Source organism: Lygodium microphyllum, chromosome 2 (assembly GCF_053477565.2).
Source record: "Lygodium microphyllum isolate KBCC chromosome 2, Lygodium_microphyllum_v1.1.10, whole genome shotgun sequence".
NCBI lineage: Eukaryota > Viridiplantae > Streptophyta > Polypodiopsida > Schizaeales > Lygodiaceae > Lygodium > Lygodium microphyllum.
This window is the reverse complement of record NC_141136.1, coordinates 179111596-179255774: the sequence shown is the minus strand read 5'-3', so window position 1 is coordinate 179255774 and position 144179 is coordinate 179111596. Positions and strand designations below refer to the sequence as shown.

General features: G+C 41.8%; 1 protein-coding gene across 4 annotated transcripts; it reads right to left on the bottom strand.

Annotated features, from left to right (window-relative positions):
* Window positions 1-52368: 52368 nt before the first annotated feature.
* On the bottom strand, window positions 52369-132214 carry LOC148040662 (MADS-box transcription factor 23-like). 4 transcript variants are annotated; one of them, XM_087660673.1, is made up of 8 exons: window positions 131878-132197; window positions 131584-131773; window positions 85273-85322; window positions 85069-85174; window positions 84940-84981; window positions 84810-84851; window positions 52843-52994; window positions 52369-52661 (listed from the first exon to the last, which is right to left on the bottom strand). In XM_087660673.1, exons 1-8 carry the CDS (start codon window positions 132060-132062, stop codon window positions 52538-52540), a joined length of 891 nt encoding a protein of 296 aa, XP_087516799.1. In that variant the 5' UTR covers window positions 132063-132197; the 3' UTR covers window positions 52369-52537. The 4 variants fall into 4 exon arrangements, with proteins under 4 accessions (XP_087516799.1, XP_087516826.1, XP_087516808.1 ...); XM_087660700.1 differs by lacking the exon at window positions 52843-52994 and having other exon boundaries at window positions 131878-132214; XM_087660682.1 differs by lacking the exon at window positions 84810-84851 and having other exon boundaries at window positions 131878-132203.
* Between the last annotated feature and the right edge of the window lie 11965 nt (window positions 132215-144179).

Here is a 144179-nt window from a genome sequence, read left to right as displayed (position 1 = left end):
TCAATGCTCTAAAGCTTTGGAGCTGTTTTAGCACAGCTTACCATCCCCAAACGGATGGCCAAACAGAGTGAGTCAATCAAGTCATCAAGGACATGCTTAGGGCACACTACTGTCATGAGCCAAAAAGGTGGATTCAATACTTGCCTTTGGTTGAATTTGACTACAATGCTTCTTACCAACAAAGCATTCAGATGACCCCTTTTCAAGCATTGTATGGTCATGACTGTCGAAGTCCCCTAAACTTCTCAGATCCAACCTTGAGGGTTGAGGCTTCAAGGCAGATGTTGGAAGAGATGGATGACCAAATGAAGTCAATAAGACAGGACATCCAAGCTGCCAAGGATAGACAGAAAGCATACGCGGATTTAAAGCGTCAAGATAGAATCTTCAAGGAGACATGGTCTTCATTCGCGTACACCCAAAGAAGAATTCTCTATCCTTAGGGAATTGCAAAAAGCTAAGTCCAAGGTATTGTGGACCATACAAGATCCTTAAGTGCCTAGGACCTAATGCATATAGACAGCAACTCCCTGAGAACCTAAAGGTTCATAATGTATTCCATATCAGCCTATTGAAGAAGTATGTACCTACCAACAAGTTGTAATGCCTAGTCAAGGAGTCCTTGAACTAAAGCCTGACAGGATCTTAGATGTTAGGGAGAGACAACTGAGATCCAGAACCTTGAGAGAATGCCTCGTCTAGTGGAAAGATTATCCCGAGCATGATGCCACTTGGGTAGATGAAAGCACTCTCAACCATCAAGATCCCCAGTTTATCTCGAGATGAGGACATCTCGATTCCTCCAAGGGGGAGAGAATGTAACATTCCCGATTTCTAAAAACACGCATTCTTCATGCGAACCGCCTCTTAGGAGGCCAAAAGGATAATTTATGGGAAATAATGGCAAATTTTTTTATCCCTCTCTCCCCCAGCCGACTATCATGCTAGAGGAGGGGGAAATAGCAAGGGTGATTGAGCATCCCTGCTGGATGCCATGGAGGGGGTAAGGCCATGCGTAAGGCCGCATGGGGGAGGGAGGATCCCCTCCCCTCACCTTTATAAGCCTTGTGGGGGAGAAGTGATGGTAAAGGCTGAAGCCGTCACACTGTTGTTGAGGAGGGGAGAGGGTAATGAGCAATCAGCATCGCTGTCGTCGTTAAAGGGGAGAGGAGAACCTCCAGCTACCATTGCCATTCGTCAGCTCGCCCTGCCGCCATCAAACCGCTAGCTGCCGCCATACTCCTTCCTCTAGGTGGGCTTCCACATTTTCCAAAAGCTTTAGGAGCTTCTTTGGAAGCTTCTAAAGCCTCCTTGAAGCCCCCCTTCTTGTGGGCTTCCTTGAAGGGCCTTCATGTGGGTTTAATAACCCCCCAAAATCCAAAAGCCCCTATTGTGGTTCTTATACCCCCTACCCCCGGGATTTTTCCACCCATTTCCTTGCAAATTCCACCTAACCCCCTTTCTGTGAGGTTCCCCACAAGTCCTCAAATCACTTCTTGTGGATTTTCCCTCCCCTACCGGTTTTAAGGCCTTTCATAGCATTCCCCTTAGGCTATTTAACCCGGGTTCCTCTTAAATCCTCTCCACACAAATAGCCATTTTAGCAATTCCCGTGGATTTTTTTCCCCCCCTCACATGTCATCCTAAAGTAATGCCAAGAGGCATATTTCACGGTGGATTCCGTGCCACGGTGGATTCCGTGAGGTTTTACGGTGGATTCCGTAAACTTTGTTGACCGGGGCTCATACACAAAGTGGATTCTTTGTGCAAGAAGTTGATGGGGATGCCTATCCTTTTCGAGCGTTTCATTAATTTAGTGTGTACATGGGTGATTCCATAGCGGGTGATTTTGCAAAATACATATTAAATTAATAAACGTTTATGAGTTTAGAGTGCGCACTCGTGATAAATTAAGGTTAGGATTGATTTCTAACCAGTTGATTTATTTATGTAGCTGAAGACTGCTAGGTATTCACTTTTGTCAGTTTAATTGTATTATTTTACTAACGATTGTGAATGCTTCAATTGATGTGTAGAGATAGCAGCAGTGGCGGAGGAAAGCATTAGAGGATAGTGTGTATTCAAGTTATCACTTATATTTTGATGGACACATACCTTAGGCATGGCGCCTATATTTGTCGCGCTTGTTTATTGAGGCGTTGGATATTTATTTATTATTTTGTATACGCATGGGTGCACGATTATGATATTTGTATTTGCACATTGTATTGGGTATGCCTGACTCTTTGGGCGCCCGCCCATTATCTTAATTTCTATTTTGAGACTCAAAAGCCAAAAACATGCTATTTTGTAATTTGGGCTATTATTTGAGCTTGAAGATGATTAATACATAAAATACATGATTTGTGGAGCGCTCACACAAGGCATGGAGGGAGATTGCACCAATTGGTCTCTTGTTCTTGTCGTGCATGCTTTCTACCTTGAGTTTTGTGCAAAAAGTAGAGTTCTTTTGTTCTTGGGGACCTTCCGGTGTTCACTACGCAAGCATACAGCATTCGATCTGTGCACCAGTGGTATCAGAGCGAAGCTGAGATCAAGAGCTTCCAATCACTGCCCATCTTGTGCGAAGGCGGAGCTCCTGGAACGATCGAGCTCTATGGTCAGTCTCATTGCGAACGGTCGATACGGCTGGATTCCTGGCGGTCAAGAACCTCTGCTAACAGCCTCTGATCGCGAAGGACCGGCCTGTAACGGCGGAGGACCACTCCTACATCCCTCTCTCCAAGTCGCTTTCTACAGAGAAAACAGTAATCTCCATATCTTTCATAAAGCTTAAAAGCTTAAGTTTAAAGGTTAGAAAGCTTAGTGTTAAGCTTTAAGAAGCTTAACTCCACAAATTCGTCATCGGGCGGCGTCAGTATACCGTCGTCGCGTTCAAATCCGTCACCAACATATTTCGTTACTTGAAAATCACATAGGCTTCATAAAGCCTTAAACTACTAAGTAATTCCTAAGTTCTGCAAGTCTTCAAAGTCTACAAGTTCTGCAAGTTCAAATTTACTTACCCAGCAAATCAGTCAAGTCACTAGAAGTCAGAACTAACTTGTGTCAAAAACTCCCATAAGGACTGTTCCTGCACAGAAGCACCGAACTGCAAAGTTGTTCCTTGGAAGACTCTGTTCGCATATGCAGACTTGCTGAGCCAGTTTCAGCATATGCAGAGGGTCAAACGCAGATTTTAAAAAGGTTTCAAATCCCGCAATTTCCAAAGACGAAGATCGTGAGCCAAACAAAAAAATCTATAAGTCTTGTACACCCGATCTTGAGGTATGCTCATCCCGCTAATTGGATTTTGAGAGTGTGAGGTCTTTTGAAGTTTTACAGGATGACGGAACCAAATATGGATGATTTAATGACTGAAGGCGATCTTCCTGAACCTACAGTGGAATAAAAGTTGGATTTAATTATGATGCAGTTGGATGAAGAACAAAGAGCCCGGCAAGCATTGCAAGTTCAATTGGCCAATTTACAAAGATCGACTATCGACAAAGAGGAACCACAACCTGAAGATCTTATCCGACGAACCATTGATGCGACTCTTGAAGCTCAATCCATCCGCAAAGAAACAAAGATAAGTAAAAGAAATTTCAAATTCCGTACTTTCAATGGCACTCGATATGGAAAAACTGTTCTTACATTCATTAGTCAGTTTGATGATTAGTTTCATGAGAAAACATACGCTGAAAAAGATAAAATCAAGTGTGTCACTAATCATTTAGTGGATAGAGCATCTCTTTGGTGGACCGTGGTTCGTAAGAGTATAGACTGTCCCACTACCTAGGAGAGTTTCAAAAAGAAGTTTATGCAGAATTTCCTTCCTCCACAATTCCATGAAAAAGCCATAAAGCAATGGGACCTTCTTCAGCAAAGAGATCGTGAGCCTATTTCTCAGTACACCGAACGCTTTTGGAATGCCTTACTTCAATTATGCATGCTTGAAGACGTACCTGAAGCGACTCATAAACGCAAGTATATGTCTGGATTACTTGGTCATTACTACGCTGAAGTCAATATGTTCAAGCCTGCAACTCTTGAAGATGCAATTTCTTTAGCTCATGACACTGAAGACAAGATTCGAGGAAGAGACAAGCGTCCACAACAATTTCAAACAAATGGTAACTATGGTTCTAAGCAATTCACTTCAAATTTTAGAAGATTCAATCAAAGTCGATTTCCTTCATCATCTTTCCATAAGTCTTGGACAAAACCACCTCCTTTACCATCAAATACCAATCAAAACCCTAAGCCATCTTCACAGCCAAATCCTAATATTCCTAGACTTCCTGCCATTGCAAACAATGTATCTAAAGCCAAACCTATAGTGTGTTACAAATGCCATCAACCTGGACATCTAGCAGCCAATTGCCAATCGAAGAAGCCACCTGTCCATATCAACTATCTTGGAGCAATGGAAGATGAAGAACATGAGGAAATGCCCGACTTTATGGAACATGATGATGGTAGTACACATGATTTTATTTCTGCAAAGTTAGTAAAAGAATTGAAATTACAAACTGTTCTTGTGCATTATCGCATTAAAGCAGCATTCTTAGGCACAAGGTATAATGGAACACAAGAGGTGCATGATCTAGAAATTCAAATTGGTGAATATACTGAAAGAAGGAATTTTCTAGTTGTACCATTACAGTCTAGTGATATCATTTTAGGTATGCCTTGGCGTCATCAGCATAATCCTGACATAGATTATTCTACGCATTCAATTAATATTCATTTTCAAGGAAAACACATTACATTGTATGGTATGCATGCATCTAATGCTTTTCCACTGCTTACTCATACTCAAGCTAAACGTGAATTACGCAAAAGTAGTAAATCTTATCTAATTTGGGTGAATGAACTGCAAGCTAAAGAAAAACATATGCACCCCAGGCATAAAGAATTCCTTGCACAATTTAAAGATTGTTTTGTTGAAGATTTCCCACCTGGATTACTCCTTCACGTCCTGAAGACCACAAAATAGATTTAATTCCTGGTACACAACCACCTTGTAAAGCACCATATAGGCATAACCAGATAGAGCAAAAAGAAATTCAAAATCAAGTTGAGGAATTATTAAACAGAGGATTGATTAGCCCTAGTAGTTCTCCATTTGGCGCACCTATTTTGTTGGTAAAGAAGAATAATAATACTTATCGTATGTGCATTGATTATCATACCCTAAACAAGATTACTATAAAGAATAGATATCCAATTCCTAGGGTAGATGATCTTATGGATAAACTACAAGGTTCTGCCATATTTAGTAAAATAGATCTTAAATCTGGTTATCATCAGGTGAGATTAGATAAATCTGGCATATTCAAGACTGCATTTAGAACACAATTTGGTCATTATGAATTTCTAGTGATGCCTTTTGGATTGACTAACGCACCTGCTACATTTAGAAGAATGATGAATCGCATATTTTTGAAATACCAGCATTGCGTTATAGTATTCTTTGATGATATCTTGGTATTCAGTAAAAATGAGAAAGAACATTATGAACATCTGTCTTTGGTTTTCAAGTTGTTGAAAGATAATCAATTGTATGCTAATCCGGAAAAGAGTGAGTTCTTTCAAATAGAAATTGAATATCTAGGTCATATTGTGTCATCAGAAGGTATTAAAGTTGACCCCAAGAAGATAGAAGCAATATTGAACTGGCCAATACCTAAAAATGCGCATGAGTTATGTTCTTTTCTAGGTCTTGCTAGTTTTTACAGAAAATTTGTGCGAAATTTTTCATTACTTGCTTTGCCTTTGACTAAACTTTTAAAGAAAGGTATTGTTTATCATTGGTCTGATAATCAACAGAAATCTTTTGATTTATTGAAACATGCATTAACCCATGTTCCTATATTACAACTACCTGATTTTAATAGACCATTCTTTTTAGTAGTTACTGATGCTAGCGAATCTGGAATAGGAGCCGTACTTATGCAAGATAATCATCCCATAGCCTATTCTAACTGTAAATTGAAACCATCCGAACTTAAATATTCCACATATGATAAAGAATTGTTAGCTATTGTACAAGCTCTAAAACAATGGAAATATTATTTAATGGGTTCTGAGTTTATGATTAAGACTGATCAACAAAGTATTAGACATTTACTTAGTCAACCTCAAATATATGACCGACATATCAAATGGGCAGCTTTTATTCAGAGTTTTCATCCCCTTATTCAATATCAACCAGGTAAAGAAAATGTAGTGGCCGATGCATTAAGTAGAAGACCGACCATTCATAATATCTCTATTATATCATTTGATTCTCTAACTCCTATGAAAGATACTTATTATCAGGACATTACTTTTCATGCTGATTGGAATAAATTAGTTGGAAATAACTGGATTCCTATTGATTCATTGTCTTACAATGATGGATTCATGTTTTATGAAAAGAGATTATGTGTTACAGTTCCATTTAGATCTTTTGTTCTGAATGAGATTCATTGTCCTCCATATCAAGGTCATAGAGGTATTATATCTACTTTACGTACATTAACTGAAGATTTTTATTGGCCACATATGGACACTGATGTATCTAACTTTGTTTCTGAATGTTTGGTTTGTCAAAGAGTTAAGAGACATCATGGTAAACAGTATGGTTTACTTATGCCTTTATCTATTCCATCAAAACCATGGGAACAGATTTCTATGGATTTTATTACTGGTTTACCTAATACTAAAGCTAACCATGACATGATTTGGACTGTAGTAGAAAAGTTTAGTAAACAAGCATATTTCATTCCATGTAAGAAAACTTTAACAACATCTCAGGCAGCACAATTGTTTTTTAAAACTGTTTTCACTAATCATGGATTACCAAAAGTTATTATTTCTGACCGTGATTCTAGATTTTGTAACAACTTTTGGATTACTTTGTTTGCTAACCTAGGAACAAAGATTGATTTCTCATCTACATTTCATCCTGAAACTAATGGACAAACAGAAGCCACTAACAGTACTATTTTAGATATTTTACGTGCTTACACTATTTCTAAACCACAGACATAGGACACACACTTACATTTATTGCAGTTTGCATATAACAATACACCACACATATCTACAAAGAAAGCACCATTTGAAGTGATTTATGGTTATAGATTGTCTACACATGTTGCATCTTTATCAAATAGAATTTAGAGTGTTGATGATATTGCTAACATGCACGCTACTATTTTTGATGAGGTTAAAGACATGATTGCCAAAGCCTAGCAATCGTATACAAAACAAGCCAATAAGAAAAGACAGGCCATGAATTTCAAAGTTGATGACTATGTTTGGTTGAGAATAGAAAAACGTAGATTACAAAGTGTAGATAAACACCCAGTTGTGAAATTAGCACCTAGATTCTATGGACCATTTAAGATCATTCACAAAATCAATGACAATGCATTCAAGTTAGAACTACCACCTCACTGGAAAATTCACAACACATTTCACATTAGTTTATTACAACCCTTTAGAGGCCAATTACCTGTACACCCTGTTTATGAAAACCCACCTTTGTTAGATGAAGAGACTAAAATACTTGAACCTGAAGCTATCATAGATACTGATTTTATGACCACTAGAACTGGCCGTAGATATTCTAGATATTTGGTCAAGTTTAAAAACCATCCTGTTGAAGAGACCCAATGGATGCACGCTAGAGGTTTAAATGCTTTTCCCACTCTATTAGCTCCACATTGAGCTAATAGCAATTGAGGACAATTGCTATCCCACCCCGGGGGTATGATGCCATGAGGCATATTTCACGGTGGATTCCGTGCCACGGTGGATTCCGTGAGGTTTTACGGTGGATTCCGTAAACTTTGTTGACTAGGGCTCATACACAAAGTGGATTCTTTGTGTGAGAAGTTGATGGGGACGCCTATCCTTTTCGGGCGTTTCATTAATTTAGTGTATACATAGGTGATTCCATAGCAGGTAATTCCGCAAAATACATTTTAAATTAATAAACGTTTATGAGTTTAGAGTGCGCACTCGTGATAAATTAAGGTTAGGATTGATTTCTAACCAGTTGATTTATTTATGTAGCTGAAGACTGCTAGGTATTCACTTTTGTCGGTTTAATTGTATTATTTTACTAACGATTGTGAATGCTTCAATTGATGTGTAGAGATAGCAGCAGTGGCAGAGAAAAGCATTGGAGGATAGCGTGTATTCGAGTTATCAATTATATTTTGATGGGCACATACCTTAGGCATGGCACCTATATTTTGTCGCGCCTGTTTATTGAGGCGTTGGATATTTATTTATTAGTTTGTATGCGCATGGACGCACGATTATGATATTTGTATTTGGACATTGTATTGGGTATGCCTAACTCTTTGGGCACCCGCCCATTAGCTTTATTTCTATTTTGAGCTAAAGCAAACTCAAAAGCCAAAAGCGTGCTATTTTGTAATTTGGGCTATTATTTGAGCTTGAAGATGATTAATACATCAAATACATGCTTTGTGGAGCGCTCACACAAGGCATGGGGGAGATTGCACCCAATTGGTCTCTTGTTCATGTCGTGCATGCTTTCTACCTTGAGTTTTGTGCAAAAAGTTGAGTTCTTTTGTTCTTGGGGACCTTCCGGCGTTCACTACGCGAGCATACATCATCCGATCTATGCACCATAAAGGCCCTTCCTAGGGACTTTTATAAACCCTTTCAAAAGGGGTCTTTATAACCCGGATTCCTAAGCTACCTTTTCCCCCTTTTGCATACCACAAAGCTATTTTCTTTTTCCCCTTTCCGTGTAGACAATTTGCACCCTCGAAGCTCCTATGTAAGGAAGGAAAATTTCATCAGTTCCATTTCTAAGGATCGATTCTGAAGGACGGTGGAATCACAAAGGGAGATTCATGTGCAAAGGAGACGGCCAACATCATAAATCTGCATCCAAGGCGAAAAGGCCGAATTCGCGATGGCTCCTAAGAAAGCACAAGGCGCAACCGCAGGAGGATCGTCTCCTAATATCCATGTGGACATTTCACCACAAGTCCAAGTTCTTCTTCCTAAATTTGATTAACGTCGTAATATTTCAATTATGCATGGATCATTTGAGGAATTAGGATGCATGTTTTTTCGATTGAAAATACTTTGGCTAATAGCTCACAATTGAGAGATTCGGTCATTAGTATTTTTCAATAAAACGAACAAAATAAAGTGAGCATAAGATTTCTATGCATTTCTAGCAAGTGGGTTTTATGCATTAATTAGATTAATTAATGCCCATCTTTACAAAACGGAATTATGATAGTACACTTCAGCATGGAAGGAATAAACCGCATATCACATTATTAAACATCTTTTCTTTGAAATGATTCGTTATAGAAAGTTGCTAGCAAACGTAGGAAATTGCTAGGGCTCCATGAAGAAGATTTAACTCTAGACAAGTGGCCTAAAAACTCAAATCAACGAAAGGTTGTGTAAGTTCTACATACGACAAATTCATTCGGAAATGAAAGTAGAAAAAGGCTGCATGTTTAAACATAAAATCCTAAAGCCTAGTAGCATGAATCTTGTTTGCATGTTATAGGATGATCAATTGGAATTATGCTATAACTTAACCTATGCTTTGATCTTAACCCGAAAAGTTAGGGTTTGTAAATCAACTTATATGTAGGCAATGAATCATGTGGTTACCGAAATGGTGGCGTAATTATCTTCAAGAATAGACAAGTTAAATTGGTTTAAACCTAAACACCTAAAAACCGTGAGAGATTCGTTTAGGAAGGGTTAATTCAATGCAACCTATCCCAAAGAGCTAACTAGGATTTAACATGTTGAGGACGTGTCCTAGTCACTCTTATTGCCAAAGTTGAAACTCCTATACCCTAAAGACTTGCCCACATTCCCGGAATGTAGGAACAATAGGACATACTTGCGAGAAATGATCTAGGGTTTTTATCCTAAGGATCTCTCGCTAAAAAGATGAAACTTGGTTTGACTTGGAACCCTAGGACTGACAATGTCGGCCTAATGCAATCAGGAATGGATTATTATATCTAATCATGATTTCGAGATTATAAGACTCCATTCGATGGGTAAATAGTCCCATAGTTTTGGTGCGACACTTGTGCAACAAGTTGCAGAGTCGCATGATCTTGTGATTTGATCACAAGGGAATGGCCAATTCCTCGGAATGAGATTGGTAGATTCTTATGCAAGTTATCTTGCAAGAGGATGAATAATCATCCTAATATAGTACCTTTCTTGGGTAAAGTGACCAAGAATACGGGGATTAGATATTTGCTTGGAACCAAAAGACCAATCAATAAATTGAAATAACATATTTACTGCTAATAACACTTAAGGTATTGGTTAAATCAGGTTAATAGGGTACGGCCCTAACCCAAGGATAAGGGTTAACAAACAAACCCTCGGGGATCTTGCCAAGTCACAATTGACCCCAGATCGAGTGTTGGATGCATTCGAAAAGAAGGATTCACTCCTTAGCAGTTAGCCAAAATAACGACCAGTGGAAATGATTGTGCTTGTAACAGTTTAGAGAGCACTGTTTTGCTTTGTAACAGTTTAGAGAGCGCTACTTGGAGCAAGAGGATACTTGGGTGCCACAGGGGACTCTGGCTGTAAATCTCCGCTTTCGGGCCCTACACAAGAGGCCAACGTGACTCAAGATTGGATCTCAAGGCCCGCATACTAGTCTACAGGAAGAATCTTGGATTAGTAATCCCTATGGATTGCTGGATAGCCTTCGAGTGGATTATGGATAAGCCTACGGGCTGGACTTTATGTATTTCATGTAAAATATTACACGGCGCAGCGAACAGAATCTGAGAAAGAGATAGAGAGTACACAACAGATAAGAGGAGAATCAGTAAAATTCTTTAACTCCAAACAACTGATACAAAGATGGCTCTGTCCACCCGTGCGCTTCCACTGTGTGAAGCTTAGATGGCGATCTAGACAGAAGATAGGTGAAGAGCTTAAGGCTAGCTGGAACAACAACTCTGACTGGGTGAAAGATGAGTGTAAGATGGCTGCGAAGGGGTTTAGCTTTTATAGCCCGCGAAGGTCGTTAGGTCGGCCTGCTGACCGACCTACCATATGAGCCTCCACTAGTCGGCCAGGGAATATTCCAGGGAATATTCCCTTTACCATCGGGCCGGGGGCGCTGCCCCCGGACCCCCGCCAGGGGGGCCGCTGGCCCCCCTGGGACCCCCCAGCCAGGGGCCGCTTCCGCGGCCCCCGGACCCCACAATAGGGGCCCCTTTTAACTCCCTTACCACGCAACTCAATGCAATGTGCCTCGAGTTGCTACCAGCTTAACCACTCCGTCTAACCCAAAGATTAGACCCACAATGGTCACCTTTTTGCCATCCGGTCACATAGACCTCATCTGATATACAAGTCAGGACTCCACCAATGTCCGGGCTCACACTTGGCTTCTCCTCATAATGGGGGCCTTACAACTTTGAGCACCATGGATCATTGGTAGTACCTAATGAGGGTGGGGCATTGATCATATCTAACACCCCCCCTCAATGTCCACCCATAGGTGAACTATCTCCTCGGCCCAATGCCGAGTCTCTGAAGATGAACTTGAAGCAGATCCTTCGTAAGTGCTTTGGTGAAGATATCTGCTCCATTCTCCTCTGTTGGACAGTAGACCAATTCCACTATCCCATCCTCCATCAAATCACGCACATAGTGATACTGGATCTCTATATGTTTGGTGCGTGCATGAAACACTGGATTTTTGGCAATGGCGATGCAACTCTGATTGTCACATCTCAGCACAGTTGGTTCTTCATCCTGCACTCCCATATGCCATAGAATCCTTCTCAACCATACGGCCTCACATGCAGCAAAACAAGCTGCCTTGTACTCTGCTTCGGTAGAAGACAATGCCACTGTTGGTTGCTTCTTACTAATCCAAGAGAAAATTCCTGAACCCAAAGAGAAACAATAACCAGAAACTGACTTCCTGGAATCAATGTCTCCTGCCCAATCTGAGTCACAGTTCCCCACAAGAGAAGTTCCGAAACTGTATGTGATACCATAGTCAAGAGTTTTCTTCAAGTATCTGAGCACCCGCATCCCAGCCTTCCAATGACTCTCATGAGGTTTGTTTGAGAACCTGCTCAAAACACCAACAGCAAAACTGATATCTGGTCTGGTGTTACACAAGTAGATTAGACTGCCGACCAACCTCCTATACCTCCCAATGTCTGCTAGTGCTGATGTATCCTCAACGGATAACTTTACATTCACCTCCATAGGTGTAGCTATCTCCTTGCACTCGGTCATACCAAATGCCTTCAAGATCTCCCATGCATACTTCTTCTGAGAGATGAAGATCTTTCCTGGCTCTTGCCAGACTTCAATCCCCAAACAATAGTGCAGCAAGCCCAAGTCTGTCATTTCAAACTCAAAACTCAAAGCCTTTCGAGTTTGGTTGATCATATCTTCATAGTCACCTGTAATAAGAAGGTCGTCCACATATAGGACAATCACTACAGACTTTTTACCATCCCTGTAAACATACAAGTTAGCATCTGAGGCACATCTTTTGAAGTTTAGGTTTAAAAAGAACCTATCTATCCGCTGGTACCATGCTCTGGGGGCTTGTTTCAGCCCATACAATGCCTTCTTCAGTTTACACACTTTGTTCTCAGAATGGGGGGCCTCAAACCCTGGTGGCTGAGCCACGTACACCTCCTCCTTGAGGTCACCATTTAAGAACGCTGACTTAACATCCATTTGGTACACTGGCCACTTCTTGTGGGCAGCCACTGCAAGTACCGTGCGAATAGTGGCCATTCTGGCAGTTGGGGCAAATGACTCTTGAAAATCAAACCCTTCAACTTGTGAAAATCCTTGGGCAACCAGTCTAGCTTTGTACTTTTCTAAGGTACCATCAGCCTTGTACTTTACCTTCCAGATCCACTTGGTGCCAATAATCTTCCGCTTTGCTGGCCGATCCACTAGCACCCAAGTGTCATTCTTCATTATGCTGTCATACTCCGCCTGCATAGCAGCCTTCCATGATGGATCTGCAAGTGCTTCTTCTAAGTCAGTTGGCTCCTTTACTTCTCTCATAATCTCAACCATCAAGGCCATGTTGACTATGTGAGCAGAAGCCCTCCTTTGCTCCTCTATTCTCTGAGACCTCCTTGGTCCGTCTGCCTTCTCCTCAACAGATGCAGGCATAGGATTATTGTGGTCATAGAGCTGCTTCACCCAGCGCGGCAATGGCTTTTCCGGTGGGGTGATGTCAGTTTGGTGAACTTTTTCCTCATCATCTGAAGATGATGCTTCCTCCTCCTTAAGGATAGGGATAGCTCTCGGGACAGGTTCATAGTGGACTACTTCTTCGCTTGATGATAAAGTGGAAGACCTTGCCTTCTCCTCCTCCACTGTATGCGGCTCCTCCTTGAACACCACATCACGGCTCGCGATGATCTTCTTTGCCTCTTGGTCATATAACTTGTAAGCCTTCTGCTCATCACTATAACCCAAGAAGATACATTTTCTGCTTTTTGGTTGTAACTTGTTTCTCTTCTCATCTGGAACATGTGCATAACATTCACATCCAAAAATTCTGAAATGTGAAACAGATGGTTTCTTACCAGTGTAAGCCTCATGAGGTGTTTTTCCCTTGAGAGCCTTTGTGTAGCTCCGATTTAGAATGTAGACTGCAGTATTAACAGCTTCAGCCCAAAAATGGTTAGGCAATCCCTTGCCCTTTAGCATGCATCTTGCCATCTCCACAATGGTACGATTCCTGCGTTCCACAACACCATTCTGCTGAGGTGTGTGAGGCGTCGTCAATTGACGCTTGATCCCTTTGCTCTTGCAAAAGCCTTCAAACTCCTTTGAGTTGAACTCACCACCACCATCTGTTCTAAATTTCTTCACACTTTTCCCTGTTTCATTCTCAACAAGTATTAGCCATTCTTTAAACTTACCAAAAGCTTGAGCCTTATCACGAAGGAAGTACACCCACATCTTCCTACTGTAGTCGTCGACAATCAACATAAAATAAGAAGATCCCCCCAAGGCCTGTGTAGGCATCTTACCACACAAGTCAGCATGCACCAACTCTAGAGGAGCATGTGCTCTATTCTTGCTTTCTTGTGGAAATGCCTTTCTCTGTTGCTTGCCCATCATACAAGCTTCACATGGTTCCTTCAATTCAGTTATTGTAGGTAGGTGAGCAACCATACCTTGCTTTTGCATCTCCTTCAATACTGCAAATCCGATGTGTCCAAACCTTTCATGCCAAAGCTTACTTGTGCCCACTCCAGCGGTGGCTGTAAGAGCACTTAGCTCATACAGGTTGTTCCTCCTTTCTCCTTTGCCAACAATTGTGCCAGCACTATCAATAATTTCTGCACCTGTCTTCTTGAACCTCACTTCATGACCAAGATCAGTTATGGCAGCAACTGATAAGAGATTTCTTCTGATTTCGGGAACATACAACACATTTGAAAGCTTTTTGACTTCACCATTTGCAGCAACAAAAGAAATAGTACCTGTGCCCGCAGCAGGGCATTTAGCATCATTTCCAACCGTCACCGTGATGGATTCTTGTAGAGGCTGCATAGAACTGTATAGACCTTTCTTGTTGGTCATGTGACGGGAGGCCCCACTATCCAACACCCAAGAGTCAGTGGTAGATTCTTCTTGCGCCGAGGAGCACACTTCCTCAATGGTCGCCATGAATAATTCCAACTCTGCTTCAGCCGTATTGGCTGTCTCTTTCCCTTTAGTTTTAAGGGTACCATTCTTTTCATCTGCCTTCTTGACACGACAATCTGCAATTGCATGTCCTTTCTTCTTACAGTAGAAGCACTCTCCTTGAAACTTCTTCTTGCCGCCCTTTTTCTTTTTGTCACCATCATTTTTGGTGGAGGAAACACCTTTGCCTTTTGCATTGGCAGAGAATGCAGCATCTCCATTGTTGCTTCCTTCTCGGGCTTTCAGCCTCAACTCCTCCTCCATTAATAATGCACAAAACTCCTCAAAAGTCAAAGCTTGAGGTCTCACCTGAGTATTAAGGGCAGTTACTAGTCCATCAAACTTTTGTGGACAAATCCGAAGACACCTCCGAGCTAGCTCTTCGCTAGTCTTTTGTATCCCAGCGCCAGCCATCTGGTCGCGCAGATTCTTAATCCGAGTGATGAATGCTTCAACCGTCTCTCCTTCAGCAAACTTCTCCGCTGCTAGTTGATTCTCCAAGTTTTGAATCCTTGTTTGGTTTCGTGTTTCATACTGACTCCTTAGTACATTCCAAGCCTCTGACGCTTTGGTTGTATGCTGAATCAGAGTCAAAACACTGTCAGAACAGCTTGTAACTAAGGCACACAATGCATCTGCATTCCTTCGTTTCCAAGCTCGTAGAAGATCTGCATTCGGAGGAATCATCACACTAGGATTTGATGGGTCGGGGGTAGGCTGTGGTTCTGCGTCAGTCCCCAGCACAGTCTCCAGAAGCTCAGAAGAATCAAGGATAGTAGTAATTTTGAACTTCCACAAGGTGTAGTTTGTACCATCTAACTTGCCTTCGCTGAAGGTTGGTGGACGAATCCTCAGTGTTTGAATAGCCGGTACAGCAGCACCACCTCCTGCACCGCTTCCTGATGCGCCAGAACTGCTTCCCGGAGTCGACATCGTTTCTCTTTGCTGTTGAAGCCTTTGCCTCTTGCACTCTCTCCGATCTCTAGAGCCCCCTGGGCTCTGATACCATGTAAAATATTACACGGCGCAGCGAACAGAATCTGAGAAAGAGATAGAGAGTACACAACAGATAAGAGGAGAATCAGTAAAATTCTTTAACTCCAAACAACTGATACAAAGATGGCTCTGTCCACCCGTGCGCTTCCACTGTGTGAAGCTTAGATGGCGATCTAGACAGAAGATAGGTGAAGAGCTTAAGGCTAGCTGGAACAACAACTCTGACTGGGTGAAAGATGAGTGTAAGATGGCTGCGAAGGGGTTTAGCTTTTATAGCCCGCGAAGGTCGTTAGGTCGGCCTGCTGACCGACCTACCATATGAGCCTCCACTAGTCGGCCAGGGAATATTCCAGGGAATATTCCCTTTACCATCGGGCCGGGGGCGCTGCCCCCGGACCCCCGCCAGGGGGGCCGCTGGCCCCCCTGGGACCCCCCAGCCAGGGGCCGCTTCCGCGGCCCCCGGACCCCACAATAGGGGCCCCTTTTAACTCCCTTACCACGCAACTCAATGCAATGTGCCTCGAGTTGCTACCAGCTTAACCACTCCGTCTAACCCAAAGATTAGACCCACAATGGTCACCTTTTTGCCATCCGGTCACATAGACCTCATCTGATATACAAGTCAGGACTCCACCAATGTCCGGGCTCACACTTGGCTTCTCCTCATAATGGGGGCCTTACAACTTTGAGCACCATGGATCATTGGTAGTACCTAATGAGGGTGGGGCATTGATCATATCTAACATTTCAAAGATAAATATGATAACCTATTGAAAAGGAACTTGTTTGACATTGCTTTTCTATGTCAAGTGGTATGATTACGTGAAGGAACCAGTGCCTAACGGGCTAATTAATGAAGTTGATTGATACATGTCCAACTAAATGTGTTAGGTAATTAAATAACTAAAACAACCTGAGGAAAGTGCGGAGGATGTGACCATAGGTCCGTCCTACGGATGGGTGGTCCTGGTTGGCCGGGAACTTTTCTCAATCATGATAGACAGCAATAAGATCGTTCAAAGGACACAAATAGCAAGGGCGCTGACCGAGAATCTAAGTTATAATAATCCCGATTTTTACACTGTTTTAGGGGAACGGAATGGGACTATGCCTTATGCAGAGAGGTCGAGCCTTGCATCCCTCTCATTTCCCATTCTCCTTGAACCAAGTGCAGCGTGAATCTACTTCGGACTTGGCGTTTCTGCGTAAAGTAGTTCGCTTGGGGTTCGAGGCTAGTTGCCGTTTAGGAAATGACCATTAGGAAAAAACCCTGATTCAGGTCGGGTCCTAAGTGGGAACGGCCAGAATACTTCCGCTACGTGGCAGATGCAGAAAGGCCTAGACCGCAAACCCCGTGACATTCCATGGGAGTGCTAGGCAGAGGTTTCTAGACATCCTTTCCGATGGACTGCTAAGACGTGTCCTGAAGATTACAGGTGGATATGTTACATTTATATTCCTCGATAATTTGCTTTTTCTCTGTTCTCCTTCTCTCTCTCCCTCTCTTTTTTCTTTTTTACTATGTATATTTCTCTTGGTTTTTTTCCTTATTTTTTCTTCTCTTTCAAGTTTTTTTCTCGCTCTCTTTTTTTAATATATTTTTTATTCTCTATTTTTCTCTTTTCTCTTTTCCTTTCTCTTCCTCTATTTATTTTTTCTTTCAAATTATATATTCTCTCTAAGTCAAAAACTATATTAAAAAAGGTTGAATTTAAAAAATCTTTTTTTTTCCTCTCTCCATCTCTTTCTTTTTTAAAAAATCATTCATTCTTCTTCTTCTTCTCTCTCTTCTTCTATCTCCCTTTCAAAGTGTGTGAGAAACTATATTCGAAAGACTTTACATTTAAAAAAGATTTTAAAAATGTTTAATTAAAAAAGTTTAATCTGAGAGAGAGAGAGAGAGAGAGAGAGAGAGAGAGAGAGAGAGAGAGAGAGAGAGAGAGAACTTAGGCCCTATAAATGAGAGAGAGAGGGAGAGGGAGGGGGGAGAGGAATTATAAGTGAGAGAGGGGGGGGGTTATTTAAAAAAGCAAGGTGAGGGGGGTTTTAATGAAAAAAGGAAGGGGGAAGAGAAAAAGAAAGATTACATTTGAGAAACAGGGGAGGGGAGGGGAGGGGTAGGGGATTTGATTGAAAAAGAGAGGTTTGGAAAAGGGGGTAGGTTTGGGAAGCCCTCTAGAGTTTTGGGTCTTTTCGAATCTACATCGAAAATAATATAATAGTAAGATTTTGTGGGGTCCTGCAAAGAAAATACAATATATGCCACAAAGCTTGGGATATTTTGCAATAAAAATTTGAAGCTCAATACAAAGCTACTAGATTTACTTTGTGGACAATGATTATGAATATAAATTTGGATCAGGATATTATGGGTTGTTAGCTGAAGTACATGGAACTTAGCTTGTATGTATTGGTAAGGAAATAAAGGACCTCTTAGTGATAGTTATCCTCTTAGACAATTTTATTAGATTAATATATTACTATCATAACTACCTTATGATCCCCACCTCTTATCTATTAAGAAAATCCAAAAAACAAAAAGATGAATACTTCTAGAAAAAACATCTCTCATCAGTTATAAGTTGAAAAGGAAGGTCATTCGCACATGCACTTATTAATAGTTGGTTGCATCAAAACTACACAATAAGAAAACATATTGATAAGAAAAATGTGATGGTCACTATAAGGAAGGTACCTCTCACGAGAGTCTCTATAGAAAAATAATAGTGATTGCCAATGAACATTTTACTTGGATATGTTCATTTCAATCTTATTGATTTCAACTCAAAGGGGGTTTTTTTTATTGTAGGTATGAAAAATGTAACTCATGATAAAAAGTTTCAAGGTTATTTTGAGTAGATTTTGCCATAAGAATGAGGGACTATCTAGTAGACATTAGTTAAGGAACAAACGATGAATCTTAGTAGACTAGAGGGATTAATCATAAGATTAATAAGTGAACAACTACTTAATGTGATAGTCAACCATTGAATCTAAACAAACCGACGGTATTCTTCGTAAGGAAATATAGGACCTCTAAGTGATAATTGTCCTCTTAGATAAGCTTATAAGATGAATGCATTACTATCATACCTAACTTATGCTCTCCACCTCTTATGTATTAAGAAAATCCAAAAAACAAAAAGATAAATACTTCTAGAAAAGAGCATCTCTCATCAATTATAAGTTGAAAAGGAAGGTCATTCGCACATGCACTTATTAATAGTTTGATGCATTGAAATTGCATAATAAGAAAACATATTGATAAGAAAAATGTGATGGTCACTATAAGGAAGGTACATCTCATGAGACTCTCTATAGAAAAATAATGGTGATTGTCAATGAGTATTTTACTTGGATATGTTAATTCCAACCTTATTGATTTCAACTCAAAGGGGGTTTGTTTGATTGTAGGCATGAAAAATGTAAATCATCATCATAAAAACTTTCAAGGTTATTTTGAGTAGATTTTTCCATAAGAATGAGGGACTCTCTAGTAGACATTTGGTAAGGATATTTGCTACATTGATCGAACGGTGAATCTTAGTAGATTATAAGGATTAATCATAAGATCAATAAGTGATCAACTACTTAATGTAATAGTCAAATTTTGAATCTAAATAAACCGATGGTATTATTCATATGGTCATGAACTAAACTTCCGAATCGCAAAATCTAAATACTTTATCAGGCTCTCTGGTTCTCTCCTAACCACCTAGTCTATGTAGCAAATGATCACACATTGAAGTATTTGTTCATTAAATCTTTTTGTGAATAACTAGTAGGTTACATATGTGACTTACCAATTTCAAACTTCTCAAACCAAATCTCTCCTTCCACACACATTGTACACACACTTGGATTTTCAAAAAAAGAATAATAGTCATTATTGAAATAAATAAATATTCAAGAATATTTTTGCTCACAAACATGAAGAATATTTCCTTTACAAAGACATACAAGTTGCAGTTCAACCCAAAAAATTTCCAATCATGTAAATTAGCCTTATATCCATGGGTTCTAGTTGGGGAAGAGCACAAGGGTGACCAAAAAAAAGGTGGCAACTCTAACAACTGCTTCTTGAGGTGAAAAGTGAACAAAACAATTGTGGGTAGTTCTATAGAAGAAAAAGACATGTAGGACATTAATGTGGCCATCCCTTATTCAAGAGCCCTTCAACTAGCACTAGCACCTCTTTGCCTCATGTAGATTATGTGGTAGAGGTTGAGGTAATGAAAATAAAAGTTTTAATAGAAGATATTGAGAGAAAACTAATCCTATGTCTTGAGGATTCCATCACAATAGACACTCTCAATTTGTAGGTACCCTACAAGGAGTCAATGCTAGCTGTGGTTGGAGTAGGGGAAGGAGGTGTAGACCTTAATTCAGATGAATTAGAATAAGTTTGTTAAATTCTTGCATGAGAAGAGTTTTGAGGTTTCAAAAATTCCCTATAAGAGATCCTAGAGAGAGAAAATATTTCAAAGAAAAAAATTTGTTTTTCAAACATTTATATTTTGACAAATAAATATATTTTAAATTGTTAAGAAGTTTTTATCACTAATATTCTCATGGCTCGTTTAAAACTTAGAAATCTAGGTTGCCATAAAGGTGACAATGATTGACAATGGGCTGTTAGCTGAAGTACACAGAACTTAGCTTGTATGTATTGGGAAGGAAATACAAAACCTCTTAGTGATAATTGTCCTCTTAGATAAGCTTATTAGATCAATGCATTACTATCATAACTAACTTTGTGGAAAGTGAACAAAACAATTGTGGGTAGTACTATAGAAGAAAAAGACATGTAGGGCATTAATGTGGCCATCCCTTATTCAAAAGCCCTTCAACTAGCACTAGCACCTTTTTGCCTCATGTAGATTATGTGGTAGAGTTTGAGGTAATGAAAATAAAATTTTTGATAGAAGATATTGAGAGGAAACTAACCCTATGTCTTGAGGATTCCATCACAAGAGACACTCTCAAATTGTAGGTAGCCTACAAGGAGTCAATGCTAGTTGTGGTTGGAGTAGGGGAAGGAGGTGTACACCTTCATTCAGGTGAATTAGAATAAGTTCATTAAATTCTTGCGTTAGGAGAGTTTTGAGATTTCAAAATTTCCCTATAAGAGATCCTAGAGAGAGAAAATATTTTAGAGAAAAAATCATTTTTTGGTTTTTCAAATATTTATATTTTGACAAATAAACATATCTAAAGTCATTAAGAATTCATTATCACTAATATTCTCATGGCTGGTTTAAAACTTAGAAATCTAGGTTGCCATAAAGGTGACAATGATTGACAATCGGCTGTTAGCTGGAGTACACAAAACTTAGCTTGTATGTATTGGAAAGGAAATAGAGGAACTCCTAGTGATAATTGTCATCTTAGATAAGCTTATTAGATCAATGCATTACTATCATAACTAATTTATGCTCTCCACCTCTTATCTATTAAGAAAATCCAAAAAACAAAAAGATGAATACTTTTAGAAAAGAGCATCTCTCATAAATTATAGGTTGAAAAGGAAGGTCATTCGCACACGCACTTATTAATAGTTGGATACATCAAAATTGCATAATAAGAAAACATATTGATAAGAAAAATGTGATGGTCACTATAAGGAAGGTACCTCTCACAAGTCTTTGCATGCATCGAAAAATAATGGTGATTGTCAATGAACATTTTACTTGGATCTGTTAATTCCAACCTGATTGATTTCAACTCAAGGGGGGTTTGTTTGATTGTAGGTATGAAAAATGTAACTCATGTCATGATAAAAACTTTCAAGGTTCTTTTGAGTAGATTTTGCCATAAGAATGATGGACTATCTAGTAGACATTAGTTAAGGACATTTGCTACATTGATCAAACAGTGAATCTTAGTAGATTATAGGGATTAATCATAAGATCAATAAGTGAACAACTATTTGATATAACAGTAAACCATTGAATCTAAATAAACCAAGGGTATTCTTCATAAGGTCATGAACTAAACTTCCAAATCACAAAATTTAAATAATTTACCAAGCTTTGGTTCTCTCCTAACTACCTAGTCTAGGTAGCAAATGTTCTCCAACCAAATCTTGCCTTCCACACACATTATACACACTCTTGTATTTTCAAAAAAAGAAGAATAGCCATTATTTGAAATAAATAAATATTCATGAACTAAAAAAAGGTGGCTACTCTGACAACTGCTTCTTGAGGTGGAAAGTGAACAAAACAATTATGGATAGTGCTATAGAAGAAAAAGACATGGAGGACATTAATGTGGCCATCCCTCACTTTAAGAGCCCTTCAACTAGCACTAGCACCTCTTTGGCTCATGTAGATTATGTGGTAGAGGTTGAGGTAACGAAAATAAAAGTTTTGATAGAAGATATTGAGAGGAAACTAACCCTATGTCTTGAGGATTCCATCACAAGAGACACTGTCAATTTGTAGGTAGCCTATTAGGAGTCAATGCTAGCGGTGGTTGGAGTAGGGGAAGGAGGTGTAGACCTTCATTCAGGTGAATTATAATAAGTTTGTTAAATTATTTCATTCACAAAGTGTAGGTGAGTTGGTTTGATTGCTAATCCCATATTGTTTGATCCTGGAGCTTGCCAAGGACTAGGAGGATGCATTAAGAGTGTTGCGCTAAAAATTTGTCAGGTCTGTGCCTATTTTTGTTGTCACAGTCGATGAACTTTTGGCTTCTTAGAATCACGCCATCTGATTTTCCAAAGGTTGTCCAATTTTCATAATCGAACACATCAGATTGTCCAATCGGACAACACTTGGCCAGTCATAAAACAAACAGCTTTGCCTGTTCGATTTAGATAAATTGGACTCGAATAGGACTTAGCTTAGAATCAGACGGTTGATTCTGGGAATTGAACCAAAACTTGCAAATCGAAGAAGGAAACAGAACATGCCTTGTATAATAAGGAACACACTAACAAGGTCTAAGTAAGGAATGAACCCACTAATAGGAGCAAACTCCAAAAAAGCTAGACACAGCCTGAGAACCAAAATCTGAAGCGAACAACTGAGAGCTGACACGATTAGGGATGTAGCTTTGTCTGATATGATCAATCTGATCGACACCCTAGGTTCTCAGGAAACCAATGACATGTGTGAGCTAGCACCAACCTTGTAGACAAAGGGAGAGAGTGCTAGAGGCCAATATTACACTAAGAAAGCTTCTCACGAAATGACTCTTAGACAATATATTTGTTGAGAAAAACAAAGCTACCCTAGCGACTAAATTGCTAGTAGGACTAGGAATAACGCTAAAATCTAAGAGCCAAACCAAAATACCTATGGTTGCTAAGTAACTTAACAAGTATTAGCCCGACACGGTACAAATTCATGGAGTAGTTCAAGCAAGTTCAAGCTCAACAATGATCAAACAAGGAAGAGGGTATTGACTAGAGCCACGAGTTCGTGGACATGAAGCTAGAGTTGGCCAAGCTTCAAGAGATGATGAGGAGCCCACACGACCTCATGTGCAATGTGCATTGTAGAGGAAATCACCTCCTAGTTGAGTGCTTGGATCCTAGGTCAAGATCACACACTATTTGCGGTAGGTTTGGCCACGATGTGATGCATTGCAAATTTCCAAGACAATTTCCATACCTGCAACCATACAATTAGCCATACTACCTAGGGAATAGGTTGGTGAACTTCAAGAGGGGAGCTCCATTAGCTCTCAAGCACCCAATGACTCAAAGCCAGCCATCCCTAGGATGGACATTAATCCTACAGGGATACCTAAACCACTTGGACACATCATGACCCATACACCCACTAATGAGCCACACTCTGATACATCATGTAGAGGAGTCAAACAATGAGGAGGATGAAGCATACATGAACCCTTACATCTCGTATGACAAAGAGGGTAACCCCATACACAGAGTGCCCTAGGTGAAAACCTTCCAGTAGTTCAGCAATTGTGCCATCCATACCATTGGGGCTATTAGGGGTTGTGAGACACTTGATGGTGAGGCCCCCCCAATTCCATTGAACATCATGACTTGAGCACAAATGAAGCAAGTCGGAATCGCATTACCCAAACCTAGCAACCTTAAAGCAACTTTAATAGGAAAGAAGAGTCATATGAGAAGGAGGAAGAGAGCTGAGAGGAAGATAATTCTTAAGATAGATAGTGCCAGCACATTACCCAAGGGGAAGCAAGTCATGGACACAGAAGCGGAAACATCTACTCCTAAGACAACAGGAAAGGGGATTGCCAAGATTGGGGAGTATCCCAACTCGAGGAGGCACCAATTAGAAGTAGTGGATAAGGTCAAGGAGTGGGTGAGAGAAATCCCAAGAGCACCTAAAAGATATTGAATCTATCATAGAAGACATGATCGATGAGCTCTCTAGCATGAGCACATTAGTCTCGCCTATGTAGTTAAGATCGAGAAATGCATTCGCGCCCCATTTATTGCTATATAGATCAGCCAAGATCAGCAGCAAAAGGGCATAGAGCCTAATGGAAAGCAAGTGGTTAGCAACATGGCCGTGATGACATTGGTATCAGCCCCCCTATGACTCTACCTCTAGGAGAGTTGCTGCAGAATCCAACACTACGATAAGGGTTGAATCAGTGGTGGGTAGAAATACCTAATGAGCTTGGAGCGATCGACTTGCCTCACCTTAATGCAATAATTAACATACCAAGCTTAACCTTGAACTCTGTGCCTAAGTCTTTGCACGTGAATGCTTTTTGGGAAGGCATAGAGATACACGAGGTCTTGCCTATCAATGCATTAGGAGATGCTACAAGGAACAGAATTGTAGATACAGGAGCAGGAGTCAATGTGCTCAGCCATACAATCTTGTAGGCTTGGGCTAACCTACTTTTGGAGACCACTAGGTTTAACATCACGTTGGCTAACAAAATGAAGGTTAGACCATTTGGAGTACTAAAATACTAGCCCTTAAAGATAGTTGGACGTCAATTCTCAGTGAATAGTCATGAAGGGAGTGGACTACGACATCCTGCTGGGCCGTCGACCCTGGATGCAAAGTGCACGAGTGATAGAAGACCGAGAAAACAGTCGAATATTCTTGGGAAACAGATCGAAATCTGTAAGAGTTGAGATGCACACGTGGAGGACCACATTGGTGGTCAATCTAGATGCCATCTCTGTCATCTTGAAAGGACACTCACAAGTCAACAATTCCTATAAGCCACTAACAAAGTATATCCCTTGCCCCGAGGATGAGCAAGATTGGATACATGTGCTAGCTACCATCAATCTTTTGTTCTCACATGATGAGGAAAATTATAAGCAGCCTGCCACCCCACTAGAGTAGTCAGTGAGTCCCACAAAATCACACCATCTATGCTGTCGAAGAGTAGGATCTCACCATTAGTACCACTCTTCATGATGGCCAAGAGCTCTAATAGTCAACCAACACCTATCCCCTTCCACGTCCCATCTAATAAACTTAAACTCTAGGGGATTCTTGAATACTTGACAAGAAAGTTCGCTAGTAGCTGCCAATCTCAAACTGCTCAAGGACCTCATGAATGAGCCGAAGTGGCAATGAACCAAAGTGCATGATTGGAGCCTATTGTACAATTGGACACTAAAATCATGGACAAAAATAAGGCTGAGAGCAGGAACCTAGGAGATGACAAGCAGTCAGAATATGATGATCAAATGATGAGTATGAAGATTGCTACTCTACAAATTAGGAAAGTGAGGAAGAGGCCGATACAATAGAGTATGATATGGACATCCAAGTGATTGCAACAAATACGAGTAAACTCCAAGCCACAGAAAGCCAATGACTCTAGGATTGAAAGAGGAGTCATTAGGACTGAATGTGATCATAGTTGGTTGGACCACCTTGGTGTAATGGAATATGAATAAGCTAGATTAGTTCAACCAAGTACCGCACCACTCTTTAGAACTAAATTGGCCTCAGAGCTACGAGATCACTAGGGGAAACTCCTTATAGCGAGGGTTGTGAGTTTAACTTTGAATTGGAAGTGAGCTCTAAGATCAATCCAGAGATACCTTGAGCACCTAAGGCGAAATGCACCAAAGGGGACCTACTGGTCCTAAGGCGTGCAGGCGGTTGAAGGAGAAAAAGAGGAGGCAATCAAAGGGGTCAGAAGTCGAAGAGGAAAGGAAGTCCTAGGACCTATTGAAGTGCTTCATGAAGTTCAAAAAGGGCGATAGGGTGGTGATCTTGTTGGGAGCTAACAAGCAAGGAAAGGCAAGTGAACCAATAGAGGGGCCAGCTAAGATCAAGAAAGTCAACTTAGCAGGGGAAGGTGCAAAGCCTCGATCCATATTCATAGTTGAGGACCTAGCTGAAAAAGAGAAGGCTGATCTTGCCGCTCTCCTACGAGAGTACATAAATGTGTTTGCTTGGTCCTTAGAAGAACAAAAAGGAGTAGATCTAAGGGTCATGACTCATAACATCCCTATGACTCTCCTGATGATGCAATGCTAGTCAAGCAGCAACCATACCCGATGAACCTAAAGCATGCACATGCTGGAGGAGATAGATAAGCTTTTGAAGGCTAGATTCATTCACAAAATTGAGCACATAGATTGGGTGTCACCTATAGTGATTGTCCTAAAGAAGAATGGGAATATTTGAGTGTGTGAGTTATAAAAATGTCAATGTTGTAACTGAGGAACAACTATCCATTACCCTACACAGAGCACATCGTTGGGGAAGGAAGCCTACAGTTTTCTAGATGGCTGCTCAGGCTACAACCAATTGTAGGTACATCTTGATGGCATGCATAAGATAGCATTCATGACCGAATGGGGCATATTTGCCTACATAGTCATACCATTTGGACTAACGAGCGCATCAGTTACCTTTCAATGCCTCATGTATGCCATCTTCAAAGATATGCTTAGGCAAGAATTGGAGGTATTTGTTGACGATCTATGTGTCCACTCTAGTTGGAGGGCATACTTAGATAAACTTCGCATAGTCTTTGAGTGGTGTAGGCTGTATAATCTCTTCTTGAACCCCCCCTGAAGTGCTAGTTCTGGGTAAAACATGGATGTATCCTAGGGTATGTGGTGTCTAAGAACCGCATCGCCACCTACTTCTCCAAAGTTAGGGTTGTTGTCGATTTACCACCACACCCACGAACTATAAGGGAGTTTAATGCTTCTTGGGAAAGAGGGTACTATCGGCAATGCGTTCTAAATTATGCATTGATTGCTAGAACCCTTTATAAATTGCTGATTGTATTTGACTAGACGATGATTGAGGAATGCCAATTCACTTATGAGGAACTAAAGAAGACTCTTGCGACCGCACCAATCATATGAACCCCAAATTGAAATATAACATTCCATGTGCACATTGATGCATCAAAGTTCACCGTGGGAGCTGTTTTGTGCCAACCTAGAGAACATAATCTCTATTATCCTATGAACTTTGCGAGCAGACAAATAAAACATATGGAAATGCTCCACGATGGAGAGGGAAGGCCTAGCTATGGTATTCGGTATGAAGAAGTTCCATCATTATCTTTTAGCTATGCCCTTCACCTTGTTCATTGAACATCAGGCTTTGCTTTATTTAGTAAACAAACCTTGCACTATAGGATGCATAGCTAGATGGTTACTTGTGCTTCTAGAGTTTGACTTCTCTATGGTTGTACGCAAGGGTAAGCAGCACTACATTGTAGATCATATGTTCCACATACCCACATGAGAAGATGTTGACCAAGGAATTGTCGACGACCTACCAAATACACACCTTTTTAGCATGTCTAGTGGGAGAGACCTATTCAGGGCCAATCTAATGCCATATTGGATAGATGACATAGTCCAAATCCTAGAGCATGGATTGTCTGATAGACCTATAGAGAAGGCTAGGCTAAAGAGCCTCATCCTCAAGGTTCATCCCTATTAGTTAAACGGATGGCCAGCTCTATAGACTAGGACATGATGGGTTACCATGAAGATGTGTGTGTGAGCACAAGATGCATGATGCACTTGCTGAAGCACATGGTGGAATTACTGGAGGATACTTCAGCGGAGACACTACATAATGCAAGATGCTACAATCCCGATTTTGGTGGCCCACTCTATTTCATGACATAGCTAAGTTCATGAAGCATTGTGACAAGTGCCAAAGAACCAAAGTCCCCATCCATAAGGACAAGATGGAGTTGATTCTTGGTAATAGCACAACAACCCTTTGAAAAGTGGAGAATTAACTTCATTGGGCTTATAAGTCCCGCAGCACAGTACTCATAGGTGAAGTACATAATTGTGGCTATGGATTATCTCAAGAAGTGGGCTGAAGCTCAAGCCACTAGAAAGAATGACACTAGAACCACGACTAATTTCCTTTCAAAGCAGGTAATCTTGCAATTTGACTGCCCCATCAAACCAGTTAGTGATCAAGGCACACGCTTCATTAATGAAGTGATTGTCCATTTGCTATCCACCTTCTTGATCATCCATCAGAAATCCTCACCATATTACCCTCAAGCTAACGATTAGGTGAAAACTATGAATAAGATCCTAGTGAATGTCCTAACTAAGGTAGTCTCCACCTCGTGCACTAACTAGGACAATAAGCTCATGATAGCACTATGGGCCTATAGGACAGCTTACAAGATGGCCATAGGGCATAGGGCTGACACCATTCAAGCTTACCTATGGGACTGAAGCAATCCTACCAGTGGAGTTCTTCGTTCTTTCCAAGCTTGAGAGTGGCAATGTAAGAGAGGTGGGATGGAAAGGAAGCATAGACAGAACGCTTGGTGGAGTTAGAATGGCTCTTTGAAACCCAACTTCTAGTAGCCCATGCACTGATTTGTGAAAAGATGAGACACAAGAGTTGGTTTGACAAACATATCAAGCATCGCGACTTCGAGCAGAGCGACCTCATGCTTCTATACTATGTGAAGGGCCATAAGCAAAAGATGATGTTCAGGGTATTGGGACCTTTCAAGGTCCGCAAAATTAATCGAACCAGCAACCTAGAGCTCAAGACTCTAGTGGGAGAGAGCATAGGCTTCTTTAGTGGCACTGGCCTCAAGAAGTGCTGCTCTCCAATGCACCCACCACTGCATAAGCCTCCAATGCCTGACCCCACCCGCATGGAAATGTAAAAGTAGCCTCCATCACTAAGATAAAGGACAAGGACGAGGAAGCAGTGGCCCCTGGATACTTGTGCATATCGGTCATTGACCATGTCTGAGGAAGAATTGCCTCCAATGCTGGACCCCACCCGCATGTGAACGTAAGAGTAGCCTCCATCACTGAGATAGAGGAAAAGGACGAGGAAGCAGTGGCACCTGCATACTTATGCATATCGGTCACTAGCCATGATTGAGGAAGAATTGCACATCGCTATAGTAGGATAAACTCTAGTGACTTCCTAACCGATGTCCTAACCTACATTACACACATAGGCATTAGGCCTTAAAACATGGACTGTCACATCCACTTAGAGTATAACCCACAGTTCTATGCTTGGCCCATGAAGAAATGAAGCACAACAAGCATGTGCTTAATGCCCTTAACCCTTCATCCTCCAATCCTAGGAAGAATCTTCATCATACTTGGGGGGGGGGGGGGGGGGGGGGGGGGGGGGGGGGTGGGGTTAAGTTGGAAAAGAAAACATGACTTGAACTTCAGAACTTCAAATCAAACTTCAAAAGAAAAAAATGATGAATAAAGTGAACTTGTACTTGAGAAATTTTTTAATGGAATTCGTGCTTGGAATGTGTGGATTGCTTGTTCTTAATATTTGCCTTTTCACTGAGTGTAAGCTATTGTGCCATAACAAGAACTTGAGATGGAAGGACAACTTCTATTCTAAGAGGAAGAGTACAATAGGTACCGATTGGCCATTGAGACACAAGTATATAACCAACTAAAGTACCACAGTGTCAGCAATTTGGAAGAGCTAGTGAATAAGGAAGGCATGGTGAAGCAAATTGTCGATCAATGCAATCTCCACAAATACAAAAAGAAGGTTGGCCACAAAATCAACCACGGTGGATGCACAGAGTTCTTGAGAACTTTAGATGCAAGAAAGAATAGTGGTATGGTAACCCTTAAACAAGGAGGCTCACCAAAAGGATGACAACGGTGCACACCAATGGTGGTATTAGTCTAGCTAGCAGACATCCCTAGCCCTGCCATCCCATTACATGCAAAGATGGTGCATGCCCTTTTCTCTAGTTACCAATACAACACCCTCACGGCTCGAATACTAGTGCTAATGCTTGAAAGCATCACAACAAGGGCCCTAGATGAAGTAAATATGAATGTCTACATCTATAAAATGATTGAATCATCAGCCAAGGCATTATCATCGAGCCAAAGACCTATAGGAGGTGAGTCACTAACCACCATGACTAAATCGGATAAGAAAATGCCCACGTCAAAAGCATCCATGATAGGGTTTGAAGGGGTGCTGAATGGCCATCATCCAAGAAGTTGTGAGAGAGATGGAAAGGAAAGAAGAAATAGGAGACTCTAGAGAGATCTCCTATTCAAGAGCAGCATCTATCCATGGTCACAAAAATCCCATCAATGTCTCCAAATGTGAGAAATGTGGGAGATGAAAAAGCTAGCAAACCACAAAAAGAAAAAGCAGAGTGAGCTGCAAGGAAGGAAGGAGCTCAACCCCAACCACAACGGCAATAGAAGGGTTCCAGTGAAAGGACCATTACCGAGCAAGGTGGTGAGTGTTTGATAACATCATGCCAAGGGGAGTGAGGAAAAATCATGCTAAAAATCTCGGGCAAGAAGAAGGAAACTACAATAGGAGAGGATAAATCCCTAGCGACCATGCAGAGGAAACCAAGGAAGCTAGAGAAGGAACAGAAGAAGAAGTAGGAAGAAGAGGAGAAACGCTTGGGAAAGGTAGAAGAAGAGTCCAGAAGGTTGGAGGAAGAACGAAGGAAGAAGAAACAAGAGAAGGAGGAAAGACTAAGGAGAGAAGAGAATGAGCAAATGGTTCTCGCCATTAGGCTGTTAGTCGAGCAACCCTTTTGAGCAAAAGAATTGGCTAGGGGAAGCCTAGAAGAGTTGGCTATCCTGTAAACGAGCAATGGGAGAACAAATGCCAACCATTCAACTTCTTCTTCTAGTACCCTCGCTTCTTAGACAAGGTCTTGTCTCCAAGAGTGGTGGAGCAGGTGATCAGGTTTGCCCAAAGAGTAGGGAACATGTGGATAGGGGAAAGAGCAAGACACCCTACACAGTGGCAAAGGGAGCTCGTGGACTATTGGCAAGACAAGGTTTGGGAGATTCCAAAGACCATTAGCTGTGTTGATACGACGCCCAACCAAAATGGCAGCAATGCATCTAGGACTCCAACCTTAATGCTTGGATGGCCTTCTGTAGCACCGTACCAAACGAGCGCAATGATGCCCTGCATACCATATCCACGGAGAGAATAGGGGTAGATTATAACCTGGATATGCATGATAGGTACAATTTCCCAACGATCCACGACATGAATACAGGGAGTCCAAAGGAGTGCCTAATCTTCATTGAGTGAGACATTCACCTCGTGCTATCTCTGATTATGGTTTAAAAATCTTAAATGCAATAGGGTAACTATATTTGGATTGCCCCGAGCCCTTGCAGTTTCGACTACAAGAATTGCCATGAATCGCAAGATTCCACATGTTTTTGGAGATTTCATTCACATCAAAAGGTTTATGTCCTATGAAAAACAAAAAAAGGTAATTTTTTATTACAATGCATTTAACAATATATAGGTTGATCTAAAAAAGGTGCAAATTGCAATGGTTCACATGTATAAAATCACAGTAGAAGAAAGTTATGGTGTTCTAAAGTTTGCCTTGAAGTTGGATGAAGCACAGATTCAAAAGGGACAAAAGATGGAAAGAATTAGCATTTGCCTCATGAACATGGCATTGGACCATAGCAATGGTGAGGGCCAAGCTCCATTGCATAAGATCCAATCCGAGATGGAGATTTGGTGGATTGGTGTAGCCCAGGTACCAATTGAAAATCATCAAACGTTGAAATGGTTGTTCAACCATACAGGTATTCCAAATATCATTAAGTCTCAAAGTGAAGGTGAAATGTTGGTAATTGATGGAATTGGTAATTTTAATGTGGAATGGCATATGAGTGCTGATTTAAAAACTATCAAATGTATGCATGAAATATGTAATGGTGCAAATGCAAAATATCCTTGCATTTATTGCATGGAAAGTATTGGATCCAAAGATTGGAGTAGTTTGCGACCAGTAAGAAGAGCCCCAAATAGAGACTCTATAGATTTGAGTAAATTTAAAAACATAGAAGACATCTGGGATCCCATTCTTTCAATCTCTCTTAAGAGTTCATATTTGTACTTTGCATGCAGAGATTAGAATAATCGATAAGCTTCTCAGGTTGCATCTTGACTACGCATATTCCATTAAGACATTATCTTTATCAGATGAGTGTATTGATAAATCGAGGCATTACTATCAAAAATGGGATTTCATGGAGGCCAAGTTCACTTGAGAAAGGATACAATACTTTCACAAAAAACAAGAGATATCTTGGCGAGATGTCTCTATGGGAGGCTCAAAAGCTAGATGATTCTTAGGAAACCATTCAGGAAAGCAGGTGAATGTGGCTTGGGAGTGTTGGAGAGAGCTATGTGAGATCACAACAAATGTTGCAAGCACGCCAAGGCTTGCGTTTCTTAGAATGGAGGTTTGGATACACCTTGATGTTTTTCTGAAACTCCTCAGGCAACATAAGACAACATATACATATGCGAAAGAGTTCAAAAGATCAATCACAAATCTTGTTCAGACGATAAAAGAGGCATGGGGAGAAAAAGATATCACTTTTTATCTGGTAAAGTAATAATTATTTAATATGGATTTATTTTGACAAGTTTTTCAATTGGTATAAAATAAGTGTTACTTTGTATTGCAGTATATTCTTCATATTCATGGGCCTTACTTTGTGGAGGAGCATGGCCCCTTAGCAACTTATAGTAACCAAGGCATGGAAAAATCCCACTATCAAGCATGCACAAGTTATTTTCGAATCACAAGGCATGGGGGAGGAGTTACAAAAAGCAATGCTTTGGAGGAGCTATTCAATTGGTTTTTTCGACGACAACTTCAAAGAATGCAGATAAAAGATGGCAATGACACATGAGCAGTCGCCCTTTTATATATAAGAAAGAATATATACAAAGCTAGCTTTCCAAAACTCTCACATTCTCTTCCTCCTCAGGAATCTTTCCTCTATAACGTAGAAATTTTCTTCTCTTATAGCCAGCTATAGATTTTACATTAGTTCGGTTTGCAGCCAAGGCGTAGGATGTGAACGCCAAAAAGTATCCTGCTCTAGAAGCAGAGTAACTTGGACCATAGCCAAAAATCCTAATTGCTGCAGTCTTTTCCAAAAACATTACTTTGTGGGCATTATATTGTAATCCTGAGAAACCTAGAAGCCTTGTAAGAGCTTTAATACAAAGTATGGGCCATGCTACATCCTCTGAGAAACTACTATGAAGTACTAAAAAGGAATTAGGGTCAATCCTAGCCAAGTAGTGGCCAAGTGCAATGTCTTTCAATGTACTACCACTAGCTCTCGATCCTTTGCCATGTCCCAAGAAATTATCTGAATCAGTAATCTCCAACTGCAAATAAAACCCATACCGAATGAGCGTGAAACTCAAACCTATCAATGTGTAAAAGTAAATTCAAAATTATCTTACCACTTGGTTTTCATTGTACTCCAATTTAACTGGATTCCATAAATTTATTGATGATGATGTCTCATTGGTGTTAATCAATTCTTTAACGTATTCAGAATCCTCTCTTCCAAAATTGGAAATCCCAAGTTGGCAAAAGACAAGAATAGGTAAGCCCGAAACGACGCGAACAGGCAAAAGCGCAAAACAAGAACACTCGCTCTCGCACTGTATCAGGAGAAGAATGATAAGTCCACAAAGAAAACCGAAAAAGCCGTACAGATGAGGGACACCCCCTTATGTAGGGCGTGCAATAATGCCACGTGGCACTAGCCGTTGGACACCGACACATGGCACTAGCCATTGGGTGGTGACACGTGGCCGAGAAACATGTGGCAAACACGTGGACCGATCGCTAGTCGACATGTGGCATATGGACGTTATGCGGACACATGGCACAATCAATGCGAGACACGTGTTTGACACGTGGCATGGTTGACGAGGGTATATAAGGGATTATTTTGCTTACGTGTACACTTTACATTCTCTCCAGCTCTCGCACCTTACTTGCCCAATACTACGGAGCGATCCCAGTGTTGCGTCTACTACATAATTGTCCTCTCGCGTCGTATCGATTCCTGTCGCTCGATTCAGAGGGAGTGTGCTTTTGCCTCTTTTCTGATTTCCTCATTTCGCATCATTTGGTGGCCATTTTCCTTGGTACTCGCTGCGTTTTTGTGCATGCTTGATCGATATGGAGCGAGGGCGTCCTTCGGTGGTCTTCCTAATTGCCATCTCGCATCATATCGGGCTTTTTTATCTCGCTGTCCTCGTCTCCGATATAGCGCGAACGTGACCATCCGTCTTGTTCGTTTGTTCCTTCTCGCATTGTATCATGCCTGCTGCGTTCTTGTCAATTTTTTGAGAAAATTCCTATATCATTTTTGTCTTTCTGGCTCTTCTATTTTCTCCTCTATATGGCGAGGACAAAGCAAACTGCATGTGGATAGGAAGAACAGTGGGGGTAGAAGAAAGTTACAATTTGATGAATCTGAGGAGGAACCCTCTTCAAATATTGCTGAGGCTGGGCCATCAGAGGCCCAAAACAATTTGCCACAGAGATCCCCCCTACACCAAGTGTTGGCCTAGCATCTTCCATGGAGTTAAAGCATTTCAGTGCAGAGAATGTTTCTTCTCCTGAAGTTGAAGAAGCAAAGGGTGAGACTTGCCCTGTGAAGGATTCATCCCCTCTAATTGCACCTGAGCCTACTTCTGCTGGAGCCAGTGAGCCTCCCAAGCCACAAAAGAAAAAGATGAAGTCCCGGTTCTTCTACATGCAGAGGTGTTTCAGTGAGATTAGAAAATCCCAGAGAGCTACAGAGCACGTGATTCCAAAGGTTGCTTTCGTAAGAGTTGTTAAAGATATCTCTGACAGATTGTCTAGAGTGGCAACTGTCTCTGGTCTAAATAAGAAGTGGAAACTCTCAGCAATTCTTGCTCTACAAGAGGTTGCTGAAGATTTTCTTATTGATTTCATGAACGATGCTTACATTGCTAAAGCGCATGCTCATAGAATTACCCTTATGAATAAAGATTTCAGCATGATCAGCAGAATCAGGTATAGGTTCGATAAAGTGTTGAGGCCCTTGCCTTCCAACGATCAAAAAGCCCTTGAAATCCTTAACATTCCCCCGAAATTGTCCAGGAAAGGGAAAAAGCTAAAGGTTGAGGATGTAACTCACCTTTACTCTACAAGGGGTGCCACTCAGTAGGAGTCTATCTTGAGTGAAAAAATTCAGGAGGTATTGGAAACTGAAGATGAAGTTTACAAGAGGAAAGCCGCATCACTTACTCCCGTCAACAATGAGAGGATGGGTAAAGTGTATGGGCAAATAGTTGTGAATGTTTCTGCAGAACCTGAGGAGGATTACCTTAGTATATCTCCCGAGGATAAGCCCATGTTGGAGAAAAGGGATGTCCAACTATTTGACTCCGTTGTTTTTTGTTGCATAAGGTAAGGCTTATAGGTTCAAGTATATTATATATGTAATTTGTATTGATTTTGATCAATTCAAATAGCTTTTGCTATTGACTACAGGGCATTCGTCTCCTCTCTCACTCTCGATATCCGTAGAGCCATATATGTTGTTGATCCACTTCTTTCAGTGGAACTATTTGCAAGATCTAGGTCTAATATTGCACCATTCTTTCGTGCTTTTGATAGTGTGACAAATTACCACATATTTTTCCCTTATGTAGAAAGGTATTTTTCTTTTTTGTAGAGGAAAATTTATATTCATTTGCTTTCACCCTTCTACTCACCTCTATTTTGAATTTGCAGAGGGCATTGGAGTCTTATCTATATTAACTGTCTTACTAGAGAAATTATCTTTATGAACTCTCTCAGCAGTGTTCATGGCCAAGCACGAATGTATGTTGAAAGAAAATTACTTGCTTTGAAATATTTGCAGAACAGTGGATTCAAAGTTGTTACAAATAGAAGGAGTGAATGTAAGTTAATTTCATTTGATTTTTGTGTAACCCTTATCATGATGTCTTTTCTCTAACTTATAACATTTATTCTTACAGTGTAGAGACTATTCTGATGCGTACGTTTGGTGGATAAGGGAGAGATGCATTGAGCTGATTTTGGACAAGGCAATCACACCATATGATCCTGACTCCCCTCTTCCTCCCAAAACTTCAATGGCCAAGGGCACAAGCAAGGGCAAGGGCAAGGGAAAGGGTAAAGGCAATGGTAAGGGAAATGGCAATGGCAAGGGCAAGGGCAAGGGCAAGGGCAAGGGCAAGGGCAATGGCAATGGCAATGGCAATGGCAATGGCAATGGCAATGGCAATGGCAATGGCAATGGCAATGGCAATGGCAATGGTAAGTGAGCCACAAAGACCACTGCTGCAGAGTCTAAAAGAAAAGGAATACCAATGCTTTCTCCTCTGAAATTTGATCCATCCCCTCTTAAACCCCAAGAAAAGAGAGTACCTGTAAAGGTGAAATTCTTTCAACAATCAAAGAAAGGCCTTGTGAGAAAAAACATCTTTGAAGAAATCGATAAAGAAGCCACAAAGCCAACAAAGGAGAAGGCAGCAGATAAAGAATCAAAAGAGCAAACATAAGCATACACAAGCCTTATTATTTTGGCTTTGTACATTTATATGACATTTTTTTACCTCATGATGTAATGAACTTTTTCACATATAAATCGAATGTAATGTACATTTATTTCTATACATTCGAAAGGCAACTTGCTTCATGATAGCTTATGAGTTCCCACTAAGAAATATCTTAAGGACAGTCAATTAACATAAACTCCTGCAAAGTTTTCATTCTCAAGGCTCAAAACTCACAATTGTGGGAGACAAACAACTCGTACAAGAGAAAGAGCGCTCGGCTCTTTTACCAATTGTTATGCCATTCACTTTGAACTTATATCTAGGGGATGTATTGTCTAGCAATTACAAGGTATCCCTCACATCTTTCAGACTCCAATTGGAAGTAACATTCACCTTCTTTACTTCTTCATGCGGCAAAACGTGCACCGCAAGTTTATATGGTGTGCAATCTGTATCGGAATCCAAGGGAACCCAAATACCCAATCTTAGTTTGTATCTCCTGTAATCAAAGCGCGAAGCAATAGTTTGGCGAGGGATACTGTAAGCCAAAGCCAAGGATTGAGGGCATGCACTGCACCTCAAGATATCACTCTTATGGTCGCACTCTCTAGATTTCCAAAGCGTCCCTATAGTGTTGTCCAAATCCTCTTCCGAAAAGTTTCTACTTAGTCAGGATACCTTCGTTCTTTGTAAATTTGTTGTTTTGAAGCAAGCCACGAAGATATGGAGGGTACAAACCATGATAAACGTATTCTTCTTGAGATCCTTCCAGCTGTCATGGACTTTTGAATATCCTGAGATATTTTGAATTTGAAACTCTGCACCGTTACCTTGTCAGGAATCTCCCAGTTCAGAGATGAAAGGCTTGGCAATGGCAAATCTTCGATATTCCCATACCTATCCACTTTACAGGGAACCACATACTGTGCATAATATATAAAAACCTTGCATTCACTAAAAAAAACACAATTTGATCGGCATAAATAATGTCTGCCAATATCTTATGAATGGCATGGAAAGTCCCACTTAGGCTTTCCACAGGTTGCCATTCAATACTTGTTGACAGAAAGATATCTGCAATGACGAATCGGTTGTTAGTACTTGCCTAAATGGAAAATAATTACATACGTTATTCAACTAATAACTTGCAATGTGTTTGTTGGGGAACACGTTCGCTTGGAGGCAAGTGCATATCCTTGGCCATGTAAACATGTTGCACCTTGACAGACCACCCTTCGGGCATAATTTTGAAGGCAATGATACGCCCCTTCCAGTGATGTTTTATATCATCTCGTTTTCTTCTTTTCACCTTATGAGAGCCCCTGCAAGATGGCAGCATGGTAACCCAATCATTTACAGTAAAGGTTTTGGGCTCCCAATTTCCATCTGCTCCCTGGCTATAGACAGTGCAAGAATGTATTAAACGAGAAGGGTGCCTAGAGGAAGCCATGAAAAGAATGAAAGCGCAGAGAAAGAAGCTCAAAGAGGGGTGAATGAACTAAAAAGTAGCACCAAGAACACAAATGAGTATGTATTGGGCGCCAAAAAGAATATTGAAAGATCTCTCGACTTTCAAAAAACTCATTATTAATTTCATCACATCTCTATCACGTATTTTGTTAGATTTGTGAGTAAATAACGTCTTTGGGACTCCAAAACATGTCAGAATTTAGGGATTTTGGCTAAAAAAGAAGAGAGATTCACGAAATGGACTCCACTATCTCTAAAAAAGAGGAGACAAGAATACCATATTTTTGCACATGTGGCAAACTCTCTTTGGCCTATTTCTTAATCCCGTGATTAACAAAAGTGCATTTTTGGAAGTGTTTTTGGCCCTAATGAAAAGTAAGAGAACATCAAATTTGAAATTTTTGACATTTGATTGCCTCCATCCATCCTCATTCTCTTCTTCCTTCCTTCTCCTCCTTACTAATTGCCTCTTCATTCTTCTTATTTTTGAAATTCACACAATATTCCCAATCAAAGTTGCAAATCAGATCCTTAGCCATGGATCAATCATCCAATAGACTTTTTAGCACCAGTAAAAGATCTCTCTATCCTCTTTATGCTAGAATAGGAGTATGAACCAATCAAGAAAAGAATAAAATCAAACACTATTTCAAAGTCCATGAAACATGTGTTTAGATTTGAAGGAAAGAAAATTCTTGATCTTTGGTTGGATAGAAGGTTATACCTAAAGACTATAAAAAATTGTACTCCTCCTTTTTACAACAACTCTTCATTCATGAGGTTTATTGGTGATCATTATAATGGGTTTTTAGCTATATGTTTTATCTTGTTGCAAAGAAGGATGTTCTTGGATTGGAGAATCACTTATTACCAAAATATAGAGATGAGTTGTTGCAAAAACTACATGACTGTCAACAAAAAATTTGTCCATGAGAGAAATGTATCAAAGCATTCCAATGACAGCAAACTTTTTTAGACCTTTGAAATCGACAAACAACTCTCAAGAATATTAAGAATCTCAAATGAGGAGGAAGTGATTGTAGTAAAAAAAAGCTAAGTAGCAAGCTACACCTTTTTACTTAAGAAATGTTGAATATGACTTTGTTCATAATTTTATTTGATTTGTGATATTGATTTTGTTAATGTCTCTTCTTCAGCCAACTGCAAGTGAGAGGGATGCTTTCATTAAGCATCGTTCTTTGGATTTTGAGCTAGTGTATAAGGATTTGGATATTATTGGTATTAGTGAAGATGCAATATTGAAAAAAGGTTAGATACGCAATTGTTTTCCTTCCAAGGTCATCTGTGGTGAATACTATCATGCAAAGAGTTAATGTTAAAGTGATGGAATTTTTGAGTGAGCTAAGGACTTACCCACATTATCTTTAGGTTAGAAAAGAAAAGTGCACAAACAAGAGCTCTAAAGGAAAAGGGATTCCAACAAGAACTACCCCCATGAGATAGCTCACTACCAACTTCCCCACCAATTGATAACCCTGTCAAATATCAAGCTTGAATATCAACATCAAGAAAAATCCATTAGAACATTGGCAAGGAAAAATTAGTGTCTAATCAAAGAGGAGATAGCACCTAGTGGAGGATCCTCACCAAGCAAGTGCTTTTGCAAAGTTTTCAAAAGTTGTCACACTCAATAGGACAAATCAAATTCTTGCCTCAACTATGAGCAATTAAGGGTCCCTCTTAGCTTGGCCTACGTAGTAACCTAGAAAGGACTAGAGCAACAAGAAGAAGACCAGAAGAGAGGGGTAAGGGGAGTTACCTTGCAATGAGTGCATTCCTTCATCATTGAGGTAAAATCTTGAATTTCACTATGAAGACGACATTGAAAAACTAGCTAGAGTAGGAGATCCTATACAGGATTGAGCTACCTTGCACACATGGCACACATTAAGCCCTCATTCAAACTCTAGGAAACCTAATTTGTCATGTATCATTCCTACCTTGTAGGATAACTTTTTCTCATGAAGATTGGCACTCATTGGAGTGGTGCTTGGAACTTGAGAGAATGAGCTATCAACCCATAAGCAAGGGTTTTTTGTAGCATCTTGAGATCAAAAGGATGAGGCAACAAGAATGAAATTGGTACTCTTAGTAGTTACATTCCTAGTCAGAGTGATCACTTGATCCTTATGCTTAAAGACACCACAATTTGACATCATAGTAACCTTGTTTGAGACTAAAAGAGTCCAACTTGCTACTTTAGGCTCGGCAAGAAGGCCATTGTGACTTGTTAAAGGATCCTTGGGAGTTTTGATACAAACATTGACTTGAGACCAAGTGTAACTTGTGCCACCTTTGGAAACTAGTGCTATTGGGGTCAAAGGAAAAGACACAACCTCCCCATACTATCATGGGTAGTCAAAGTGCATCATCACATCAATGGTACATCTAGAAGTCACAATTCCTTTAGACCCATGCACTAGTGGAATATCTTGCAAAAGAGCCAAGCACCTCAAACCTTGATCCCCATCCATGTAAGAGCTATGGATACTACTTGAAGCAAAGTCGCACAATATATTGCTAAGGATATCTCGACTCTTATTACACTACATACTTGATCCCCTTACTTCTCAACTTTTCTTGGAAGAACTTGTGCAGGAAATACTTATGGAACTAAACACATTGCATTAAGAGGGGACAAATGCCCTTGAGTTTATAGGCTAAAGACATTGTAAGGTCAAGGCCCTAAAGCATGGGATAGTGTTGTGCTCAAATTTTGCAGGTTTCAAGCAATTCCTTGAGTTAAGACACTCGCATCAACTTGGGCTGCCTTCACCATTGACCAGTCTATAAATAGAGCTCTGGAGATGCTTAGCTAATTAAGTCCTTATTGTGATGTCTCAATCCTAAGAAGCCATATCTATCTAATGTAGAGTGAGAATCCTTGGAGCCAGGACTCTGGTGGTGCTAACATAGCATTTTGTTCTAGGGAAGAACCTCTATGAGTAATATTGTGAATTAAGCCATACTTTAGCCAACATATACCACTAAAAGCATCATCACCCAAGGATGATTGGATAGTCTATTGCTTAGCAAAGCCCTTAGCTAAGGAAACTCATTGGACTTACATTATCAACTAGGAGGGAATCTTCATGGTCATACGGATTATTGAATTTAACTAGGAGAACTAGAGCATGGGAAGAAAACCTCGATGACCTATTGGGAAGTATGCTTGAAGCTATGCTTTCAAGGAAAACTTTGCCAAAGGCCCAAAAACAACTTAAATATGAATAAGTAATTCAAGACCTGAGGCCAAAATCACCCCCTCCAAGACCATTCTCAAGTAAAGGTGGCAATATGCTTAAGATCAAAGAGGGACACCACATTGCATATGCTAAATAACTCATTTGCACACATAATATGCTAGGGTGTAGAAAAGTGGAGGGCTAGGTGGAGCATGAGTTGCACTTAGGACAATTGAATTATATTTGAGCCATTGGACAAAAATCAAAAGTCATTGTGTGCACTCTCATTGTCACAAGATTCTAGGAAAAGTAATGGGAACCTCACATATCTCACAAGAGAAATTATTGCTATAAGAAACACGAGGAGAAAAAAAAATGGTCCCTACACCTGGAAAACAAACAAGAAACACAAGAATTACACATGCAAAATGGTATGAGGAAACAACAAGCCACATCAAAATTAATATGGGCAGAAGGAGGGACAATTACATTACTAACAATAGCTGAAGGAAGATGAATCAAATTGAGAGCCTCTGGGAGATCAAAAGAATAAGAAGTGACTTGACCAAGCAATAGATCTTAGAAAGGAATTATGAGGATACAACAAGGGGAATCCACACCCAAAAAAGGAAAATGTAGAGACCATAGAATGCAAAGGGGTCATGCTAGCCATCAAGGGCAACTAGGCCATGCAGGAACACCTACACATTGCATTCAAATTGCACTCGCTTTGAATAGAATGCAATACCATCAAAAGACTAACACAAAGATGATTTAGATCAACAACCTTGATCTTTTATGTGATAAGAGTAGCACTGTCAAGAATCACATGGTGGAGGGTCTTCCTTGAGCTGTTGTGCCAAACACACACACCATACAAACAAGAGGAAGCTCACTCCCACAAACATAAGAAGAGATGGAGACCAAAACATTTTCTTGTTGGTTTCTTCTTCTTTTTCCACACATAATTCAATGTACACAAAGTATAAATAAGATACAACATAAAGGAAAGTGGCTTACTAAGTCAAATAGTGTATAACTGATTACACTAATTGATTGACACTATAACTATGCCAGTTGCAGATAGGTGCAACAAACTAAATATAATAAGTGATAAGTCAATGGCCATGTGAGGATCATAATGACCACCAACGTGCTAAGTGTAGATATGCGGACCCATCTAGCCAGGCGGTCCATCATCAATGCCTACAGGTGTTGAGCTTGCCATCTCAACACTCCCCCTCAAGGTTAAATGTATCTTTGCAACTTCAAGTAAGCTTCGAAACTTTCGAAGCTTCTTGCACCCAATGCCTTTGTGATAATATTAGCTATCTAATCCTATGCGCTGACCTATATCAAGTTAATCTCTCTCCTACAAAAGTACCTTCTCTCTCACAAAGTGGTAGTGCACCTCAATGTGTTCTCTCCTAGCATGGAACACTAGGTTCCTAGCTAGCTATATGCTGCACATGTTGTCATAGGTGAATGACAATTGGACCATCTCCCTACACATCCAAATCATCCAATAACTTTTGTAGCCATACCATCTCACATGCTACCATAGCAGCACCTCTATACTCAGCCTTTGTACTCAATAAAGCAACTGTATGTTACTTTTTGCTGCTCCATGTAACTATTTCACTACTAAGGGAAGACATGAGTCTGCTGGTAGATCTTCTATCTGACATGATACCAATCCAATTTGCATGTGTGTATCCAAACACATGTACATCATTACTACTTGCCTCATAAAAAAGTCCGTAATGTAAAGTGGACTTCACATACCTCAATATGTGCCTAACTGTATCCAAATGAGGCCTTTTAGGCATTTGCATAAACTGATTGACAAGGCTAACATCATAGCTCAAGTTTGGCCTTGTGATAGTAATGTAAATTAGACACCCTACTATCCTCTTGAACATAGCAGGGTCTTCTATCTCACCCCCAACATCAGCACTCAACTTCACATTTAGCTCTAATGGTACTGAAAGAGGCTTACATGCTATCATACCATACTTAGATAGCATATCCAAGCCATATTACCTTTGGGATAGCCATATACCATCATCACATTGATCACCTCAATAGTAAGAAAATACCTTAGCTCACCCAAATCCTTCATCTCAAATTTATTTTTCAAAAAGTCCTTAACTTTAGCAATCCCACTGTCACTGTCACTTGTAATAATAAAGTCATCCACATAGATGATTATGATGACCAAGCCTGCATCTCCATTTCTCACATAAAGTGAGTGGTCAGTATCAAAAACAAAAAAGCCAATGTTAACAAGATACTCTCTTATCTTGTCACACAAACCATGCTCTAGGTGCTTACTTCAGCCCATAGAGTGCTTTCTTTAACGTGCACATATATGTGGAATGCTCTAAATCCTTATAACCTGATGGTTGCTCCATATGCACCTCTTCTTGCAATCTCTCCTACAAAAGTACATTCTCTCTCACAAAGTGGTAGTGCACCTCAATGTGTTCTATCCTAGCATGGAACACTAGGTTCCTAGCTAGCTATATACTGCACATGTTGTCATAGGTGAATGACAATTGGACCATCTCCCTACACATCCAAATCATCCAATAACTTTTGTAGCCATACCATCTCACATGCTACCATAGCAGCACCTCTATACTCAGCCTTTGTACTCAATAAAGCAACTGTATGTTACTTTTTGCTGCTCCATGTAACTATTGCACTACTAAGGGAAGACATGAGTCTGCTGGTAGATCTTCTATCTGACATGATACCAATCCAATTTGCATGTGTGTATCCAAACACATGTACATCATTACTACTTGCCTCATAAAAAAGTCTGTAATGTAAAGTGGACTTCACATACCTCAATATGTGCCTAACTGTATCCAAATGAGGCCTTTTAGGCATTTGCATAAACTGATTGACAAGGCTAACATCATAGCTCAAGTTTGGCCTTGTGATAGTAATGTAAATTAGACACCCTACTATCCTCTTGAACATAGTAGGGTCTTCTATCTCACCCCCAACATTAGCACTCAACTTCACATTTAACTCTATCGGTACTGAAAGAGGCTTACATACTATCATACCATACTTGGATAACATATCCAAGCCATATTACCTTTGGGATAGCCATATACCATCACCACATTGATCACCTCAATAGTAAGAAAGTACCTTAGCTCACCCAAATCCTTCATCTCAAATTTATTTTTCAAAAAGTCCTTAACTTTAGCAATCCCACTATCACTGTCACTTGTAATAATAAAGTCATCCACATAGATGACTATGATGACCAAGCTTGCATCTCCATTTCTCACATAAAGTGAGTGGTCAACATCAGAAACATAAAAGCCAATGTTGACAAGTTACTCTCTGATCTTGTCACAAACCATGCTTTAGGTGCTTATTTTAGCCCATAGAGCGCTTTCTTTAACGTGCACATATATGTGGAATGCTCTAAATCCTTATAACCTGATGGCTGCTCCATATACACCTCTTCTTGCAATTCCTACTCTCATCTTTATAATGCGAAAAAGGTTGTCTTGCTTGCTTATCAAACTAACATGCTTCACACACTTTGTGAAATTCTACAACTCTAAAAGTAGGCTACCATGTAACTAATCCTTTGGACTGCACTTGCATGTCCAATACGTTTATGCTATATTTTAGTATTTACGATTGCTCCTTTCCCTTTAGTATATATAGCAACATTCATAGCAAGAATTTCAACATCTAAAGTGAACATGCAATCAATTCTACTTCTTTTGTGACCAATCTGTACTTATCATTAAAGTCTTCTATAAAACAATATTTTACGTTAAATCGAATCACTTGACCAACAAACACTAAAATCTTTGTGATTAATGGCATATCTAATGCATCTGATAGACTCTTTGTTTGGCCATCGTGCAAGGACAAGGGAACCTTTCAAATGTGTGAAATTGGGTGGCATGAATCATCACCCATCAACACACAACCTAGATTTTGTAAATCGTGCAACTCTCCAAACCATTCAACATGACTGGTCATATGATTAGATTCACTTGAATTAACATACCATATATCATCGTGTATCCCCTTTCCTATAACAACATTCATCACATGATGCTACATAACAAATAAATGCTCATTTTTGTCTTCATTCTATCGTGAAGATTATGCATAGTTTCCTTGCTACAATTTACCATTGCGCATATAATCATTCTTAGCATAACAATGAGCTGCAATATGACGTGTTTTTTCACAATAATGGCAAACAATGGTAGAATTTCCAAAACCTTTGCTTTGCCATCCACCTCTTCCTTAGAGATCCCCTTGCCTCTAAAGTTTCCACGACCTCTTGAAACCTGCATTTCACCGAATTACTAATTTAATTGTTTTGTTGGTTATCACCATCACATCCCATGTCAGATATGATCAATTCCCCACCCTCATTAGGTGCTACCAATGATCCATGGTGCTCAAAGTTGTAAGGCCCCCATTATGAGGAGAAGACAAATGTGAGCCCGGACATTGGTTGAGTCATGACTTGTATATCAGATGAGGTCTATGTGACCGAATGGCAAAAAGGTGACCTTTGTGGGTCTAATCGTTGGGTTAGACGGAGTGGTTAAGCTGGTAGCAACTCGAGGCGCATTGCATGGAGTTGCGGTGCAAGGGAGTTAAAAGGAATATTCCATGGCCGACTAGTGGAGGCTCATATGGTAGGTCAGTCAACAGGCCGACCTAACAACCTTCGCAGGCTATAAAAGCTAAACCCTTCGCAGCCATCTCTCACTCATCTTTCACCCAGTCAGAGTTGTTGTTCCAGCTAGCCTTAAGCTCTTCACCTATCTTCTGTCTAGATCGCCATCTAAGCTTCACACAGTGGAAGCGCACGGGTGGACAGAGCCATCTTTGTATCAGTTGTTTGAAGTTAAAGAATTTACTGATTCTCCTCTTATCTGTTGTGTACTCTGTATCTCTTTCTCAGATTCTGTTTTTTGCGCCGTGTAATATTTTACACCCCATACCATGGCCGCTTGAAGAGGATTAACCATGTCCCCTTCTTGAACTCGAGTAAAATGCTTGGACATGTTCACCATTTCTTTTTGAAGAGTCGCCCTGCATATTGATCTCTTTGGTAATCATGAGAGAGACCAACTCATCAAAATTTGAATATGGCTTCCATACATATACAAAAGTGATAAATGATTTCTAAGCACTCATTATTAGGGCCACCCAAAGTAAATGAAACCAAATCATCATCATTAGGCATTGCATCAATCGCTACCAAAGTATTTGCAATGCTCCTCATTGACATACATTTTTCCTTTCTTCAAAGTATTCAACTCTTGCTTAAGTTGAATCTTTCATGCCTTTGTATTTACTAAAAATATATTCTCAAAATTTGTCCAAGCTACATGTAAAGTTTATGCATTCCTGATATGCCCCAGCATAGTATTATCAATGACTGTAGATAGCCAATACATTACCTTTTTGTCCTTTCCATTCCATTCTTTCCATGGCTTTAATTTATCTGCTGTGCAATTGCAAGGTTACTTAGCTCTTGCTCCTTTTCTTCACTTGAAACAAACTCATAAAGGCCTCTTCCAATAAGGATGCTTGTCACACAAAACTTCCATGATGGATAGTTATTCTTGTCCAGCTTCTCAATGATGGGATTTCCATTGTTCTCTACCATTGTTCTCTACCATTCTCACAAAAATAATATAAAATAACAATCAAATATTCTCCAATCTTTCACAACGCATGCACATTAATACACCAAGCAGCATTATTTATTGATTGCTTAACAGTACATCTAATCTACACAACCACATGTTTTTACAAATAAAAACTTATGTTTGCTTCTTGGCAAATATCTCAAAACTTACAGATTTAAAATTAGTAACATGTACACCCACTTTCGTCAGCATAGCCAAAATTGCAATATGCTCTAAAATTGTTATCTGCAACCTTGTATGCCTAAAACAGGGCCCGAAACGGCCTTGGATGGCCAAAAAACCTGGGGATAGGCCCTTAAGGGTTTGTTTGCAGAATATACTTTGCTATACTCTACTCACACACCAAATCTCACAACAATCTGAGATTTTCACTCTGCCTTGGTTTTGGTGTCTCCATAGGTACTATCCAAGGGAAAGAGTGGAAGAATGGGAGAGCTTCTTACTCGTTGGTTGCTTGCTTGAATCCTTGCTTCTTCTCCTTTACTTCAGCCTTCAAAACCAGCCTCTCCCCAGTGGTGCCACTCTTATACCATGTCAAGAATCGTGTGGTGGGGGTCTTGCTTGAGAGTTGTTGTACCAAACACACACTATACACATATGAGGAAGCTCACTCAAGAACACAAGTAGAGAGATGAAGACCAAAATATTTTTTGTTGGTTTCTTCTTTTTTTTCCACACACATACAATGTACATAAAGTATAAATAAGATACAACATAAAGAAAAGTGGCATACTAAGTCAAAAAATACATAACTAGCTATACTAATTGATTGGTGCTATAACTATGCTAATAGTAGATAGGTGCAACAAACTTAATATAATAAGTGATAAGTTAGTGGCTATGTGAGGATCATAATGACCACCAATGTGCTAACTGTAAACGTGAGGAACCATATAACTAGGTGGTCTATCGTCAATGTCTACACGTGTTGAGCTTGCAATCTCAATAAGCTTTGCACGAAAAAGTCATAATTCTAATATGAAATTTGCATTTGGGAGTGCAGTTAGGAATCTAAGGATCCACATTTAAAAGGTTGGGTTTATAGACCTAGACCTGGAAGATGATGAGATAATACCTATTGTCTATCTTAGGGTCAAACTTATAGCAAAAAGAGAACATATTCTTGATGCTCTTATCGACAAGGGAGTGGACTTAATATTTTGACCTACGAGGCATGGACTGAAATAGGCCAACTAGATCTTACACCGACCAATGAAATCCTCGACCCCTATGGAGAAAAACCATATTCTCTCCTAAAAAAAATGTAGAATCCTCACAACTATTGAGACTAAGAACCTACCCATCTTATTCCATGTACTCCCAAATCGGTAATGATGTGGGAAAGGAAATACTTATTGGTAGAGCTTTCAAGCGAGCAGCAAAATGCAAGGTCAATTATGTAGCACAAGGGATACAACTCACGCTTTTGAATGTGAGGATAATTACAACTTTTAGCAAGGGTGATCTTCCCAATCCTCAAGGGAAAGGCAAGGAGCAAACATGTTAGCACATCCATTTGTTGTGTTTAAATTGTGTATTTTTCATTCCAACTATGTACGAGTTAGTTGTGTCATTTATGTTCCAATCGTACGAATTAATAATGTGATTTGCATTTAAATCATATAAGTTAATTGTGTTTCAATCGTATTTGCTAATTGTGTACTTTGTATTTAAATCATGTACGAGTGAGTTGCATTTCAATCATGTATTTTGTGGTTCAATTGTGCATGAGTTAATCTTATATTCTACATTAACATCATCTACAAGTTAACCATGTACTTTAACACTAAGCAATATTGTTCTTTTAAGTATAAATATGAAAGTTAATTAGACAATCACATTTTTTATCCATGTTCTTTTCTATCCTAAATAGGTCTATTTATAGAATAAATTAATCAAAATAGGGTTGTTACTATAGCCCTTTTTCTATTCTATCTTTTTCGCAGTGTTAATTTTGAAACACGCCTAAACTTGCTATTTTTTTTTAACCTTTGTAATAAAAACCAAAGTTTCAACTTACTTTTTTAACTATAAAACATTTGAATAAAATTTTAATTTAACTCAAAAAAAAAACTTCCATTTTAACACTTTATTTTAAAATCCAATGCAACTAAATTATTACAGTATATAACTTCAAAACAAATTAACAATAAAACACACTGAAAAATCCAATTATTAAACTTCAAATTTTCGTAAGACCGCATTAAAACTTGTAACTTAAATTATAAGAAACCAAAAATATATTAGAAATTTCATTTAATAATATTTACAACAATAATATTCATTGATTATTAATTAATTGGTTTTACTAAACTCAAATCATTATTCATTTGTTCCAGTTAAAACTTTCATTTGATTTTACTGAACTCAATCATGATTCATTCATTCCATTTAGAACTTTCATTTGATGCCCTTGTAGTCCCTTAGATCAAAAAACTAGTAAGACATAGAAACATATTACTCACATAACATGCTCAAAGTTTATAGGAGAATATTCTTTCATACTAAAGAATCAATCTTTCATAGGAAGGATTCTTTAGTACAAAATAATTTTACCACTGATCAATTGCTTAATCAAACATGATAATCCATGTATTTGTTGACATGTCACCATATTATACCTTGTACTTTAAAGAGTCTTTGCATAATAATCTCATTTTTTTGTATTATATGAGACCCATATTCATATAAATGCAACCCAACTAGATACATGTGTTTGCGAGATAAATATGATCATGTTTTAGCATTGGATGTGGAACTCATACAAAAGTAAGAACTTATAACATTTCATTTGCCATACGTAAATTTTATAAGGTATTCTTATGATCAACACTTGGCATGCCTCAAATTTTTTCAACGTTGCACAATTTTCATTTACAATGGAGCTATGTGAATTGTACAATTGGCATTTATAATGAAGCCACAAAAATGAATATGCCTCAGCAAAAGAAATCACCAACACCTTGTAGCATCTAAATCAAGATTTACTAGCAATGATAAGTGATGTAGATGGAGGGCCAACCTCTCATCAATGTCCTCTTATATTTTTATGCCTTGTGATGTCGCATCGAGAGAAAAATGCAGCTACTTAAAGATGCCAAGCAAGGGAGAAAAAAGGCATTGGGATTAGTCAAAACTTGGCTTCTTACAAAGTGTTCATGGTGATGCAATCAATCTACATGATGAAAAATATATTGTGTGAGACACCAATGCTCATGGTGATTCAATCAACCTATAACACGAAGCATATTATGCACAAGACATCAAAGCTCCTTTGTTGCTAACAATGATGTTATAACAGTCTTATTATAATTTAATGACACTATTAGAGCAGTTACAATGCCACGGCACTATAATCTACATGATGCCTTGTTATAACTCTCACAACCTTATGACAATGGTCTAGCATTGTACTAGTAGACCTCAAGATTTAGATGAGACTTGGGAGGGCAAACATACTAAAACATCCCCACATACTTGGATTGATTGAGAGTCATATCTAAAAGCACATTGGTTTGGCCCACCAAGGCAGCAACTATGCTTAGTGTAGTTTAACCGGTGTGGCTTATGATACAAAATGCAAAGCAACTCGTTTTTCTTGTGTGGACTTTATTTTCTTATTTGAATGGCCCACAAGAAGTGATGAACCACACGGTCATGAGAAGAACTTAGTTGACAACCACCAATCACCTTACTAAAGTTCTTGAGCTCTATTAAGGGATTTTTTGATTGATGCTCATAAGAGGATTTTCCAATCGTTTCTTTATAGTAATATTAATCCTTACTTGGCATCCAAAACATCTCACTGTAGTCCTAAGGGGGATCAAGTTGAAGTCCTTATAAGGCCTTCGATACGGCCATCTAAAGTCGCACACACAAAAGCCTACAAAGTTGTGAGACTTCATTAAAGCACCAAATGGTTTGCCAATGATCTCCATAACTACAACAGCAACCCTAAATCTTCTCGTCCCTATCTAAATAATTAGTTGTGTTGTTTGCAAACTCCAAATCAAGGAGCTCCTTGAACTCAATGATGGGCAGCCTTTATTCTTTGTATATTTCTCTTCTTGGCCTTCCATCCACAATTTTCACTATTTAAGCTTTGCTTTTACAAATTGTGGATAGGCAATCATTAATCCTCTATAGCTTCTTCCTCTTCCTCTTTGTCATCAATGATAAAGAGAGCATGCCTATACTTTTTTTTTGGCAATATCAATGAATAAAGTCATCCAATAATAGGGAGAGTTTCCATGAGCCAAGCAAAGTTGCCAATAAGCTAAAGAAAATGAAATTTTTAATAAGAAAGCTTCCATGAGTTAAACCAATGTTACATGTTTCATAATAGATGATTATTATATTTCTTGGAAATCACAATTAAAGAGTATGGATCAAGTGTGCAATGGACTTGAAGAAAACTATATGGCTCCCTTTTGTCAAGGTTTGTCCAATTAAAAACACAAGCTAAAGAGGTTTAAATCCACCAAGGCCTCCTTATAACCGATTAATATTTTGTAATCTACAAAAAGCTTGTTATTAAGTACTAGCAATAAGCTAATGAAATTGAAAATTTAACCCAAAAATTACGCAAAATATGCATCTCTTTTATGCACTTAAATCCCCAACAAAATTTCTTACGTATTAAGAACAAGTTATGTGAGATTAGCAAAAGTGATCCATGTGGATGTTCAATATATGGAATTCTATGAAACCTTAAGACAATGCATTCTCAAGCATCGATAAATGTGAGGTAAGCAGCACGAGTTCAGATAGCATTTTCAGCACCCATGCCTCGCTCCAAATCAAAACTTACCCACACCGCATTTGCTAATCAATTAACTCCCTCGAAATCTCGCATTCTGGGCGACAGAGCACACTCACTGAAATGGATCTCTCAAATTTGCTTGCACATACATAAGACAGAAATGTTGCTGTTATCCACCATAATTTAATGTATCAACAAGGATATCATGCACACATTTGCAAGGACATGCTAATGATGCCAATGTAACAACAAACTCAATAGAGTATTGAGGGGGAAAAAGCCTCTGGACCATATCAATTGGGACTTGGTTAAGTACCCACAAAAAAAAAAGGCCCTGTGACGGAACCTGGATATGTGGGATAGCCACCATTTCTATCTTGCATACTTCTCTCTCTACTTGTGTGAAATACAGTGAATGACTCCCTCTGTTGGCCCGTGTAAGTGTATATGCAACAGATTCAGCTGAACAGCATACCATGAGAGATTCTTTTTTCATAGGTAACACCTTGATGACCTGGAGTAATTCCCCTTAAATGGCTACCATTGATGCAGCATCCTACATTAAATGGCTTCATGAAATGCCTTGAGTTATGCAATCGATGACACATATGTCCAACCTTTTGACCAAGGAATAGAGAAGGACTCGACATACTTGAGCAAGTCCACTCTAACATGAAGTTAGTTACGCCATTACCAATGAAGTATTGCCTTACATCAAGTCACCTACCACACCACTCAAGTTGCTCAATTCCATCTACCAAATTTGAATGTTTTGACATGCCATAGTTCTCACAAGCAAGTTCTTATGTATGTACAAAGTATGACTGCTATGGTAAATTACATTTGCACTAGGTTGTTGACTAGATCATCAGAAGCGCATGATTCTTCATCATCACTCCAATTCCCTGAGGTTCTCTCCTGGAGGTGCTCTTGTTGTCTCACACAACCATATGAGTTTAACCTGTTTTAATAGAGCTTTTGTAAATAACATTGCAGCTAAATTGAAAACATACATTAGGAAAGTCAAATAAAAGCTGGTTGTACCAGATATTAGATCTGACATCATCCCTTCCAGTTGCACACAAATTGTGTTAAAAGTTCAACTACACGCAATACATATGAGCACACATCCTATTCCTTACCTGAGTTCAAGCAGAGTTTTAGGGGAGCTGGTCTCCTGGGTCACATCATCCAAAGGCTGAGGTTGATAATAAGATACCTGAGTTAATATTTCATTAAAGGAAATCGACCTTTTGGAGTCAGAAGGCAGAGTAGTGTTCCCAAGCTCCCTGACCTGCCAGGAAAGCACATTAATTGGTTGAAAAGCAAAAGTCATATACAGCATACAGAAAATTTTAGTACCAATATGAGGTCTTAAAAGCCGATCTTATTATGTTAATCATCATAGCTGATTGTATACTCTCTTTGTACTCCCCATTCAACTTGTTACAGATGAGGACTCAGACAACACAGTGGCAACCACCACCAAATCCACCTAGCAGAAGCTTGGGACAGAGCAACAAATCAGCTCTACCATATGTTAGTTACGTGTACATGACATCATTGAAAGTCATTACAGCAGACCACTGAAATTCATGATGTGCAAAGAAGAGGTACAAACTTCCGTTATAGAATCAGATCCGAAATGGAAATATATTGAAATAGAAGGATCCCCCCCATGGACAGAAATTGAAGTATTTTGTGCTGATTTGTAATGTGAAAAACTTTCTCAATCCATCAAAACAATCCCTGCACACACAATCATCAATGCTAAAAAAAACATCCTTGTTACATGGAAAGAGATTCCTTAATGATATCTGCTGCTACACTGAGCTATGACCATGCATATGTATGACACAAATACCCAGAGCTCATGACCTAATATGTAACTCCCGAATAGTCTTCAGAACCCGGTCATAAACATGACGTGTTGGCACACAGGCTTCACTACAATAGGCTTTCACTACAGCTACAAGTTTTCGACAGCACCTCGTGACGCTTCTTTACCTGAATGGGCAATAGAGTTTTGCCACCTCATAGAGGAGTTCGGGACTACATTCAGCAGTGTTTGGCTTACCTGGGCAGATGTCTGACCATGAAGAGAATGCATTAGGGTTTGCAAGGAAGACACAAAATGTGTACAAACTCGATTAAACAACTGAACTCAACGAGAAACTCAAAACACAAAGACTAAGTTGTAGAGTGAAGAAATAACTCAACGAACTGAATAATATACTGTTTTTCCAGAGAGCAGAAAAAAACTCGAACTACTCTCTCTCTCTAGGAGCAGTCTGAGAGAGGAGAGAGTCATGGATACAACTGTCTGAAAAAACAGTAAACTGTAAATGAACAGTAAATGAAAGTAAAAGCTATAGAGCTAAAAGATAAAAGAAAGTTCTATCTGATACAAACAAGTGATAAAGCCTAATGTACATAGACCAAGACTAGTAATATCATGGTGTTACTGGGCAATAATCTCCTGTGTTCTCTCATATACATGTGTCACCAACGAATGGGTCAGAATCTAGGATGTCTGGTACAGCCAAGCTGGACCGCTCAATCAATCAATGTCCCTCATGGAGGTGCAGACCGTAGCTGTGTCAAGGCCTCCTTAATGCTTCTCCCAGACGTACACTGAGACTAGGACTGCTCCGAAGCCTCTTGGATCCTCATAAAGAAATCTGTAAGCTGCCTGTGGATAGGCCCTCGATGCACCTCAGCTCTACTCCTAAGGAGAGGCTCTCTAAGCCATTGTATCTCAAAGAGAGAGAGGCCAAGACATCATTGATCAGTGTAATCCACAACTCTCGATAGTAGCCCAAATCCATCTCTGAAGAGAGAGAATGAAAGCGGCCACGAATCTCATAGTAGGCCAATCGGCAACAACTATAGTGTTGCTCTATCTCTAGCTCCAATTGACATACCTGAAATATGCACTCCTCTTGGAGTATGGATCTATATCTGCTAGTCTCAATCTCTAGCTGCTGATGTGAAGAGGTGCACAATTGGTCACTAGCACATCTCATCTCATGGGAAAGCTGGGTATCCATGTATCTTAGATGAATAATAAAGCTATCATCTATGGTATGGAGAAGATACTCTCGATAGAGAGCAATCTTCGTCCCCAACTCATGTACTAGTGCCAACCATATTCTCTTGGTATCCAACTAAGTGAGATCCTAACATCTATGCATACCAACATGAGGCATCTCCCTCTCTAGCCCCAAACTCAGCTCCCAACTCAGCTCTAATGACCTCATGTGGGATAGAACATCATCCTAGAGATCATGGATACCAAGAATCTCTCCATCCATGCAACCTAATCAATTGCGGCGATCAAGATCTTCCATTTTCCATCACCAAAGGTGGTATGAAAGCCATCATCATCTAGCTGTCCTGTGCTAATCAAGATCTTCTTGAGCTGAGGTACATGCCGTACATGCTGAAGTGTAAAGACGGAGCCATGCTGAAACTGTAACTACACACTGCTAATACCTGCAATCTCACATGCATAGTTGTCCCCGAGATGGACAACACCATGTCGACCCCCTTTATAGGCAGAGAACCACTCACGATGAGGGGTGACATGAAAGGAAGCACCTGAATCGCGAATCTAGGTATGCATGTCATCATCTGTATCTGCAAGTAAAGCATGTGCACCAAAGTGTGAAGAGAGAAAGAGTACGTCACTCCCACTATCACTGTCATGAGTGACTACATTGACCTCTTCAATTTTTACACTACTCTTCTTAGGCTGACTGTCCTTCTCCTCTTCCTTGCTATCATCCGTCTTCTTGCATTTTCCTTTCTCTTTCTTCCATTTGTAGCAATCATGTTTAAAGTGACCCTTCTTGCCACAATGATGACATTCAACATCTTTGCCACGTGATTTACTGCGTCCCTTGCTATCATATTTGCCCTTTTGCTGTGATCTCCCCCTAGTATGCAAAGCATTGGAAGACTTAATGAATGCATTGTTTTGCTGATTCATTTCTTCCATGAGTAGAGCACTCTCTACATCAGCATACAAAAGGACATTAGAATTGCTCATGAATGTATCCCAACTCTCTGGTAGAGTGCAAAGCAAGAAAGTAGCCTTAAATTCCTCATCAATCATGAACTTCAAGGCAACCAACTGGCTGAAAATGGATTTAAACTCACTCAAGTCAGTGGACATTGCTGTACCCTCTTTCATACGCATATTCATAAGCTTTTTCAGCCAATACACTTTGCTTGGAATACTCTTCTGTGCATACAGTTCTTCCAGTCTAGTCCATATAGCATATGCAGAATCCAAATCTTCAATGTTAAATAGCAAGGCATCAGAAAACGATAGCTCGATGGTTGAGCGTGCAAGCTCATTTAACTCATCCCAATCGTCCTGTTCCATATCTGCTGGCTTTGCCCCTTGTGTTTTGATCGGCTTTGCATGCTTCTTTTGCAACAGGATATTGTAGCCTTGCTTTTGCCAAACTGCAAAGTTATGTGCTCCTTCAAGTTTCTTTATGTGCATTAGATTCTCAGCCCAAAAATGACCAAAAAACAGCAAATGCAAGGCCAAAACTGTCACCCAAGTGACCAAGGTACAAACAAGTACCAACCAGCAATAAATAACCGCGTAGAAGCACAGATTTCAGATCTGTAATTAAATTTTGAGAAGCACCAAACCATGTGCTACAGCATTATCCAACTGATTACAACTATTCCAAGGGCATATGCATCACATTACATGATAAATCCCAAATTTTAGCTGCAATTTTTGTTGTACATGTACCCACGGGCATAAGATTTGACACGAACGGTCAAAAGCCCCAAAATTTTTGTGCTCAAAGCATCAACCACACATCTACATCTTCTCTGTCATGCATAGAACAGGCCAATTTTGCCAAAATGGAGCAACTTCAGTAAAACCCCCAAATTTAACTAAGTGTTGATGTCCAAATTGCATGGAATTCAACCTACATGTACATAAACTGACCAAATGCTGCACAAATTTTGCCCAAACTGCAAAAGCCCCAAATTGCACGGGGTCCAATGTGCATCAATGTCGAGAAATTGGGTAAATTTCAGCCCAATTTGCGCTTGTACATGAAAAGCCCCAAATGTCAGAGGTAGAATGTCACAAATTTCTGCAATTTTTGAGACAAATTGTCTTGTCCTACATCACAATCCCCAAATCCGGGAAAAGCCCCAAATTTTCGGGCCAATATTGCATTTGAGAATCCCCAAAAAAAATTTGAGGCATGCGCATTCAATGTTTGCAATTTTTTGGTCTAGAGAACATTGCAATGTGTGTCGGGTACAAATTTGGGAAAATCCCTAAATTTCAAGACACAAATTTGCCTTCTGTGCTTGTACAGGTGAACACCCGTGCGTGGTTCATGGAATTGTATGTGCATACTCTCTCTCCAATGTAGTGAATGCTACATATGCTTATGCTAGTTCAGCCTTCAATATCCCTTTCTAGGAAAACTATCCTTTGAAATTGATTCCAACGTACCTATATTGTTTGAAAGCTCTGGCTCTCCACGAAAAGTAAACTAATATATATCACACAAGTGATGGAGGTGTTAGATACCATAACCTTTGTTTTCTTAAGGCTCACAAACCGGGATGTTCCCTTTCTCTACGAAAAGTAAACTAATATATATCACACAAGTGACGGAGGTGTTGAATATCATAACCTTCATTTTCTTAAGGCTCACAAACAGGGATGTTCCCTTTCTCTAACTCTACTATTTGGTGTATACATGGGATTTCATGTTATGTCTCTTAGGTAGGAGATAGAGAAGCTCTGCTAGCTTGTACTTGGGCACCTCTCTTAGCATATGCAGATGACAGTGTGTTGATAGCTGACTCTCCACAGGGGCTACAAAGATAATTGGATGCATTATACTCTATTTATTGCATAGTGGGCTTTCAATGAACCTTGGTAAAACCAAGGTTATGGTATTTAATACCACATTACAATGGGACAGGAGATCAATACCTATGTTTACCTATGGGCAGGAGGAGAAGGAGTATGTGGATCCTTGTATATATCTGGGAATTTTATTCATAGGCCCCACTTTCCCTATGAGATAGATAGTAGACACTAAATTGATAGTAGGGTACATGGCATTGTGTGGTTTAGAGAGAATGTGCCCATAGGTATAGTTCCAAGAACCTTGCACTCAGCTGTGGCTATTCAGTATATTGGGCACATCCACATTACTCTATGGAGTGCAAGGAGATCTAGGGTGATTGCCAAAGGTTGCAAGAGTGATACTTTGTATCCACTTCATGTATCTAGTGTGCATGACCATGTTGTTGCCGTGACCGAGCAGCCAAGTGTTTCTTTATGGCATGGCCGGTTGGGGGACATGAGTCAAACAGGAATGAAAGTGCTTTCTCATTTGGGTTACTGCCTTGTCTTCGTTATGCTGATTTTGAGCACAGTGATCGTTCTATTTATGGCAAACATACACAGACGTCTCATAAAAAGTCTCTTTCTTTGGAATCTTCTCCTCTAGAGTTAGTACATTCGGATGTATGTCAAATGCTAGAATTATCTTTAGGGGAAAAGAAATATTTTGTCACCTTTGTCGATGATGCTACACGGAAGGTATGGGTTTACCCTATTCGTAGCAAGGATGAAGTGCTAGACAAGTTTTAAAAATTCTTGGCATTGGCTGAAAATCAGACAGATAAGACACCAAGAAGTCAAGTGGATCACTGCTCGTACACCAAGAAGGCAATAGATGGCAGCCTAATTATCTTGGTTTTGTATGTTGATGACATGCTGATTGCTGTGGCAGGGATACTCATGCCTTGGACTCACTAAAGCAAAGTCTTCATGGCAGCTTTGACATGAAGGATCTTGGTGATGCAAATCACATTCTTGGCATGCGAATACTTCGAGATAGGTCAAAAGGATCACTCTATCTATCTCAGCAAGAGTATATCGCCAAGGTTTTGATGCGTTTCAATATGGAAGGGGAGGAAACAATCAAGATTCCACTGCCTCCATATGTGAAACTCAATGCAGAGGACAGCCCTACATCTGATGATGAGAAGGCTGAAATGGCCAAGATACCATATGCTTCAACTATTGGCAATTTGCTATGGTTGCTACATGTCCTGACATTGCCTTTGCAATGGGAGTGGTTAGCAGATACATAGCAAACCCTGGCAAAAAACATTGGGATGCAATGAAAGGTATTATGAGATACCTCAAAGGCACAAAGGAGTTGTGCATCTGCTTTGGGAAGCAGAAGGCATCTGTTGTTGGCTTTACGGATGCAGACTATGCTGGTCATGCGGATTGCATGAAGTCCACTTCTGGGTATATGTTTACTTTCATAGGAGGAGCAGTCTCTTGGATCTCCAGACTACAAAAGTGTGTTGCATTGTCTACTACAGAGACAGAGTATGTGGCTGCCATTGAGGCATGCAAGGAGACTTTATAGCTTTCATGTCTGGTGGGAGAGCTTGGTATCACAGAGTTACCTGTTCTCCACTGTGATAGTCAGAGTCTATCATGCTAGCACGGAATCCTATTTTTCATGCAAAGACAAAGCACATACAGGTGAAGTACTACTTCATTAGAGATATACTTGACAGCAAGAGCATTGAGCTTGTCAAAGTGCATACAGATGATAATCTTGCAGACCTTCTCATGAAGGGTCTTCCAGCAGAGCGGTTTGCTCATTGCCGACAGATGATGGGAGTTGGATAGATATATGTATTTCAGCTTTGTATATAGCTAGACTTAGCTGATTCTCTTCTCCTCTTAAGGCACATTGCCTTTAGGTGGGAGGTTGTTGGGAATAAAGACCTCATGCCTTTAGATGTCCTTGGGTGTGAACACACCCTTAGCACTTGTACTTATACATATATATCTATCTAAAAACCTAAAGGTACACTCGTCATTGTACCTAAAAACGTGCTCACTCTCTACTCTGCTCTATCTCACTCTCTCTATCTCTCCGTGCATAACGAACATCTACTATCTTGATCTTCGTGCATGATCCGTCACTACAGACTAGAGAGGGAGTTTTATGATGGATTGAAGCATATGGATTGACTGTTGATCATTATGATATTAAGAATAATATGAGTGAAGAGCTCAACCCCATACAAGATCATCACAATAAATACTAGGACAATGCCTATGGTAGTTGAGGCCCTATTCAGAGCAATGACTTTCAAACACAAATAATGGGAGCTCCCTCTAGATAGCTATCACTAGCATTGACATCATCTACACAATTAGCAATAGAGGGCATAGTTGTCAGGTACGAAAGGTACGATACAGTACGGTACGATAAAAATACGGTAATAAATGGTACCTTATGATTTTATAAGGTACGGTACGATATTAGTATGAAAAAAAATTAAGATGATTTTTTAAATAACAAAAATCAGAAATCATTAAATGATAGATCATAGAATACATGTTTAAAGTGGAAATAGCCATTTCATTATAGAATAAGATGAATACATGGAGTGACTATCGCGGTCGCATGGGCTGCACAAAACATGCGATACAACTATAGTCTAGTATATCTGATACAAAAAAAAAAAGAGAGACCTATGTCATATGAATCTATGATGAGGCATCACTATCATCATCATCATCATCATCATCAGAACCATCTGAGTGCTCATCAAGAGAGTCTGAAGATGACTCCCCGGCATCCGATGATGAGACATACTCATATTCATCCTCACTTATGAGGTTACCATCATCATCAAATGATGGCTCCCTAGGTGGTGGTTGTGTAGGCAAGGGGGGAATGTCATCATAAGGCACAGGATGTGAGCTACTAGAGCCCCGCCTTACATATGTCTACAAGCCACTTGAACCACCCCTCCTCAATGATGAAGGGCATCGAATGATCATGCCCCTGCTACTACCTACTCGAACTCCTCGCCCATGAGCACGCTGACTGTGAGTGTCACGAGTATCTGCTGCTATAAGCTCTGGCTTCACAAGTGACTCTCTCCTCCAACAAGTGGAGGAAGCAAAAGCCATATGCCCTTTCTGATCTACGTAGTATCCTAGCTCCTCCAACACTGCATTGTGGTCATCCACAATGCAGTCAAATAAGCAAGCTAGTCTGAAGGGAACTCTCTATCATCCATGACCGCCAGTGACTTGTAGGCCGGATGTACCAATACGGAAAAACCATGGATGGGCTTATGCAAGTTGCTACTGACAATGCATTGAATTGTCGGCGCATGGGCCGTTTGCTTGAGTCCGAGTTTCCTACGATTGTGTGGACTCCATGTGCAAGTCATTGTTTGGACTTGCTTATGGAGGACATTGGGAAACTCAAGTTGGTAAAGAGGATGGTCCAGAAAGCTAGATCAATTGTCACATTCTTCACGGTAAAGATAAAGGTGCTTGCGATGTATCGTGAGCATAGCATACTAAAGTTGAAGAAGCCTTTTTCAACTCGCTTTGCTTACATGTGGTTATTTCTGGAGCGCCTTTATGAGGTGCGGTTAGATAGTGGTGTCCACTCTATGGAATGAGTGGGATGAGCATGAAACAGAGGAGGTCAAAGCCATGCAGCGCTTGTGCCTTAATGAGCAGTTTTGGCAAGAAGCCCATGCTGTCATCATTGTTATGACTTCCTTTTATAGGATATTATGTATGAGTGATTGCGAGGGGTCCACCATAGGCCTTCTCGTTCACTTCTTTAGAGCGGCATTGGTGGAGGCATGTGCTTGTATAGTGATCACAGAGACAGAGTGTGCACATGTTTTAGAGATAGTAGAGAGGAGATGGGCGTGGCTTGGCAAGAATCTCCTTTGCAATGTTTTGAGGAATCTCCTTGCATGGAGCAACTTGTCCCCCTCCCCCCGGCGTCTTGGAAAGATGTTGGAGAAGCTGAGTTGCACCACTTGTATAGCGCTTCCCACAATACTTGCATGTCCAATGGTGGGAGTTGGACTTCTTTGTGTCCCTCTCCACATGGATTGCATGTAAATTGAAGGCCTCATGTTTCTCACAAGTCATGGTGCCGATGATGGATAAAGAGGCCCGAGAGAGAGAGAGAGAGAGAGAGAGAGATGCTTGAGTCTCGACTCTTGAAACTTGAAAGTTGAGTCTTGAAAGTTAAAAGGGAGGGAGACTCCAAAGGCCCGAGGGTTGGGGTAAAGTTGAAAAAGCAAGAGTGAGAGAGAGAGGATGGGAGATGAGAATGGCAAATGCTTTGATAAGGTGCGGGATAGAGGGGATGGGAGATGAGATTTGAGAATGGCAAATGCTTTAATAGGGTGCAGGAAAGAGGGGATGGGAGGTGAGATTCGAGAATGACAAATCACTAGTCCATTCAAGAATCAAGATCAAAGAGAGGAAGATGAGAATGGTAAGTGCTTGCTGAATTGGTATGGAAGCATGGAGGAGAGGAGCACCTTTTGTAGATGAGAGAAGGGTCAAAGTTCAAACACTCAAAGAGGGATCAACGGTCAAAGAGAGGGCTGCCAGCTAGAAGGAATCCAAAGAGGGTTGGGGAGGGGAGTGCATGGTTGGAAAAGGGGATGGGATGAGGTATCGAAGGCTTCACACCCCCCAAAAAGTGCCAGCAGGCAGGCACAGTAAAAGCGGGTGCAAGAAACACATGACACGGGATGCCCAGGCGAGGTGGCCTAAATAGGCGCAAAATCACGTACGAATTGGTACGGATACGTACCGTACGGTACTGTACAAATCGTACAGTACGAACAAATCCATATGTCGTACGGAGGCAACTATGATAGAGGGTGATAGTATAGGTCTACCTATGCAAGTGCACAACAAAAAGAGAAAAGTGAACATGGAGAGAAAAAGACAAAGAGAACGCAAGAGAGAGAAGGAACAAAGTGACTACAATAGTTGAAGGCACAAGGCTGCAATAGTCAACCCCAATACGCAACTCTATGTGTTAGTGTTGATGCTAGACAGTAGTAGGGATATGAGAGAATGAGGAGGATTGGTCAATCACGAAGGATCAATGATGGATGATGAAAGTGTCAAGGCAGGACGCCTATATATAGGCAAAAAGAAGGGAAAACCCTGAATGTGGTCAAACATGTAAAAAATAGCCAAAAGTGCACAAAAAGAAATGCACTAATATGCCCTCCATCTAAAGTGTCTAAAATACATGGCAGACAGAGAATATCAGAGCTCCTAATGTCCTCATCTAACTCAAACTGCGGCTCACAAGCAGGAGATGACCACACAAGACACAAGACTGCTAACACCCCCTCTCATGTTGACGAGTCTGTGCGCGGATTGAGACTAAGAGCAATTGAGATATCCACAATGAGAGAGGGAGTGAGAGCAAAGTAGAAAGTGAGAAAGAAAGTGAAAGCACAGTACTCAATGTGTGGGTACAATGACGAAGTACCACTTAAGGTTTTTAATAATATATATAAAAAGTACAAGTGTAACGGTGCGTGCACACCCAAACATCGTAAAAGGCACGATGACCCTTTATTCCCAACAACCTCCTACCTAAAGGAAACATGCCTGAAGGTAGAGGAAAAAATCAACCAAGTCAATGTCTATATAAAGTTGAAATACACATATACTATCCAACCCCCATCATCCAACGGCCATAAGCAAACCGCTCTGCTGGAAGACCCTTTGTGAGAAAGCCTGCAAGGTTATCATCTATATGTACCTTGACAAGCTCAATGCTCATGTTATCAATTACATCCTTGATAAAATGATACTTCACTTGTATGCGCTTTGTCTTTGCATGAAAGGCAGGATTCCATGCTAGCATGATAGCACTCTGACTATCACAGTGGAGGATAGAAACCTCTATAATGCCAAGCTCTCTGACTAGACATAAAAGCCATAGAGCCTCCTTGCATACCTCACTGGAAACCACATACTCTACCGCTGTAGTGGACAATGCAACACACTTCTACAACCTGGATATCCAAGAGACTTCTCCCCCCTATAAACGTGAACACATATTCGGAAGTAGACTTCTTGCAATCAAAATGACCACCATAGTCTACATCCATGAAGCCAACAATAGATGACTTCTACTTCCTAAAGCAGATACACAATTTTCCTTTATGCCCTTAAGGTATCTCATGATACCCTTCACTGCTTCACAATGCTTTTTACCAGGATATGCCATATATTTGCTAATCACTCCCACCGCAAATGTAATATCAGGGCATCAAGCTACCAGCACAACTGAAGCATACATCAAGCTACCAACAACTGAAGCATAAGGAGTCTTGGCCATCTCAGCCTTTCCATCATCACATATAGGGCTGTCATCTATATTAAGTTTCACATATGGAGGCAACGGTACACCAATGGCTTTTCCCCCTCCATATTGAAACACTACAAAACCTTAGTAACATACTCCTACTGTGACATGGTATACGCATGCCAAGAATATGATTGGCCTCATCAAGATCCTTCAAATCAAAGCTATTGTGTAGCCTTTGTTTCAAGGAGTCCAAGGCATGAATCTCGGTCTGCAATCAACATCTCATCCACATACAAGACCAAGAGAATAAGGCTGCCATCTGCTGCCTTCTTGGTGTATAAGCACTGATTAACTCGAGATCTATGGAATCCCTAAGATTGCATAAACATATCAAATTTATGATACCACTCTCGTCGTGCCTATTTCAGCCCATATAGACTCTTGTTGACTTTACATACCATGTGCTCTTTCCCCTTTGCAACAAAACCCTCAGGCCGTTTCATACAGATCTCCTCATATAGATCACCATGTAAAAAAACTGTCTTTACATCCATTTGTATGAGTTTCATATCTTCAAATGCAACCAGGCCCAAAATGGTTTACAAAGTAGTTATTTTGACTACAGGGGAAAAATTTTCATCAAAATCAATTCCATGTTCTTGCTTGTATCCTTTAGCAACCAATCGTGCCTTGTACATTGGCAAAGAACTAGACGTGACTTACATTTTGTAAACCCATTTGCACGGTAGCACTTTCTACCCTTTAGGCAAATGCACCAAATCCCAATTGCCATTTTTCATGAGAGATTCCATCTCTGACAACATAGCCTTAAGCCATTTCTTGCTATCTTTTCTATCCATTACTTCCTTGAAGCATGGCGGCTCACCACAATCTATCAACATGATATAATCAGCCACATAATTGACACCAAAAACAAAAGGAACAAACCTATCTGGCTGTCCTTGCATTCTGGTCGACCTACGGACCCAATGATCAAGATTTGCTAGCTATTCAACTTGCAAATCTGCATTAACAGCTTGTTATTCTGTAGGTTCAGGATGGTGTACAACTGATCCTGGTTGTTCCAAAGGCATCTATTCTTCCTGCTGAATTTGTGGTAGATCATGGGCAATATCTTGCTAATTATTTTTAGCATTATTCCTTGCATTTTCAGGGACATTTACAACAGGTATTTGCTGCTATCTAACGGGCATCCTTTTTTGTCCTATTGGTACATCTTCCCCAAATACAACCCTTCTAACTTCCTCAGTCTTTTCATGTTGTTTGTGCATGCGATCTTCCCAGAAGATAACATCATTGCTGTGTATGATTTTCCTTTTTTCGGGATCCCATAACCCATACCCCATTTCAGCCTCATCACCATATCCTAGGAAAACACATTTACAAGACTTTGGCTCAAGTTTGTTGCATTCTTCCTTGCAAATGTGCACAAATGCCTCGCAGCCAAACACCCTCAAGTGAGCATACGAAGGTGGCTTGCCCGACCACGCTTCTTGAGGGACTCATCATCAGAATATAATAGCTGAGCATTTGAGTTACTCAAAGTTGTCTTGAAAGTATCCCAACTTTCAGGTAAAGTGCATAGCAAGAAAGTAGCCTTCAACTCATCATCAATGTGGAAATCCAAAGCAATCAGCTAACTGAAAATCGAGTTGAACTCGTTCAAATGTACATACATGGCTATACCTTCATGCGAAGGTTCATCAACTTTTTTAGCCAATAAACCTTGCTAGCTGCACTTTTTTTAGCTACAATTCTTCAAGTCTTTGCCACATTGCATATGCGAATTCAGCTTCTCAATGTTAAAGAGCAAGTTGTCTGACACTGAGAGCTCTATGGCAAAGCATGCAAGCTCATCCAAATCATCCCACTCTTCTTGTTCCATACCTACTGGTCTTATTCCCTTCGCTTTGATGGGCTTCACCTATTTCTTCTAAACCCAGACATTGTAGGACTATTTTTGCCATATTGCGAAATTGTGTGCACCCTCAAGCTTCTTGATGTGCAAAAGATTGCTGCTGTCACTATTCCCAGCCATGATTTGCATCACTAAATTGACTCAAAAGTCAGCAAATGCAAACCCAAATGTCACACAAATTACCACAGTACATTGCAAGTACCAACCAACAGTGAAAACCAAGAAATTGCAGAAAATTTAGATCTGCAAATTGATTTCCAGAATTAGAGAATGTCTACTACAGCACTCTACAAGCAGTTACAGCCACATTTATAGGCCAATGCACCAATTACATGTGAAACCCCCAAAATTCGACTGCAATTTCTATTCCAAAAGCATTCTCAGGCACAAATTTGACAATTGCCATCAAAAGCCCCAAATTTTCAAAGTCAAATCCGCCCAAATTGCATCAATACATGTACCCAAATGCATACACTAAGAAATTCTTGCACAAATTGATGAAATTCTGCAAAAACCCCAATTTTCTTGGGTCTAGTGTTCACAAATTTCAATGAAAGTGACAAAATTTCACTAAAATGTGAAAAGCCCCAAATTCCCTAGCAAATGTGCACCAAATCTACAATTTTTGAGTCAATTTGTCTTGTCCTGCATCGAAATCCCCAAATCTAGGAAAAGCCCCAATTTTTCGAGTCAAAAATGCACTTTGTGTAAGGACATGCGAACACCCGTCAATGGGAAGGGAACAAAATTACATGAAATTAAAAAATGACGACAAATCTGTTGAATCGTGGCACAACGTTGACCCATTGTGTCACCTTGCCCAACTCGGTCGTCACAGCCTGTCACCTATGCAGGCCTATCGCACCTAATTGTTGATATCGTTGACCTATCCCGTCGCCTGCTCACTACGCCCACGTCGACTACGGACTCTAACCTACTGCCAACATCACTTGACGTGCCAACTGTTTAGCCTTACACCTAAAAGGCACAGTGACCCTTTACTCCCAACATCTCAAATCCTGGATGTGGCAGAAGGGCAAAGGAGATGCGGATCAAAGGGTGGCAAAAAGAGTGTCAATATCAATGAAGTCTGTCAATGCAGAAAGCCAACTAAGAAGTAAGACCCCCTCTCCATATAAGCATATGAGCAAATGGAAGGCCACCAAAGGGCAAAGGAAATGGGCAGGCAAACGGATCACGCTAGAAAACTCCAATTGGGAATGGATGAGCCAAGCCGCTAACCGAACTATGAGACAATAGTAAGGAACTATCAAAGGCACCATAAGCTGCATAAAAACACCAAGGACCAAGGGCCAAGTGAAAGGGAATGGTGGCTCGATAATGAAAAAAAGGGATAGACGCATAAAAGGCAATAGACTCGAAACCGTGAAGAAACTCCTCACGAGTTTGGAAAGCCCCCTCAGAAACATAAAGGGCAAGGAAATCCACAGCCGCATCACCAATATCACCCCCCTCTGAAAGGGATGGGAGGTATGAGGGAACCATCAAAGGAGATGGTGGGAGATGGGATGGAACTTGTGGGATAAATGGTGCACAATTGGGAACGTGCAGCTATAGAAAGCTGCTTCACAGGACCCTACACAACGGAAGGGGAATGGAGCATAGATAGACCCCTCTCCAACCAATCTATCACAAAAGTAGCTCCTAGAGAAGAATCCTCGACAAAAACGGCCGGTGTCGCACAGAATTCACACAAAGTTTCGTGAAAGTCGCTCACCGCAGGGACGCTTTGCAAGATGGGAGCAAAGATGAAGTTGAATACTCAATTCAGGATAAAATTTTTATGCACATTCGATTGAATAAAAATGAAAAGGTAAAAGAAGGGAAACAAGACTTCACAATATTCCAATTCACCAAATTCTTGATTTGATGCATTCAAGAAATAAGTTTCATATATCTTTCACAAAAGGTATTCAAGGCTTCTTGATTACAAGAGAGGATGATTTTATGTGGTTAAGCATGAGGAGGGGCAAATTAAATGATGGAACTTCTGGGAAAAAGATAATTCGATGTCGTCAATATTTCATACCTTCAAAGATAAGGCTCATGATGTAACATCCTGAAATATGTCATAATGTTTAAGAAAACTGTCTCCTCTTCTGCTCCTTTGAATTCCTGAAGTGGAGGTTAAGATAAAAGGGAGTAGGGAAGTATCATTGAGATAAAGAGAAAATAAGAACCTAAGTTGCCATCAGAACCATTGCATTTAGCCACCCTATCTTATTGAGCCTTTGATTCATCACAAATAAAGAATAAACTTTTCGTTATGCCGATATCACACTTGCTGATGACGTCCTCAAGCACCAACTGTTATGATGGAATGGCACATTATAAAAAGCCTGCAAATAAGCGGATCCCCAGCCTTTGTCACAAGGTGCATTGCAAACTCTCTTTGAAACATAATAATGGCGCACCGAAAAAATTGGCCTGTAGTTGATGCACATGGAGAGTGTCCTCGACTCAGCATTGAAGCTCGAGGACCATGCAGGGGTCTGATGAAGCCAACTTGCCGAGCAAAATTGTTGTCGTTGTTGCTACCCTCTACTTCGTCTTCGGAGCTCACCCTTTCTCGTCGCAACATCAACTTCCGTCGTTACCCACATCTCGTCATCTTGCAAAGTTTCGACATTCTTCCTCTTCATCTTCATCACCCTTCGCAGCCTCGTCGTGTCACCTTCCTCCTATCGTCGACCTATGTAGACTTCGTCGAGCTCCTTCATCTTTCTAGCTTCATCTTCGTCCTGCATCGTCTTGTTCCTCCCCTTCACATGTCTTCTGCAGGCTTGTTGATCGTCGTCGACTTTCGTCCCTTCAATTACGTCGTCTTCGCCTTCTCCTCTGTCGTCGCAATGGCCTCTTTGACTGCAGGTCGGCCCCTTCAGCACGTTCGTCGTTGCTTCAGTCATCGCCTTTCACAAGACTTCCCTGATACTTGATGAAGAACATATTGACGTTTTCCAAAGCATCGTGCCCTCCTCCAATCGGCAACTCGCCTTTTAAACTAAAAAAATCCTCCCTCAATAGCACCACCTTCATGCGATTCACATAAGGCTTGCGGCTTTTTCCACAGGAAAAGCCCAAGAAAAGCTTGTATTATTGTCGATATCTTGACATCAATGTTTACGTTAGTCAGCCCATGTCTCCATTCAAGCTATTCATCATCACCGTCACCCTACAATTCTTTTGACACCAATCATCATCGCTTTCAAATCTGTACGTCAAAAATCATCGTTTTTTTATTATTATTATTTGTATACCATCGGCTTCAAACATGACCATATCGGCAACAACTTCTAAGCATCTTTTGGCTCTCCTAATAAGAGCATCTATATCTCTCTGTAGCTGCCAGGAAGAGGCATTCTTTGCATCTGAAGATTCGCATCAACCATAAGAAGTCCTCCTCGAGAAGATCTAGAGTGCTATCACTCAGCTCCATAACATCAAACCCAGCATCAGTACAATCCTTTGAACTTTAGGCGATTAACAAAATATCCAGCTATTTCTAAGATATCTTGGATGTAGCAGGGGCCTCTGTTTTCTGTTATAAGACATCGACGAGGTCTCTCAAGGCGAGCATCAATGTCCTCTAGAATCCAGAACTAGCGATGACCGTAGAGCTCTTTTAACATGAGCCGTTCATCATCATGCAAACTGCAAGGCTTTCCAATGGCTATGACAAGATCTCTGCACCTGCCTTGCTTGGGTACAGTAACAATATAAGACATAGGAGCAATACTTCCATCACCAGTGGATACTATTACGATTAGAGTTCGAAAAGTAGTGGATGGCAATGGCAGTGACAAATACAAAAAGTAATTGAGACTTTTTTTTAATAAACCGGGCATACGAGAGTAGACTTATATTGACCTTCGCAGATGTCCACAATGATGGAGTCATTACGTGCTTTCTGATTTTCCCAATTCTCATGAGCGACTACCTCCTCTGACTTCTGCTACCGCCACTGCAACTCTGTAAACATAGAATCACCAAACATGATCGGCCGTTCACACCTCTCCACCCTTCCAAACCTTGAACATATCTTTTGTGTTTCAACCATACTGAAATTTTCTTCATGTTTCTTCCATAAACTCTCTTCATAAGCTCCAATATTGCTGTGTAAACCTATGGAATCTTTAAAATGATCATTCTCTTCATATGAACCTGTTCTTCCATGCAATGTGCCCTAACAAAAATATGCCTTAGAATAGAACTTTGCTCATCCACTAATAATTTGAGATCAAATGCAATGTCGAATCCATGATATGCAACCAATCAAATGATGTTCACACCAAAATTATGAATGCACTGAGGAGAATGTGCCTAGCCTAACTACAAGTGCTCATGCATCATGCAAATGCAAACACAAAAGATACACACACAATAGAAAAGTAAATCCTAATGACGCTGACTAATATGTTCAAATTCTTGGTGAAAAACTCCACCCTCAGGTTTGCAGTGGCGGACGTGCAACATTACGACACCGGCTTGATAGAGACAACACAAGTCTCGAGTCTAGGAAGACCATAAACTAAGAAGAGAGGGAAACCAAGTCAAGAACATGGAGGGCCCAGAAATGGAGCTCAATGGACGGTCTGACAATAGAGACAAGGTGCCAACACCACTAATAGGCACTGAAGAAATGTCACTAGTAGTGACGATATCGTTTCACAGACAGAGATCCTGTAGCAAATCACCTCGGGGAGTCATAGGACTCAATGCACCACTATCAATGAGCCAAGGCTGCTCAAAAGACAAGATGGTCAAACAAGGCTTCTCCGCCTAATAAATGTGTAGAAACACTAACTTGGTGGTAATAGCAGGTGATGAAGAAGAGGTAGATAAAGGCTTTGATGTAGATCCATCCTTCGCTCCCAGACGAAGCTGAGAATATATCCTTCAACACTTCTCAAGGTGTGAGGTCTTCCCACAATGAGGACACGTGGGATATCCTCTACAGTGTACACTTCCCCACAGAAATTGTAGCAAAGTCAAAAGATGACCCCAACATCTTCCTCTTCCCTTTCTTTTGCTTGGCTTGTCATGTACCTATAGATAAAGCCGCATAAGTGCGGCCATGTGCATGGGCTCTGCAAGAATCTAGCCCACTATGATGCGCATCCTACTCAAGTACCAATGGAACTAGCTCCTCCCAAGTGAGTCTCTCATGGCTACAGGAAGTGAAAAGACTGGTGTAGAACACATAATATGTTGGTGATGACAGAAGATATGAGAGAAGTGTCACAAGGTCCTTCGAAGAAATGTCCGTGCCAAGGAATGAAAGCTCATCCTAAATCTCCTTCATCTTGTGGATGTGACCCCTCATCGTAGGGGAATCTGTGATAGAAAATTGTTAGAGCTTCAACTCAAGAGATGATCGATGCCCAAATGTTTGGATCCAGAAGAGAGATGCCAATCTCCTCCATGTTAGATATGCTCAATGCCCCAAAATCATAAGGTGCCACCAATGATCGTAATGATAGATTACAGTCATATTATTAGGTGCTCCAAGTTGTAAGGCCCCCATTATGAGAAGAAGCCATATGTGAGCACAGACATTAGTTTGGGTCTTGACTTGTATGTTAGATGAGGTCTAAGTGATCGGATGGCGAAAAAAGGGTGACCTTTGTGGATCTAGCCTTTAGGTTAGATAGAGTAGTTGTGTTGATAGCAACTCGAGACATAATGCATCAAGTTACAGGGTGTGGAAGTTATCAAGGACCCCTATTTTATGGCCCCTGCCTCGGGGGTCTCAAGGGGGCCACTGACAGGGGTCTGGAGGCAACAACCTTGACCCGACTGTAAAGGGAATATTTCCTAGAATATTCCTTGACCAACTAGGGAAGGTTTATAATATGGTCAAATGAGGCGACTAGACTACCTTCCCAAGCTATAAAAGAAAGACCCCTCCAAAGCCATTGTCAATCTATCTTTCACCCAATCAAATTTCTTCCAACTACCCTTCAACTCTTCACCTATCATTTGTCTGATCGCCATCTAAGCTTCACAATGAAAGCACACAGATAGACAAAGCCATCTTTATGTCAATTCGTTTGAAATTAAAGCAATTTCTGTTCTTCTCATATTCGCTATGTGTTCTCTAGTCCTTGCTCAGATTTTGTCTGTTGTGTAGGGTAATTTCTACACTCCAAACCTCTACAGTGGTATGGATACGTCTAACATAAACGAGCATAGAATCTGTACAAGTCAAAAGGAGAGAAGAGTGGGCTCTAGTATTCAACCAATCCATAAAGTTGTCGAATAAGCGGTCACACCATCATGAGAATCCATGGTAGGTCAGGATACAAGGATAGTAACAAAATCTCAAAGGTCACAATCGTCAGGAGAGACACTCCATGCAGCATGACTATAGAGGATAGTTTGTCCCATCTAACTTGTCAAATGCGACGAGAGAGGGTAGCACTGGCATGTGCTGAAGAGATGCCATCAATGCCAATCGGGGACTAGAAACCCTGGAATAATATAACGGGAAAGAGTAATAAGATGGTGGTTAGTCTGAATGATTCCGAACCACACGATCCCCCATAGCATAAACGTCGGCCATAGAAGTCCTTCAAGAAATACCTGCAAGAAAACAAGAAGATGCTGCAACTTGAATGTCCTCCACCTGTATGGGGTCCGTCAATATGCTGAGCAGAAAGACTAATGAATAGCAATGTAGATGGAGAGTATCCAAAGGAAGAGTGAACTCGATGCCAAGCAGAAACCAATCCATAACGTTGCCGAATAAGCGGTCACACCATCATGAGGATCGATGGTAGGTCAGAATACAAGGATAGTGACAAAATCCCAAAGGTTACAATCATCAAGAGACACTCCATGCAGCACGACTATAGAGGATAGTTTGTCCCATCCAGCTTGTCAGATGCGATGAGAGAGGGTAGGACTGGCATGTGCTCAAGAGATGCCATTAATGCCAATCAAGGACTAGAAGCCCTGGAATAATATAACGGGAAAGAGTAATAAGATGGTGGTTAGTCTGAATGATCCCGAACCACACAATCCCCCATAGCATACGTGTCGGCCATAGAAGTCCTTCAAGAAATACCTACAAGAAAACAAGAAGATGCTGCAACTTGAATGTCCTCCACCTGTATGGGGTCCGTCAATATGCTGAGCAGAAAGACTAATGAATAGCAATGTAGATGGAGAGTATCCGAGGGGAGAGTGAACTCGATGGCGAGCAGAAAGGAGGGAGCAGTAAACGCAAATGAATACAGGTTTGCAGCCTATAAACACAGCCTATCCAGGGGCTGGTAGTGCACCAAGAGGGCCCGAAGTACAATGCCTACAGTAATGCAAATCTACCCTGTGTCAGGCCTATAACAAGGAGGCTGCCCAGCACTGAAAAGAAGGTGCCCTGTTCAGCAAAGACCAGCAAGTATGAAACACAGCAATAGATGAGTCTGTCCGCCTGAAAACAAGCCAACCAGCACACAAAAGGTGTCACCCAGCTGAGAAACGGACCACCTGCCTGGAAAAAACGATCAGGTGCTAACATCCATATCTCAACACATCATCTAAGGATTGAGACGAGTATGAAGAGAGGATATAAAGATATAGGTCCACACGAGCCAACTTGATGACAAAGAGGCAAAGACGAATGTGCATTATATTTATCAATACACTGCATAACAGAGTTCTTGCCCTTTGTGATAGGTGATGCAATTTGAGGATCAAAGCTTGTTGGGATTCTTCCTTCTCAAGCTTTAGAGGCCCAAAGCAGCTATTCTACAAGATGGGAGAACCCAACAGCCAAGTCCATTCAAACAAAGGATTATTACTGACTTTCTTAGTAATTAAGTACGTCATGAGCCACTGTTGCTAACAGACAAACAGCAAGGATACATTGTAGAGAAGTTTTCATCTTCAAGGAGTATTTCCTTGGATAAAGCAATGGCACACAATTGGGTGAAAACACCCACATCCACTCAAAAGGCGATCCAAAGACCCACATCATAGACAGATCAAAGCTCTCATTGACCACCACAAGACACAGATGCCGAGGCATCTCAACGACACAAACCTACATTTCCACCCAGCATACTCCTATATAGGATATTGGGTAACATCTAGTTTCCTAGGCTTGTCTTTTACCTTTTCACATGAGAAGTACACTCCATTGTATATATTCATTTATTCTCCTTTGAGTAATCAAGATCCTCACATGCAACAATAAATTGTAGTATACACTAAGACATAATTTTGGTACAAAAACCACCTCAAAAAGGCTTCATTTGTATTTGTTGGCACTTATTGCACATGGTAGGACAAATGCACCAAAATCCCCTATGAATAGGGTATATTGTGGGCATTATGGTTATTCTCTAGTCTCTCCCTACACACTCTCATTCTTCTTCATTCAAAACAGTCTCTCTGCTCTCCAACCAGCCTGATGAACCTTCCCTCGGCCTGGTGATCACCTTCAGAATGCTGGCAACATCTCTGCAGCAGTTTATGACCTGTTGCCTGATTCACACCTGCATTCAGTTACTGTACTGGCCTCCCAGCATTGCACCTTCATTCTGCTCCATATAAGCCCTGCATTTCCATGAACAGGAAGGGGCTGCACCTGCTGCCAGACTGGCTGCATTTAATCACAAACTCGCCACTCAGCAGCTGTCCCTGTTTGGAGCCCTTCATCACCAACATTCCTCGCATTTTGCAGCTCTGAGACCCTTTGCAGCAGGCTTCTTCATTCAGCAATCATCGCTTGCATGCTAGAGGCCATCTTCCTCAGCATTCTGCCTCTCGGAGTTAGCATCCACCACCTGCATCTATCTACATGATCAAACTGCAGTCACTGTCACCTGGAGCAATTAATTTCATCATCACCAACAACTCTCGAGAACTTCATATTGCCCCCTCTACTGCTGTCCACCATCGTTGTCATAACACAACATACAAAAAAGAATCTGTATCCTTTGAATTATTTTGCACATCTAATTGTTTATATGCCCGAGGAGATACAATAGCAAGGGTGAGAGGGAGATGGAGGAGTAGATGGGGAGTCACCATTCACATATTTAGCAGATGATATTGTATGCTTCTCTGGCCTCAGAGAGATTCTTTTAGTGGGTGATTTAAACGCAAAGACACAGAGCAGTCAATGTGACACATGATTTTCAAGACCCAAGGCAACTACAGGTGATGGATGTAGAGGAGGCAAGCTCAAACACGCTATCAGCTAACACAGGAGGAGCAATCACACGATATGGTCAACGCTTATTAGAGCTCAAGTCATGACACCATCTCATTCTCTACAACAAGACGAGGAAGACTACATCCTAGGCTTCATTGAGATGATTTAGCCGATCAGATCCTTCACTATCCTCCCCTACCCGATTGGAGTAGACCATGCCTACTTAGTACTTATCCCTCACAACATCCACATCCCCATACACACAAGTTCCAACCACTGCCCATATCCAACCCACCACCTTCCATTTTACATATGAGCTAGCCGACATATAAAATCACCACATCTATAATGGTCTCACCCACTCCGAGCGCACTACTCCCCTAGGAGTACACACCTCCCAACTCATCTCCATCTCACACTCAGCTGCCCTCTAGAGCTTCTCACTCCACACTATGAAACACACCCAACCTGAGATCATATCCCAAAACCGATGGTATGATAATGATAGCAGGGAGCTATACATTTTGTCCCAAAGAGGTCATATTACAAAGAGGGCTAGGGCACATAAATGGTGAGCATACACAAAGGCACAATACTCAAATCTATACCACCTATTTATGAGCAGAGACGTGACCACGCGATGGTGTAGATTACAAGAGCCACACCGTCCCACAACCATTGCAGACCCAAAGGCATGGCACTCCCATGTAGAGGTTGTATGATGTACCACACCAGTCGCCAATTCCACGCCCTCCAAAGCCTCTCCCTAGCACATCCACCTTCTTCACACATGATATGGTGAGGAGGGCCATAGATCACCTACAACATGGACTATCCATGGACCACACATGTATATAAGGTGAGCACTCCATTTAGGCAATGGATATTTTGGCCCCTCCCCTTGCTTTCATGTTTAACAAGGCACTAGCAGAAGGCCCTCCCCTTGCTTTCATGTTTAACAAGGCACTAGCGGAAGGCTTCCTGTGACATTAATGTGACATTAAAAGTGATATTTAATGTCACGTTAAGGTCATAAATATGGAATGTGACATTAAATGTGACATTAAGGTAAATCTAGGGGAACATGCACGAGAATGACCGTCCGGGCTCTTGGGCGCCCGAACGGGGTTAAGGGGAGCCTAGAGAGTAAGAGAGTCCAAGAATAGTAGGACTCCAGAGAAGTGGACAGCTGGCAAAGGAATAAAAAAAATCCTGAGCACGAGTGATTCTTCTCCTCCCAACCACGCCTAGATAAGTGTTGGCACCTCTCACTCGTATTCCTTTGCCAGCCGTCCACTTCTCTGGAGTCCTACTATTCTTGGACTCTCTTACTCTCTAGGCTCCCCTTAACCCCATTCGGGCGCCCAAGAGCCCGGACGGTCATTCTCGTGCATGTTCCCCTAGATTTACCTTAATGTCATATTAAATGTCACATTTAATGTCACATTCCATATTTATGACCTTAACGTGACATTAAATATCACTTTTAATGTCACATTAATGTCACATTTCCTTCCCCTTAAGAACCGGTTTCGTCCTCGAAAACGATACTTGGAAGGTCTAACTGTAAATCGGGAAACCTTTTCTTTAAAGTACTTACTCGCTCCCATGTTGAGCTTTCTTCTGAACAATCTTTCCACTTAACCAAACATTCCTGATAAATAGTATTCCTAGTTTGTCGATTACGAACATTTAATATTTTTTCTGGTTCATGTGGATTAGATTGGTCATAGAATAGCTCCTCAATAGCATCATTTAAGATTAGATTATCCAAATCACCCAGCTTCTTCCTTAATTTACTTACATGAAAAACTGGATGTATTTTACTACCAACAGGTAGTTGGAGCTTGTAAGCCAATTCTCCCACCCTTTTAAGTATTATGAAAGGACCACAATACCTTGGTGAAAGCTTTGGACATTGTCCCTTTTTCATGGTTTTAGTTTGTTTAGGCACCTTAAGATAGACCAATTCTCCTTCTTCAAAGGAGATGTCTCTTCGGTGAGGATCTGCATATGCTCTAGCTCGATTTTGAGCTTTTTTAATATTTTCTTGAGCAAATTTTAACATACTATTCATATCCTCCAAAAAGTCTTTAGCTGCCTGAACCTTTTCCTTATGCAGTCCTACTGCAAAAGGAGCTCTGGGCTGAAACCCATACATTAACATAAATGGACTATATTCAGTGGAAGAGTGCTTGGCACTGTTATATGCAAACTCTGCTATCGGTAAATACTCTTCCCAATTAGTTTGCATTTTACTTACATATGCCCTAAGCATATCTTCAAGAATTTGGTTAACCCTTTCAGTTTGCCCATCTGTTTGCGGATGATCCGCCGTACTCATGCTAAGTTTAGCATCCAATTTCCTAAATACCGCACGCCAAAAATGGCTATCAAATTTTCTATCCCGATCAGAAACTAAATTTGCCGGAAGGCCATACAATCAGTATATGTTCTCTACGAACAATCTAGCCAATTCTGGTGTTTTAACATCAGTTGAAGTTGGAATAAACCTAGCCATTTTGGTTAACCTATCCACAATCACCCACACAGAGTCATGCCCCCTCTGTGTTCTAGGTAAAGCAACAATAAAGTCCATGGAGATACTCTCCCATTTTCCCGAAGGAATTTCTAATGGATGGAGAAGTCCTCCCATTTTTAATCTTTCAGCTTTATTAACCTGGCATTTATTACATTTGACCACATAGTCAAGGACGTCCTTATTCATTCCAGGCCAATAGAACTGCCTTTTAATAAGACTATAAGTCTTATTAACCCCTGGATGTCCCGCACTAGGGGTATCATGACACTCAAAGAGTATCTGGCGCCTTATTTCTGTATCTTTCGGGACACATACCCTACCCTTGTAGAGTAAATAACCATTATCAATGGTAAAATTCTTCCACTTGAATCCAGTTTGAGCAACCCCTGATGCTCCATTTCCTTGTTGAACATCCTCAGATATTCCTTCCTCAGTAGAAGCACTTTCATTTGGATCCCCATTTTTTATTGCTTCCCATATGTTGGAATATGCCGGATCAACCTGGCATTTCCCTTTTAAAGATTCAAGCAAATTGGAAGTGAACTGAGTAAAACTCAATTCATTAATGATGGGCATTCTGCTGAGTGCATCAGCTACTATATTATATTTTCCTTTTCTATATCTTATCTCATAGTCGAACTCTTGGAGGAGTTCGGCCCATCTGGCTTTACGCCCGTGTAAATCCGGTTGATCATTAAGCCACTTAATGCTTTCATGATCCGATAAAATCAAAAGTTTGGCACCATACAAATAGTGCCTCCATTTCTTCATTGCATGTACTATTGCATACAGCTCCCTCTCATAAACAGAATAATTCTGTTTTGCACGGTCTAATTTCTTGCTTTCAAAAGCAACTGGTCGACTTCTTGTAATAAGACCGCGCCTATTGCCTTATCATTGGCATCAGCTTCAACCACAAATGGTTTATTGGGATCCACTATTAATAGTACTGGAGCTGTAGCAATAGCTACCTTAAGTTTTTGAAAACTTTCATTTTGGTCTGTTCCCCAATTAAAACTTTTCCCTTTCCCTTTAAGTTGGTCTGTCATTGGAACAGCTATTTTGGCATAATCTCGAATGAATCTACGATAAAATCCAGATAAACCTAGGAAGATCTGCAGCTCTTCCAGGTTCCTTGGAGGTGGCCATTCAATAATTGCCCTTACTTTTTCTGGATCCATGTTGATTCCCTCTTTCGAGATAATATATCCCAAATATTTGATCTCTTGTGCAAAGAATTCACATTTAGTTTTCTTCGCATAAAGGGAATGTGTTGTTAACAGTTGAAATACTAATTGTAAGTGTTCCAAATGTTCTTCTCTTGATTTACTAAAGATCAAGATATCATCCAAAAAGACTACTACAAAATGTCCTAGATAGGGCCGTAAAACACTATTCATCAGCTTCATAAAGGTAGCTGGTGCATTAGTGAGGCCAAAAGGCATCACCAAAAAATCATAATGCCCATATCTAGTACGAAATGCCGTCTTGGAAACATCTTGTGCCTTAATTCTTATTTGGTGATAGCCTGATCTTAAATCTATCTTTGTGAAGAATTTTGCCCCTTGCAGTTGATCAAAAAGATCTTCCATTCTGGGCATAGGAAATTTATTCTTCACCGTTATTTTATTAAGTGCTCTATAGTCAACACAAAGTCGCATAGAACCATCTTTTTTCTTTACCAATAAAATTGGTGAAACCCAAGGTGAATTACTGGGTTGAATAAACCCTTTATCCAGGTAATCCTTAATTTGTCTTTCAACTTCTTGATGCTGTGTTTCACTTAACCTATACGGTGGTTTTGAAATTGGGTGTGTATCCTTATTTATATCAATTGGGTGATTTATATCACCCCTATCTGGTGGAAGGCCACTTGGTAAATCAGAAGGAAACACATCTTTAAAATCATCTAACAAACTATTCAATTCATTATTAACATTCAACTCACAAACATAAGAAAATTGTTGCTTTATATTACAGAAAGTAAAAGTATTTTGTACAGGAAGAGACCATAGCATATATACCTCACAAACTTCCTTCTTTATCAGCTTCTGAACTTTAGTAGAACACAGCAAAGGATTATCAGATACTTCATGTTCACCTTGAATGACAAAAGTCTTACCATCCCTTTCAAATTCCAGTGTATTATGGTGATAGCTACGTTTTAAGGATGGTTCCAATCCCCATAGCCACTCCCTCCCTAGAGCAATATCAGCTCTTTCCATGTTATTATTTGGAAATCAAGCTTATCTTTATATCCTTGAATCTCAATTTCCAAATTGGATACCATTCTATCCCATATTTTATTGTCTTGGCCTTGCATCATACGAACAACATATTGATGCTCACTGTTTTGTTGGGGGAGTTTCAATTTTTTGACAAGTGCATAATTTATAAAATTATGTGTGGCAGAGTTATCAATCATGACTCTAACCCTTTTTCCAACTATCAATCCATGTACTCTAAGTAAATCATGTGGCCCAAAAGTAGGCTGCCACATAGAAGTTGACATACAACACTTATGTTGTACATCCATGTGCAAGACCTCTAAAGATTTATACTTTTCATGGCCCTTTAATTCTAAGGTCTGCACTACATGGATTTGTTTTTCTTTTCCCTTGCCCTTGTCCTTATCCTTTCCTTTGTCTTCCCCCTTTTTCTTTTGAGGGCAATTCCAAGCAGCATGGTTAGGGGATAGGCAATTGAAACACAACTTTCCTTTTTTGGCCTTATCAAAGTCATCAGGACTTAACTTTGGCCTCATATATGGTTTCTTTTCAAAAGGTTGTTTTTTACCCTTAAAAAATGGCATTTTCCTTTTAAATTTGCCCACAAATTTTGAGGTTTCCAATTCCTTAGACTTGGGCTCCGTATCAGTGAGACTAGTAAGTGTACCTGGACGCATACTATCTTCATAAATTAATGCAAATTTAATTGCCTCTTCCAGCGTCTTAGGTAAACTCCGTTTTACTTCCTTTTTACAGGCTTTATCTAGTCCCCTAATGAATCCTCTTGTTTTTTGGAATCCATCTATTCCTTCCAGTTTGAGGATTATCTCACGATATTCCTCCAGATATGTCAGCAGGGGTCTTCCCTTTTGTCTGACATAATCCCAATCTTCCCAATTTCTTTCCATTTCATTTTCAGGAAGAAATTCTTTCAAAAAGACAGATTCAAATTGAGCCCAGGTTTCAGGTAGTTTATTCGCCTCCTTTAAAGTTCGCCACCACTTATATGCTTTGGGCCCCAAAGTTAAACTAGCCTCCAGTGCTTGGAGATGTGGTGGGGTATTTTTTAATTTATGTAAATCTTTCCATTTTTGGAGGAAATTAAAGATTGTGTCTTTATTCCTATCTTTTTCCTCCCCGTAAAATTGAGGTGGTTTCATATCCTTTAAAACTGAATTATCCCTCAATTTATGATAAGGTTGGGGTTTCTTAGGATCTCGCATAGTCACATCTAAATCTTTCGATGAAGATGGGACATCTGAGATTTCTATCTTATTTTTATCTCTTTCCAACAATAAAGTTAATTGAGATTTTATTTCAGTAAGTGTTTGAGTTAAAAATTCCATTTGAACCCCTGAGTTTGCACACGAGCAGTAAGATCATCGAATTGCTCTCGCGTAGCAAAAAATTCTTCCCATTGTTCTTCTTGTATTTCTGGTTCATGGGGATCTACCATAGGTTGGTCCCCAGAACTAGAGCTTTCCATTACCTTTTCTGCCATTAATACACTGGAATTGGAAAGAAAAAATAAGAAATTTGCATACAAAGTAAAGTATTTCCCTGATTTTAATGGCAAGCGGTGGTTGCTGGTTTGGAAAGAAGCCCGAAGAGTAATGAACAAATTTTATCTTCCCAGATTAGAGCAGTAAAGCAGTCATGCTGGAAATTCAATTTCCTGACTTCAGTCGTGTACGACATTCTTCTGTCCCTCTCACAGCAGTCGTGACAACAGTCGTGTCATGTCCATCTCACAGCAGTCGTGACAACAATCGTGTCACGTTTCACATTTCGCCTCCGTCTACTCCAGTCATGTCACGTTTCCTCGCAACCCCACGCCTGGTCCTCGCGACCCCACGCCTGGTCGTTTCGTCTGAACGTTCCTTCTGCCCTTAACGTGTCACTTTTTACGTGACGTGGCACGTTTCATTTTTTTTTTCTTCATGGCCCGTCACGCTTTCACGGCGTCTCTTTTCGGCCAGTACTCATTAATGACGAGTGACACGCGACCTTGCGAAGGACTGACGACCTGGCGGACGACTGACGACCTGGCGAACGACTGATCTGGCCGTTGAACCATAAGCTCTGATACCAATGATGGATGGCTTCGGGAAGACAGAGGGAAAACGATGATAAAAAAAATCCTGAGCACGAGTGATTCTTCTCCTCCCAACCACGCCTAGATAAGTGCTGGCACCTCTCACTCGTATTCCTTTGCCAGCCGTCCACTTATCTGGAGTCCTACTATTCTTGGACTCTCTTACTCTCTAGGCTCCCCTTAACCCCGTTCGGGCGCCCAAGAGCCCGGACGGTCATTCTCGTGCATGTTCCCCTAGATTTACCTTAATGTCACATTAAATGTCACATTCCATATTTATGACCTTAACGTGACATTAAATATCACTTTTAATGTCACATTAATGTCACACTTCCCAAGCAAGTGGACCATGCATACCATTGTGCCTATCCACAAGTCTAGATAGTAGAGACCCCCTATGTCCAACTAAGTATATGACCATCATGGTGGGCCACACTTTGGCCAAGATATATGGAGCAATAATAGAGGCAAAGCTAAGCACCTATGCAAAGAAAGGGAGACTAAGAGCTATAGGACAAGTTGGATTTTCATGGGGGTTCTCTACACTCAAATACATCTTCACTCTTAAGAGACATGATCGAGCAAGTGAAAGTAAGGAAGAAGAGACTCTACTATTGCTTTGTGGATTTGTGCAAGACCTTTGATAGAGTTCCACAAGATTAACTACTATAAAGTTTGCAAACACTTGGAATCCCATCAAACATAACTTGGGGCATCTATGCATTGTAGGAGAGGTGGTAGACCAAGTCACATACCGAGAAGGACTCTCGAATGTGGTCTCCAACACCATTGACATGAAGCAGGGATGCCTTCTCTCACCTATACTCTTTGGAGTCTTGGACTCTACATTGACAAGATAGAGTACGACATCACACGAGGAGAGGATGGGGTGGACATAGCAAGTTGCAAGTACATTGGTCTCTATTATACTTTATATTGGTGATATTTTATTGATCTCCATGCCCTACACAACTTCTAAACATATCAAGGATGAACAGTTAAATCTTGAAAAAACCAAGATCCTAATCTTCCACACATCAGCCTTAGTACAAAGGAGATGAATCTTCACCCTAGGAGTCGGATAGGCGATGGCCATAGACTCATATGTCTACTTGGGGGTCACATTTACTACATCCACTCGGAGATTCACCATGGCACAAGCACCTAGGTCCTAGAGATCAACTTACACAAAGATATTCAGCATTAGCCATGCTGAATAGAAAGTGCCATCAAGCACACTTCCACAAGCCCCACACACGGTTTATGTCACATCAATCCCACCAACCATGATGTATAGAGCACCTGTTTGGACCCCTGGCTTAGCTATATACCTATGGACAAAGGTTAAGAGACCACAAATCATTGTGCTCTCACAGATGATCCACAGCAAACTATCAATACCACATGAAATCATTAGAGTAGAGTTTGTTGTGACCCCCATGATGATGGAGGCCCTCTTCCATACCACCACCTTAATACACAAAGTACATGGGATAAACACAAATAGACTGCATAGGATCTGGGATTGACATGGACCATCTCCCCCCCTTTCAAGAATGACCGACTTCCCCTCCATACACCTCTCACATTGAGAGGGACCTAGTCATGCAACAAGATCTCTACCTAGCTATATACAACGTACGTGGATCTCACCTAGCAATCCCTTCCCCCAAAGATGTCATACTACGAGGACCACATTATGAGGGCTAAGACAGATGGTTTCATTGAAAGACCTGGACACCTAGACATATACATGCTGAATGAGATGTGAATAGCCATTGGTCAACTGCTCAAACATCTCTCATCAGCTTGAGATTGAGAAAAGGAGAGTACCCCATGTCCCTAGGGCTGAGAGGATCTAGATTCTACAAACTATGACAAAAGGAGGTGGAGAGTGAGAAGCACTACATTTGCAAGTGAAGGGCCTACAGTACAGTCCAAGCTAGATAGGCCACATTATTCAAAGGCACCACACATCACTGCTCTAGGCAAGCACCCTGTACAGGGGGGAGTAGATGGTCACAGCTCAATGATTGTTCCTAGATAGTGACTACACACACTACATATACATGGAGAGGCGTGACAGGCCAGAGGGCTGATGAGATCAGAGCAGCACACCAAACACAAGGAGTACCTACTAGAGATGAGGGATCAATCCAGATGCTAACCACACTCTATCTTGTCAGGGATGTATGACATACTATACCCACCAATCTTGACTAGATGGAGCTAGTCATCAGTGTAACATTATTCAATGACAGAGCTGGTCATGTATTTCTCCAAACATCCACCCCATCTTCTTGTTGTATCCCTATATGGACATTGTATTCTGCAACACTTTATATTTCTTTGTTTCACACACTATGTCACTTATCATCATTTAGCATGTCACACTTTGATGTCTAAGGATGATTATCATTGCATAGTCATTTTTGGCCTCAGCAAATGTTAATCTCTCCCTCTCGCGTGCGCATGCCCGCATCCACCAGCTCTCAATTTAGAAAGGGAAATGTCCAGAGAGACATGGGACGATAGGCTGTCAAAGATGCCTAATATAAGAACGGAGACCAAGGAGCCTTGCGTATGCAAATGCCTTGTCCATTATGAGAAACAAGGCCACTACCATTGCCTTTTCAAGGCAGGATTCCATTCACTAACTCACACTATGACATTCCTTGGCTGACAATGCCATTCTGTCCTGGTCATTTGGGACAAGTTTAAAGCAAGTGGTTCAGATCTTATTTGACTTCTCGTTTAAGGGCACACACAGACACACACACACACATGCGCACGTGCACAGTCACGCACAGTGCACACACGTGTGTGCACATGCGCTCGCGCGCACACACAGGTTACATCATCAAAAACATCTATGAAAAGAATGTAACAACAAAGATGGCTCATGTTTTGAGACCAACCAATTCTCTAAGGCTGTCATTTTCTTTTTGAAGCTCTTTCTCCTGCAACAAACATGTGCAAAATCAAGAAAACGATAATCTGAACTCTGTAACTGCAGCTTAACAATTTTGGGAAGTTCTTAGTGCATACCTGTTGACTCAAGAGCTCTACGCGTTCTAAGTTCATTTCATCCTAAAGAACCAAAGATCCAAAAGGTAAATCAACCAGTTTTTAGACTCTGATATTTATTGTCCTTAACATACAAATGAGAAAACATGCCTTTCGATGCTGGATATTCCTCAAAGCTGTAGATAGGTCCTCTTCAAGTCGCTTCAGTTGGTCAAGTGATAGAAGACTTAGCTGCTGCACGTCTCCCTTCACTCTTCTAAAAAATGAAAGCAACCAAAAACAGTAGAGATGAACGCCCAGATTTACAATGAGCAGTATACTCTGAATGTCTCTGTCTAAACATCAGAAGAGGACCTTTCCTCCAGTTGAAGCTGCTCAATCTCCCTCCTCAAGCACATCCTCTCCTGCAGTAGCACCACCACGGATTATACACTTCAAGATCTACCTCTGTCTGGAAAGGACTCGGTGCAATACTGTAACAGCACCTAGAAATGTTAATTAATAGATTTCTCCTGTCGATTTAGGAAAACAACATCTGGAAACGATTAGAGGTGCCCTTGCAAACCATGTGCAAACTTTAAGCAAAGGTAAACTCTCTAGTGTCAGGCAGGCTTCATAGCTCTAGTGATCGACAAGCAGGATTCCTACTTGCTTGATCTCTCACAGGATTCCGAGTTTTTTGAATATAATGTAAAAAGGAATTGGATATCAAAAAGTATCATACTCAGAAGTATTTCATGGATGCGCTTAACACAAGTTAAATGCAAAGACAAAACTGTCTGAGCAAGAAAGAAATATGGGTCAAACGTGGCATAAGCTTAGCTAGACAACAAAATGTTAGGGTGCCTATAGACAGGCATGGTGCCTATGGATAGGCATGCCAGAGACGCCATACAAGAATGCATGGTAGGCGCATGTAGGTGTACCTCGTTGATTTCTGCACCTTCTCTCAAGACCCTTGTGTTCATCATACTTCTGGAGGAACCAGGTATGCAATGTCAAAAAGTTTCTGTGAGGTTCCCTGCTTCTGATCGTCTTGCTCAGAGGTGCGGTTGTAAGCTCATAAGATTCAGGAAGAAGATCAGCTTGGGGAGTAAACAATGTCACAACAAGAAGGAAGATGTGTCCATGTGACATCAACATGTATTGGTAGACTCAGTTCTTACCCATGTAATGCTTTAATGTAGGAGGGATTACTTCCCATATTCCTTGACCAAAGTGGGTCCACATTCACCCATGTAATACTTTAATATAGGAGAGATTACCTCCCATGTCCCCTGACCAAAGTGGCTCCACATTCAAAGACTCCTAATGGTCATTGTGGTGCAATCACCATTTTTAAGGGGTGGCAAACATAAAACCACCCTACATAAAGCCTTGGAGAACTAAGTTACAAAAACTACTTGTCCATGGCCATCATCCAATCTATCCTTGTACAAAGGTTTAATGCCTCAGGACTAGTGCATGCACAATAAGGCCATAATGTCCCATACCAGTAGGCCTCCTTAAGAGACCTCGTATTACACTAGCCATATGTGCTACCTACCAACTCATACTCATGGGGGGTCTCCCTGGATAATGAGGCTTGTGTCTCCCTTTATAAGTGAGTGGCCACACTGGCTACCCACACTAGGTACCCTCACCCCTTACATTTAACTCCTAGTCCAACGTAGCCATTAGGTCAGACCTCCGCCATATGTCAATACACACTATGCTCTAGGCTTCCTTATCACATGGAAGCAACACATATATACCACCCCCCCACATTTAGGATCATCAATGTCCTCGTAAGGAAATGGGAAAATTGATACTTTATACTTCCACCTAGTTCACAAGTTGTGAACCCCTTCGGTCTACCCTTCCATTTGATCAAATAGTCATAATTTTGATAACACCTAGAATGATGAGTTCCTTATACCAACACAATCTCATGCTCTCTTTAGAAGGAAATATGTCTACATATCTTTCTAGATATAATCCTAGGAGCAATAACTTCATAAGTTCAATCTAATTTCTTTCAAAGTGACTCCCATAAGTTATAATGCCAAAATATAGCTTAAAATGCTTACCAATATGCACTATCTTGGCATATTTAGATGTCTTTAGACAAACTTCTTCTTGGAGATCTTGTTGGATTGACATAAGTGACAATCCAACCACAAGTGGTCCTCACACTATTTCTTGCATGTTATACAAGCAATCTCAAGTTTGCGCTTTTGGACTTTTTCCAAGCCTAGAACAATTGAACATGTGGCTCAAATCAAAATGTTGACATGGCTCTTAGCTTTTACTACGAATTTAGTTAGTATGAGTTTGCCAACTTAATATACTATCACTATCACAAGTAGTACATAGAAACAAGTTTCTCCTTTGAAGAAAGTAGACCAGCCTTCATAAACACTACCTCATTTATTTAGCATTGGTTTCTATGTAACTTCAAAGTTTTCCTAATAGAATAACCCCTTAACAAATTGGATGGTTTGTGGATTTTGAGGTGCCTAGTGCTAGGAACATCATACCATTTCTTTTGTTGAACATCATCAATTTTGCTCTAGTAAATAGACTTTTTAGTGGAGGACCTTTGGGCATGGTAGTTGATCATGGAAACATGCTAGCAAGATTGTTTGGGGTAATCCTACATATGTTGACGCCCATGTAGGGACAATTCTAAGGTCTAATGGTTCTTTCGGACGAAAAACAAGTTTAGTGATAGGCTTGTTGTTGGTGCTATTCAACGAAGTCATGCAAACTCAACTAAAGTAGGTGCATCATTTCACCTTCATGATGAAGGAGGAAACAAATTTCTCTCTTATCACCGCAGATTGCAATGCAAGTGCCCAATTATCCTCAATTGTGATAGGCTCGCAAAGAGTGTTTTTGGGACCCAGTACAGTGGAGTGTGAAAGCCCTTGTAATGGAGTGACAATTCTTATGGGCCCTTTGATGCCAGTGTAATGGCTTGCAAGAGTGCATGGAGTTGGATGGAATCAATGTTGGATGGTGTGGTGTTGGTTTAAGATTATCAATCCCTTAGGGTGAGGCACAATGATTGAGGTTGCTTAGGAGCTAGTCTGAGGTGGCTCAACCAAGGGAAGGCTATACAGACAACTAGGACACAAGAATTAGGTTATGCGGCAGTCAATTTGCAAGTAGCTTGGTGTTTCCACATGCATCCTAGAAGAATAGTCCCCCTTGCCTCAATGTCCTTAGGAATTCACCAACTACACTATTGGTAACTTGTGTTTCCACATGGGTCCTAGAAAGGTAGTCTCAATTCCCTCAACATCCTTAGGAAGGACTTGTAGCCATTGAGTGTATTGAAGCATCCCTTAGAATTTAAACTATGCTAACGTTGGCTCTATAAAGGCTAAGAACTTGAATTTACGTGGAAATAAGTTCAACACAACCCATCTCCTCCCTCATATATGGTAGTCTATGAGATTAACTCATGAGTCCTCGCCAATTAAACCATATGACTTTACTTTTTGTTTTTTCTTCAAACTTGTGATTGCGATCTCAACTTAGTGGTACATAAGAGCCCTAAGGCTTGGCCTTCCTCGTATTAATTCCTCTTATGATTGCTTTAATAGGATTGACTACAAGTTGGTTGCTTATCATGCTTGATTGACTAGCCTACATGGGGGGACTCGTGTAGGGGATGGCTGGGTGGATAGTAACTCTTTGTAACCGCATCGTTAGACAAAGCTTCTATTCTCCTCAAGCAATACATCTGCTACTGCCTCTATATCTACAATATCTTCAGGCAAAGAATCATCCACAATCATGGTCATTGTATCCTCTATATTCACTATCCAAGTATAATCATAAGACAAAGCACATATTATGGGAGCACAAGACTAGATGTACTCATCAAGAGACGAGACTAGATGCAAGATTTGTTACAAGAATTATGATTTCAAGATAATCCTATGAGGCAAGACATACCTAGGGAGGTAACACTCATCTATGGTTAGCTGCCTATGGTTAGACCTGTCACCCTAAGCTCCATCCCACTAGCATGCGCACAATGCACCACATGACAATGGCACACTTTTCCACCTTGTTTGTTTGAGGGTTAACATTACCCCCCTCCTAGTTAAGTACCAGTCCCATGGCACTTGTTGGGGGATGAGTCAAACTTTGTTGCTGGAGTACTCAAGTAGCTTTTTTGAGTTTGTGTATGAGTTTCGTTGGAAGGTATGTTGGAGGGATTTATGAAACTATAAGGCCCTTGAGTTTGGACTGATCCCTGGTCTTGGAGGGAATACGAACACGGAGGGGGAGAGAGAGAGAAAGCAGAAAATAAGGAAGAGAAATCTGCACTAACTGAAATGAATGCTGAATACAAACGGGAAGGCGGAAGGAGACTGATCAGTCCCTGCACGCAACCCACAGCATCAGTGAGGGCACCATATCAGGCTGATGATGATGGCAGCGCCACCACGGGGGAGAAGGAGTGTTGGAATTTGCAAGAAGACAAGTGATCAAGTGGGGAGGGGAGCTGCCTATAAATAGGCAAAAGGACAAACCCTAACCCTAACCCTAAAATGGGCGCAAACCCTAAAAATGCCCTAAAATGGGAAGGCGGAAGGAGACTGATCAGTCCCTGCACGCAACCCACAGCATCAGTGAGGGCACCATATCAGGCTGATGATGATGGCAGCGCCACCACGGGGGAGAAGGAGTGTTGGAATTTGCAAGAAGACAAGTGATCAAGTGGGGAGGGGAGCTGCCTATAAATAGGCAAAAGGACAAACCCTAACCCTAACCCTAAAATGGGCGCAAACCCTAAAAATGCCCTAAAATGGGCGCCCCACATCAGTGACCAAAAAAGTGGCCGGGTAGCCAGTGGTGGCTGCCCACTAAAAGAGGCAAAAAAGAAATACACATCCTAAGACAGCCAGTCAAGAGTGACTAGCCTCCCCCATCATAACATATGACAGACATGTCAGAGCTCCTAATGTCCTCGTCTGACTCAGACTGAGGCTCACAGGCAGGAGATGACAAGGCATGACAAACATGACTGCTAACACCCCCTCTCAGATCCTGGATGTGGCTGAAGGCCGAAGAAGAAATAGATCCTGGGGTGGCAAGAGTAATGCCAATGTCGATGAAGTCCGTCGATGTAGACTGCCGCTGAAGGAGCTCCTCACGATCCTGGGAATCCCCCTCTAAAACACTAGGGGCCAAGGAATTCATAGCCGCATCACCAAGATCGTCCCCCTCTAAAAGGGATGGGGGGTACGAGGGAACCACCGGAGGAGAAGGTGGGGGATGGGAAGGAACCTGTGGAATAGAAGGTGCACAAGCAGGAACAGGTGTAGCAATAGACTGCCGCGGAGGACCCTACATCAAAGAAGGGGAATGGAGCCTGTAAAGCCCGCTCTCCTGCCAACCTGTAGATAAGACAGCTCCTATAAAAGAATCCTCAATAACAACGGCATGCTCGGTGAAGATCGCTCGTGTGCCAAGCCTCGTAAGGCCATAAACTGAGAGGAGGGGAAGGCCCAAATTCGGAACATGTAGGGCCTGTGAAAAGGAGCTCGAAGGTCGGTCGGTAAACAAAGGCAATGTGCCAACACCACTAATAGGCACCGATAAAATGTCACCAACAATGACTGAACCCTCTGAGAGATGGAGATCCTGTAACAAATCACCTTGGGGAGTCATATGACTCGAAGCACCACTGTCCACTAACCAAGGCTGCGCAGAAGACATTGCAGCCACGGAAGAAGGATCCTCCTCCAAAGCATGGATATGAAGGAACATTGACTCATGGGTAACAGCTAGTGTAGAGGTAGAAGAAGGCTTCGATGTAGATCCACCTTTCGCTCCCGGACGAAGGCGAGGGTACTTCTTCCAGCATTTCTCCTCAGGATGTGTCCCTTTTCCACAGTGTGGGCACTTCGGTCTCTCTGAATCTGAGTCAGAGCCTGAAGAACTGTCCTTCTTCTTAGCCTTTGACTTCTTCTACTTCTTCTGTCCTCCCGAACCTGAAACAAAGGCTCTAGTGGAGTCGGATCCACTAGCACTGACTTCTCTGAGTCGCTCGTCATGCTCCAAGACAAGTGGGGATAGCTCCTCCCATAGAAGCTTGGCATGGGTCCTCGAATTAAGAAGGCTGGTGTAGAAGACATCAAACCGAGGCGATGGCAGCTGAGTCAAAAGAATCATAGCCATGTCTTCAGAAGATATCGTCCGATCGAGGGATGCAAGCTCATCCCTCATATCCTGTAATCTGTTGATGTGGTCCTTCATGGAAGGACTATCATCAATAGCGAGCATCCGCAACTTCTTTTCGAGAGATATTCGGTGGGCAAACATCTTCTGTTGATAGAGAGACGCGAGCTTTCTCCACACGTCTGCTGCAGTCTTCAACCTATGAACATGAACAAGGACAGAATCCTGCAAACTCAAAAAGAGGAAAGATCTAGCTCTAGAATTGAGCCGATCCCATAAGGCTGCACGATCCATAGATGTCCCATCTGCGGGATCCAACTTAGGCTAGGGAATAGGAACAAAAACAAGCTCCCAAAGATCAAAGAAGTCCAAGATACACTCCACCTTGCAGGACCATAGAGAAAAGTTGTAGCCATCCAACCAGTCCTCTTTGGGCAGCTGAGGAAGTACGGGTACCTATACAGGGGTACCAAAGGCTGCATCTTCGGCCCACTAGAAGGGGCTCGCCGAGATACATGAATAGAAGGGGGACGGGAAAGAGAAATAGACTCCGGACGACGGTCCTCATGATAGAAATCACGCCTCCGTTCAGATGAGTGTCGAGACAAAAGCTCGTCATCTGAGTCATCAAAGCTCGTAAATTGATAAGAAGACATCTTCCAATTTGCAAAACACCAAAGAAAACTTTGCCGATGCCAAATAATGACCAGCAGTATGGTCACCGATCACCAAAATGCAGGCAAGGGAGGCCTACAGACACCTGGAGCTGCAAAACGCAAGGTTGTCTGATGAATAGCACCAAGACAGAAGCCGCCAGCACCAAAATGCAGCCTGGGAGTAGGTCGCCAGCAGGAGAAGAGTCGCCTGGAGATGGAACGACAGCCAGATCAGCAAAATGCAGACTGGAGGAATGTTGCCCAGCTGTAGGAGTGGGTGCCCTAACTGAAAACGCAAACAAGAAGTGGTTTGTGATGACGTGGCAGCCTCTGGAGGGGGCGCCTGCAGCAAACGCAAGGATGGTGACACGTGGCAGCCTCTAGAGGGGGCGCCTGCAACAAAAGTAAGGATGGTGACCTCTTGGAAGGGCCGCCTTGGCTGTTGGGGAAGAGATGGCAGCAGCAAACACAAATTTGTGGGTGTTCTCCTACGTAAATCTCAGCTCCGTGTACTCTCCTTCGGCTCTGATACCATGTGAGAGTGCGCTGCGGAAGAGGGAATACGAACACGAAGGGAGAGAGAGAGAGAAAGTAGAAAATAAGGAAGAGAAATCTGCACTGATTGAAATGAATGTTGAATACAAACAGGAAGGCGGAAGGAGACTAATCAGTCCCTACACGCAGCCCACAGCGTCAATGAGGGCACTAGATCAGGCTGATGATGATGGTAGCACCACCACGGGGGAGGAGTGTCAGAATCTGCAAGAAGACAAGTGATCAAGTGGGGACGGGAGTTGTCTATAAATAGGCAAAAGGACAAACCCTAACCCTAATCCTAAAATGGGCGCAAACCCTAAAAATGCCCTAAAATGGGCGCCCCACATCAATGACAAAAAAAGTGGCCGGGCAGCCAGTGGCTGCCCACTAAAAGAGGCCAAAAAGAAATACACATCCTAAGACAGCCAGTCAAGAGTGACTAGCCTCCCCCATCATAACATATGACAGACATGTCAGAGCTCCTAATGCCCTCGTCTAACTCAGACTGAGGCTCACAGGCAGGAGATGACAAGGCATGACAAACATGACTGCTAACAAATCCCACGTAGGGGCACAAGGTATAATGGTAACTTAACAAAATACAGAAAATCCCACAACCCGAGACCATAGATATAGACAACAGGACTCAATATGATAAGAAGGATCCCACAACTCGGGATCATAGGTATGGATACAAGATATCAGAATTACAAGATCTCCCTCGAATGAACAAGATACAAGACAATACTAGACAAGATCTTATACTATGAGATCACAAGGTGACAAGACAACAAGAAGACAAGACAAGACTAGATACCATGACTAGACAAGAACTAGAGTTGGAACTTGAAGTTACTTACTTGGAGGTCTCGAATCCTTGAGTTCCCAAGACTAGCATTGGCAAGACTGAGGAGAACTATACGAGCCCCTCCTTTTATAGGCGTTGGAGGGCAACTAAAGATCTTCTAGAATGTTCCATGATGACATCATTGATAATGCAAGTGATGACATGGCATATCTTCTAAAAGGCTCTATGATGACAAGGCAATGCTGGGTTCACACGGTTGGCTCGCAGATGTCCTGTTAAGGGTGGGTTGCATGGGGTGTAGATTCATATGGCATGAGCAAGAATTAATCTGTACACTTGATCATGGCATGTCTGTGAAAACACATATATCATGTGCACCCTCACACAATACCGTATTTGCATGTGTGATATTTGTTTCATCTCCTTTCACAAGCATTGTAGACAAATATTTCTACTATTGAACTTAAAACTTTTGATACTATGATTCCTATGTATGTGACAAATTCTAATATTATCAAAGAAAGCTATATGTTGCTATAGCTTTTAGAATATTACAATGAATAAATGCACACACCATCTTACATGGTTTATAAAGGCATTCACCCTACTATAACTATGTGAGAGCAGGAAGTGTTGGAAGAGAGGGAGAGAGATAGAGTGGAGTGTAGGTGTATTTTCAGCATTACTAGTGCTAGTTGATCCAACAGTAGCCACTGCAACAGGATTACCATATCACGATGCTAGCTCATCAAAAACATATCTGTTAATCAATGTCTCATGTGTAGATGGTACATAACACGTGTAAGCTTTCTAGTCTTGTGCATAACCAAGGAACACACTCTTGACAGCTTTAGGATCCAATTTCTTTCTCTTTTTATCAAGAACATGCATATATGCAATGCTGCCAAATACCTTCAAGTGTGAAATGTCAGGCTTATGACCATACAACCTCTCATATGGAGTTACATCATGAATCCCTGCTGTAGGGGTTCTATTCAGCACATAGACAATAGTCACTACTACTTCAACCCAATAACCATTTGGCAAACTCTTCTCATTCAGCATAGCTCTTGCCGATTCCATTAGTACCCTATTTTTTCTTTCTGCTACACCATTTTGTTGTTGTGTATAGCTGCAAGTTAATTGTCTTTTGATCCTATGTTTAGCAAGGTACCTATCGAAGTAATTAGAGATATATTCTCCACCTCCATCTGATCTAAGACATGAAATTTTACAACTCAACTCATTTTCAGCATGCTTCTTGAAGTCCTTAAATGCATCAAACACATCATCCTTATATTTCAGTATGTAAAGCCAAGATACCTGTTAAAATCATCAATGAAGGATACATAGTAACGAGCACCACCAAACGAAGCATTATGAGACGGACCCCATACATCTGAATGTACCAATTGCAAGGGTCGTGAGCTATTCCGTACATATCTCATAAATGGGAACCCTACTTGCTTTCCAAACTGACATGCATCACATACATGTCCAAAGCCATGATACTTGAACTTTGATAGTCCAAGCAAAATCTCCTTCTACTGGATAGATTTCAGCTTTTGTACATTCACATGGCCAATCCGCTTATGCCATATCTCAACATCTCATATAGCACCATCATCATGTGCAAACATGGCTACTTTTCCAGAATTGACACATCAAGTGTAAACATTTTGCCATCTCTTCGGTCTCTAGCAATCAATTTGCAGTCATTACCATATTCTTCAACAAAGCATCCATCTCTATTAAATCTCACTTGCAGATTCTCTTTTGCCGTCTGTCCAACTGACAAAAGATTCTTGGTTATTGTAAATACATGTAGTACATCATGCAGGCTCTTTTTCTTGCCATCAGATATCATCAACGGAACAATTCCTGTGTGCAGAATGTCATGATGGGTGTCATCCTCTGTACACACATAACCATGTGAACCTGCAACCATCTCATCAAACCATTCTCCATGGGGTGCCATATCATTTGAAGCCCCTGAATCAACGTACCATCTCTCATCTCTGTTATGCCTAGATGCATTCTTAGACACATGTTGTATGGCTAACAATCTGCCAACTTGCTCATCATGAGCACCGCTAGAAGATGCATAGTGCCCATGTTGTTTTCCCTTTGCCTTCATATCTCCTTGCTTCTTGTAACAATCCTTTGCAATGTTTCCATATTTGCCGCAGTAATGACAGTCCTTATCTCTATTTCACTAATCATTTGACTACCATGAACCAGATCCACCATCTCTACCATCGGGTGATCTCCCCTTGTCTCTAAAGCTACCAAATCCACACCGGTCTTGTGTATTTGTGCCATGCCAGGCATTCTGCTGATGTTATCCATAAGCATTTCGAGTGTCTCCTCGACATCGAAAAGAGCCACGGCCTCTGCTGCCTCTACCACGCTAGCTAGAGTAAAGAACAATGTCTTTGCTTTGAGACGTACTAGAACCTGTATTCAGCCCAAGCTGAACTTCCTCATGCAGCAATAAAGCAATCAGCTCATCCCAATTCGGGGTTTCAGCTCTCACAGAAATAGACGTATCAAATGCTTTATACTCTTTGCCAAGTCCATTCAATGTCACTGCAATCATGTCATCCTTAGACACTGAAGATCCAATGGTGGCAAGCTGATCCGCTATGTTCTTGATCTCTGTAGTGTAGGCCTGAATGCTTCTATCATTCCTAGACATGTTATTGAACTGTTTCTTTAGCTGAATCTTTCTTGCATGTGTTGCATTTTCATAATTCTTCATGAGTATGTCCCATGCATCCTTTGGGGAACTGCATCTAGTAATCTGTATAACCATAACATCTGATATACATAAGGAAAACCAATGTAACACCTTGCATGCTCTCTCAGTCCATAGCTTATGAGCCCTTTTCTGATCATTTGTCAAATTTCTTTCATGCATTTCAGGTTCAGCCTCATCACCTGTACATAAGTCCCAATAACCTTTGCCAACCAAAAAATTCTTCATACGGAACTTCCATAAAGCAAAATTGTTGTTGTCCAGCTTTTCTCCCACAATTTGAGTGATATTGTCAGTGCCTTGAGCATTTGCCATAGTTGCAGCTTAGGTATTCAGTGATGTATACAACCTATAAGTATCTGACTCCTTTTCCTACAATTCAAAACCAGTTTCTTGCTATTCATGACAGTTTCTTGCAATTCATGTAAGGACCCATTAGCACGGAGATCGAGACAGATAGTTGTTACGCGCAGTGAGAGACAGAGAGAGTGCAAGAGAGCAGAGTAGAGAGTGAGCACGTTTTCAGCTACAATGACGAGTGTATACCTTTAGGTTTTTAGATAAATATATATGTGTAAGTACAAGTGCTAAGGGTATGTTCACATCCGAGCACATTTAAAAGGCACGAGACTTTTATTCCCAATAACCTTCCACCTAAAGGCAATGTGCCTTAAGGGGAGAAAAGAATCAGCTAAGTCTAGGTATGTACAAAGCTAAAATACATATAACTATCCAACTCCCATCATCTGTCAGCAATGAGCAAACCGCTCTGCTGGAAGACCCTTCGTGAGAAGGTCTGCAGGGTTATCATCCGTATGCACTTTGACAAGCTCAATGCTTTTGCTATCAAGTACATCTCGAATGAAGTGGTACTTCACTTGTATGTGCTTTGTCTTTGCATGAAAGACAGGATTCCGTGCTAGCATGATAGCACTCTGACTATCATGGAGAGCTTCTCCTCCTTGGTCCCTCACTCTCACACACTCACTCCCTCACACTCTCACACTCCCTCTCTCAAGCACAAGCTCAAGCAAGCAAAAACAAGAAGAAGAAGACGAAGAGGAGAGCCACTTTTGGCCACACACAAGAATGAGCTTCTCATTCACTTTTCAACTTTATATACAAAACCCAAAATCCCTTTTGGGCAGTCATCCCCTTTTCCCCTTTTTTACATGGCCAGCCGGCCCTTTTTCCCATTGTCCTTCTACCTTCCTAGCTTCTTTTCCACCGCCCGTCTACATTTACAAATTGCACGGGTGAGAGCCCGATGCTCCTTGAATTAAACCATGATGCGCTTGCGCTCTTTTACAAAAGTTTTGACTTGCACTTTTCCTTGTGCGCATTTCTCCCTTATTTAGGACTTGTGCATCCTTCTCTCTTATTTAGGACTCTTCTCCTTGTGCTTTGCCTTGGCCTTTGTCTTTGTCTTCTGCTTTAGCTTTTCCGAATTTTCCACCTTCGTTCATTTGAGGGTTAACATTACCCCCCTCCTAGACGAGTACCAGTCCCATGGCACTCACCGTCGTAGGTAGCAGGCGTTAGCATGCACCGAAGACGTGGGTGGCAAGAATGTCTGTGGTTGCCATGGCGGAGTGTTGGTAGTGGTGGGGAGGAAGGTCATTGGTGGGTTAAGTGGTAGGGGGTAGGGCAATGGGAGGAAGGTCGTTGGTGGGTTAAGTGGTAGGAACGTCTGTGGTTGCCATGGCGGAGTGTTGGTAGTGGTGGGGAGGAAGGTCGTTGGTGGGTTAAGTGGTAGGGGGTAGGGCAATGGGAGTTGGTGGTAGGGCTATTCTTTGGGGGGGGTTGCACTGATGGAGTACAAGTGGCAGTTTGTTGGGGATTCTGTACATGATGATTCTTGGCAAGCTTATAGGGTGATAAGGATAGGAATTTAGAGTTGAGTGTTGATGAAGAGCGAACGACACCTTTGTTGGAGTCTTCAATACTTGCAATTGAAAACCTCTCATAGGTGGTTTCTCCCTAGGGGTAGTGCTAGTCTTCTTTATCGTGCACAAGACATAGTTTAATTAGTTTGGGAGACAAGTTGAACTCTAAGCAAGCTGAGAGTATTGTCCTACACTTGAGGACCCAAACTGTGTATATACTTCTGTGTAGATATTATGTGAGTGCTCGTGCATACTTAGATATTACGTAGGTAGAAGACTGTGGGCTGGTTTCTCATAACGATGTGTGGATGAAGCAAAGTCGTCCATGGTGGGAAGAAGTACACGTGAAGGTGTATGCGACATCCTGTGCATTGTGATTGCACGACGTAACATAATAGAACACAGGGATACTACACTATCGGTAGTTGGTAGACATTGGGCTTGTGCGATGAGGACAGTGTACTTTTCATGGCCATTCGTGCAGTGCTTACCACAATTGATTGCAATGGTATTAAGGCAGAGTGCAAGAGAGAATTGTGTGAATGGGTTAGGGTGACAGGTCTAACCATAGGTGAGACAAGCTCCCTAGGTCTGTCCTGCCCTTGATGTGCCCTGAACTATTGTGGGTGATGCTAGGGGGCTAGGGGACTAGGGACGGAGCCAGCCGACCAAGGTCACTGGACGCACCTAATTTGAGGACCCCTAGGTGCGGTGCTGTGATAGTGGGTGCTTCTTATCTTTTCGTTCTTTTTTTTTTTGACTTGCCTGAGTACAACCATTGCAATATGTTGAGGCTATCAGCCTTTCAATGGGTTGGGAAATGTCAAGCTTCGAAGGCTCAGGAAATGGATATGACAGTGATGATTGTGCCCTAGCCTCGTTGTTAGAGAAGCCGTTGTTGCGATGTTGGTATAATTGAGGTAACAACCATCGTGAGCTCACTGTAGAGCTTGACCCAAGAAGAGAGCCTAGCCGAGGACTATGCTTTGGTTCGTGCGATGTGGGCACTCGCAAGGGTGATTTCTCGCGTTCGGCAGCGTGGCTTTGTTGCGGTTCTTTGTGCGGTTGGTGGTCTTGTGGTGACTTGGGCATTGAACACGTTTGCATGAAGACTTGTGTCATCCTGCATCCACTTGTCACTTCATGAGAGTATATGCAAGTCGCATGTGTCAAGTACAACGAACAAATGCAATCATGTCAAGATATAACTTTTTCAAAATGCTATGATGCTGATTGCAATGCCTATTCTAGTGCTTGTTAAAGACATGGCATATATCAACGATAGGTAAAGGAAGTGTGTACAAGTGGGGAGTATGCCCCTTTAATCATCAAAAAACAAAAAGTTATGGCAGGATGGCTTGTTAAGCTGCTTGTATATCATAGGAGCTACTCGATTTGCACAAGGCGGGGTGAGTCCGGGTGGTTGGGCGACTGAGGCTCTGCTGATGAGGGGCTCTTGTGAGGTTGGGCAGGAAAGATGTCGGTCGGGACCCAAATGGTGTAGTCTCTGGCCGCGACCGTTTCCAAGATGCTTTTGAACAATGCATCGAATTCTTCCTTGTCTCGAGCTGCCCTTTCAGCCTTTGAGCACCTGGTGCCCGAGCGCCTGTTGGGGGCTTGCACAATCGGTGTTGCCACACCTTGTGTGCTTCTTTGAGCTTCTACTCCCCTGACCTGGGGATTCTTCGGCCTACGTTCGGGGCGGTGTCGCTTGGGACCTCGTTTCTTTGCATACCTTTTGAGGGTAGGCACGTAGCGCACCGGCGGAGGGGCGTGTGCTGCATGTTTCCATCGACAGCGGAGACCGTCTTTGCAAGCCAGCTGCCCTAGGTGCTTCATGTCTTCCTCGTAGGGGAACTTGCAAGATGCGAACCAAGGATTAGGCCTTGATACAGGATAAAACCATTCGCATGTAAGGGATTATAGTGTGGGTTATCAAGCGCATATGACAAGAAGGGGAGGGGTAAGGCATGCAGTGCTTGTTGTAGAGGGATGGCCCCCATGATGATGTTCATTTAGCCTCCGGCCATTAGCAGATCTTGGCTCATGCTAAGTTACGCGGTTTGGTGATCATGGATTGGGGCAGGGCTCATCCTCGGAAGGATAGACCGGAAAGGGAAAAAGGTGTATAGAAAGGGACTACACCCTATCTACACCATCAGAGATGTTGGTCAGGGCTTCCTATGGTGGTAATGAGGGGTGCATGCCCTCCGCCCGGAGGTGGAAATGATCACACAACTTCTAAATATGTGGTGAGAGAAGGACCTGACGAGCTTAGCCTGTTGACCCCACTCTTCTCCCTGCGCTTGACTATTATTGCTTGTGTGTGTTGATAGTGTCTATACAGGGTCACAAAAGTCATTGTTTATTTACATACATATCCATGTATCCATGTCACTTCATGAGGATAAAAGCCAATTGTAGAACTCTGGATTGTACTGGAGCGTGGCACACACATCCAGTACTCGTGGCAGCTTACTCAATACCGATAGATATTTTGCCACATCGAGTAGCATGGAACCTTGTCCGAGTCTATAGGCAACATGTAACTCCTCCTAAGTGAGAACCTTATCAAACAGAGAGTTCTCTTAGCTAGGTTCAGCTAAGTCCGTACCCCAAATGGCAGTCAGCACTCGAAGGGAAGTTGGTGCCACATAGGTTGGGTCTCTTTGAGACCACCATTTGGCCAATCGCTCCTCTGAGATTGTCATGATCTGGGCTTCTAGTTCGGCCATTGCAACGCGGTTTTCACACCAACGCTGTTCAAATTGACTTTGGCCCTCTAATAGTTGCTTTGGTTGCTCTATCTCTAAGAGATTTGGTTGGCAGAGCGCATCATTGAATGTGACAGTTAAGCGCAGTTCGTCGGCTTCCTCGCCAGAGATGAGTCGCATGCGTTCATGCATAAGCCTGTTATAGTGCTCGTCAAGATGTTCTTGCTCTTCCCAAGATAAGGGAAATGGCAAGTATTCTCCGAGCTGCTCTTTAGGGAATGCGCACATGTCTGCCAGGACAGACACACGTGGAACACCTTGAGCTTAGCATCCAACTCAGTTAAGCACTCTGTGACACTTCTATGTTCAATGAGGGCTTGCTCGGTTGCTATCTCATGCAAGGTTCTAGGAGTTTGCCTGGGCTTTAGCGTAGCTGGGGGCTCAGGCCTAGATGCGCAAGTTTGGCCAATGCTAGGATTTCTTACGCTCTTGGGGTTCCATGTTTCTCCTGAGGCTTCGTTATTGCATCATGGTTCTCCTTGGATGTGACTGGTATAGGTTTGTCACCCTGTTCTGATAGCGTTATGTTCACTCTTAATTGGTCAATGCAAGTTCTATTGTCGGTGGATTGACTGTTGCCAGCAGCCATTGATGGTAACAACTGCTTTGATTTTTCAGAGCACACGGATGTGTTTGAGGTTTCACCGCTATTAGAAGAGGCATCAATGGGTTCATTGGTGGATGAACTCGATGCTTCATTCATCAGCTCTCAAGCGCTCTTCGTCTCAATGTTCTTGGGGTCCACAACCACCTGCAATTGTTGTTTTCGTTGTTTTCTCCTCTTCTTCTTGGTCAGTGAAGGTGCATCTCTCAACAACTCAGGACCCTGGACTAGGTCAACCGTGGTTGGGCCTTAGCATTTCCTTTCTCTAGTGTGTCCTCATGGGACATAGCCGTGGCCTGCAGAATAGCCTCGCCAGGTGGTGAGGGTACAACTGTCTCCCTTTTGGGAGAGTCTAGCTCTTCAGCCAATTCCCTTGTGTTTAACTCCTCCATCCTAAGCTTTAGGCACCTTGGAAGTACTAGAGTTGTCAAGGAAGTTCGTTGCGACACCTCCTTCATGGGTAAACTGCTAAGGACACGTTCCGGAAGGGGCCTTGTCACAGCTAAGGGTTGTGACTGCTATGATCCTTGATTGGAAGTAGTAGCAGCTGGTCCAGTGGGCTAGCTACTCTTGGTGGGTTGCTATGTCAGGTCCCTAGGGCGATCGGAAGTGGTCGCGTCTTTCATTGCCCTTTGAGCATTCATCTAGATCGATCTGGTCACATTGGGTTGCACAGGCATATCCTTGGGCCGAGAGCCACAGCTAGTGTCATGTCCCCCTTCTTGGATATTCGGAAGCTTTGATGGAGATAGAGATTGGGAGTGAGCAACCGCCATTGACAACCACTATTGTGCTTCCTGTGACCGTTTGGAAAAAGAGGATGTAGGAGATCTAGGACTCTTAGGTGGACCTGGCACTGGTTGAATGATTTGCTCGAGGCTATTAGCCGATTGTGCCATTTACTTTGTTGAGCGATCAACCTTGCCATGAGCAATGTTGTGCCTATGATGCTTGTTATCCTCTTGGAAAATCAAAGGCTCTTTGGGCACTGGTGGCTTTTGTGCACGCTCAATGGCTACATACGACACCTGCTTATTACGCATGCTAGGCTGAGGCTCTTTCCTTCGAACACTCATGTCTGGTTTCTTGCCTCGAGACCTAGAGTTTCTCTTAGACTTCCTCCTGTGCTTTGTTGCTTTTGATGCAATCTTGCCTTTAGATGATAGAGATGGCTTAATAGGGGATTTTGGTACCCAAATCCATCGGTTACCTGCGTAATACCCTTGAGTACGTAGCAATGCTTTGGATATCCACCGCGGCGTTGTGCTGACCCCCCATCAATGCCTTCGCCTATAAGGCTTGGGCTTCTTTTGGGGTTGTCTACGATATTTGTAAGTCCAAATCCCGTCCTTGGCATTGTCTTTTGACCTTATTGTTTCAACCATGGCCTCATTCTTCACTGGTTCTCGTTGTTCGACATGTGCTTGTATCAACTCTTCCAACAAGTCCTTGCTCTCGTTAGTAGGCTTGACTGTTATGCCAGCACCTTCCTTGCCTTTCCCTTGAGGTTTGATGAGGTCACCCTTGCTAAAGGTTGTGACTATCCTCACACCCGGTAGTGTCAAGTGTATCCTTTGTGCTACATATTCAGCCTCACATTTTGTCGCCCTTTTGAAGGGTCTTCCCAGGAGGGTTTCCTTACCATATTTAGCACTATTTGGAGGAACATGAAATAGGATAGGCAAGCATTCAGTTTCAATTGTTGCAAGGATATTGCACTTCCCTATGAGTGCTTGTGGAGGTCCCCCATAAGGGCTAAGAGTTGCATTAGTCGGTGTTAGCTCTGGTTGGCCTAGTAGGGTCCATGCCTCATAGGTCAAGACATTAAAATCTGCTCCTTCATCAATCAGAGCATCGATAGTATGCTCTCTTTTCGCGGTGAGTTTGACCCTAAGATAAGCAGGTGGTACTATGTCTTTATCTTCCGGGTCTTGGCTTGTAAATTTAAGCCTTCTGACAAATGCCCTTGAGTCCCCAACTGCACGACCAGATGTGGATTCTCCACTGATGTCTTGGCTCGTCAGTGCAGTGCTATTCAAGGAGCATCTATTGTCAGGACTGTCATATCCAGTCATTCTCGCTATTGTAGCTTGATGTTATTGCTTTCCGCTTTGACTAGATGTAGTCCGAATGCAACACGTATGTGTTTTTGTAGTGTGGTCTTTTTGCCCTTGTTGGCTAGTTTGGCCTGTTGAGGTTCTAGGGTCTTTGTTTGTCTTTGTTTGAGTATGGGCTTCTGTTTGCTGCGTTGCAAGTGAAGATCTATGCTTGCGTAGAGCCATTACTACACTAGGGTCTAATCTGTAGGACCTGTTGAGGCGCGCGTTTTCTCTCCAGCCTATCGAGGGAGGTGTAGAGGGAGTAGAGTCCCCTCTGCGGGGGTCGCCGGGGGGGGGGGGGGGGGCAGTTCCCCCCCCAGCCCGAAGGGCCTTTACGGTAAACACCATGCGCAATTTGGAGGACTGTTTAGCCAAATTTTGAACTACTTGCTCTAAGTTTCAGCCCAGTGATGGATCTGTGATGTGCCTTTAGCTCTACGTAGCCTTTGGGATCAATTTCGGGGTTTAGAGTTTTTCTAAATTGTTGCCTCGTTTGTTTTTGGCCAATCAGGTTTTAGCTGCTCCTCGCTTTGAGTCTAGGTCCCTGGGTCTCGATGCTGCCTACTTCAAGCTGCTAAGCGGTTGCTCCCTACGATTTCGTCTATTCCGTGAGCCAGAATCAAGTTCTGAGCGTCGGAAGGGCTTTTGACAGTTTGCACTGCTGAGCTCTAGCCGGGTCAGGTCAAAGTTCTGAGAATTTGATAAAAATTTTCACTCGGCCCAGCTGGTCCGAGTGGGTCACTTGGACGGGCCGAGGCACTTGGGCCGAGGGCCAAATTCGTGACTCGGACAGGGTAGACTCGGACGGGCCGAGGCAGTTTGGCCAAGGGCCGAATATGACACGTGGCCGAGGGCCGAATTGGTTGATGGTCCGAATGGTCGACTCGAACAGTAGGTCTGAGCCGAGGGCCAATTCTGGGACTCGGCCCAGAAGCGGCAGCTCGGACGGGCCGAACGTGGCACAACAACAACAGCGAGATGTCGATCTTGCTCCGTTCTTGCGATTTAACCAATCATAGCCAGCATAAAACTCTAGATCCTATCTAGGGGGATAGGGCAAGGGATTCATATACCTGAATAGAGCAGTAGGCTCGTCGATGGCGAGATCGGAGCGAATCATGTGATGGCTCTCTCTCTCTCTCTCTCTCTCTCTCTCACTGAAATGGTCACAAATGAGCTCTCCCTTGGCCTCTTGGCTCTTATGCCCCTTCTCAGATATGGTGTTGATGCCCCCCAATCACTCACTTGCCGATCTTAGGCATCACAAGCGAGCTTTTTACCATTTTTTGCACGATTTTTGCCCTGTTTTACCCTGTTTTGCAACAGTAAACCCTAATGCTTATTTTCTTTGTTTTTCTTTGTTTTCTCCTACTCTAATGCATCCAATTCACAAAGTAAATACCTACACTACTCCATCTCACAACATAAATCTCAAAAAAGCAAAAAACCTACTTGCTAAGGAGATCGAATACCATCTTCAACCCCCTCACTTTCTACCTATCTCAAGCACCGGTTCCGGGAAAACCCTACTTCAATGCTCGATTCGAAGCGCGTAAGCGCTCAAGACCCATGGACCGCTTATTGTTTCAAGCGTTCCAAGTCGAGCACTAATGGCTACCTCTCACATAGCCGACGCGCCATCCATATCTACGGGTGTAGTGAGCTTACCTCCATGCCGATCGAGTTACCTCCTCTCCCGCGCACTTCGGTAGCTCCACGATCCAAGTGCCAGCTTCAAGCAAGCTCCATCCTAAAGCTCCATGCTCCAAGCTCCATCACCGCGAGTAAGACAAGAGAAGAGAAGAAGAGAGGAGAAGATGTAGAGCTTCTTCTCCTCGGTCCCTCACTCTCACGCACTCACTCCCTTACACTCTCACACTCCCTCTCTCAAGCACAAGCTCAAGCAAGCAAGAACAAGAAGAAGAAGAAGAAGAAGAGGAGAGCCACTTTTGGCCACACACAAGAATGAGCTTCTCATTCACTTTTCAACTTTATATACAAAACCCAAAATCCCTTTTGGGCGGTTATCCCCTTTTCCCCTTTTTTACATGGCCGGCCGTAGCCTAGGCCCTTTTTCCCATTGTCCTTCTATCTTCCTAGCTTCCTTTCCACTGCCCGTCTACATTTACAAATTGCACGGGTGAGAGCCCGGTGCTCCTTGAATTAAACCATGATGCGCTTAGGCTCTTTTACAAAAGTTTTGACTTGCGCTTTTCCTTGTGCGCCTTTCTCCCTTATTTAGGACTTGTGCGTCTTTCTCCCTTATTTAGAACTCTTCTCCTTGTGCGTCTTTGTCTTCCGTTTCTCTTTGCCTTGGCCTTTGTCTTTGTCTTTTGCTTTAGCTTTTCCGGATTTTCCACCTTCATTCGTTTGAGGGTTAACATGCATAAAGCCTCCTTGCATGCCTCAATGCTAGCCACGTACTTTGCCTCTATAGTAGACAATGCAATATATTTTTGTAGCCTGGAGATCCAAGAGACTGCTCCTCCTGTGAAAGTAAACACATACCCAGAAGTGGACTTCCTACAGTCCGCATGACCAGCATAGTCTGCATCCTTAAAGCCAACAATAGATGCCTTCTGCTTTCCAAAGTAGATACACAACTTCTTTGTGCCATTGAGGTATCTCATAATACCTTTCACTGCATCCCAATGCTTCTTGCCAGGGATTGTCATGCATCTGCTAACCACTCCCACTACAAAGGCAATGTCAGGACGTGTAGCAACCATAGCATACATTAAACTGCCAACAGTTGAAGCATATGGTATCTTGGCCATTTCAGCCTTCTCATCATCAGATGTATCAGCGGATGAGTTGTGGTTAAGGGGTGAAATGCCACTCGAACCCAGAGCTAACTGGTTCTTCTCGAAATGCGTTGAGGCGCAGTAGTTGACTGGACTATCTAAGGGTAAAGCATTGTTCCGGTGCGGGCTGCGAGAGTGGTACCAAATCGAGGCAAACTCTAAGGCTGTCCTCTGCACTAAGTTTCACATATGGAGGCAATGGAACCCCAATTGTTTTCCCTCCCTTCATATTGAAACGCTGCAAAACTTTAGAGATATACTCTTGTTGAGATAGATAGAGTAAGCCTTTCGATCTATCTCTGAGTATTCGCATGCCAAGAATGTGATTTGCATCACCAAGATCCTTCATGTCAAAGCTGCCATAAAGACTTTTCTTCAATGAATCCAAGGCATGAGTATCCCTGCTAGCAATCAGCATGTCATCAACATACAAAACCAAGATAATCAGGCTGCCATTTGTTGTCTTCTTGGTGTACAAGCAATGATCCACTTGACTTCTATGAAAGTCTTGGGACTACATGAATGTATTAAACTTATGATACCATTCTCTTAATGCTTGTTATAGCCCATACAAACTCCTTTTGAGTTTACATACCATTTTTTCTTTCCCTTGTTCAACAAACCCTTTAGGTTGCTGCATATATATGTCTTCGTGCAGATCACCATGTAAAAACACAGTCTTTACATCCATCTGTATGAGCTCCATATCCTCAACTGCAACCAAGCCCAAAATGGTTCTTAATGTAGTCATCTTGACTATAGGAGAGAAAATCTCATCAAAGTCAATGTCATGCTCCTGTTTGTACCCCTTTGCAACTAATCTTGCTTTTACTTTGGTGAGGAACTAGAAGTGACCTTCATCTTGTAAACCCATTTGCATGGAAGGGTTTTCTGCCCTTAGGCAACTGCACCAATTCCCAAGTGCCATTTTTCACAAGAGATTACATCTCTAACAACATGGCTTTATACAATTTCTTGCTGTCATGTCTGTCCATTGCTTCCTTGAAGCAAGACGGTTCACCACAGTCTGTCAAAAATGATATAATCAGCCACATTAATTGCACCAAGAAAAAACTTGTCAGGTTGTCTAGTAGCCCTAGACAATCTCCTAACCCAATGGCCATTGTTTGCTAGCTGTTCCTACAAATTTCCATTTTTAGCATGCTGTCCTAGTATTTTAGCCTACAAATCAGCATTAACAGCTTCCTGTCCTCACTATTCCTGCACATGTAATGGCTCATTTTCATGGGCAATACCTAGCTAATCATTTCCAGCATCATTTCCTGCATTTACAAGTTCATTTACAGTAGGTATTTGTTGCTGTACAGCGGGCATGTTTTGCTGTCCAAAAGGTATTTCTTCCCGGGATACAACGTTATAGACCTCCTCAATCTTTTCGGGTTGTTTGTGCATGCGATCTTCCCAAAAGATAATATCGTTGCTGCATACTACTTTCCATTTCTCGAGATCCCACAATCTATACCCCATTTCACCCTCATTACCATATCTTAGGAAAATGCATTTACAGGAATTTGGCTCAAGTTTGTTGTGTTTTTCTTTACGAATGTGCACAAAAGCCTCATAGCCAAACACTTTCAATTGAGCACATGAAGGTGGCTTGCCTGACCACGTGCTTGGGGAAACCCCCCCTACAAAGATATATTTGGTGACCAATTAATTAAGTGAACGGCTGTCATAACAGCCTCTATCCAAAAACCATAGGTAATGCAGCATGAGAGAGCATCGTACGGACCTTATCTTGTATGGTCCGATTCATACACTTTGCAACTCCATTTTGGGGCGGATTATGAGGGGCAGTGAGCTCCCTCTTTATCCCTTTGTTGTCACAAAATGCCTGAAAGGCCTTGGACACATATTCCCCACCATTGTCAGAGTGAAGACACTTAAGTGTCTTATCTGTCTAATTTTCAGCCAATGCTAAGAATTTTTTAAACTTGTTAAGCACTTCATCCTTACTATAAATAGGGTAAACCCATACTTTTCGTATAGCATCATCGACAAAGGTGACAAAATATTTCATTTGACATACATCCGAATGTACTGACTCTACAGGAGAAGATTTCAAAGAAAGAGACTTTTTGTGAGACATCTGTGCATGTTTGCCATAAATGCAATGATCACAATGCTCAAAATCAGCATAACGAAGACAAGGCAAGTAACCCAAATGAGAAAGCACTTTCATTCCTGTTTGACTCATGTGTCCCAACCGGCCATGCCACAAAGAAATGCTTGGCTGCTCGGTCACGCAACAACATGGTAACGCACACTAGATACATGAAGTGGATACAAAGTATCACTCTTGCAACCTCTGGCAATAACCTTAAATCCCTTATAGATCTTTCATTTTCCATCACCAAAGATGGTATGAAAACCATCATCATCTAGCTACCCTGTGCTAATCAAGCTCTTCTTGAGCTGAGGTACATGCCATACATGTTGAAGTGTAAAGACAGAGCCATGATGAAATTGTAACTGCATACTACCAATACTTGCAATCTCACATGCATAGTTGTCCCCAAGATGGACAACACCATGTCGACCCCCTGTATAGGCGAAAAACCACTCACAATGAGGGGTGACATGAAAGGAAGCAATTGAATCAAGAATCCATGTATGCATGTCATCATCTGTATTTGCAAGTAAAGCATGTGCACCAAAGAGTGAAGAGACAAAGAGTACATCACTCCCACTGTCACTGTCATGAGTGACTACATTCACCTCTTCAATTTTTACACTATCTTCTTAGGTTGACTGTCCTTCTTCTCTTCCTTGCTATCATCTATCTTCTTGTCTTTTCCTTTCTCTTTCTTCCATTTGTAGCGGTCACTTTTAAAGTGACCCTTCTTGCCACAATGATGGCATTCAACATCTTTGTAACGTGATTTACTGCGCCCCTTGCCATCATATTTTCCCTTTTGCTATATTCTGCCCCCTAGTATGCAAAGCACTAGAAGACTTATTGGATGCATTGTTCTGCCGATCCATCTCTTCCATAAGAGAAGCACTCTTTACATTAGCATACAAAAGGATCACATTCGAATTGCTCATAGCAGTCCTGAATGTATCCCAACTCTCTGGTAGAGTGCAAAGCAAGAAAGTAGCCTTAAATTCCTCATCAATCATGAACTTCAAGGCAACCAGCTGGCTGAAAATGGAGTTAAACTCACTCAAGTGAGTAGACATTGCTGTACCCTCTTCCATACGCAAATCCATAAGCTTTTTCAGCCAATACACTTTGCTTGCAACACTCTTTTGTGCATACAGTTCTTCTAGTCTAGTCCATATAGCATATGTAGAATCCAAACCTTTAATGTTGAAGAGCAAGGGCATCACAAATCGATAGCTCTATGGTTGAGCATGCAAGCTCATTTAACTCATCCCAATCATCTTGATCCATGTTCACGGGTTTTTTTTTTAGTAATATAATCAACCACATTTTACTTGCAAAAAAAAAAGAGGATAGATGAAATGTTCCAGCGCTATTCTTCTAAAGTGGCTACTTGCCCTATCACTTTATGACATTCAATGATTGATTTTGTAGTCCTGAACCAACGACGTAATAAAGCCTCTACTCATGTGCAGAACACTAAGTGAGGGTGGATCTTTTAGCTTATCTTTTTAAGAACCATCCATTTGATTCATCCTTCTTTGATGCCTACCATCAACGATCTGTTTTAGGTTTCCCTTTGTTCCTAGCTTATTTTATTATCAACAAATGGCCCATCGCTATGATGCTTATTTTTCCCTTTATCAATTGAACTGAGCAACCATCTTACCTCTCCTTTTCCAACCTCAGGGTGCTCCTTAAATTCCAATCTTTACCTATTGTTCTTTCATTGAAGATCGAGTCTTTTTTCCTTCTCCGTCTTGTCCTTCACCATCTATCCATATACCTTCCACTTTTCATGCTTATTAATTAACACCTTTTTTAACTGATTCGCCTAAATTCTCAACTAATTCTTCTTTAGCTTATTTCTCATTTTATGATTTTGCCTACCCATCTCTTCATCCTCTTTTACTCATTCCTCTTCCATCTCCTACCACTTCTATTTCTCAACCCCCTCAGTTGGTTAGTGGGTATGAAGGATTTGATTAGCAGATTCCCAGAAGAAGAAATGGAGCTCAATTGATTCTCTTACGGGACCACAGATTAATTGGCCATTAATTCCAGGGGACTAGATAATTGCTAGTCAAGCGTACCAAAATTATCTCCATTTTGCCCAACAATATTCACAATCTCTAGATCCTTCGGTGAGATTGATAGCCCATTTTGCTTGGTACCTAGCATATATGCATAGGCATTCCCATAACGATCAAAAGGCCATTTCCAAGCTTTGTATGAATGTCAATGTGAACATTGATTTCCAACAGCTGGATGTCCTATATTTTCATGCCCTTTGTCTACCTAGCAAATACCTTGTTTTGCTAGAAAGGATGTGCTGTCTTTAATTCTTTCAGAATCCTCCAAAATCTTTTGTAGATGAATCCTTATCCATGGATCATTTTCGTAATCATCAAGATTTCAAGAGAGATCATATTCACTAATACCCTTGGATGTATCTTCTATACTTCCTAATGATATATCTCTCTTTTGCAGGTGCCATTCAGATGGACGTTTTTGTGTATGTGCTGTATTAATTTTTATGTGATGAGTTTGTGCTGGTTGAATAATGGATTTGTTCGAGAGCTCTCTTTTCGATTATTGACACTATTGGTGATGGTGGATGGAAAGCCTAGGATGCAACACTAAGAAACCTGTTATATCCTTTACAAATTTGTCATGACTTTCTATTGTTTATAAGATGTGTTACTGGATAACAGTGTTTTCCTTTAGTTGTATTCTTTCTTAGACATAGGTGATATGTTGGGGTCGTGGTTGGGTGGATTATTGAAGATACTAAAAAAGATCGAATTGTGCTCTTTACTGAACTTATATTCTTCTTTTCCTTAGGTCGCGAGAATGCTTCCTTTCTGGACAGGCTGAAGATAATGTGGTTGTAGTTGATGATGGCTAGACAGTAGATGGAGGTGGGCTGCAGCCTGAAAACTAGGCGCCAACAACAGCAAAGGGTGTGTGGGCTGGTGTAACATGCAAACAAGGATAATGGCTGCATGGGGCAGCCTATCTATATATAGATGTGGAAGGGCGACCCCAAAAATTAGGGTTTCCACTAAACTCTCTCGAACCGCTCCCCGTTTTAGGGTTACTGAACTCTCTCGAACCGCTCCACGTTTTAGGGTTTCCACTGAACTCTCTCGAACCCCTCCTTGTTTTAGGGTTTTACTCTAAAAGAGCCTTTTTAGTGTGTTTTGGGGCTGTTTAAGAGGCTAATCAGCAAGTAATGCATATTTTAGCTCAACACCCCCTCTCAGGCCCAAAACTGAGCTAAAAGGTTAGGCTAACCATTGTGATGTTTATGTACCCCAAGTCGTCCCACCCCAAAGTAGCCAAGGCATCGGACAAAGGGTGCACGTCGGTTGCCTAGTGGCCTACCAAGACTACAAAGACGATGGTTATCTTACCAAGGGAATCCAAGCAGTCACCCCAAAGAGGACAGGGCATCGGACAAAGGGGGCACGTCGGCTACTCTCGATGGCCTACCAAGCCCGACAAAGGCGGATGGAACTACATGGAATGTTTTAAAAAAAAAAGTAAATTTGATGGGATGCGGCTGACTGAGTAAAAGTGACCCAGAAGACGGGAGTAGGAGGGTACACCCAACACATCACAAAACAATACAAGCTAACTCATCCACTCAGAGTGTCGATGACGATGAAAAATAGGTGACGAGGTATCCATGTGATGAAGAAGGAGGGTGGTGTTGCAACAATAGCCGCCAATGGAAACAACTTAGGATCCGCGCAAGTGGTGCTCTGCACAATGAGATGCAAAGTATGCTACATGTTGAAGAATGCTCATGCAGCAGGTGTAACTTGGACCATATCTCTTGTGGGAAAATTGTTCACTTACCCAAGCACCCTAGTACAAGGATGATGTAATCATGAAATGCAAAGGGTAAGGTACAACAGGCGGAAGAAGCCGATGTCGAAGACAAAGCGCTGAAACCTATAGAATACCAAGAAGGGTAGGAACCTCCTCTCAACCTGGATGTAGATGCTGAAGAAGGAAGAGGAGCCTGATGTCGGTATTCATATGGTGTCGAGAACCATAAGGAATGAAAAAAGATGAAGTGGATGAAGCACCCTGCTAGAAGAGCAAGGTAGAAGTCACCGCCATGATAGGATCGAGAGAGATACTGCACGATCCGCCTTGGGATGGGAAACTGCCATGTTGGAAGAAGAGCAAGCACTCCTAGGATGATGAAACCATGAAAGGAACACTGTGCATCCCCACGTCTCTAGCCCAAGGAGGACCAAAGCAATTTGCAAGTTAGCCCTACACTGAAAGATAAAACCCTGCAAAAGAGATGAGAATCCGCAAACACAAAGGTTAGTGGTGAGATGCTCCAAAGCAAAACAGAATAGAAAGAAAATCTGACGCAAAATAAATGCAATGAATGTGTATGTGTGTGAGTAAAATGCATCAGAAGACAAAAAAATGAAAAAACTAAGGATAATGAATCCTATGGCCCCGACTCTAAGAGTGTGAAAAATGAATGCTAGACTGGCCTAGGGTATTCAAAAGGACCTAGAGACATGCGAGTCGAAGAAGGTGGCTACCATCGCGTATGTCCAGTAGCAGGGCTTTGCTAAGGGAATGCCTGATGAGGTGGAGAGGAAGCTGAGAAGGATGCATGAAGTGCAACAAGATCGGAACCTGCAGACCAATCGGCCAATCCCTCAAAGGTAGTGAAAGAGATGGGCCGTTGAGGCTATACTCGAGCCACATGTCCAACAACAGCAGCAACGGGTGTTGAAGGAGCAGATGAAGTAGGAGCGAAGGGCCTAGCTCCACTGGATTGTGCAGTCGCAGTGGTCTGCTAAGGCTTTTTAGATGGAAGATCTTGGGCCTTGGAGCGACACTCCTCGTCCACATGGCATGCTCTCAGGAAATGTGTGCAAAACCGATTTTTCTTAGGGAGTTGCTGCCAGATAGGTCTAGATTCTTTCGTTCCATTTGAGAAAGAGGAGTCACCCTTTGATTGGCTTGCCTCCCTTCGCATCTAGGGAGTTCTTGCCACTAGTGGTTGTCCCTCTCAAAGAAGAGGCAACCAACCCCCTCTCCTCTGAATAAGACCGTGATGAGGATTTTTTGTGGGCTCGATCATACAACCTCGCGTAAAGCAAGAACTGGCACTCAAACTCGTAGAAGGTTGGCAATCTAGGTTGGGAGATGATGTGTTGAATGAAATTAAAGTACTTGTCGGACAACTTATTAAAAAAGAATGTAACCTGATTGTCATCTGACTTTGGAGAGCCAGTAGTGGGGAACTTGGCAAGTAACTGTCTATATTCAGCCAACTTGACTTTCAGATTATCCCCTTCCTTAATAGAGAACTCTTGAAGTACAAAGTCGAGATTGATGCGCCGAGTATGATCATGAGCCGCATAGTGGTCGAGAAAGTGACTCCAATGCTCTGACGCGAGCGAGAAGTGCTGCAATTGAGAGTGAAACTTAGGAAGCAATCCCTGCATTAGCTCAACATTGGATGTGGCATTGCGGGCTCTCCATTGACGTATGTAATCAGGGTGAGCTAGTCGGCATAGGCTCTAGACCAATCACGAGGTCCCAAAGACCATGAGACTCAAGCACTTGTTGCATGAAATTAGACCAAGTGGTGAAATTCGACCTATTAAAATGTGTCTTATCCGTGAAGGCATTCTTGGCCATTGCAACATGAGTGGTAGTGCTCAGAGATGGATAGTGTGAAAAAGTGTAATGTAGGGAGGATGGGGGAGTACTTCATACTCAGCATCAATTCTAATTGTTGTAGTGAGCTCTTTGCAAAGAAGCTTAGTCTGTCACCCTCTCAAGTTCTCCTCAACATGTGCAGACATAGAACAGATTTCAACACCAAAAAATGTTCATCGTCCCTTGTCGTCTTCGTCTTCTCATCCATTTGGCTTCGTCGCTGTCTGCCAGCTTCTTCTTTGACTTTGTCCTGTGTAGCCACATGAGAAACCCAAGGAGGTGGGATGGGAACACGGTCAGTAGAAGATGGGAATCCCTACGTAGGTGTAACCCAAGGAGAGTGTGAAGACGCACCATAAGCTGAGGATGGAAACCCCTGCATATGAGTGGTCATGGGAGATGTGAAGCTGGAGATAGTGAGGGGGATGCCCATCACAGTTGTCCCAGGAGTTATGGGTGTGCTCATGTGTTGAAAGGTGAGAGGCATTGTGTTAAAGAGTGGCATTCCCCCTAATGAAGTACCATGATGCAAAGAGGTAGAGAATGGGGTGGAGAAGGAAAAGGTGCTAGGAGCGAAGATGGAAGATCCAACCCCTAGGGTGTGTGATGCAGATGTGGAGTGTAATCCAAGGTTTTGGAAAGATGATGAGAGGTGTGGTATAAAAGAGGGTGGGATGGGAGGGAAATGAGAAGTGTGTGTGATATCCTCAAATGAAACAGAAGCTGTAGATGTACTTGAATTTCGTTTGCTTCGTGAGCCCCCTCTATTGAAGTTCACATACGCAAAGCCATCCGGATCCTGTACCTCAAAAGAAGAAACAGGCGAGGGTTTTGATTCATGCAAAACAAAAGAGTTGTACAAACCTGACATTGGACCTGGCTAAGATGATGAAGATGGATTGCCAGACGAAGGGGTGTGAGGGTAGTGGAGAGGTTGGAGAGAATAGGTGATGGACTGAATGAATTAGCCGTGAGGAATGAATGAGAGAGTGGCCCATAAATAGGCACAGTCAGTCTAGGATGTCAGTCTAGGATGGCGCCCCTTTTTGGGGCTACAAACCCTAAATGCAAAATGCAGAAACACAAAAACACAAATTGTAGGTGAAGGGTGAAGGGTTTCTCAACACCCCCTCTCAAGCCCAAAAAGGGAAACAAGAGAAGAGTGAGGTGGAGATGCAATGCTACATGCTCAAGAATACTCATGCAGCAAGTGCCACTTCGACAGTGTCCCTCGTGGGGACATTGTTCACTTGTCCAAGCGCCCTAGTACATAGATGATGAAAACATACAATGCATAGGAGGAATGTCGGACTTTGTGTGGTACCGAGAACCATAAGGATATGCCCATACTTGATCTCAGGAGGTGGCTCCATGCTAACCAAGTGACCAAGGCAAGAAGAGAAGAGCAGGAAGAATATGTAGAGGATCCCTAAGATCCAATATTTCCACTTGAAAGGAAACCTGTAGTAAAGAACAGTAGACAGAGTGAACTTGAGAACCCGAAACTCAACCTCGGGAGAGAAGCCACTAGCTCTCCGGGCATCCATGCTCGAAGGAATACGAAGGCCTTGTCACCAAGTCGCGGCTAGACCTGAAGATCCTGGGTATCAGTAGAAGAGATGACTGGTCGAAGATAGCCACCCTAAGAAAGTAGAGGATGGGTGAAGAACTTCATGTGGAGTAGGCTTCCTCTCTGAGGTAGGGGGTGGAGGGGCCCCTACTGAAGTCAAAGAAGAAGTAGATGCCCCCTCTGAGGGCAAAGAAATAACATCCCCCTTTGAATCCCCCTCTGAAGTAGATAGGGAATCCAAAAACTCATGGATCATGGACTCTGAAATGTTTGATGACGAAGGAAGTACCGTTGGTTGTGTCGAAGAAGGTATCTGGGGTGCTGAAGAGCTTCCAGAGGTAGCCTCTCGAACCTGAGTAGTCGAGGGTGGGGAAGGGTGGGGCTCAGAATGAGCAAGAGGTGGGCAACAGTCGCTGTCTCTTAGTGGAGCAGACTGGGTAGCCGAAGAAGAGGAAGGAGTCCAGTAGTAGCCGCTGTCTCTCGAAGAAGCAGACTGACGAGGAGACGGTATCAAACAATCGCTGTCTCTCGATGGAGCGGACTGCAGTTCCGTAGGTCGTGGAAGCCACTATATCTGAAAATAAGTGGGAGAAGACTGCCACCACTGGCATTGCGACGATCTCCAGGAGGTCATAGCGCCAATTGATCCTCCATGTGCTCAAAAGGACTTAGTGCGCATTGGATGCGTCTTATTACCTTGAGCATAGTACTTTGATAGTCGATGCAAAACGATCTCTGTGGCCCAGAAAGGAGAGGTGGCATAAGGAGTGCCTGGTGGAAGACGCATATACTCTGGAGGGGTGGGGAGCAAAGGTTGAAGTCAGCAAGCATCGGTAGTGTGTCTGGCGATGCCACAGTAGGAGCACCCAGTAGTCTGGTCATCTGTTGGTAAAGAAGCCATGGATACCAGTGTGCCTTGCTGAAGAAGGAAGAGGTTAGCCACCATGAACCACGAACTGCAATGTTCGCCTCAAGGGGTGTGAGGGCAGTGTGAAGCACGAACCGCAATGTTTGCCTCAAGGGGTGTGAGGGCTGGAAGTGAGCTGCCAGTGGGAGGAGATGTGACCAGCAATAAGAGGTTACAACCAGTAGAAAAACATAGGTGAGGAGAGAGAAAGACAAAAAACGTAGGTAGAACAGCTTGCAAGAGAGAGAGAGACTAAAAACACAGGCAGCAGGAGAGAGAAATACTAAAAACAGGCAGGACAGCCTGCAAGAGAGAGAAAGACTAAAAACGTAGGTAGCAGGTGAGAGAAAGACTAAAAACGCACGAAAAAATAGCAACATCAGTCAATATGCTGAAATAAGCTCCGAACAGTGTCTGATAGGTTGGAAACAGGTGCCAACTGTTGTAGACAGTAATGGCCAGCTCGGACCGTGATGCCCTCCACATCCGAGGTGTGGGCAGCAAGCTGAAACACCTGAAATTTGCAAAAACGAGATTGTTTTCTGAATGGAGAGTGATCAACAACAGTCGCTTTGCTGTAAACAGTTGCAAACTGCGGGTGGAAGGCTGGAAACACGCGTCAGAGTGTAGATGAAAGCAAGGGACAGCTGAGACTACAATGTCCTTCGCGAAATGGGTGTGGGCAACAAGCTGAAAACACATGAAACCTGCAAAAACGAGATGTTGATGCAACGGAAGAAGAAGAGAAGTGGATGCCGAACCCGCCACCGGTCTTTGCCTTCACGGGAGTGGAGGATATTCACTGCTAGGTGAGCAGATCCAGCTCTGATACCATGTCAAAAGATGACGTACCATCGAGACAGTAGGTTTGCGGGGAGGAACACGGAGTGAACTCGGCAAACATGGAGAAGAGAAGAGAGGAGAGAAGAAACTCTAATGAATGGAATGATGAAGTTTCGAATCATGGAGTGAATGTGATACAAGGGACCAAGGGTGCCGTAGCATAAGGAAGATGATGAAGAAGCCACGAACCATGAACCGCAATGTCCTCCTGAAGGGGTTTGAGGGTAGTGGAGAGGCTGGAGAGAAGAGGTGATGGACTGAATGAATCAGCCGTGAGGAATGAATGAGAGAGTGGCCCATAAATAGGCACAGTCAGTCTAGCATGGCACCCCTTTTTGGGGTTGCAAACCCTAAATGCAAAATGCAGAAACACAAAAACACAAATTGCAGGTGAAGGGTTTCTCAACACTTTAGAGGCTAGGAAGAGGCATTTTTATAAATTCATCCTAGAAGAGAGAGGGAGGGAATGCTATTGGTTTGATTTGCAGCCATTGGAGGACCTTCTGAGGCAGCCAAGGGTAAAAGAAGACCAATCAACAATAGGAGACATCATCTACAGGCTGTTGAGGCAAGGCAGCAACAGTAAATGACTGATTTTCTTCAATTCTTTGCATCTATATGCTGTTGTGGCAGGGCAGCAGCTGCATTTGACTGATTTTTCAGTAATTCTTTGTGATAAAAATCTGAATTTTCTCTCTCTACAGTTTTCCCTCTCATCTCCTAGCCATTTCACAGCCTTGCTTCGAAGATTTGAGCATTTGGACCCTTGGAGGCTGAGAAATTGCAAATTTCTCTACTATAAACCCTATAAATTAGGGTTTAGCAGCAGCCTTGGAAAGTGTGCCAAAAACTTGGAAGCTCCAAGACTTGGATTCAACAAGGTTGAAGGTGAATTTCAGCTGAATTTAGGTGGAGGACTAGCCAGCCATTGAATTTGGGGCATTGCCATCGTCTATGAATTGGGTGAAGGCCAATTGAGTGCCCGAAGAAAGGGGGAAAATAGATTGAAGACTTGCCGGACACTTTGGACAGCAAGGGGAGTAGAAATACCGAAAGGGATTGTAAATCAACTTTTTCTTTAATAAAGCTAAAGAAATACTGAAAGGGGCGCCAATTTTGGGGCCAATCGAGTGTGCATTGTCCAAGATCAGTAGGTAAATTTGTATTTTTAAATTTGCATTTATTGTTTGTTGCTGCAATTAAGTTGTAATCAAGGATTTACCACCCTATCCGAGGAGGAAGGTTGGCTTCACGGTTCCATTACCGGGATACCACTCAATCCCTTGATTTGGTGGGCTCGCCCAAGGCACCTAATTGTAAGCCAAAGCTTTGTGCTAGTGCTAATTTTTACTCTCAACTAAGAAATTATAGCAATATGTCTTCATACAGTGAGATGGACTCGAGTAGTGATGATGCCTCTCAATACAAACGTTCACATGGGACAATGCCTAACCTTGGACAAGGCTTAGACCATGGACAACAAGCTGAAAATATTGTTATTGGGGAAGATGCATGGTCTTCAGGGCATATGGAGGCTAATGACCAGCAACGTGAAGAGGAATTTGATAACCACTTCAAGAATTGGATGTGGACAACAGCAAATCTCTTTGCTGAATTGGCAAAGGATCCTCAATTTACCTGATTTTTGAATGCTCCAAAGAAGGACAAGAAGGGCAAGAAGAAGAAGACGTCTTCTACACCTTTGGGATAGCAAGATGCATCGAAAATAATGCAAAACCCTTCATTTGAAGCTCCCAAAGATTTTAATAAAACAGTTGGCACCTACGGGGCAAGAAATACAAATGCAAGGCCATCGCAGAAGTGTCAATCCAATGGATTTTGGACACCTAGGTGTACATGCTAGGATGGGGCAGCTGGGATATTTTGGTGGAAGCACAATTTTTCATGCTATGGTTGGACAAGGACCTCATATAGGAATGTATGGCACAAATCCCTATAGTATGTAGCAACCAATGCATGAGGTGCGAGGCCCAATGTATTCGTGTATGACTAGAAATATGCAAAACCCTATGTATGGCATCATTGGTTTGATGCATGGGGCACAAAGTAGCATGTTTGGTACTGCATCTGGACCCCCGAATGCTTATGGGGCTCAAGGAATGAATGTTGGTCATATAAATGCTCCGTTTGGCATTGGTTTTGATGTAAATTCAGCAAATGCACCCTTTTGCAACAGCCAGTGTATGACAGCTTAACACCGAAAGGGGTAGCAAAAGACTATGATGAGGGTGGAAAAGGAGTGAAGTTTGAGTCCTTCAATGGTGTACAAGATAGGCTGAAAGCTTTGACTTTCATTCAACAATTTGATGTAGCCTATTCAAGGAGGAACTTTGTAGAGTCCTCAAAGATTCAAAAGGCAGCCACTTTCTTGAAAGGAAATGCATTAAAGTGGTGGTCCACTCTTTTGATGCAAGGTAGAGCACCGTCAACGTGGGTACAATTCAAGAAAATGTTTGCATCAAATTGGTTGACAAGTACCTTTGAGATGGACATCATGACAGCTTGGAATAAGCTGGATGCTAAGGAATGTAAGAATTTGGAGCAATATAATAAGAAATTTTGGGATGCATTGTTGCCTATTACTTCTTATCACTTCGTACCTCTTCATGAGCAAGTGGAAAAATATGTCTATGGGCTGCCCAAAGGAACCATGGATCTTTGCATTAAATCCAGCATGCCTAGCATGTCTCAGCTTATAGAGACTGTTGCTATAGTTGATGCTTTGCTACGTGGGAAGGATTTGGGCTTCCTAAAGAGTGGGAAGAAGCCGAATAAAAAGTTGTTTAAGGTTGAGAAAAGGGGCAGATATGAAAATCAACGTGAAAAGAGGCCAAAACAACAAAAAAAGGGCTCGAAAACATTGGCACAATGTAGGGAATTGATGGCTGCAAATAAATGTTTTATTTGTGAACAGGAGGGCCACATTGCAAGGGACTGTCCCAATAGGCAGCAAGCCGAAAAATCAGAAAATCAGGGAGATTCTAAAGGAAAGAAGCCCAAAACATTAGCGGAATTGGTGTTTGATGCTAACAACCCAATGATGATGCTATTGAGTTGTGCAAAGCATGGGGCAAAATTAGGGATTAGCATGTATTGATTTTCTTTGATAATGGTGCACGAGCCAACTTCATCTCTGTTGACATGGCCGCCTGTCTAGGCATCAGAGAGGATGAGATGGGACCCATGGGGGAAGTTGGAAAGGCATGTAAAGGCCATGCAGAGCCTATCACACCGCTCGTTGGAAAGCTTCGGTTGCACATACAACGATATGTGTACAGCGAAGAGTTCTTCATTGCTCCACTTGAGGGTTGTGATGTATTGCTTGGTATGCCATGGTGTCACCGTATGCATGCAGTGATTGATTCTCGTGCAAAAAAGATCACTATATTCAACATAAGGGAAAGGTACTCACACTTGATGTAAAGTTGAAAGGTAAATTTGTCCCTGTTGTATCTGCAGCTGCCATTTCTAAAGTAATGAAAAATCATCTTTTAGTGTACTTGGTTTTTACTAAGGATAAAGATGATAGTGAGAATGTTAGGAACATGTCTAAGTTAGAGAAGGATCGCATATCATTTTTGAAAATGTATGTTGACTGCTTCTCTCAGTCACTTCCAGGGCAGCTACCTCCTAAAAGGTTAGAAGATCATGGCATAGATCTTATCCCTAGAAGTAGCCCACCTGATAAGCCACCCTACAGAGTCAATGCAGCCCAACAGGAGGAGATTATGACTCACGTAAATGAGCTATTAGAAAAAGGGTTGATTCAGCCCAGCTCATCTCCTTTTTGTTCTCCAGTGCTTTTGGTGTAGAAAAAGGATGGTTCATGGCATATGTGCATTGATTATCCTGCTTTGAACAAGATCACAATAAAGAATCGCTTTCCAATTCCTTGGATCGATGATGTTATGGATATATTGCAAGGGGTAGCCATATTCAGCTGTATAGATTTGAAAAGCGGGTATCATCAAATACACATTAGTCCAGAAAATGTGTAAGACAGCTTTTAGGACATCTTTTGGATTGTATGAGTTTCTTGTTATGCCTTTCAGACTTACGAATGTTCCTACCACTTTTAATCGGATGATGGATCGTATCTTCAAACCACAAGGCACAGTGGGAGCAGTATTTGCCCTTGGTTGAGTTTGCTTACAACATATTGTATAGTTCTACGAGCAAAGCTCAATTTGAGGTGGTTGAGGGTGGCAAGAAGATACCACCTATTTAGCAAAAAGCTATCAGTTCATGACTGTTTGCATCAATCATCAGAGAAATAAGGATTCTTTGAGGGATTCTCGTATTCCAGCAGGAGAGCCAGATTTTTGCTAGGTACCACTGTATTGCGAGATGATGGTGGTACGAGTCAGGGAAAGCTCTCGCCTCCTGGCAGTGGCAGTTTTTCCTCTTGTGTTTATGGTGTATCCATTGAAAGTACCTTGTGTTTTCAGCATATTTGTGATTGCCTAGAGTTGTCAAGCAGTATGTAAAAAGAAAAGAAAAAGAATTGATGATTGCAGGTGTTTTGCAGGAAGAAGACCGGATAGATGGTCTCTATGATTTCCTTTCATGCTTAGATACCATGGAAGAACTTTTGGTATTGCTAAATGCTAACAATCAAGAGTTGTCATATGTCTTACAGGTTCATTCTCTAATGATATATTGTGAGATTGTTGATTTCATACTTCAAAAGAATTTGGGTGTTGAGGATTCTCAACAAAAAGTATTCCTTGCCGACATATTTCAGCAAAAAGATTTGGGTGTTAATGTTAATACATAGCAAAATTTGTGTTTATCATGTTATTTTCAACAAGGGTTGAAATCTGCAGTTTGTAGCAATGAAGCCAGAGTTCAGACAAAATATAAGACAAACACTAAGAATAAGATCTTTGAGGCTGATCACTATGTGGAAAACTTGGATGTAGCCTATGCAAAGATAAAATATGCACTTCAGAGATCACAAGAAAAGCAAAAGAGGGCAGCTGATCGCCACAGACATGCTTTGCAGTTTGCAGAGGCTGATTATGTATTGCTGTGTTTCGAAAAGGCAAGGCTGAAAAAGATGAAAGGAAGAGAAAGATTGTATTCGAAGTTGAGTATGAGATACTAAGGGCCCTTCCAGGTGTTGGAGAAGATCAATGATGTGGCATATCGGTTGAAATTGCCTCCACATTGGTGGATACACAATGCCTCTCATGTCAGTTTGTTGAGGCCTTTTCATGGTGATGTGCCGGAGGATGTCTGTTGAAATTCAGCCTGAGGTTGAGGAGCTAGATGAGATTTTGGTACTCGAGAAGATTTTGGCACATAAGGAAAAAAAGATCAAAGATAAAGTTTCCAGGAGATACTTTGTGAAATTTCAAAATTATTCACCAATGGATGCCAAATGGATGGAAGAGGATGACTTGGTAGACCATCCTCAGTTGTTGCAGCTTTACCTAGATGCCTTATAGTTAGAGCTGGGCTCTAGCAAGTTCAGCAGAGCAAGGGTTCAGAGTATTGCCTGTGATGCTCAAGGGGGAGATAGCGCTTCCCCTCCTCTAGTTATGGACAACTCTCGTTTTGCATTAGATTATGATCAATTTAGCATGAATTTTGCCTCAATTTTGAGACAAAAATTCTGATCAATTTCAGCTCATTTTTTGATCAGCTTGAGAATCGTTTATTGTCACTTTTTGGATCAATTGTGCATCAGTTTTTGCACTGATTGCTGGTTAGTTTTTTGCAATGAGTTTTTGATTAGTTTGGGGTCACATTCACAACAGTTTGTGATCAATTCTCAGATCAGCAGGTGATCATTTTATGATCAAATTATGCTCAATTTTCAATGGTTTACATCTAGTTTCATGGACAATAGCATATGTTATGATGCCATTGATGTTTTAGCTATGGTTTATGCTTACTTATGTTATGCTATGGTTTGGTTTTGCTAGATGAGTAGAGCTCATGAGAAATAGACATGTCACATGATAATCTGACAATGCTTTTGAGATTCTTTGTGAGTATTATGTTAAGTTATGTTTGCTGGTAATTTTCAGCATATGTTGGGCATATGGAATGGTTGAACAGAAGTGTGCAATGTTGTGTTGACTATGATGCCCTATGAAAAATTCCAATGTAGTACTTTACTTTTGACTATGATGCCCTATGAGGACATGTATTTTTGAAACCTCACTTAACATGTGGATCAATTTTTAATCACATGATTAAGTAAATGATCCACATGTGAGGTGCAACTGGGGTTAAAGTAAATTTATAAGCCCAGGACCCGAAGAAATCATAGGATGTCAAAGGCAAAAGTTTCTATAAGTTATGTCGCATAGGTACTTGGTGGTATCTAGTGCCAGCTGTTGGTCTAGGTCATCCATTTGGCCATAAGTGTCACTTGGTGACACTAGAGAAGTGGCGTTTAATGGTACCTAACGCCAATCTGATGGTCAAAGATAGTGCAAAGACACCTAGGAATGGAAGTTACCTAGTCAATTTAATTATTGGCTAGTCATATTATTTTTCAGGGCATCGAAATAATTATAAGATTAATTTTCAGTATTTAAAGACTAAAAATTCATATTTAATTATGAAAAATGTTGGAAAAAACCATTTGGGAAGGCTGTCACTTGTCAAAAATGCCCATGCAAGACTGAAAAACGTCTTTAGAGGCTAGGGAGAGGCATTTTTATAAATTCATCCTGCAAGAGAGAGGGAGGGGAGGCTGCTAGTCTGATTTGCAGCCATTGGAGAACCTTTTAGGGCAGCCAAGGGCAAAAGAAGACCAACCAACAGCACGAGATAGCATCTACAGGCTGCTGAGGCAAGGTAGTAACAGTAAATGACTAATTTTCTTCAGTTATTTGCATCTACATATTCTTACGGCAGGGCAACAACTGCACTTGACTGATTTTCAGTCATTCTTCGTGACAAAACTTTGAATTTTCTGTCTCTACAGCTTTCCCTCTCATCTTCAGCCATTTCATAGCCTTGCTCCGAAGATCTAAGTATTTGGACCCTTGGAGGCTGAGAAATTACAAATTTCTCTACTATAGACCCTAATCTACAACATAAATTAGGGTTTAGAAGCAGCCTTGGAAAGCGTGGTAGAAATTGGAAGCTCCAAGACTTGGATTCAACAAGGCTGAAGGAGAACTTCAGCTGAATTCACGTGGAGGACTAGCCAACCATTGAATTTGGGGCATTTCCATCGTCTATGAATTGGGTGAAGGCTAATTGAGTGCCCGAAGCAAGGGGCAAAATAGATTGAAGACTTGCTGGTCACTTTGGATAGGAAGGAGAGTTGAAATACCAAAAGGGATTGGGAGAATCCCATTGTGAATCAACTTTTTCTTCAATAAAGCTAAAGAAATATCGAAAGGGGCACCAATTTTGGGGCCAATCGGGTGCGCATTGTCCAAGATCAATAGGTAAATTTGTATTTTAAAATTTACATATATTGTTTGCTATTGTAATTAAGTTGTAATAAGGGATTTACCACCCTATTCGAGGAGAAAGACTGGTAATTGATAGTATGATGATTAGTTCATGGAGGAAAGAGATTACAAATACTTGGGATCCCATCGAACATGATTTGGGGCATCTATGCATTGTACAAGAGGGTGGTAGGATAAGTTAGATGCCTAATAGGACTTTTAGATATGGTTTTTAGCACCATTGGCATGAAGTAGGGATGCCATATCTCCCCTATGCTTTGGACTCTACATCAATTAGATAGTCAGTGAGATGACACGAGCATAAGGAGATGGAATAGACATAGCGGTGTCAGAGCGTTTGGGGTCGAAAGTCTACTGCGGGGGGTAAGAGACAGCAGGGTGAAAGGGAGATTCAGGGAGAGGAGTAGATGAAAGAGAAGGGGTTCAAAGAAATAGAAGATATAGAAGAATACTCACAGAAAGGAATAGAAGATGTAGAAGAATACTCACAGAGGTGAAGCCTGTCAATTTATTTCTGCATTATGAAAAGGTAAATCTCTTGTAGATAAAAACGTGCATAAAATAATACATTCCTCTATGTTGCTCAGATTGCCAATCTGATGCTTCCATTAGCTTTGAAAGGGGGGGTAAAATACTAGCACACTTGACGAGCAGATCAGTCCTTCTTCATCTCCCACTTTGGAGTGTTGTTCACTACTTGAAAACTGCGATCGATTTTGCCAATCCTTATTTTTACATAAAATCCTCCCAAAATGGCTAAAAGCTATATGCTTTCTTTTATATGTCATTCTATTCTAGAAGTTGCCTACCGTTTTTGGATTTTTACAAGAGATAAGATCTAAAATATCAAAAATTGGCTAAACTTGTCCAAAAATCTAGTATTTTTGAACCATCCACACTACAAACACTGACATTAATGACTAACATGGCATTTGCTCTCTAGATCAATAAGAAAGCCACACACTAGAGTTTTTCACAATGTGTTCGCATAGCGGCACGACAGCGGGTACATTGATTTCAATCATAGTTGATATTCATGATATTGTCCTGGTATTTGAGTTATAGGAGGGTCTATGACATCACTATGCCTTGCACAAAACCTTGATTGAGTTTAATCTTGGGAAAATCAAGATTCCAACCATCAATACATTAGCCCTAGTATGGAAAATATCAATCTTCATGTGAGGAGATGAATAGTGGAGTTAGTGGATTCATACATGCTACATGAGATATCACTAGCCATTAGAAGCTTAGACTTTGCTCTCATCAGCTTAAGATCGAGACAAGGAGAGTAGCTTGGGTCCCTAGAGTAGAGAGGATTTGTAAACTATGATGGAATGGGGTGTAGAGCAAGGAGCACTACATTTGTAGATATAAGGCTTACAATACAGTCTAAGAAAGATACCCCATATTATTGAGAGAAGAATCCCCCCTTAGATTGGCCATGAAGTCTCCAACTAGTGATACCTAAGCCAATTCCTCCTTGAGATCCAAAGGCTCTACACATCATTACACTAAGCATGCACCCTATAGAGAGGAGATTAGAGAGGAGGCAAAGAGTCCAAACTTATCAACCTTTTTATAGATAGTGACTATACACACTACACCTACACAAAGAGGGATGAGAGTCCAGAGAGTTGATGAGAAGATCAACATGGTATATCTACTAAGGGTTCAAGGATACTAGACATAGAGGCTACACCAAAGAGAAAAGAGGGAGATCTAGTGATGACATAAGCAATACTTAACAGGGTTGAGGGATCAGCCCAAATGCTACATGTATCCTATCTCATCATAGATGTATGATATACAATACCCCTAACTAGATGGAGCTAGTTATCAATGTATCATTATTCAATCACACCCCTAGCCATGTATTGCTTCATATATCCACCCCACCTTCTTGTTTATATAAGTCTCAAAGCTCATTCATCACAAAAGACAAAATGGTGCAACAAACCCAATAGCTTCATTCAAGCAATGAAAATTCTTTACAGAGGTATCCACATCTTGTCTCAAAGTTAGCAAAAGAATGTCCCTAAATTGCTTTCTTAGTTAGCATCAGTACATGGATGCTCTATGACTATAGACTACAATCCATATTAGTTGTGTATCATGATCAAAGCTCAAACTTACGATTGATAGATCACGTGTACAATAACAACCAACCAATATATGCAAAATCCCTCAATACAAGTCTACAACTAAAGCTTGCAAGGTCACGAACATAAAGGCTTTGGAAAGTTGTAACTTTTTTAAATGACAATAGTTCATGTCATAATGCTATTGGTTTATTTTGTGGCTATCCCAAAGCTATACACTAGGTAACCATGCATTTTCCAACAACACAAATGGAAGCAATATCCTCAAGTGCATTCCATAGAGCATAACAATGACAAAAGTGTCACCTCACATGACTTGCATCTCTACCAAAAATGACCAAAAGCAACACATGTTGCCATAAAGATGTTCTTTTACATATCCACAATTTTCCAAAAAGTATGACACTTGGTGCTCAAGTAAGCATCCATGTCCACTTTTACAAAAATGTGGTGAATTAGATTATGTCCCAAAGTGACCATTAGATGGCTTAATCTGTCCTTATCGAAGGATAGTATTGATTGCAATTGCATTTATGTCACTGTCCCATGTCAACATGATTCTCCTTAGACCCTATGCTTATGTAATGTGTGTCTCTTCGCCACTCCGGACAATGATTCATCACTACATCTATCATGTTCCCTTAATGACATCTTTCCTTAAAAAAAAAAAACACTATTGTTCATTGATTACATCACTTGAGAAAATGCGTGCTCACTGCGAGACAATCACAAGGTCACCTCCTTGAAGAAGATGATATACATGTTATCAACTCATGCTCCATGGCTAAAAACTATGATTGCTGCAGCAAAGAAGGGAAGAATAGTTGTCTTCAAACTTGTGCTACTTCAATGAGAGATAAAGAGAGACTTGAAATAGCCGTGATCAGCTTTTTAAATGATGAGTAACTAGTTGCTCTTTAATCCAATCTAGTTTTTGATTAAGGGCTAATTCATGACTTGGTCATTGATCATACGTAAGCTACTCATTGGATCAATGCGGCTTGCTTTATAACTTATGTGAGTGTTTATTAGGCGAAACTGTCAAATGATCATTAAATCTAAGAAGTAAACTTTCAGTTAATGAAAGTTTCACATTGCATTTGGTCCTTTTTGCCCTATCCTTATACCATATAGTTTGTACCCTTGTCCACTTCATACCTTGGTGTGGAATCCTTCATTATCAGTGCAATGGTCACCGTGCCAAGAGCTGGGTACCAAAATTAGATTTAATTTTTGCATCTAACTATCTGGACTTATCTTTTCTCCATCCCTAATCAATACTTCAATGTATAAAAGGCATCCCATTGGAATAGCTATACGCATGTTTTAAGGTATATTCATGGTTCTTATACTTATGACTTGTATTTCAATCAAATACTAATGTTGCAAGGCTACACAAGCTAAATATTTGCATATTTAATGCTCTCATGGTGGCTCCATGTTTTTTCTTTGTTCAACTTCCATTACAAAGCATCAACAATGAGAAGGGGGCAATTCCTTCTCTTGGTACTTCTAGGATGTGGTTATTAATCTTATTTCATGATCTCCTAGTATCATCTCTTGTTTCTGTTTGTGATCATCATTATAAAAGAAACTTAAGTGAATATTCACCTATGAGAGCACCACTCAAGTGACATTATTTTCATGCTTCCCATTTTGAATTACCTCTTGTGTCGCATTATGTTTTGTGAAATAGAGTGCCCCCTCCTCTAAAAACTCATTACATACTCCAATGAAAGGCTATATTGAATTAATACCTTCAAAAGGCTATCTACCTAACATGGACATGACTACCTAACATGGAGTGCTATCATGAAAGCTTGGTTTTTGCAAAAATAGTTATGGTACATTGTTTGTGGAGCTATTCTCCATCCTCAACATCCTTTTCCACTTCCTAAAGATTTTGATGAGGACAACCATGAGGAAGTTGTGCTTACATGGGATATGGATGATGTGCATGTCTATTATGCGCTTTTTTGATGTATTTCTAAAGAAGTTCTATGGGTGGTTACATCCTATAGGATATCTTGCGAAGTATTGTTGATGCTTTAGATGTTGTATAAGGCACCTTCCACCATGTGTGTATAGACCCTTTATGGTGAGCTTCAATAGATGAAGTTTGAGCCTAAGGACACCATTCAATCATTTTTGCTTCATGTTACACAGGTACATGACCAACTTTAACATGCGCACTCTGTCTTCTAGAGGCACATATTGTGGGAACAGTACTCTACAAGCTCCCCTTGGAGTTTCATGGAGCGGCAAATGATTTGAGGACACAAACATCTACACCTATGAGCTTCACATATATGTCATCGATGCTACTTGACCATGAGGTATCTTTGTGTTTATAGGGGAGGCTTCCATCTCATTATGGAGGTTCCAATGAGCCCTTTATTGCTTCAAAGAGATGGATGACAAGAAGAAGAAGTGAAAGGCCTAGTGTTATGTTGTACCTTATTTGATATATAGAGTGGAGGGCACTAAATATATGTTTGTTTGCCTTGATTGGAATCTTTTTATGCTTAAGATGTATCACTAGGATGGATTTCTTACAATGGCGGTGGTCGTAAGTCTTGTGAAGCAACATGGATCTCTAGGGGTGGCTATAGGCATGAGTCTTGTGAAGCAGCCATGGCCATGGCATAAGTGTTGTCAAGCATCCATTACGGGTGATTAAGGCATGAGTCTTGTAAATCAGTCATGGCTATGACATAAGTATTGTGAAGCAGCAATGGCTATGCATAAGTCTTGTGAAGCAACCACGGCCATGACATAAGTACTGTGAAGTTGCCATTATGGGTAATTAAGGCAACTAGTGAAGTAGTGTTTGACAAAGCATTATAGCATGGCATGTGGATTCATTTAGAGTTTTCTCCTTAGTTTTTGAAGAACAATCAAGAGATGTGAGTCACATTGAGGTGACACTTTTGTCATATATGAGGTGTCTTTGATCATGTATCATTGCTATGCTCTTTGGAATGCACTTGAGGATATTGTTTTCATTTGTGTTTTGGAAAATGCGTGTTTACCTAGAGTATAGCTTTAGGATAGCCACAAAATAAACCAATAGCATTATGATATGAACTATTGTTATTTAAAAAGTTACACCTTTCCAGAGCCTTTGTGTTCATGATCTTATAGGCTTTAGTCATAGACTTGTATTGAGGGCTTTTTCATATGTTGGTTGGCTATTATTGTATGCCTAATCTATCAATCATAAGTTTGAGCTTTGATCATGATACACAACTAATATGGATTGTAGTCTATAGTCATAGAGCATCAATATACTAATGCTATTGAGAAAGCAACTTCGGGACATTCTTTTGCCAACTTTGAGATGAGAGATGGATACCTTTGTAAATAATTTTCATTGCTTGAATGAAGCTATTGCGTTTGTTGCACCATTTTGTCTTTTGTGATGAATGAGCTTTGATACTTATATGAACAAAAAGTGGGGTGGATATATGAAGCAATACATGGCTAGGTGTGTGATTGAATAATGATACATTGATAACTACCTCCACCTAGTTAGGGATATAGTATGTCATACATCTATGATGAGATAGGGTACATCTAGGTTGATGAGATTCTTGAAACATCTTTAGCTAAGGCTAAGCATCAAGCATTGTATGATGCTTCCATAGAGAGAATCTATTTGAGGAGCTTAATGATTTTCCTCCAGTTTCCTTGTAAAGCTATTGCACTTCTTGGTCATTCTACTTTCTCCAACAAGACAAAGCACATGGGAATTCATTCTACTTTCTCCAACAAGACAAAGCACATGGGAATTCATTTCCATTTGATCCACAAGAAGGTAGAGCATGGCATCATCATCTTGTTTTTGTGCCATGTTTTAACAATCATGGTGATCTACTTATGAGCTAGTCAGCCATTAAATCTTAAAGTATCTTCACCATGACGGATTGGTCTTGGTTTTACTCTCCCTTTGCATCACCATGATAGGGAGAGGGTGGTTATTGATCTTATTTCATCATCTCCTAGTGTCATCTCTTGTTTGTGTTTGTGATCATCATTATAAAATAAACTTGAGTGACAATTCCCTTATGAGGGCACCACTCAAGTGACACATTATATTTATGCTTCCCATTTTGTGTTACCTATTATGTCACATTATGTTTTGTGAAATAGAGTGCCCCCTTCTCTAAAAACTCATCTCACACTCACGTAGAAGGCCATATTGAGCCAGCACCTTTGAATAGAAGTTACAAATTCAAGCTTAATGACATTTCTCGGACATGATCTCACAGTTTTTTGGTGGATATTTTTGTAAGATATGTCCAAAAACATTTTGCTACTGCGATTTACAACTCCAAAGATAACTCGAGAAACTTTTCGGAGATCAAGGAGTGGGTTGAACTACAAAAGAGCAAAGAATACATACAAATATCTATCAATAAAATGAGCATTTTCTTGTACTATGAATTCATATTATAGTCCTCAAAATGTCTTTATGGGATACGTAGATACAGGCTTAACAAGTACCACAATGTTTTATTGAGGACGATGCTTTTTTCTCTATGGTAATTGTCTCATTGTCGCGACTAGAGCATGCGGATCTAGTTGCCTTATGCTAACCCAATCGGAACCCGAATATCCTCCAATAATTCATTAGTTGCTGGATTAGCTCTCCCTTCCTACTTTCATGGCTGCGGGCCGGATAACTCACAAAGTGGGGAGGCGGGGTGAGTCATAAGATGGCTGCCGTATGCAGGGATAATTAGGGAAATATGGACTTGAAAAGAGCCTTTCAGATTAGGGTTTAACCTCTCGTTTAATTAAAAAAAGGGGAAGAGGATGGATGGTCAGGAGTACTTACAGTAGCACGTTGAAGGTCGTTCGTGCCAGTGGCAGAGGGGGAGGCGGAGCTGGCTGAAGCTCCTGCACAGCTAGACCTAGTGAATTTCAAGCCCCGCTGAATACCATTGAAGAAACAGCAGTCGCTGCTGCTGCTGCTGCTGCTGCTGTTGCTCTGGCTCAGGTAGGCTTCCAGAATGGAACGCATGCACCTAAGTGCCCATGTATTTGCTTAGCCACCACAAGCATGCGTGTAAGTACACCTCTCCCGCGGCGTACATCTAACATGCGATGATAGCTCAGGGTGTGGCCGTACCTGCGCGGGCTGTTGAAGGTGAAGAGCTTGCCGGCGGCGGAGAGCACGACGAGGGCCACGTCGACGTCGCAGAGCACTGCCAGCTCCCGGGCCTTCTTGAAGAGCCCGGCCTTGCGCTTGCAGAAGGTCACGTTCCGCGTCGTCCCATTCTCGATCCTCCTCAGCTCCACCTTCCCGCGCCCCATTAGTATGTTACTCTACCCTCCTCCTGATCTCTGTCAGTGTATGTCGCCAGCGATCATCAGCTGCCCTGCGATCGCTCCCTTCCCCTCCCCTGCCCTCTATTTACTGTATTCTGTCCGATGGTCGATCCGACAAATCTCGCCCGCCTTTTATTACCCGGCCGCCTTGCTATCAATATCGTTAACTTTACCTTTATCATTATTGTACTTGATCAGTTCACGTTTGTCACCTTCCGAAACCCCATTCCATAAATAGAAACACCAATCCGCTGCAAGGACAGCACTTGTCGTGACTCGTCATGTAAGTGCTTTGTCGTCTTACTCGCGTCCTAAGAGCACCTTTACATGGGATCAAATATCCGGATAAAACAGCAACACTGCTCCTTCTACGAGGACACTAGTGTGAGTTCTTTCCTTCTGTGAACCGCTTCTAAGAAGTTAGCTTTGTATTTATGGTTTCTTCATTTAATTGGCCTAGTAGTTCCCCCAAAAAAATCATGTAAACCCAATGTGCATGAGCACTTCTCGAGAATGTATCAAGTCCTGCTAAAAACAATCTTAGAGAACATGGGTAATGTCAAGTTGCTTTGACCTAACCTATTTCAAAACAACCTTCATAATCCATTCTTACACATTGGAACTGGAGGCTAGAGCCCTCTCCTTGACCTTAAGGCTTAGGGTGATGCTAAGCATGGCTCTTACTAGACTTTGAGGAAGTCTTAAAAGCAGAGTGAACGTGATGCGGATATAATAACCTCACATCTAGGATATACTAATCACATCCTACTAATATTAAGGATACATTATCTTATTAGGTTGGCGGTAGTAAAATCTGAGTGCATGAAACTTCTTATATGGAGAAAGGTTGCAAGCCATTCTATATACAACTCAACTCAACTTGATGACAGGCCTCTAGAGATGTTAGAGACTCTCCAAAGCTTTACAAAGAGCTAACTCAACTTGTCTGCATCTTTGCCGAGAGACATGCAGGGTGATATTTTAGAGTGTGTAGATATGTTTCGTCTTGTAGGTTGAGCTAGATAGGGTCCATAGAAATGCCTTTTTCCATTAGAATTGTGTCGCTATAGGTGTCATTGTATCTCCTCACTCAGGCCAATGTATTAGGAGTCCACCTTCCTACCTACTCATGAGACTTCATGGCACCACAATGGGTCACCAATACAATTCCATCGAACATCCAATAAAAGGTTTAGAATACCTTGGATGCATTGATTTTGATGCATCTCTTCTAGTACTTCCCATGATATTGTTGCATAATAATTGTAGGCCTTAAAAATGGAGAAAAATTAGAGTGTGCAAGAGAGGTATTTATGAAAGAAATTGAGGAGCTCACGAGAGCACAGTTGCCTCTAGCACAACTATTATCACTCCTTCATGTACCCATTGCCAACTACAAGGGCATGTGCCAAAGTGAGTACCCTAGGTGGAAATTTTGTAAATTTTGTGGCAAGGTGGACTATGAGGACTATGAATGCTACTATATTGTCAGGGGCTTCAAACCACTCCCACATGTACATCCCTTGCACCTCCTCTCCTTCCTCATTCCACTCCCTCCCAAGTTCCCCAAATCCCTCAATGCCATGCTAGTTTTTCTTCACAAACCCATGGTTCCTATATTTAGTATCCCATCAAACTTTCATATCCTCTTCCACTAGTTGAGGAGAGTATAAGCTTTACTGAAATAGGTGCACCCTTCTAGCCGAAAGTTCTCCTTCATGATGGTTTTGTCCTAGTTCTTCAAATAATTATTCTTGAGACCACTCTAATAATAAAAATACCTTCATGATGGTTTTGTCCTAGTTCTTGAGATAATTATTTTTGAGACTACCCTAATAATAAACATACTAAAACTTCTTAGATCATGAAACTCTTTGATATCACTTCACTTAGGCCGTTAATGCACCCTCCACCTTGGTGGCTATGCTCACGTGAGTGTAAGCCCAAGTTGAAGCCTATACAAGTTCTTATACATTTCTAAAAAATTTATCTAGAAATTCTTTAATAGTCAAGGTGCCCCAACCTCCATGGATAATATGTTAGCTATGGAAAAGTGATCTCTACCCTTTGCAATAAGATCTCATTCCTAATGGAGATTCCAAATCATCCATCCTTTGCAACAATGATAGCCAAAGCTCTTGACGATGGGCCACCAAGTTGAGGCTATCATGCCTATCCAACCAAATAACTCGCAATGCTTAGATGACTTAGTTCTTTTAGATTGGCTAGGATATTTCTCATGCAATGTGATACAAATAAGTGAACTCTTGCTATTTAGTCTACCAACTAAAGGAAATCAATAAACTTAGGTCTATGACAAGACAATTAAGAAACAACTTGAATTGTAAAATCCTATGCTTTCAACAACAAAATCAAAATTGAAAAACCTATTTAGAAAATCAAAGTTTTTTGAATTACTAAATGTCTCTAGTAAACTAGAGTCATGAATGAAAAACTAAAAATACTTAGGAAAATTCTATAGGGACTCTCAAAACCTTACAACAATAGGGTTCACCCTCTTGATTTTACAACCAACATGGATTACCCCATCTATTATGACACTTGATTACTTGATAAATTCAAATGCAGACTTCAAAATTAACGTGAGACATTAGCCATTTTTTATGGTTGCATGAAATCTCACCATTGTCTTTTGGGTACTAATTCTATCATTATTATTACAAGGATATAGGGGAATAGCGACAGGCAGTTTCAACACATATTAGCGGCATAGCGATGGTACTTAGACAAAAAAAGGGGCCAAAATCTGAGTGCAACATTTTGTCGCAAAGAGCAAAAGAGAGAGCAAAATAGATCGTGTGTTTGGAAGGGAGAGGGAGAGAAAGAGAGAAGGAGAGCTTCTCACCGCCGTCACCGCCGTTTGTGAAGAAGAGGAGGAAGTGCACGAAGGGCGAAGAGGAGCTGCCGTCGCCAAGAGGAGATGAAGAATCCATCCTCGGGCTTTTGCAGTGAGTGCATTGCTCCCTCTTGGTTTGTTCTTGTTCTTTCTCCTTTTCTTTTGTTTGTTTTTGTTGAGAATGAGGTGTATTGAGGGAGAAAGAGAGGAAATGAGAGAGGGAAAATAAGAAACAAAAAAGGAAAAAAGAACGAGAGAGAGAGAGAGGGAATAAACATGAAACATAATAACGAAAGAGAGAAAGAGAGAGAGAGAGGGAGGAAAAGAGGAGAATGAATGAGAAAACATGAGGGGGTAGAGAAAAACAAAGAGAGGATTTTTTTAATTATTTAATTTCTTCTTTTTTGTTTGTTTTTTTTTTTACAATGATGTTTAGCTGCATACCTTTGTCTTTGCCTCACCATAGCTAAAACCCTTATAGATGATGCATTGCTAGATGAGGACTTTGATTATAACATTCTTTCTTACTGTTGCTATTGGAGCAACCTAGGGCAACCACAATTGACACCAATAGATCCAAAGCTGGGGATGCTGTAACATGCCCGTGCTCCCCCCCATAGGAACTCCCCCCCTCTTAATTTCAAAAAAAAAAAAGGTTAGTTCAAAAAAAAAATCCCCTCTCTCTCTCCCTGCCGACAACATGTCTGGGAGGGAGAGAGAGAGGGAGTGATGTGGTGGTGCTGGGGGGCATGCAGCCCCCCAGGTGGGAGGGGTGACCATGCCACCCACCTCCTCCCCCTCCTATATAAGGGGAGGCTCCTCCTCTCCCTCGTTCAAGGAGACTGCGCCCCCTCTACGTCGCCACCTCCTCCTTGCGGCAGCAGTAGCAGCAACCCTGAGGGCTCCGATGAAAACTTCCCCCCCCCTCTGGTTGGCAGCAACTGCGCGGGCCCCTGGGCCTTTGACTGAAGAACACCCCCCCTCCGTTCGCAGTAACAACGCCCCCCCTAGGGCTTTCGACTGTAGCCACCCCCTGATCGTTAGTTGCCGCGGGCCCTCATGAGAATAGAGAGAAGAGGAGGAAGAGGGAGAGAAGGAGAAGGAGAGAAGAAGAAGGAGAGAGACAGAGAAGAGAAGAAGAGGGAGAGAAGGAGAAGGAGAAGGAGAGAAAAGAAGCAGAAGGAGAGAAGAAGAAGGAGAGGGAGAGAGAAGAGAAGAAGAGGAAGAGAAGGAGAAGGAGAGAAGAAGGAGAGGGAGAGAGAAGAGACGAAGAGAGGAAGAGGGAGAGGAGAAGAGGTAGAAGAGGAAGAGGAGAGGGAGAGAAGAAGAGAAGGAGAGATAGAAGGGAGAAGAAGAAGAAGAAGAGAAGAAGGAGAAGAGGAGAGAGAGAGAAGAGGAGAAGGAGAGAGAGAGAGAGTAGGAGAAGAAGAGAAAAGGGAGAGAAGAAGAGAAGGAGAGAGAGAAGAGAGGAAGGGAATGAGAGAAAGAGGAGAGAGAAAGAAGGAGAAGAAGAAGTGAAGAAGAAGTAGAAGAGGTAGAAGGAGAGAAGAGAGAAGTAGAAAAAGAAGAAGAAGAGGAAGGAGAGAGAGAAAGAAGGAGAAGAGAAGAGGAAGAAGAGAGGGAGAGAGAGAGAAGGAGAAAGAGAAAGGAAGAGAGTTGGAGACAAAGTCACCTCCTCATTGACAAAGGATTCCCTTCCCGTGACCTTTCCCTCCCGAACCGGTCATCCTGAAGGCCACTAAGGCCCGGACTACCCAAACCCCGAGTAGAAATGGCTCCCAAGAAGAAAATCACAGGAAGCGTAGGTGCCAAAGCTACCGTTGGTACTGGTAATGCGAGAGAGGCGAGCGGAGCGACCAATGCAATAAACGCCCCTACAAACACTATAATCAAACCCATGTTCTTTAAGCATTATAACTAACTATGTATTATTTCTCGTGGAAGAGATGAAAGGGTTAGCTATGTGCATGGAACAAGAACGAGTCTTATGGTTTTTGTTTACTCTAAGTGCTAAGTTGCATGCGTGAAACGGTAGAGTATGGAATTCACATAAGTTTATATGCATGAAATGATAGCTTTTATACACATAAAATGATAAGGTTATTGCCTTACTTCACATAAAATGATAGCTTTTTAACCAGTTCAGTGCATGAATAGTAATTTAGAATTCATGTTTCGCAATCATGATTAAAAGAAACACATGAAATGTTAGTTTCCGTTCATGAGATACACTTGCACCATTGGACAAAAACCTAGACTTTCATATATGCAAGTCATATGTGATCCGGTGCATCAGGAATAAGTACTCGTTGCCAGGAATGAAGAGAGATAAAGGTCGTTTAGGATGTACAACTATACTAAATGCACCATGTGCATGATGGATAAGGTTGATTGGAAAATTCTGCATAGAACCGCACTAAGAGAAATGGAAGGAACACATGCATCTAGACTGTATCTTGAAGGCCTAAATGAAGAGTCCTGTGTTGCCAAGTGTATTAACAGAACTTAGTTAGAATTGGAAGAATAAAAGACCTTTGGTTGGGTTGTGAATGAAGGCATGTCCGTTGCCTTGATTGTCCAGTTAATGCTTGGGTTAGGTTAGGATACCATAAGGTAAAACCCAAGGAAAAAGAGCAAGCCAAAATAAGTTAATTTACCAAGAACATTTGCTTTTGTAATCTTGTTTGAGATTATCGGGATCTCGCCAAGTCGCGAACAATCCATGATCGGATGCTGGGAGCATCCGGGAAAAAGACCCAGGATTAGATGCTGGGAGCATCCGAAAAAAAAGGAGTCACACCTTAGCAGTTGGTCGTGCAAACGGGCTCCGAAATGCTTGTGATTGTACAATTAGGTACATTATTTGATCCCCTTTGCTTAAGAAACTAATTCAAGGAAAAACACTTAATGCTTCAGGTTAAAGGCTTGGAGGGAGAGGCAAGAACAGTTATCTCCGACTGTTTGCTTGGCCCTATCCAAGGGGGTTGTTAGCCGCGCCGGGTACATGGACCTAACCTGCCGCGAGAGGTCTTTCCGTGGGTGTTGCTTGGAGCGAGTGGACACTTGGGTGTCAGAGGAGGCTCTGGTTGTAAATCCCTTACCTCGGGGTCTTGCACAAGAGGCCGACGTGACTCGAAATGGGATCTCGAGACCCGTGTACTAGTCAACGGGCGGAACTTGGAGCAGCAATCCTGTAGATTGCTGGGATAGCCTTCGGGCGTGATATTGGATGTACTCCAGGATTTTGATAAATAAAGAGTAGATAAATTGGAGAAAAAGGAACTTGCTTGACATTGTTTTTGTGTCAGTGCCTAAGTTGGGTGAAGGAACCCGTGATTAATTTGATTAATTAAGGAAGCTGCTTTTGCATGTCAAAACATAATGTGGTAGGTAATTAGATAACTAAAGCAAACTAAAGAAAGTGCAGTGGATGTGACTTAGGTCCGTCCTATGGAAGGGTGGTCCCGGTTAGCTAGGAACTTTTCTCAAATGGCGAGATAACAAGACTATGAAGACCTAGTATTAGTAGGGTTAGAGTCCCAGTTTATTCTATTTTAGGGGAAAGGAATGGGACTATGCCGTATGGTAGAGAGGTTGAGCTTCGCATCCCTCTCGTTTCCCATTCTCCATGAACCAAGTGCAACATGAATCCGCTTCGACTCTGTTGTTTCTACGCAAAGTGGTTCATTTGGAGCACGACGCTAGCTCTTTCGTAGAGACTTTGCTGATAGGAAAGGAATCCTGACCTCAGGTTGATCCCAAGTGGGAACAGCCGGACACTTCTGCTCGGGGCAGACTCGAGAAGACCTAGATTGCAAACCCTGTGTCATTCCTTGCGAGTGCCAGGTAGAGCCTTCTAGACCCTCCTCCCGATGGGCTGCTAAGACGTATCCCACAAGCGAACGAGCGGACACGTCACAGTTGGTATCAGAGCAAACCAACGAGATTCAAAGATTATAAGGGAACTAAATGGGAGAAAATAAAGGGAATAAGGGGATAGTCAGGGGAAGGTGAGTGGAATAGAGTAGTGTTTTCTGTTGAAAACATTCCTTTACTCACTTATGGATGCTGGGTTGTAGAGTCACATAGCATGGAGCAAGTTCTTGATGTTCCAGGTCATGTTCATGACTGCAATACGTGCTTCGGATTATCGTCAGAGGCTTGGCATGATGAATATTCTGGACCGCATCTTTAATCCTTTACCTCTATATGCGGAATGGAGATGGACGGGAGAATTAGAAATATACTACATAGTAGCCCACCGACTCGCGTACCTTCAGACCAACTTGAAGAGAATCAAGTGGATGGAGGATTTAAAGATCGTGAAGCTGTTCATCTTTGTCGAAGCTCACATGAAAGCAACTTTGCATGTTGGCGATCGGCAAGTCAAGCAGAACAAGTATGTCTATGAAGAAGTGACTCGGGTAATCCCTGCCAAGAGGATCAAAGTGTTAGGGCGCTATGAGAAGAACGGGTATCAAAGGAAGGGATACCCCAAGCTTCCTATGGCTTATCGTTTCCTGAAAATCCATGACCCCACTCCATATTATTATTCCATCCCTGTAGCCGATTGTAGCACAATCCTATTTCCCCCAAACTGATGTATCAATCAGCTTGTCCTACTTACCCAAAATAAATGCACACAAAGGGTTATGCCCTCATGAATAAATAAGACTTTTTACTATTATCTATCTTGATCGTAAATGTTAACAAAGGTGTTAAGTGATTAAGCCACTTGGCTAAAAGCTGTGCTAGTCATATTAACATAATATGGGGAAACGTTTGATAAGTTGTTAACATAAAGAATCTTATTGTCCAGACGCAACCCCAAGCGCAGGTTCCAAGTCCGACTCCTGCACTAAGTACAGCTGTGATTCAAGAGAAGAAGTTTTTCCTCAAACAAATTAAGCCATCTGAGTTTGATGGCAAGGGAAGGACTGTTCAAGCTGACGCCAAGATCTGGATCGAGTCCATGGAGGACTATTTTGAGGCAGCAGGGACTGCACCTACTAACCAAGCCATGCTCGCCAAACTTAAGATTACAGGCGAAGCAAGACTTTGGTGGAAACAGTGGTGCAGAGACCAAGCGATCTCGGAGGGGATAGCCACTTGGGAAAAGCTTAAGGAAGCTGTGCGAGGGAGGTATCTGCCACCTCCTTACCGCACACAAAAGATGAATGAATTCTATGACTTGAAGCAGTTAGGACTATCCCTTGATGCATATTATTCAAAGTTCCTTTCTCTCCTAAAGTACGTGCCTCCAATGGATATGATACAACAGGTGTCAAAGTTCTGTGCTGGGTTGAATCCACACATAAACACTCGATTGGAATCAATGCGCCCAACGAACCTACATGATGCACTCATTCGAGCTACTCCAATAATACAGGAAGTGCAGACCAAACCAAGGAACAACAGGACTTGGCCTTACAAAGATCAGAACAAGGGTACGTCTAAGGCTTAGACCAAGAGAGTGCAGGGTCAGAATCAGGGCCAAAGGAAGAAAGCTAGGGCCAATGCTGTCAACAACTTTGTTCCTACACAAGGTAATGACCGCAATCTACGTTGCTTCCATTGCAACGAGCCCGGACACTTCGAGGCAGTGCCCCAAGCTTAGCAGAGGACATCGCCAAGGACAATTCCACGGAGCCGCCCATGGCCAAGAAACCATCGTCATGGCCAGAGGGAGAACCTCTAGTGTTTCCAACAGGGAGCTGGGCGATGAAGAAGATCCATCCATGGATGCTGACATTGAGAGGGTAACGGTCCACGCCGCACTTCACAAGAAGGGTCCGAATCGCCAATTCTCAGTGATTCAAACTCCATCAAATTATGAAGGTAAAAGCTTCAAAACCCTAATTGATTATGGCAGTACACATTCCTTCATTTCACCGATCTGTGCAAAAAGGTTAGGGATAGCCACAATAGACGCATCTACTTTACTTGTGGAATTGGAAAATGGTCGTGAGGTCTCTTGTACTAGGCAAATTGCTAAGGTGAGGTCTCTTGTACTAGGCAAATGGTCATGAGGTCTCTTGTACTAGGCAAACTGCTAAGGTGAAATTCCTACTAGGTGGGAAGCCGACTTCGGTGAGATTCAGGGTAATGAACCTAGGTATCCATGAATGTTTACTCGGAACAGATTGGCTAATACCCAATGATACCCACATCCATTGTGGAAAGGGCCAAGTCTCCTTTCGAAATTCTGAAGGGAAACTATTCACGACTCAAGGAGAGGCTGGTAAGCCAAAAATACAGCTGGCAAAAGCAACACGGATAATAAAAGGAGTTAGAAAGAGCCTACATGTCTATCTGATTAAACTGAATAAGCTAGATCAGAATCAAGAATCTGGGGAAGAACCTTCATGGTTAAAGGAATACACACACGTATTTCCTGAAGATCTGACAGAACTTCCTCCTCAAAGAGAAGTCGACCATGAAATGAAGCTGGCACTAGGAGCTGCACCAGTCGCAAAGAGGCCATATAAGATGTCCATCCCGGAAGCTATTGAAGTGACAGAGAAACTCAAGCAACTGTTGGACCAAGTGTTTACCATGTTTACCGCAGCACAGAGAAGCGGGAAAATGGAGCAGAGAAGCGGGAAAATGGAAAAAAGGAAATAGCAAAAAAGGCGCAAGATAAAAAAAGGAAAAGGTGCCTTGACCGGTAACCAGACCCTGAAAAATTTAAATGTTCGGGCACGACCCCCAAAAAGTCTCAGTGTCGCCCCGAGACAGCAAAAGAGTAAAAGGCGCACCATTAAATGTGAAAGCGCTCTCGAATCCTTGTAAAACAGTGCTAGGCTCGCTCCTGTGCAAATTGTATGCATTACTTGGGAATAGGATAAATTAGAATGGTGGGAAATGAGAAATGGGCTTAGGCCAATGGCTGGCCTTGTAAAAAAGGGGATGACCGCCCAAAGAAGGGAGGGCATGTATATAAAGTTCAAAAGTGAATGAGAAGCTCATTCTTGTGTGTGGCAAAAAGTGGCTCTCTTCTTCTCTTCTTCTTGCTTGTGGGTGCTCTTGAGAGAGGGAGTGTGAGAGTGTGAGGGAGTGAGTGTGTGGGAGTGAGGGATCAAGAGAGTGAAGCTCTTCACCATCTCCTCTTCCTCTTCTTCTCTTCTCTTCTCTTCTCTTTTCTCGCGCGCACGGCTATGGAGGATGGAGCTCATGGGAGAGGGATTGAGGTTGCTTGAGCTTGCCAGAAGGATCGTGGAGCTACCGGTATGCAAGAGAGAGGAGGGTACTCGATCGAGCATCAAGGTAAGCTCACTACACTCGTAAGGTAGGCATGGCGCGTCGGCTATGTGAGAGGTAGCCATGGCCGCTCGGCTTGAAACGCTTGATCAATAAGCGGTCCGTAGGTCTCGGGGTAGACCTAGTAGCTCCCCTTCATTTTGGTTCCGTTGCCGGGACCGACGGGATCGAGCCTTGAGCGCCGCGCGCATCAAATCGAGCATAGGAGTAGGGCCTTTGCCCGAAACGGTGCTTGAGATAGATAGGAGATTTAGGAGGTTTAATCGTTGGAACAAGTAAGTATTTTGAGTTTTTGATGATGAGTGCTTGAGTAGCTAAATACAATCCATGCTTGGTTTTGCGATTTTTTGTTAGCATTAGGTAGGATAGGATTAAGATTCAAAACTGAAATGGTAGGGTTTTTGCTGCTGTAAATCTGGTTGTAATAAGGAAAAGAAGGCAAAAATCGTGTTTTTAAAGGGGAAATCGCAATAGGGGAAGGCTCTAAGGTTAGAGAGTGGTTGAGCAATGCTATGTAAGGCTGGGGTAAGGGAAGAAGAGCTCATTTGCATTCTGACTTAGTTGAGAGAGAGCAAGAGAGAGTGAGAGAGCTACAGGCACAGGAGAGGAGCAGACGCCCTTCGATCACACTTTCGGGGTGTTACAGGTATACAAATCTCTTCCCCGGTATGCCCTTGTGTGTATTTAACCCTAGAATAGCTAATCATCAACATAACACTAGATTCGGTATCATTTTCATTGTTGGAAGTGCGCCGACCTCGACGCGTTCAGACGTCCGAACCCCAGAATCGGGCAGTTGGCTGTGCCAAACCTAGGGTTTGGCGTTCGGCCTTCGGGCATTCGGCCAGGTGCCGTTCGGGCTTCGGGCTTCGGCCGCTCGAACGAAGGCCTTCGGGCTTCTGAGTTCGGCCTTTGGGCCGGCCTTCGGGCCATCTAGCCATTCGGACCTTATCATTCGGGCTTCGACGGTTCCGCCCCTCCAAATTCGGGATTTGGCCATTTGGTGTTCGGAAGGTCGAATCGGCCCGCTCGAACCCGGCCATTCAACCCAAATCGACTTCGGCCCTCGGACTCGACCATTCGGCCTTCGACCCAGCCGAACGAGACATTCGGACTTCGGCGGTTCGGACGCCGGTTCTAGGATTCGGACCCTGCCATTCGGGCCAAATTTGGCCGAATGCATTTTTGTCATCATTTTAATGATTTAAGTCCAGACCCGCGTTGCCGACACTAGTGCGACCCTGTAGGTGCAAGAAAATCATAGAAAACTTGGCCGTGTGGCTAGGAAACCTAGCAGAGTGTGTTTTTGCAGCCTAGTCGCAACAACAGACCAGAGATTAGACCCCCACATACCTGAAAGACGCAGCAGAGACCCAGATTTTAACCAAGCAACCGTGTGCTGACCTCATACCCAGTGGTGGCCAAGAGCTGAAGGTAGCATTGACATCGCACTTGAGTGCCGTAATCCCGCACACACAGTAGGCCACATTGGTTGTGCACTGAAAGAGCAGAAAGCCTGATTTTGCACTGAACGCACAGACACCACACCGAGTGTACATAATTTGAGGATTGGTTGTAATAACAAGGAATACACTCGAACATAATCATTCAAAGAACCCACCAATAGGAGTGAACCCCAAGACTTAGCAGACAAACAAGGTTAGGACCCAGGAGGACGTTAAGTGGATGCGAGGATCCAGAAGATGAAAACATAGAGGATCGGGCACTGCCTCGAACTGATCGACGGCCTTGTGGAATTGGAGGCAGAAACAATGTCAGGATCAAGAGGCGACCAAGAAGAGGACTGGCTAGACCTAGGAGAATTCCCAGTCTCTATACGGGAACTAGTCCATGACTACGATTTACTTACTAGGACCGTGATCCAGGGCAGACCTGCAGAAGAAGTGGTAGCAAGCCTCGAAGAAGAGAGAAGAGCAATCAGGAGAGCACTAGAAGGCATACTTGCCTACAACCACGAGCAAAGG

Excerpts from the sequence above, each read along its gene's own strand:
- LOC148040662 (XM_087660673.1), bottom strand. The coding sequence starts at position 132,062 with ATGGGGCGCGGGAAGGTGGAGCTGAGGAGGATCGAGAATGGGACGACG. Across the intron at positions 131,774-131,877 it reads ACCTTCAACAGCCCGCGCAG|GTGCATGCGTTCCATTCTGG; the intron begins GTACGGCCACAC and ends ATGGGCACTTAG. Across the intron at positions 52,995-84,809 it reads ATGACAGCCTTAGAGAATTG|GTCAGGGAGCTTGGGAACAC; the intron begins GTTGGTCTCAAA and ends CTTTCCTGGCAG.